Source organism: Podarcis gaigeae (assembly GCF_964106915.1).
Source record: "Podarcis gaigeae genome assembly, chromosome: 6".
NCBI classification, from domain to species: Eukaryota; Metazoa; Chordata; class Lepidosauria; order Squamata; family Lacertidae; genus Podarcis; species Podarcis gaigeae.
This window is the reverse complement of record NC_139682.1, coordinates 6,672,106-6,815,774: the sequence shown is the minus strand read 5'-3', so window position 1 is coordinate 6,815,774 and position 143,669 is coordinate 6,672,106. Positions and strand designations below refer to the sequence as shown.

Here is a 143,669-nt window from a genome sequence, read left to right as displayed (position 1 = left end):
GCACTATTACTTCCCTTGATCTAGATGCTATACTCCTATTGATGCAGCCCAGAATTGCATTGGCTTTTTTAGCTGCCGCGTCACACTGTTGGCTCATGTCAAGTTTGTGGTCAACCAAGACTCCTAGATCCTTTTCACACGTACTGCTCTCAAGCCAGGTGTCACCCATCTTGTATTTCTGCCCCTCATTTTTTTTGCCCACGTGCAATACTTTACATTTCTCTCTGTTAAAATTCCTCTTGTTTGTTTTGGCCCAGTTCTCTAATCTGTCAAGGTTGTTTTGAAGTGTGATCCTGTCCTCTGGGGTGTTAGCCACCCCTACACTTCAGAAGAGGTGGAGAACTAGGACATACTGGAGGCTGGGAGCTTACACAGGGCAGGGACAGGAACCAGACTTGGCAGCTCCACCACAAAGGCACCCTGGCAGCTTCTCTGCTGGCAGCCTGCAAGCCCCAGCCCCACTCCCAGAACAAGGTGTCTGTTGCATGTTGCCGAGCAGAGAGCCAGACAGAGAGTGTCTCTTGGGGCTTGCCGTAGACAAAGGGAAGGGCCTGACACAGAGGGATAGGGAGTGAAGGACAAGTTACAACCCAGTATCTCTTGGGAAGCGGGTGGCACTGTGGGTTAAGCCACAGAGCCTAGGACCTGCCAATCAGAAGGTCGGCCATTCGAATCCCCGTGACGGGGTGAGCTCCTGTTGCTCGGTCCCAGCTCCTGCCCACCTAGCAGTTCGAAAACATCAAAGTGCAAGTAGATAAATAGGTACCGCTCCAGCGGGAAGGTAAACGGCATTTCTGTGCACTGCTCTGGTTCGCCGGAAGTGGCTTAGTCATGCTGGCCACATGACCCAGAAGCTGTAAGCCGGCTCCCTCGGCCATAAAGCGAGATGAGCGCCGCATCCCAGAGTCGTGCGCGACTGGACCTAATGGTCAAGGGTACCTTTATCACTTGGGAAGACAGGCAAGCTAATGCCAGTGTACTGGAAGAAGCAAAGATTACCAGTGTCGAAGCAATGATTCTTCAACATCAACTTTGTTGGACTGGTCATCTTGTGTGGATGCCTAATTATCATCTTCCAAAGCAACTACTCTATTCCAAACTTAAAAATGGAAAGCGTAATGCTGGTGGTTTAAAGACTCTTTCAAGGCAAATCTAAAAAAATCTACTATAGACACCAACAACTAGGAAACACTGGCCTGCGAGCACTCCAATTGGAGAACAGCCTTTACCTTCAGTAGCTTAAGGCCTCGTCAAACCGAAATCCGGCCCTGGCAAGGGGTTCCACAACTTACGGTCGGTCGCAGCAAATACCCTCTGTTGGAGGTTGATGAAAGAATTCTAGGACAGGAGTAGCTGGGTTGCTCCCTCCATAACTCTTGCCATCTTCTCTGATGCTTCTTGAAAAATGTATTGGATGCTTCCATTTCATAGAATCATAGAATCATAGAGTTGGAAGAGACCACAAGGGCCATCGAGTCCAACCCCCTGCCAAGCAGGAAACACCATCAGAGCACTCCTGACATATGGTTGTCAAGCCTCTGCTTAAAGACCTCCAAAGAAGGAGACTCCACCACACTCCTTGGCAGCAAATTCCACTGTCGAACAGCTCTGACTGTCAGGAAGTGCTTCCTAATGTTTAGGTGGAATCTTCTTTCTTGTAGTTTGGAACCATTGCTCCGTGTCCGCTTCTCTGGAGCAGCAGAAAACAACCTTTCTCCCTCCTCTATGTGACATCCTTTTATATATTTGAACATGGCTATCATATCACCCCTTAACCTCCTCTTCTCCAGGCTAAACATGTCCAGCTCCCTTAGCCGTTCCTCATAAGGCATCGTTTCCAGGCCTTTGACCATTTTGGTTGCCCTCCTCTGGACACGTTCCAGTTTGTCAGTGTCCTTCTTGAACTATGGTGCCCAGAACTGGACACAGTACTCCAGGTGAGGTCTGACCAGAGCAGAATACAGTGGCACTATTACTTCCCTTGATCTAGATGCTATACTCCTATTTAACTCACACAGCAATCACAAGGCAAGAAAATTAAATACTATTAAGGAAGAATTGCCTCGCCTGGCAGGGAGTGTGGAGCAGGAGTTGCTATTATTTCCAGAAGAATAATCTGCACCTAGAAATCTTGGTTTCTAAGAACCTTTCTGTACTTTGAAAAGTAAAATCACCCTTGGCTAAAGGTCTTTCATTTTAATCTATATCCAGGAAACTCAATTTCTAGGAATCGCACTGTACTTTATTATCCAAGAGCTAAGTGGGTGGCTTTACTCTCATTAACACGATGTAGGATTAAGCATCCCTGGCAAAATTGTTGTTTTCTACTACAGTGGTACCTCGGGTTACATACGCTTCAGGTTACATACACTTCAGGTTACAGACTCCGCTGACCCATAAATAGTACCTCGGGTTAAGTACTTTGCTTCAGGATGAGAACAGAGATCGTGCAGCGGCAACGCAACAGCAGCAGGAGGCCCCATTAGCTAAAGTGATGCTTCAGGTTGAGAACAGTTTCAGGTTAAGAACGGACCTCCGGAACGAATTAAGTACTTAACCCAAGGTACCACTGTACTGCTTTCTCCTTTCTCCTGCATTTCTGTATTTTGAAAAGGGACTGGGTGAAATGTTGTGCTTTCTTTCCCTTCTGGGAAATGCTACATTTTGCGTCTACAGCCGCATCTCTCCCTGCCTCACACCTGAGATCAAATATGATGCCAGGTATGGGATGAGAGGGTGTGGCCTAGCGAAACAAACGGCAGATGCCTGCTGAGCCAAATTTGGCCCATGGACCAGAGGTTCTCCACTCCTAGTCTAAGCCTTTGCTCTGGGCTGAATTACTTCCTTTAAAAAGTTTCTTCCAAATACAGTGGTACATTGGTTTATGAACTTAATAACAATAATAACTATAATAACTAATAAGAATTTATTATTTATACCCCGCCCATCTGGTAGGTTTCCCCAGCCACTCTGGGCAGCTTCCAACCGAATATTAAAAACAATACAGCGTCAGACATTAAAATCTTCCCTAAACAGGGCTGCCTTCAGTTGTCTTTTAAAAGTAAAACAGTTGTTTATTGCCTTGACATCTGCTGGGAGGGCATTCCACAGGGTGGGTGCCACTACCGAGAAGGCCCTCTGCCTGGTTCCTTGTAACCTCACTTCTCACAGCGAGGGAACCGCCAGAAGGCCCTCGGCGCTGGACCTCAGTGTCCAGGCTGGATGATGGGGGTGGAGATGCTCCTTCAGGTATACAGGACCAAGGCTGTTTAGGGCTTTAAAGGTCAGCACCAACATTTTGAATTGTGCTCGGAAACGTACTGGGAGCCAATGAAGATCTTTCAAGACCGGTGTTATATGGTCTGTGCGGCCACACCCAGTCACCAGTCTAGCTGCTGCATTCTGGATTAATTGCAGTTCTTAAGTACAATTCTTAATCCGTTCCGGAAGTCTGTTCTTAAACCAAAGTGTTCTTAAACCAAGGTGTGCTTTCCCATAGCAGCAGGGACTCAATTTACACATGGAACACACTCAAAAGGAAGTGGAACATGTTCTGCTTCCAAGGCAAAGTTCACAAACCAATACACCTACTTCCAGGTTTGCAGCGTTCTTAATCCAAGTTCTTCATAAACTAAGCTGTTCTTAAACCAAAGTACCACTGTACAGGCAAGGAGCCTTAAGCAGACTGGAAGGAAAAGGGGCCGTCGCTTAGAAAACCAGCCTAACATCATTAACAATCAGCAGTCCTTTTAAAGGCAGCTAATTACTCCGGTAATGATTTCTTGAATGACTCATAAAAGGCCATTGTCATAAAATGACCATCAATGAAAACAAACTAATCTGGCTATAACATGGCCCCAAGGCAAGCATTTGAGAAGGATGAGCTATGGGGAGACTTTGGAGAGGGTTTCTGAGGAGGGAGAAGATGGAACCGGGAAATGAGTCATACTTTGCATTAGGTGGCTCTGAAGCTAGTTTGGCGAAAGATGCCTTGTAGGCAAACCTACCCTACCCTAGAAGCTCTGCCAGCATTGGGTTCTTCCAAGGGATCCTCAGAACTGTAATTTGGAATACAGGGTCTTAGTTCATTGTGTGGGATGTAAAGCTGCAGTCAAGTGCAACATTCCCACAGAGGACTAACAGCCTCCATGTTCTAACCAGTTGCTGTGGCAACCAGTTTGTCGATTGCTGGTAATTTAGAAAGATAACTTGCAGTCACCTCAGGACCAACTTCCCTCTGGTATAGTTTATTTGCTTGTTATGTAACCTAAGCCTGCCTTCAGGTACAGTTCCTGTAAACCTGAATAAATCCGAGAGTAAAATAGTTTTACATTAAGACAAATCAGATTCATGTGTGTATTCTTTAAGAGGGGTTCAAAGGGATTTTTAACCAGGAAGACATCTTTATTAGTAGAACTCAGACGAGTCAGCAACAAGCTGATTGCTGCATAAACTTATAAAAGGGATTGTTTAACTCTGCTAAAGTAAACCTTCCCACACATTGTCCCTCACAAACATATAGGTCTCAATGTTGTTGTTGTTGTTTAGGCATTTAGTCGTGTCCAACTCTTCGTGACCCCATGGACCAGAGCAGGCCAGGCACTTCTGTCTTCCATTGCTTCCTGCAGTTTGGTCAAACTCATGCTGGTAGCTTCGAGAACACTGTCCAACCATCTCGTCCTCTGTCGTCCCCTTCTCCTTGTGCCCTCCATCTTTCCCAACATCAGGGTCTTTTCCAGGGAGTCTTCTCTTCTCATGAGGTGGCCAAAGTATTGGCATCTCAGCTTCAGGATCTGTCCTTCCAGTGAACACTCAGGGCTGATTTCCTTAAGAATGGATAGGTTTGATCTTCTTGCAGTCCACGGGACTCTCAAGAGTCTCCTCCAGCACCATAATTCAAAAGCATCAATTCTTTGGCGATCAGCCTTCTTTATGGTCCAGCTCTCACTTCCATACACCACTACTGGGAAAACCATAGCTTTAACTATACGGGCCTTTGTTGGTTAAGGTGATGTCTCTGCTTTTTAAGAGACCCCAAATTTTATCCTCTGCCCAGTACAGTGGAACCTTGGCTCCCAAACGCCTTGGGAGCCAAACATTCCAGCTCCTGAACAAACGAAAACTGGAAGCCATTGTTCCATTTTTCAAACATTCTTTGGAAGCCGAACTCCCGGCACTGCTTCTGCGGCTGCTTCTGCAGGAAGCAGCCAATCAGAAGCCGTGCCTTGGTACCCGAACTGTTTCAGGAATCGAACAGACTCTCGGAACGGATTAAGTTCAGGAACCAAGGTCCCACTGTATTACTGAACAAAGCCTGACCACCTGGGAATTCCCTACCCATTCTTCATATTTACTGTATTTTTCGCTCTATAAGACGCACCAGACCACAAGACGCACCTAGTTTTTGGAGGAGGAAAACAAGAAAAAAAAATTCTGAATCTCAGAAGCCAGAACAGCAAGAGGGATCGCTGTGCAGTGAAAGCAGTAATCCCTCTTGCTGTTCTGGATTCTGTGATAGCTGCGCAGCCTACATTCGCTCTATAAGACGCACACACATTTCCCCTTACTTTTTAGGAAGGAAAAAGTGAGTCTTGTAGAGCAAAAAATACGGTATTTCATTTCTGCTACATCTCATACTTGGATCTTTAAAAAAGATATTCTGAGCCGGTACCAATCCAACAACTCCTCCCTTCTCTTCGCTCTTGCATCCTCCATTCTTGGGGCATCAAATTTCATACATATATATAACCTGCTTAGGTCTTTGCGTTGCATGGCGATGCTAATGACAGACAATTACGAGGCTTTGGCATCTGCACGAGGGATGCAGCCGTCCTGTGGCGTTTTTCCATTTCGCCCCCAGCTACTGCGGCCTGCTCCATTAGGGATGGGCTCCAGGCAGTGATTTGACACAGGAGGGGTGTCAGAAGGAAATGAGATGAAGCATGACTCGGAGCATTAATTTAGCGGCCTGCTGGCTGGCTGGCTGGCTGGCTGCCTCGTTGTGCAATCAGAGGCATCATGAATGGCAATGGCAGACCCTGCGCACTGGAAGGAGCCAAGAATTTCTGACCCTGTCCTCCCTAAAACCAATGTATGGGTTGATCAGGAATGACAGAAGTGCAGAACCCAGCACACAGGGACAACCCCCTAAGATATCCAGACCCACAAGCCCATCCGGATCCTCGGCGCGCTATTTTCAGCAACCCCAGCAGGAAGTGTCACGGGATCGCTCTAAACGGCTGCAACCCTGGAGAAAACGCTAACAAGTTGGAGTCCCCTTTGCTGCCGATGCTCCTGACTTGGTTCTGGCTGATCTCCTTGCTAAACAGAAGCAGCTGTTCCCGATGCTAATTCGCTGTTTAATGACAGCTAATTAGCCTGAGTAAAGTTCAGGATAATGAGTACATTTCCTCCTGGCTCTCCCAGTTCCTTCTCAATGCCCACCTTCTGGCATGCTCTCTTCCTGTGAGTTCTGACATTCCATCTGTAAGGGAACTGGAACTCACAGCCAGAGGCGGCACTGGGAGCAGCACAAATGCTGTGGACCCGGGGGTGGTGCAAGATCTGGGGGGGCTAGCGTCCCAGGGGGGTGCCATGGCGAGCTTCCCAGGGGGCGAGATGCACATGGGGCAGAGTGAGCCACCCATGGCGGGCTGCTTCCTGGGCGGGGGGGAGGGATGCTGCCGGGGAGACAGGGGCAATTGGCAGGCCCACAGCTGGCTCCAGCCCACCAGCCGGCAGCCAGGCGAACTCCAGTTCTCGGGAACAGCATCAAAAACTGCGACTCAGGCCTCAGGGACCTTTAGAGACTGAGCACACAAGCCAGCAGAGATAGGAACTCTTTGCAACGGAAGTAGCAGACAGAGGCACATATAAGCATATTTACAAGCATTTATTCAGCAGCAGGACAAAAGAAAAATATGTCTGCTTCCCTTCGTGTCCAAGCAAACAGCAAAAGCATACACAACGGAAGTTCCCAGCAGGTTGTGCTAGAAGTAAACAGACATGTGACATACAACAATCCACACATGTTTTAAGGTGGAACGGAAACATCATAATCCTAACAGCCGAGCCACTTTGCCAGCAGCCTTCCACCCTTCCCGCTTCCTTTTGACAGTTTGGGGGAGGCTTCCCCCCCCCCCACACACAGGAAGCAGCCCGGGAGTGGGGGGCAACGGTGCACAGCCTGCCCGCAACTCCCAAGCCTCCCTGAGCTGTCAAAATGAAGGAGGAAGCAGGGAAAGCTACCGGCAAGGCAGCGCAGCTCCGCCCCTTCCCCCTATCGCTCAGGGTAGGCTTGGGAGTCATGGACATGTTAGAATTCCTGCTCCATGATTGCAGTCATGGGATTGTTGTCTTTCACATGACGGTGTATGTTTTGTCTCCACAGAGTGGGAAGTGACGGAGAAAGGATGTTTGTGTTACTGTGTTCCGTGAAGTGGGACTATTGTCCTCTGTTCTTTTTCTCTTTGCTGTCTGATGCTAGAGAGAGAGGGAGCCATGTTGCAGTGCTCTGTGTGTGTTTATATGAAAATAAAGTAGATTAGTCAAAATGCAAAGTTCTGTTGATGCATCTGATCAAATCCTATATTTTAATCAAGGCTTATATTTTGATCAGATTCCTGTATTCTAAAAATGAGCTCAAATTCACAAATGTTTCATGCCAGGCAGGAACTAGTCTGGCTAAGATTTTGGCAGATGTTCATCCTCTTGGCCAGAGAGGCCCCTCTGGTTTATGGCAGTCATAAAAAAAAGGCCGAGAGCGAGGTCGCTGACCTTGCATGTTGCAGAGTACAACTAAGCTGTAAAAGCGGTTAAATTAAGAAGTAGGTAAATAGTAAGGTTTATTGTTTAACAGAAAATAATACCATTTGGCCTCTCATCATACAAAGAGCCACATTTGCCAGAAGGTCAAAAGGCTGGCAAGAGGGGGAGTAAAGAGCCGTTTTTTAAGCTGTTCCTTGTTCCTTTTAAACTTGAGACTTTTTACCCTGCAAAGGTCTTTTCCTTTTAAAAAGTTATTTATCTTATGTTATGTATAATATTTTGTTGTCTAAATGCAGTAAGCAAAGGAAAGTGATAAATGTTAGATTCTTATGTTAGATACTTATTTCATTTATGATGATGCTGTGTGTGAAAAGGTGAACAAAAGATCTGTTCAGATAAAAATAGTCACATCTGTTTTAGCCATCTGCTCTATTTTAGAATGAAGGGGGCAAAGGTGATCTAGTAATTAAGGTGCCTTGTCAAGGCTAATGTAAGATGTATGGCTACTTGTTTGCCATTTATAAATAGAAGAAAATATAGCTCTCTGTCTCCCATAAAAGGTAATAGGAAATGGGTGTATCTTTTATGATTGGTTCTAGCAAACAGCCAATAGGAATTTCAACCAGGCTGATTGGACAAAGGAGGAGAAAGGGGGCTGGATTGAGGAAATATAAGTGCTGGCCATAACTCTAGCCCAATGGTTGCCATCAATTTGATTTGAAGTAATTTTTTAATCAAATGATTTTAGAATGTTGTATTATTTTATTGTTGGTAGCCGCCCTGAGCCCAGCTTTGGCTGGGGAGGGCGGAATATAAATAAATTTTTTATTATTATTATTACGTTAGCACCTAGAATTTCTTGCACAACTAGGTTTCTCTCTTTTGCACCACAACACAAGAAGCTCCCTTATGTGAGATCATTGGACTCTACATCAGTACTTGCCTGCACCACAAGAATGAGTGTGGCCCTTCAGAGCTCTCTGCCTGGACCTTGAGCCACTGGGAATCAAGTTTGCTGCTCCTTTTTTAGCTCCACCCCTTCATCTGCATATCCACACCCTGCTTTCGGTCACACTGAAATGGGACACGATGTTTCGGCATTGCTTTTCTGCGTATAAATCCTGGGCCCTCCACTCTCCTAGTAGAGGAAAGGCATGTAATTATCAAATGAAATCACAAATGTTCTGACTAGAAAGATCTTGTTTTTTAGCAAACAGAAACCCAACCAAAACCAAAAGGAATGAGCAGAATGAGAATGAGCGGGTCTTTGAGAAAGCTGCAAATGAGTAAATAAACCGTCTCTTCTTCCTCTATAATTTTCATAACTGCAAACTTGTAATTTAAAACAGAAAAAAGACACTGGATATCAGAAACAGCACTGGTTCTCCGTGCTTTGTTTCTGAAAGAGTGGCTGAGTGTTGGAGCAAATAGATAAATTAATAACAGATTTTAGTAGGTTATATATATTTATTTATTCTATCGATCTTTAATTGCTTTAAAAAAAATCTGTGTTTTTAGCTGTTCTTATATTAATCTGTTCTTATTTTTATATATAGGGACGCGGGTGGCGCTGTGGGTTAAACCACAGAGCCTAGGACTTGCCAATCAGAAGGTCGGCGGTTTGAATCCCTGCGACGGGGTGAGCTCCCATTGCGCGGTCCCTGCTCCTGCCAACCTAGCAGTTCGAAAGCATGTCAAAGTGCAAGTAGATAAATAGGTACTGCTCCGACAGGAAGGTAAACGGCGTTTCCGTGCGCTGCTCTGGTTCGCCAGAAGCAGCTTAGTCATGCTGGCCACATGACCCAGAAGCTGTACGCCAGTCCCTCGGCTAATAAAGCGAGATGAGCGCCGCAATCCCAGAGTCAGCCACGACTGGACCTAATGGTCAGGGGTCCCTTTACCTTTACTATATTTATCTGTAAGCCAACTTGGGACAGCTTTTGAACATGGAATGAGCAGGGTGGAGCCCCAATTTGTATTCCGCCTCAGAAAGGGTTTGGACTGGCCTGGGAAGGATAAGCAGATTATGATACAAGGCGTTTTTTATAAGATAGCGATAAGGGAACGGACTGCAGGGGCCTGAATCACTGAAGGACCGTCACTCCAATGACACAAAACCATTGAAATGTTTGGGAAGCCCTGGATCGAAAACATCACCACTAGGAGGCAGGCTGAGTGCAGTTATAAAGAACTCTTTCTGCTAAAGGACCAGAGAGGCAAAAAAGCACATTTTTAATCTATTGCCTCCCTGTCAAACCAAGCCTCTCTCTTTTGTGAAATTGTCTGTGGGTACTGGTAGCAACTCAGCTGACAAGGCACAATCGGGGAACTTCAAAGTGTGCTCACAATTGTGCACTGGCAAGGGGGAGAAAGCTTTGCTAAATCCAAAGCCTGCTGCTTTGGGAAACCCTTGCACAGCTGAGGTGTGCAAACAGCAGGCTTTGGCTGCAATAATAATAATAATAATAATAATAATAATAATAATAATAATAATAATTTTTTATTTCTACCCTGCCCTCCCCAGCCAAGGCCGGGCTCAGAGCGGCTTACAAGCAATAATAAAAACAAGATGAATGATTACAACTTAAAAACAAAAATAAAATACAACATTAAAATAATGGAACATTAAAATATTAAAATGTAGCCTCATCGCAGGAGAAGGAAAAGAAAGAAAGAGGAGAAAAGAAAAAAAGAGAGAGAGAGGGAGGGAATCAAATTGGCTCCAAGCCAAAGGCCAGGCGGAACAACTCTGTCTTACAGGCCCTGCGGAAAGAAATCAGATCCTGCAGGGCCCTGGTCTCATGAGGCAGAGCGTTCCACCAGCCCGGAGCCAGAGTTGAAAAGGCCCTGGCTCTGGTTGAAGCCAATCTAACTTCCTTAGGGCCTGGGACCACTAGGGTGTTGCTATTTATGGACCTTGAGGCTCTCCGTGGGGCATACCGGGAGAGGCAGTCCCGAAGGTACGAGGGTCCTAGGCCGTGAAGGGCTTTAAAGGTCAAAAGCAGCACCTTAAATCTGACCCTGTACTCCACCGGGAGCCAGTGCAGCTTGAAAAGCACTGGGTGAATATGCTCCCATGGCAGAGACCCCGTGAGGAGCCTCGCTGCAGCATTCTGTACCCGCTGGAGTTTCTGGGACAGCTTCAAGGGCAGCCCCGCATAGAGCGAATTACAATGCCCATCAGCTGATATGCAGCGATGGAGGAAGCCTCTTGGGCACCTTAGGGGGCGGGGCGGGCGGCACCCAGAGGGACGGGACACACATTGAATGAATGAATTTATTATTACGGTCACAGACCAGTTCCGGCTCACTTACAATATCAGGAAAATCATAAAACACAACAGGAATACATTGAATTGCAATTGGGTATAACGGAGACAATTCAGATATAGCGGCTGTTAAAAATACATATTAAATCTTGATCACTAAAATATAACCTAAAATTGTCATTTAAAGCATTAATCATTTTGGTAGTACAGCTTGTTCCCTAAGTTTTATGGCAGTTGCACAGAATTTGGCCACCCTTAGCGTGATCTTAACTTAGCCACACCTTAGCAGGTGGCACTGTGGGTTAAACCACAGAGCCTAGGACTTGCCGATCAGAAGGTCGGCGGTTTGAATCCTTGCGACGGGGTGAGCTCCTGTTGCTCGGTCCCTGCTCCTGCCAACCTAGCAGTTCGAAAGCACGTCAAAGTGCAAGTAGATAAATAGGTACCGCTCTGGCGGGAAGGGAAATGGAGTTTCCGTGCGCTGCTCTGGTTCGCCAGAAGCGGCTTAGTCATGCTGGCCACATGACCCGGAAGCTGTACGCCGGCTCCCGCGGCCAATAAAGCGAGATGAACCCCAGAGTCGGCCACGACTGTACCTAAGGGTCAGGAGTCCCTTTACCCTACCTAGCGTGATCTCTAGATCCTTGTCCTCTACCAGGAGTTTTAGACATGACACACATTGCCCTTAGGGAGGGACGGGACAGAGTGTGCGGCACCCATAGGGAAGGGATGGGACGTGAAGCGCCCTCTTAGGGAGGGGAGGGGCGCCTTAGCCCCCATAAGGATGCGGCGCCTTAGCCACCTTATGGCTGGGAGGAGGCAGTGGGCGGACAGCATGGAGCCTGCGGGCACCCAAGACACGTGGCTCAGGCGCACTGCAGGCCCAGCGGTGAGTGCCGCCTGCCATTTTGTCACCCCCCTCAGTGGGGACACCCAGGGTGGTCTGCACCTACCGCACCCCCCTTGCTACGCCCCTGCTGACATGAGAGGGAAACAATACTGGGTTGCCTGCAAAGTGCTTGCAAACCAGCTGTGGGGCACTTAGGAACCTCTGTGTAAAGGATTTAAATCGGTGGGTGGAACCTACCTATCAATCATGCCTCACCATGTGATTTAGCAGGTGTGTTCTCCCACCTACCAGCCAATGTCAGCCCACAGACGGGGACAGAAAAGGATCTGTAGCCCAAAGATTTCCCCCACCCCGTCCTAAATTTGCAACTACTGCAAATTCTGGACAGATTTACAGCCACTCGGATGCTCCTGCAAATGTACAGGACCTGGGGACTGCTGCCTGGTGAATTCTACGTTTGAGATCATCCCCTGGAGCCTCTCAGTTCCCAAACAGATAGTTTGCGAAATGTGAAGCTGGTCGGTCAGCTATAATTAGAAATAACTCTGGTTTCCCACTGGCAAAGCGTGCAAGAAGTTGGCTCTTGGCTGGGAAATGTTTGGACCCGATGTGGAGTTGCTTGTTTATTTTTGTTCTCCTCTTCTGAGAATGTAAACCTCGCTTTGGTGGATCAGGCCAAAGCTCCAGCATTCCATTTCAAAAGGCAGCTGGCCAAACCTTCTTGGGTCTCTAACAGCAAGATCTGTCTCCTTGGCAAAGGGCAAGGCTGGCATCAGAGTTTAGCATTTTGGGGCATCTGCCAAGCTCCCTTGCCCCAACTCCCAGAGCTCTCATGACTGCAAAATCTGAGTATGGAAGCAGAGACGAGAGAGAGGTGAAGAAGATGCATTCTCCCTTTGTCCTGTCCCCTCCAAAGGGGTCCAGATTGGCTTTAAGCAGAGGTGGATTGGCTGTGGAGACAGTAGCAAGGAGAAGATGGGTCTACTTGGAGAAGGCTGCACTAAACAATGATTTAGCATCCCTTCCCAGTGCAGCTATGTTTTTTATTATTTATGCATTCTGTAGATGGAGATACGTATTGTTCTAGATTTGAGAGGGATCCACCTCTCGCCCCAAAAAATCCTAGAAATAAATAAATGGTAGGATTTGGATTAATGGAGATATGGATGAAAGTACAAGCTGCAGAACTGTCAGGCAAAGAATCCCTGGGCTGTCTTGTGCAAACCAGCAAATCTGTTAACATGACAAAAGGGGTGGATGGGCCATCTGAGAGTAGGGTTGCCATACGACCGGAATTTCCCGGACATACCCAGAATACTGCAGTCGGAAGCAGTGTCGTCAAATCTGCAAAAATATCCAGGAAAATCCAGACATACGGCAACCGATGTCAGAAGTTTCATTTTGCCAATTTCCCTGAAAAATAGCTCAAAAACATCTTTTTCTGTCTCTTTTCACTTTTTGAAATACGGCAACCCTATCTGAAAGGACTCCTTTGGCTTGGTAGGCAGATGTTGCCAAGGTTCTAGGGTATGTTTGAAGTGACGGGAAAAAAGAGTTTTAAGCAAGGTGTTCTGGGAAGAAGATGGAAGAAGAAAGATTGGGCTCCATCTTGGGCCGGTTGGCTGAAGGCTGGCTGGGAGAGATGCCTTGGACTCCATGGCTGCCCTACTGTGGGGTACAAGCCCCTTTTGAAATGACCAAGCGGTAAGACCTTAACTCCCTCCATGCAGACTGAAGGTGTCAACAGGTGAATAAACCATATTTCTTAAAGCTACGGCAACCTCCGCCGTGTCTCGATTCTCCAAGTGATTTCCTGGGTGAGTGCCTGGAACCCCCTGGGGTCTTGGCAGAGAGTGGGGTTGGCACCCAACTTTTGTAACAATATAACCCTTTGCAGGATTCCCTCAATATGGACTGGTCCACCCCATACCTCACAGAAGGCATGGATCACCTTCACAACAGCAGTTCCCCTAGATGCTTACCCCTGATGGAGTGATTGTATGGCAGAAAGTGAGAATGTGTACTCAAGAATCCCAGTGTCCTGGGGGAATGAACCAGCCCTTAGTTCCAGATGGTCACAGCCATTGAGAATCCAGCTTGTTCCCATCTGCACAGCCTCCCTGTACACCTGCATTGTGCTATCCTGCCCGCTACTTCTTGGTCACACAGGAGTGTGACATAATGTTTGGTGGTGGCTTTTTGACTGAGAGCAAGAGAGCAACAGTAACAGTGTCACTGAATGGCAAAGGATGAGTAGAAGCATCTTTGGATTCTTCTTATGATGAGTCTTCAGGTATTAACGTTACGTCTCATCTGCAGATCCTCCAAAGTCTGCTAAGTTCATCGGGGAATTGCTAATCAGCCAGCCTCATTTGACTTGAATCCCGCTGCTGCTAAAAACCATGAATTAACGGCGCTCATCAGTGTCAATATTTGAGATAAATCAGCTCAAGCTGTTAAACTGACTTTCAAGGTTGAACAACAGACTGTGTGTTGAAATCCAATATGAAAACTGTAGCTGGGGCTTGACTCATCTTGTCTAACGCATTGCAGTAAATTTCAAATCCAGGAAATCGAGCTAATTTGAGTGAGACTGAGGGTGCATTCAGATGGGATGGTTAAAAGAGGGTTAGCCAAATTCGTGGAGGAGAGGGCTATTGACAGCTACTAGTCATGATGGCTGTGCTCTGCTTTCACGATCAGAGGAAGAAATGCTTCTGGATGCAAGTTACTGGGATAGAGAGTGTTGTTGTGCTCAAATCCTGCTTGCTGATCCCCCACAGGTATGTGGTTCTGGGAATGTTCAGGGTGGCAGGAGAGGATATATTGTTTATTAATAGCCTTACTAACTTGCACTAGCAAGTACCTTTACTTAGCAGAGTGCATTCCCCTTTACACAGCAGAAAACTAGTTGCAAACTCGTGTGAGTTTCTTAAGACAATACGCATTTCCATCTGGCTTGTCCAGATTGAAATGTCTTCTAATATTTTCCTGGTAAGACCCCTTGAATCCCTCCTAAAAGAATAAAGACACTGCAGTCTTATTGATAAGCAATAAAAAGAAAGTTTACTCACGATCAGGCAGAGCACAGTGTGATCCCTGAAGGCAGGCTTAAGGCTTAAAGTTACAAGAATGTACAAACAGGTTTTCCCCATAAGGGAGATTTACCTAGTGACTGCAGGATAGCAGTCCAGCAGTTCGCAGGATGAAAGGAAGATGGAAAAGAGAGTGACAGCATGCCATGGCCTTTTACCAGATCTGGAAAGGTCATACCCACCCACTAGTCACATACAATGAAGGATGTTCCTGTTAGAATTCCTGCTCCATGATTGCAGTCATGGGATTTTTGTCTATCACATGATGGTATATGTTTTGACTCCACAGAGTGCGAAGTGACAGAGACAGGAAGTTTGTGTTACTGTGTTCCGTGAAGTGGGACTATTGTCCTTTGTTCTTTCTCTTTGCCGTCTTGATGCTAGAGAGAGAGGGAGCCATGTTGCAGTGCTCCGTGTGTGTTTACATGTAAATAAAGTAGATTAGCCAAAATGCTGAGTTGCTGAGGTCTGTTACGCAAGCTGCACAAACTCTGTGGGTCCCTAAGTGTGCCGATGTCTGTTGGCATCAGTCGCTGTGATATTCGGGCTGAAGAAGGCTTATGAAGCTCCCAAACGGTCGACCAGGAGGGAGAGAACATGCCAGTCGGGCATGTGTCTCTGCCAGGGTCCTACTTGAGTGTAGGATGAGCTCCTGACAGTTCCGGCCAGGAGGAACAGGAAGTTTCGACTGGCTGGACCAAGCATTCCCTTGCATGTCCACTCTAGGAAAACAAGGAACGTTGTATTTGACTGCTCCCAGTGGATTATATCCCGCACTGGTTCACCACTGCGAGACCAGGGTCACTGGTCAGATCCAGCAGGAACTTCTGAAGCTCTTGTGTGACAATCAACCCCAAACTGACAAGCTTCTGCTCCTGATTTCTGTGGCTCAATTGGATGCTAAAAGCATAAGAAGAGGCCCAATTCTCCTCCCTCCCCTCTGGTTAAAGCACATTAAAGAAGAAAACATTTATCCATCAAAGGCCATTCTGCAAGAATCTGCTTCTGTTCTGCTAATCCTCATTAGCAGGCAAGCTCAACAAGCGATAGCCATCTCTCTCCACCTGATCCACAACAAAGGCGGCCTTTCTCTTATAGTGTTTGTGTTCTCGCCCCTCGGCTTCCCCTGGGGGAACTGAACTCTGCTGCTGTGACACAAACGACTGAAAGAACTTAAGCGTTTTATATTAAATCCTGCTAATGGGATGGCAGCAGTAGCCAAAAGTGTTCCCGGTGGATGCATGCCCCACTCGCCTCAAAGTGCACATTGCATCAGTTTGGTTTGCAACGTTAGCCAGGTTGCTCGGCTGCCTTGAGGGTGGACCTGATAAGGACAAGGCTGAGGGTCAGAGACCCACCAGGGATCATAGAATCTCAGAATTGCAGAGTTGGAAAGGAACCCAAAGGTCATCTTGTCCAACCCCCTGAAAAGCAGGAATTGCAGCTAAAGAATCCCTGGGAGATGGCCATCCAAACTCTGTTTTAAAACTTCCAAGGAAGGAGAGAGTCCACTACCTTCCACTATTGTTCCACTATCAAACACCATTCTTCCTGGTTGGAGATGGATAAGGTTCTCACGGCTGCCCCCTTTGGATTCAGTCATTCCTCTCACTGGCCCTTTAGAGAAAGGTGTCCCTTCCTTCATGTTTATAAAATGATGCATAGTCTGGAGAAAAGCCCTAGATGGCAGAGGCGCAGGTCAATTCTGTGTCCAGGGCAGCTGTTTACCAGCTCCATTTGGAACACAGACGGAGACCCTACCTGCCCGCAGAGTGTCTCTCCAGAGTGGTGCATGCTCTGGTTATCTCCCGCTTGGACGACTGCAATGCTCTCTATGTGGGGCTACCTTTGAAGCTGCCCCAGAAACTACAGTTAATCCGAATGCGGCAGCTAGACTGGTGACTGAGAGTGGCTGATGAGACCACATTACACCAGTCCTGAAAGACCTACATTGGCTCCCAGTACGTTTCTGAACACAATTCAAAGTGTTGGTCCTGGCCTTTAAAGCCCTAAACAGTCTCGGTCCAGTATATCTGAAGGAGCGTCTCCACCCCCATCATTCTACCCAGACACTGAGGTCCAGCGCCAAGGGCCTTCTGGCGGATCCCTCATTCCGAGAAGCCAAGTTACAGGGAACAAGGCAGAGGGTCTTCTTGGTAGTGGCACCCGCCCTGTGGAACACCCTGCAACCAGATGTCAAAGAGAAGAACAACTACCAGACTTTTAGAAGACATCTGAAGGCGGCCCTGTTTAGGGAAGTTTGCCTGATGGCTGGACAAACATTCCTCCCCATGTGTAAACATGTTCACTCTAGGAATGTTGTACTTAACTGTTCTTGTGTTTCATATCCCACAGGAAGGGGCACCAGGGGAACATGTAGGGGTCTAGCCTAGTTCCCCTAGTCTACTGACCACAAACCACTGCCAGGAACAATTTTGACTGGCCAGCTAAACCAGGTGAGGGTAGCCGATGTATCTCAAACCCTCAGTGAGTTGGGGACTCCCCCTGCTTGTGAAGACAGGATCCAGCAGACTGAGAACAATAGTGGGGCCAACGGTCAAGAAGATGGCTTCTGACTTCTGAACAGCAGAATGTAACATTTGATGTAATAAACCAGAAATGGAAGCTGAGGGAAGTCAATAGGGAGAGGGGAAATTGGAAAATGAATGTTATTGATATTGGATATTGGTTATGAGAAAAAGAAAATTAATTTAAAAAAATAAAGAGAAGAAGATGTGAAATATACTCAGAGTCGCAAAGTGATTTCATGCTCTTTATTCAGCTCATAGTGGTGAGGAGGAATGAATGAAATTCCCCTCAAAGTATCTCCTTTATATACATTATTTACACACTGGGTTGCACATGATTGGCTAATTCTGGAATTCTACTGTAAGCCAATCAGGTTGTGGATTCACTTCTATCTGGAGCATGATTGGGTGGTTTCTGCCAACCAATCATACTGCTGCATTGTTCTAGGACCAATCAGACTGCTGCATTCTGAATCCTATTGTTCTAGGACCAGACTGCTGCCTTTTGGGTCCTATTGTTCTAGGACCAATCAGACTGCTGCAGTTTGGATCCTATTCAACTCAGTACATAACAAGATGGCTTCTGCGTGTGCTGTAGAAGGAAGTGAGGGACAGTTGAGGATCATCAACCTGGGAAGGGATGCCATTGAGGAGAAGGAAAACTCTGGTCCTAAATCTCTGCTGCCTTGCAGGACATCTTTGGGAGAAGAAAAGGTTAAGGAGTATACCCTACACAAATCTGGAATGGAGTCCCTAAGATGGTTGGATGGTGTCTTGTACGCCTGCATGCAGCAACTTCTGCAGCCAAGCTGGTGCCAGACATCTTGCTCTGCTTTCCTTTAGCAAGGGGAAGAGGGGGGGGGTCTTTGTTAGGATATAGTTCCATTCCACCTTAAAAGGGAACAGGCATGACTGTTGTGTGTCACATGCCTGTTTACATTTCCAGCACAGTCCGCTGGGAACTTCCGTTTGTATATTGCTTTTGCTTTTTGCTGTTTTGCTGCAGACGAAGGGAAGCAGACATGTTTTTCCTTTGTTCCTGAACTATGCTGAATAAATGCTGTAAATAATGCTTACACATGTCTCTGTCCGCCACTTCCATGCACAGCTTCTAAACGTATCTGAGGCTCGTGTCGCTGATTGATGCTGCTCCAAGGGAGACCGGTGTTCGTCTGGCTACCGACCGGTGGCTGGGGGGGGCTGCCAAATGCCCCCGTCTCCCCAGCAGTGTCCCAACATGTGACGCGGCAGCTAAAAAAGCCAATGCAATTCTGGGCTGCATCAATAGTATAGCATCTAGATCAAGGGAAGTAATAGTGCCACTGTATTCTGCTCTGGTCAGACCTCACCTGGAGTACTGTGTCCAGTTCTGGGCACCACAGTTCAAGAAGGACACTGACAAACTGGAACGTGTCCAGAGGAGGGCAACCAAAATGGTCAAAGGCCTGGAAACGATGCCTTATGAGGAACGGCTAAGGGAGCTGGGCATGTTTAGCCTGGAGAAAAGGAGGTTAAGGGGTGATATGATAGCCATGTTCAAATATATAAAAGGATGTCACATAGAGGAGGGAGAAAGGTTGTTTTCTGCTGCTCCAGAGAAGCGGACACGGAGCAATGGTTCCAAACTACAAGAAAGAAGATTCCACCTAAACATTAGGAAGAACTTCCTGACAGTAAGAGCTGTTCGACAGTGGAATTTGCTGCCAAGGAGTGTGGTGGAGTCTCCTTCTTTGGAGGTCTTTAAGCAGAGGCTTGACAACCATATGTCAAGAGTGCTCTGCTGGTGTTTCCTGCTTGGCAGGGGGTTGGACTCGATGGCCCTTGTGGTCTCTTCCAACTCTATGATTCTATTATTCTAACATCAAGGCAGCCCAGGACCTCCATACACACCGCCCACGCTTGTGCCTCAGGGACATCACCTCAGTCCTGCTAATGCAACCGTTTGACTTCACCCTCGGAGGCACACTTCATGGTCTCTTGAGACAGACAGATGCAACCCTTAGATAGAAACCAATTAGATAGAAACCAATGAATTTTTTGTTAATGCAATTGCTCCTAGAAGCCCCAGCCTCTAGTCACAGCCTCTAGGTATTCCCCACTCCACCCCACCCCCATTTCCCCCTCTATTATTTTTAATAATTTTTATTGGTTTTACATATAATCACATTATGTAACATCCTAGCCTCTTATTTTATCTCTTTGGCTCAACTGAGCCTAACGACTTCCCTGCCTCTTGTCTAATAGTTTACTAAATTAAACTTTGCATCTTTACATTTCGCTTCGTTTCCTATCCTTGTTACATCATTACCTAAAATATTAAATGACTCAGCCTGGATAGGCAGCAATTTCATCTTACAAATCTTCAGATAACCCTACTAGTTATCTCGGCCCCAGACACACTGATCAGATGTTTGGAAGCTGTGGCTGGATGGTTACATGGGAGCCGGTTGAAGTTAAATCCTTCGAAGACAGAGGTCCTTTGGCTGGGACGGGACGATATGGGATGGGGGGGGCAACTCCCATCTCTTAAAGGTAAAGGTAAAGGTACCCCTGCCCGTACGGGCCAGTCTTGACAGACTCTGGGGTTGTGCACCCATCTCACTCAAGAGGCCAGGGGCCAGCGCTGTCCGGAGACACTTCCGGGTAACGTGGCCAGCGTGACATCGCTGCTCTGGCGAGCCAGAGCCGCACACGGAAACTGTTGGTTTCTGCTTCCTTCACTGAGCAGCGAAGTGCTTGTCACAAGACAATGTTTACATTCCACAGTCAAGTGCTGTTGGGTTTTCTCACGGGAAAGGAGACTGGATGTGACGTACACTGGTTTCCTGTTTTTCACTGTTCTTTGCAGTTCAGTGTGATTCTCTCCGTGCTTTAGAGGAGAGAGGATGCCTTTCTCTGCTCCTGCAGAGGGAAGATGTTTTTCTGTAAATTACCAGCTTTGAAGTGTAAATAAAGTAATATAGAGCATGTTGGCACGTACTTTTCATCATTCCGCTGTGCACTGGACACTGCTTATCTCCAATATTTGGTTCCGGGCCCAGAAAAACGCAGTGTTTTGAGAATGGACTCCAGAAGTCGGGCTCCTGGCAAAGGAACAAAGGAGCAAAGAATTGGAGTGCCGGCAAAGGATCGGAATGCAGAGGGCCGGATCGGACGATATCTCTGCGCGTCAAGATGATTTGATGAGGTATGTGCTACAGCTCCGGGCAGCCTGCCAGCTTCTAATTAATGGCTTTATGGCTGGACTTTGAACTTTTATAGCCGGTTTTGCCGTGGCACAGGCAAAAGGCTAGGAGGATAAATTTTTCCTATGCTGGGGGAAATCGAAAGTAAAGCAGCTGCAGCAGTGTCGCAGCATGAATTTAAGACAGCAGAGAGAACTTTCACTTTTGAACTTGCCTTTGGAATGCGGTTTGAAGCAGCTGCAGATAAGCAAAGCAGTTAAGCAGAAAGGCACAGGTTCACAGGCAGAGGCTGTTTTGAATTTGCTTTTGGATTGAAGCAGCTGTACACAGACGCAGCATGTATAAAGCAGCCTGATTTAAAGCAGCAAAGATGACGCTAAAGGCTAATGCCAAAGTCATGATGGCCCTTCAGGATGCTTGTGGGATTCCTAAGCTCAATAGGAAGAACTATGCGGACTGGGTTCTCTATGCAGAGGCTATTCTGCGGAAAGAGGGTCTGTTTAAAGTTATTACAGAGACCCCCCCAGCTCCAGTTACAGATGAATGGAAAGCTATGGATTCCAAAGCAAGGGGAACTCTTACGTTGATAGTATCCCCAGAAGAGCTCTGTCTGTTGCGTGATAAGACCTCAGCCAGAGAAATTTGGGACGCTTTGAGAGAGGCTCACTTGAGGACAGAAGCTGGGTCCACAATGTTTTACTTTAACAAGCTGCATAATATGGCTCTTGCTGAAGGTGGAGATGTGCGTATACATCTGATGGAGATGCAGAATCTGAGACATGAGCTGCAACAGAGAGGACTCAACTTTCCAGAGGAAGTGTATTCCTTTATGTTACTACAATCTTTGGGTTCAGGTTGGGAGTCTGTTGCGACTCAGATTGCTGTACAGCCAACTGCTCAGCTAACAGTGGACTATGTTACTGCCGTGATATTGAATGAAGCGGATCGCCGGGGTGCTAGCTGCATCAACAAGGGGAAGACTTCACAGACGTCATCCCATAGTGCAGTGGAACCACCAGATGGCGCCAAAGCTTTGAAGGCAGTGAAATGCTACACGTGTGGACGTCTAGGCCATATGAAGAGGGAATGCAGATATCCCAGGGCCAAGACAGAGCAGCGCAGCGAAAGCTCATCGCGTGGAAAAGGCCGAGGCAAAGGCAAAGGTCCGGTGTCCAGGACAACGCAGCACAAGGCAATGGTCTCACGCTTCACTCCAAAGGTTGCAGAGGTCCAGAAGACGTCTAGATCTTTCTTCATTGTTGATTCAGCGGCGACCCACCACATGTGCAACGATAAGCGACTGTTCATGTCTTTTACACCGCAGGAAGGTGCGATTCACCAGGCGGATGACCACACAATCCCCAGTAAAGGCTACGGAACTGTTGTTCTTCACAGTTTGGACTTATCGATACAGGATGTGCTTTATGTGCCAGATGCCAAGCATAATCTGCTCAGCGTTGGACAGCTGAATGAGCGGAAAATTGACGTTTCCTTTAAGAACAAAAGGTGCATCATCACAAAGAAAAATGATTATGCATTGCATGCTGAATATGTTGATCGTTTGTATGTTTTGTATTTTGATGATGTTGTGCAGGATGACACTTGTTGCATTGCAGGTTCTAACAAAAGTTTGCATGCAGAATGTATTCACGATTTTCATCGAAAATTTGGTCATTTGCATTTTGAGGCAGTATCTAAAATGCCTGCCTTGGTTGAAGGTATGACTATTAAACCCTGCAGGTACCACATGAAGTGCAAGGCATGCGCAGCAAACAAGGTGAAAATGGCTGCGAAAGGTAAGGTGTCTAGTAGGCAAGCTACAGAACCATACCAGGTTGTTCATGCTGATTTGGTTGGACCACTAGCGCCCTCTTTGGGTGGAAACAGGTACTTCATGGTTCTCATTGATGCATTTTCCAGGTATATTTATGTGTACAATCTCAAGCAGAAATCAGAGGCTTTTCCAAGGTTCAAGGAATTCTGTGCTTGGTTGGGAAATGTGCATGGAAAGAAGGTAAAGACTCTTTTCAGTGATCGCGGGGGAGAATTCACTTCTCAGCAGTTTGAAGCTTTTCTGACTGAGAAAGGAATTCAACACGATTTGTCTAGTCCTCGCTCGCCATGGCAGAATGGACTTGCGGAACGAGCAAATCAGACATTGCTTCAAGGGTTAAAAACCTTGCTGCATGATGCCAATCTTCCAGAGAGTTATTGGGCCGAAGCTCTCTCATGTTTCACTTACAGTTATAATCGCAGGTTATCTTCAGCGATTGGTTGTACCCCCTATGAGAAGATGTTTGGCAAGAAGCCATACATCAAACACATGAAAATTTTTGGTTCTGACATGTGGGTTCACTCACCACAAAACTCCAAGTTAGACAAGCGTGGATTGCATGGTATCTTTCTAGGTTATCAGAAAGGGTCTTACAGAATAATGATGACTGACTCTAAGACAATTAAGCTCACAAGAAGTGTTGAGTACAATGCCAAGTGGGGGGAGAATGTGGGAATTTTCCAATGTTATCCTGATGACAGTGATGAAACTGAGGATAGTCAAAAGCAACCGCAACAACCCACACCCACTGATGAAGGTTCTGATTCTGAGTCTGAAACTGAATCGGGTGATTCAGAGGATTTCAAGAGTGCGAAAGCCTCTATGCGACCCTCTGAAAGCTCTGATCAAGAATTGGAGGAACCATTGTTCACAATAGGTCACTTTTCTCCTAAGAAGGAAGAGGAGAGTGTTGAAGACTTAAGGCTAATTCGCAGGTCACAGAGAGCAACAAAAGGCAGACCTCCAAAGAGATTTGCTGATGAGTTTGCTAAGATAGCAGTAACAGCTGTTAAAAGCACCAAGAAGGTGTTTGAACCTTCAAGTTTCCAAGAAATCCAGGATTTGGATTCAAAGGAAGCTGAGCCATGGTTAAATGCCATGAAGGCTGAGCTTGATTCCTTGGAAAGGAACAAAACATGGGACCTTGTTCCAGTAGTTCCAGGAATGAAACTGCTTGGAAGCAAATGGGTCTTCAAAGCGAAGACAGATCAAAATGGCAAGATAGTCAGACACAAAGCCAGATTGGTAGCCAGAGGTTTTGCACAGGTACCAGGTGAAGACTATCACGAGACCTACTCACCCACCGTGAGGTATGAGAGCATTAGGCTTATGCTCAAGCTAGCTGCAGAAGAGAATCTACACATTAGTCACCATGATGTGAATACAGCTTTTCTGTACGGATCTCTAGATGAATCACTTTATATGCTTCCACCTGATGGCGTACAGGTAAAACAGGGATTTGTTTGTGCTCTGAAGAAGTCCCTTTATGGTCTCAAACAAAGTGCACGGTGTTGGCACACAAAACTCACTGAAGTATTGTTTTCTCTAGGTTTTAAGCAAGGGAAAGCTGATCCATGTGTATTTGTCAAAGAGGAGGGGCAAAAGAAACTGTATTGTTTGTTTTATGTTGATGATCTTTTATTCTTTTGGAAGGATGTCACAATGTACAATAATGCCCTAGCTCAATTGAAAGAGCACTTTGACATGAAAGATCTTGGTGAGGTAAACAACTACCTATCTCTGGAAATAGAGAGAGATCAAGATGGTAACATTCTAGTACACCAGTCACGTAAAATTGCTGATGTGTTAAGCAAACTAAACCTGATGGATGCTAACCCTGTAGACACACCGATGACAACAGGTTATCAGGTAGATGACACTGGAGAAGCATTTTCTGATACTACACTGTACAGAAGTGTGCTAGGCAAGCTAAACTTCATTGCCAGATGTTCAAGACCTGACATTGCTGTTAGCTGTAATTTGCTAAGCAGTCAAGTCAACAATCCTACTGTTAAGGATTGGAAAGCTCTGAAACGCATAGCGCGGTATTTGAAAGGCACTATGCATTACAGACTGAGATTTAACAATCAGAAGTCTGGTGGTCTTGAGATATTTGCAGATGCAAGTTTTGGAAGTGACACTACAGACAGGAAAAGTACGTCTGGAGTTTGCTATAAGTACAATCAGGGTCTATTTGATTGGTCATGCAAGAAGCAAACAACAGTTAGCTTAAGTACTTGTGAAGCTGAACTGAATGCACTGTCTTATTCACTTAAGGATTGTGAATGGTTGTTACAATTGTGCAAAGACATAAAAATTCCTGTCAAATGTCCAATCCAGGTTTACCAGGACAACAAAGCATGTTTGGCTTTGCTGAATTCTGAAGGTTGTAAGCAAAGCACGAAGCACTTGCAATTAAAGTTGCAACATGCTAGGGAACGTATTCAAAAGGGACTCGTAACGGTGTCCTATATGCCAGGTAATGAAATTCCTGCTGATGTATTGTCCAAGATTGTATCAAGGGATCAACACTGTACCTATGTGCAGAAGTTGGGTTTGTACTAATATTGTACGAACACACTGCCCAGTGATGTTCACAGAAAGGGGGAGGATGTTGGTTTCTGCTTCCTTCACTGAGCAGCGAAGTGCTTGTCACAAGACAATGTTTACATTCCACAGTCAAGTGCTGTTGGGTTTTCTCACGGGAAAGGAGACTGGATGTGACGTACACTGGTTTCCTGTTTTTCACTGTTCTTTGCAGTTCAGTGTGATTCTCTCCGTGCTTTAGAGGAGAGAGGATGCCTTTCTCTGCTCCTGCAGAGGGAAGATGTTTTTCTGTAAATTACCAGCTTTGAAGTGTAAATAAAGTAATATAGAGCATGTTGGCACGTACTTTTCATCATTCCGCTGTGCACTGGACACTGCTTATCTCCAATAGAAACGCCGTTTACCTTCCCGCTAGAAAGCGGTCCCTATTTATCTACTTGCACCCGGAGGTGCTTTCGAACTGCTAGGTTGGCAGGCGCTGGGACCGAGCAGCGGGAGCGCACCCCGCCGCAGGGATTCGAACCGCCGACCTTTCGATCGGCAAGTCCTAGGCGCTGAGGCTTTAACCCACAGCGCCACCTGCGTCCCATCTCTTGCGGGGGCGCAATTAATGCCAGCACCATCCGTTAAGAGTTTGGGTGTAATCTTCGACACCTCCCTTTCCATGGAGGTGCAGATTGCAGCTATAACAAAGGCAGCATTTTTCCATCTCCGCCAAGCTAAGCAGTTGGCTCCTTACCTCTCTCGCCCTGACCTAGCCACTGTTATCCATGCGACGGTCACCTCCAGACTGGATTATTGTAACTTGCTCTACATGGGGCTGCCCTTGAGACTGACCCAGAAACTCCAGCATTTTCTTTAACTCACCATTTCCCTCTCTAAGTTTCAGTTCAGCAGGCTGGCAAGCAGCCGGCTTGCTGGTCAGTGCATGTGTGTGAAGGCTGGGCAGACTGGGAGCCTCCTTGCCATTGTCTGAGTTGCCTGGCAACTAGGTTACCATGGAGACGTTTGTACACTGGAGGCCTGGACCAAAAGGACAGACCAGTACAAGGCCCTGAGAGCCGCAGGAGAGGATGTTGACTTGGCAGGTGAGAGAAGAGTCACGGAGTGGGAGAAACTGAAAAGTGGGGGGTTTAGGGTAAGGGGGAGCCTGGGACCTTCTGTTTCACCCCTATATCACCACCCCACTCCTGTCCCTCGTGGATGTATTTGCCTCTGCACGGGAAGGGGAAGAATTTTGACACAGTTTTCATTTTAAAGGCAAATCTGTCTACATTCTCACTGACCAAAACTATGCAAACTAAGACCCAGCTTTCCTTTAAAATCCGTGTTCCTCTGATTTTTGCAAGGCCAAATGATGTGTGCATATATACTGTCCAGGGTAAAGTGTGCCTTAAAATGAATATATTAGTGAAAAAAATATAACATATTAGGGGAGATTGCTTTGCAGAAATATGTATATTGGGTAGAATGGTGTGCCATGTGTAGCAGGAGAAAACTCTGATCAATTTTCAAGCGACTTTTCAAGGGACTTTTTTAAAAAATCACACATGGGGAGAACAGATCTTAAGAGTGGAAAAATGAGAAACTGAGAGAAAGCAAAATGGGACAGATTTGCCCATCCTTTTGGTTGGGGATAATTCAGACGGAAATACCCAGGTGTCAAAACAGGTTATTTATGTATGCCACCACTGCGGCCCGTGTTTCGTTAGCCCAAAAATGGAAAACGAGTGAGGTCCCAACCAAAGAAGAATGGCAACTTAAGCTGAAAGAATATGCACAGCTTGCAGACTGCACAATTAACATATAGAATATGTTAATTAACATACAGAATAAGGGAACAAGAAGAACATACGTTTAGAGAAGATTGGAAAACGTTTATTGAATATATGGGGGGAAATTGTGTACACTTGGAAACATTGGCAGCATTAAGATAAATTCAACAGTGTAAATAAGTTTTGATGGATGCAACAATGGAATACAGAATGGTTTAGTTTATGTAAAATATGCAGTGATTTATGGTATGCAAAATGAACCATGGAAAGAGAAGAAGGCAAGTCATTGATATCTTAAGGATGTTTAAATTGCAAAACAAAAAATGATACTATGTATATATATGAGAGAGAGAATGTTGGGATGCAAAGAATATGGGGATGTTGGGGCAATTTGTTGTTGTTTAGTCGTTTAGTCGTGTCCGACTCTTCGTGACCCTCTGGACCATAGCACGCCAGGCACTTCTGTCTTCCACTGCCTCCCGCAGTTTGGTCAAACTCACGCTGGTAGCTTCGAGAACACTGTCCAGCCATCTCATCCTCTGTCGTCCCCTTCTCCTTGTGCCCTCCATCTTTCCCAACATCAGGGTCTTTTCCAGGGAGTCTTCCCTTCTCATGAGGTGGCCAAAGTCTTGGAGCCTCAGTTTCAGGATCTGTCCTTCCAGTGAGCACTCAGGGCTGATTTCCTTAAGAATGGATAGGTCTCATCTTCTTGCAGTCCATGGGACTCTCAAGAGTCTCCTCTAGCACCAATGGAGCAATAATAGAGCAATTATGGAGTTTAACTGAGAGTATGTTGTGTGTGTAGTTTGGGCCTCTTCACTGGCTTATTATTTTGGCTCAAGCACTGCTTGGCAGTGACATACAGGTAATGGCCAGTTTCTTGGATTCAAACCCTGGTCTCCAAGGTCCTAGTCCCACCCTATAACCACAACACTACACCTGCCACTCATCCTCCAAGGCTTCCCAATGGGATTTTAATGGTGGGCAAATGTCATTGCTTCATCTGAATGGGAGACAAAGTCAGCTCCTATCCATGGCAGCTGCCCGCCATCTTAATTTAAGCAAAATGCAATGCCCCAACCTTTAAATCCATAAGGTCTATGAGGCTGAGTTTTATAGATTTCATAGGACTATATAGGCTGGAGCATTGAATTCTACCCGGACACTGAGGTCCAGCACCGAGGGCCTTCCGGCGGTTCCCTCACTGCGAAAAGCCAAGTTACAGGGAACCAGGCAGAGGGCCTTCTCGGTAGTGGCGCCCTCCCTGTGGGACGCCCTCCCACCAAATGTCAAAGAGATAAACAACTACCTGACATTTAGAAGACATCTGAAGGCAGCCCTGTTTAGGGAAGCTTTTAATGTTTGATGCATTACAGTATTTTAATATTTTTTTGGAAGCCGCCCAGAGTGGCTGGGGAAGCCCAGCCAGGTGGGCGGGGTATAAATAAATAAATAAATAAATAAATAAAGTAGTAGTAGTAGTAGTAGTAGTAGTAGTAGTAGTAGTAGTAAAGGCTGGCAGCCACCAAGTATGGGAGCTGAGCTTTGCTCCCATTGAAAAATAGCCCTGCCACTCACCCGCTCATAAAATGAATGTCCGAGGGGCTGACAGAGAGGTGCAGAGAGGTGTCGCAGCTGGGTGTCATAGACTGGCTGAAGATAGATGAGTGATTAGAGGCACCAGCTGGGGAATCCCCAAGGGAAGAAGGTTCAGAACCAGGGGGTTGGTGGTGGAAGGATGGCAAGTGGGAGAAGACTTCAGGGAGGAGGCATCGGAAGCTGAAGAGGCCACAGGTCTTCGTGAGCAGGAGGAGGTTGTGGCAGATGGCAGTTCAAACTTCAAGGCTGAAGCAGAGGTTGGAGAGGGATGGGGCCAGGAGAGAGAGGGGCTGGCTGCTGAAGAAGCCAGGGTGTCATTGTCATCCCCTGTTACGACCAGCTCCCTTCCCCACTGGTCTCCTAGGACATGCAGAGAAATGAAAAGAGCAGAGCAGAGATTAGTTGTGTGTAGGTGCAGTCTGAGATTGCTTGGGGAAAGCCCGGAAGAGGAAGAGCCTTAGAAAGTGGTGGGATGCAGGGACCTTCAGCCCTCGCTGTTGGGATGCTGCCAAGAGACTGGGGCGTCTGGCAGGCCCCCAGAACAGCATCAAAACTGCGACTCAAGCCTCAGAAGCCTTCAGAGGCTTAAGCACGCAAGCCAGCAGAGAAAAAACTCTTTGCAGCAGAAGTAGCGGACAGAGACATGTGTAAGCATATTTACAGCATTTATTCAGCAGCAGGACAGTGGAGAAACATGCCTGCTTCCCTTTGTGCCCAAGCAAAACAGCAATAGCAAAAGCAATATACAAACGGAAGTTCCCAGCAAGCCTGTGCTGGAAGTAAACAGGCATGTGACACACAACAGTCATGCCTGTTCCTTTTAAGGTGGAATGGAACTATATCCTAACACTCACAACTGCCTTGCTAGACCAAGACCTACTGGGACGAGTTGCCTGGATCATCATCATCATTTTTTATTTGTATGCCACCTTTCCACAGTTAAAAAAACAACGCTCAAGGCGGCTTACAGCATGACAAGATTTGCATAATTACAAAGGCACAAACAATAAATAAACCACATCAAAAAAATACACAACCAAATGGGAAACAATTTCCACATAAATCAAAATCTAAAACTAAGAATACAGCATTATTATCACCGTTTAAAATAACATAGGTTAAAAAACCCCCAGCAATTTACAAAACAAAACAAAACGGAGCCCTCTCTGCCCAGCGACAGCAGTGGCAGTAGCACTTTATAGAGCCTATCAGGCCCCGCCCTAGGCCAGGTGGTGAGTGGCAGGACTGGGGCCCTCAAGCGCTGAGCAGGGATCACTAGACCCGCGCCGCTTTAGTTTCTTTGAGACACTGGTATTTTTATTGCTGACCTGAGCTTGATTCCAGCTCTTGACACTGGGTCAGGCTGGTGGGAGCTCCTGGGGGCTAGTGCTGGACCTCGCCAATAGCTGACACCAACCACAACTAGGAAATTCACCATCAAGGTCACAGGTAACCTGTCTTGTCCTGTCCTGTCCACTTTCCCATGATGCACTCTGGAAAGCAAAGCATGACCTGGCACTTTTCTCTTTTTGACCAACAGGGAAACTATTGTCTTGCATTGTATCTAAAGACCCTCTGAGACTGAGGTTTTGTTCTCAAGGAAGTGGCTTTTAAAAAAAACAACAACACACTCACCATTGACTTTCCCCAAAGGTAAGTGTCATTACAAAGGGGTGTGTGAGTGTTTAATAGCAATATTTGCCCAGCCTTAAATGTAGTAAAGGACTACCTTCCAGAGCTGGGGTGAGGATTAATGAGCAAGGTGGTGCTTAAGGAAAGCGCTGCACAAGTGGCAGGTAAAGGTAAAGGGACCCCTGACCATTAGGTCCAGTCATGACCGACTCTGGGGTTGCAGCACTCATCTCGCTTTATTGGCCGAGGGAGCCGGTGTACAGCTTCTGGGTCATGTGGCCAGCATGACTAAGCCGCTTCTGGCGAACCAGAGCAGTGCACGGAAATGCCGTTTACCTTCCCGCTGGAGCAGTACCTATTTATCTACTTGCACTTTGATGTGCTTTCGAACTGCTAGGTGGGCAGGAGCAGGGACCGAGCAACAGGAGCTCACCCCGTCGTGGGGATTCGAACCGCTGACCTTCTTATCAGCAAGTCCTAGGCTCTGTGGATTAACCCACAGCGCCACCCGCGTCCCATAAGTGGCAGGTAGGATGATGCATTTAACACAACAAGATAACAGGATTTATTTCCTTTGGGGAGTAAGCACTGGAAGCTAAGGTTGCCTTTGCCAATGGTGCCCCTCCAAGCGGCTGGCAGAAATGTGCCATGGGGCATGTGGGGAGCATCAGCATGGGGAACCCAAATGACTCAACCAGGTGTCATGTAGCTGATGGGCAACGCAGGTCTCAGAGCCTGGTGGTTACCTGGCCCATGCAAGAACCTGCATGGAGCAGACAGAATCACATTCTGGACCTTCTAATTCTGTGATCTGCACAAGAGGTTCTCCATGGCTGGCTTCTCCCATCCAAATGTTCCAGCAATGCTTTTTTTAAAAAATGTTTCCGTTCTTGGACAGGGTTTTGTAAGAGCAACACCCCCTTGTAGCAAATCTATGCCTGTGTCCATCTGCAAGTTCTGGTTGTAAGCCATTACATCTTCCAGCCCAAAAGATGCTTGCTGGACGAGACGTGGTTCGTCAGAAGCCAGGCAGAAAACGCCACAGGCGCTGACTTGGCACTGAGGAGTTGTCCGCTTCTAGCTTGTGGTTGAAATTCTAGTTAAAAGGCTCTGGTATCACCCATGAAACCACTTCCTCCTTCTTATCTGAAACATGCTGTGTAATTTCTTGCTAGCAGGTTCAGGAGACCCTGGCGATGGGGAGCGTTTTCCTCTTTTGACACATCTTTCTATTTCCTTTTCTCTTCTCTTCCCTTCGTATATCTCTTGTGGAACACAAACACGCACGGCGTGGTTTTAGGATGGCCAGCTTTTCAGCCAGATCCTCAAGCCTCTTTTTTTGCTGTTCAGCTTGATCTGAAATTGTTAGCAGGGGATACTGTTTACTTCCACGCCTTGAAAGGCATCAACTGCTGGCAGCTGCAGGGCCCAATGAAAAGCAGGCAGCCCTAGGCATCCATCTTTCTGCTGTTATCTCAGGGGTAGGGAACTCAAAATTGGGAAGCAAAAGTGAGCAGGGGGAAATAGTGAGGGGGCCTTGTCAGGCCCTTGAACTGGGCATTAGACACCCCTGATGTACAGAGTTGGGAAGCATAATGCATTTCAAGTGTTATTTCAGCGTTTTAAATAGCCTTGTGTTATTGTAACTCGCTCTACACCCTTGAAGCTGACCCAGAAACTCCAGCGGGTGCAGAATGCCGCAGCGAGGCTCCTTACAGGGTCATTGCCATGGGATCACATTCATCCAGTGCTTTACCAACTGCACTGGCTCCCACTGGAGTACAGGGTCAGGTTTAAGGTGCTGGTTTTGACCTTTAAAGCCCTATGAGGCCTAGAACACTTGTACCTACAGGGCCGCCTCTCCTGGTGTGCCCCGCAGAGGACCTTAAGATCCACAAATGACAACACTTTGGAGGTCCCAGGTCGCAAGGTGGTTAGATTGGTCGCAACTAAGGCCAGGGCCTTTTCAGTACTGGCCCCGACTTGGTGGAACACTGTCACAAGAGACTAGGGCCCTGCGGGACTTGACATCTTTCCGCAGGGCCTGCAAGACAGAGCTGTTCTGTCGGGCCTTTGGTTTGGACTCAGTCTGGCCCTTATGTTTTCCCTCCCCTTATGGTTTTGATCTATGGGCTACTTTTAAAATGAGGCTGCATTTTAAATTGCATTTTAACCTGTATTTTAAATTGGGTTGTTTTTTTCCTATTATAATTTTACTGTAATTTTACTGGTGTTAGCCACCCTGAGCCCGGCTCTGGCCAGAGAGGGCGGGGTATAAAAAAAATGTATTATTATTCCCATGGTGAAGCTGTTTGGTTTTCCTCTCTTCCATAGCCCTCCTGCCAAGAATCAATCCAATCTAAGTTGGCGAGATAAGCAAAGATGTCCAAAGGCGGAGCGCTCCAGAGAAATAAGTTCACCGTGCGACACCAGAAGCGTTCGAGCGCCAGCGAAACGAACAAGATGACTCTGGCGCAGATGGCACGCTACTTGGCCTTCGCTGACCCCAGTCAGCCCAAGGTGAAAGAGATGCTGGCTGCCGTCCTCATGAAGGACAGGAATTTGGTGCCGGAAGAGGAAAAGGTGGCGGAACAGAAAAACCTCATTGGGGTCCTAAAGGCCACCGAGGCTCGGAACCGGCTCCGGAACACGAGGCTCCAGTACCAGAATCTGAGAGTGAGTTTGTATGGGGTTTGGGGAGGGGGGAGCGATGGCAGGGATGGGCTAGATGAGGAGGAGAGCTGGAAACCATATTTCTCCATTCTCTCAGCCCTATGGGGTAGCTTAGATTGTGTCACAGTCCGGTTCATGGGCAATCAAAGTCCCGGCAGGGGACGTCAGGAGCGGGGGCAAGATGGTGTGGTGGGAGCAGGAACGGGGGTTCAGAAGCCAGGAGTCAGGAAGCCAAGAGTCCAAGGGTCAGAGAGCCAGGAGTCAAGAAGTCAGGGGTCCAAGGGTCAGGAAGCAAGGAGTCACGAAGTCAGGGGTCCGAGGATCAAGAAGCAAGGAGTCACGAAGTCAGGGGTCCAAGGATCAAGGAGCAAGGAGTCACGAAGTCAGGGGTCCGAGGATCAAGAAGCAAGGAGTCACAAAGTCAGGGGTCCGAGGATCAAGAAGCAAGGGGTCACAAAGTCAGGGGTCCGAGATCAAGAAGCAAGGAGTCAAGAAGCCTAGGTTCAAGGATCAGGAAGCAAGAAGACAAACGCAGAAAGGCAGGAAGTGTGTTGCTGTAGCAAAGAGCCAAAGGGAAATGCTGACCTTATATCCCTTCCCAGCTCTTGCCACCAGGTGCTGTGAGTTACCAATCGGCCTCACCTGTGAGACCACGCCTTGCTTCTTCAGAACAAACTTAGGAAGGTCCCAGTCATGCAAAGTCCTATTGGTCACAGGGCCTGGCTCCTGCACGCACACCTGACAGATTGAGTGTGAGCGACTGGCCCAAGGTCACCTAATGAGCTTCATGGCTGAGCGGGGATTTGAACTTCAGTATCCCAGGTCCTGAGGGGACGCGGGTGGCGCTGTGGGTTAAACCACAGAGCCTAGGACTTGCCAATCAGAAGGTCGGCGGTTCGAATCCCTGCGACGGGGTGAGCTCCCGTTGCTCGGTCCCTGCTCCTGCCAACCTAGCAGTTCAAAAGCACATCAAAGTGCATGTAGATAAATAGGTACCACCCCGGCGGGAAGGTAAATGGCATTTCCATGCGGTGCTCTGTTTCGCTAGAAGCGGCTTAGTCATGTTGGCCACATGACTCGGAAGCTGTATGCCGGCTCCCTCAGCCAGTAAAGCGAGATGAGCGCCACAACCCCAGAGTCGGCCACTACTGGTCCTAAAGTTCAGGGGTCCCTTTACCTTTTACCCAGGTCCTAGTCCAACACTCTAGCCACTATGCTAAATCAGCACGTAGTATCATAGAATACTGTGCACCCTGACTTCAGCAGGGTGAGAATGTTTACCATTCTGCTTCCAGCAAGAAAATACCTTTGGCTGATCCTGCTTGCCCTGTGGGCTCTAGCCTCCAACACTCATTTTCATCTCACTATAGGGGCATCTACTTCATCCTGAGAGCCGCAAAGAGGTTGGGAAATGGAAGCACCTTTCTTTTTTTTCTTTTTTTTTTCTTTTTTAGCTTTTATTTTCAATGCAAAATCGTAACAAAAATTACAAACATTGAATACACAAAAACGAAAAAACACACATCTACAAAGCAAAACCATATCATAACATACATAAACATAAATTGACTTCCTTCCTTTGTTCTAAGACCTCCAAAGATATTTACTCTTACTGTATTGTTGTGTCTAATTAGATTACTTCCATCTTTATGCTTTTTTACATCATTTTTCTTGTTCTTTAACCCTGTAAAGCATCACTCATTACATACCAATATACTGACTCCAGAACAATGTTTTTTCATATACTCTTTAGCACAACCCCATTCTTTTAATAGTTTCTGGTCCGATTGTCCCCTTATGTAAGCTGTCAGTCTTGCCAGATTTATGTATTCACAAAATTTAATTTGCCTATCTTTCACTGATGGAATTTTTCTGCTTTTCCAGTTTTTAGCTATAAGCATCCTGGCAGCTGTTGTTGCATAAAGGAATATTTTCCTTTGATTTTCGGGGATATCATTTGTAATTAAACCTAAAAGGAATGCCTCCGGTTTTTTACTAAAAGATATTTTAAACATCCTTTTGAGTTCTTCATAGATTTCATTCCAGAATTGTTTAATGGGTCGGCATTCCCACCACATGTGGAACATTGTTCCTATTTCTTTTTTACATCTCCAACAGGTATTCGATTTTAATTTGTAAATTTTTGCCAATTTTACTGGAGTTATGTACCATTGGTACACCATTTTCATAAAATTTTCTCTTATTGTATAACATGCCGTGAATTTGATGTCATATTTCCATAATTTCTCCCATTGATCCAGCCGAATTACATATCCTATATCACATGCCCATTTGATCATAACTTCTTTTATTTCTTCATCCTTTAATTCCCATTCTAATAATAAATTATACATTCTGGATATATATTTTTTTGAGTTTTGTAATAATACTTTTTGTAATTTTGATTCTTCTTTTTCAAATCCTATTACTTTATCCTGGTTAAATATTTGTGCAATTTGGTGATATTGAAGCCATGTGGTACAGTATTGGGTCACCTCGTCATATGGTCTTAGTTTTAATTGGCCCTGTTCTTCCTTTAGGAGCTGCTGGTAAGTTGCCATTCTTCCTGTAGTATTTTTCTTTTTAACTGATATTACTTCTAGCGGTGAGACCCACCATGGAGTTTTTGGTTCTAACAACCTTCTATGTCTCACCCAGACCTTGTATAATGCATTTCTAATTACATGGCTTAGAAATTCTTTATGGACTGCCACTTTGTTATAAATTAGATAGGCATGCCAACCATATCTGTTGTTCCATCCCTCCAAATCCAAAATGTCGCTGTTATCCAATTTGATCCAATCCTTGATCCAAGTAAAGCATGCTGCATCGTAATATAGTCTCAGGTCTGGGAGTCCAAAACCTCCCCGCTCTTTTATGTCAGTTAATAATTTATATTTAATCCGTGGCTTTTTGCCTTGCCATATAAATTTTGTTAAGTCCATTTTCCATTTCTTAAAACAATCATCTTTACCTATTATGGGAATCATTTGAAAAAGGAACAGAAGTTTTGGTAAGATATTCATTTTAATAGCCGAAATTCTACCCCAGAGTGTTAATTTCAGTCTTGTCCAAGTTTCCATTTCTCTTTTTGTTTCTTCCCAAATTTTTTTATAATTATCTTCAAACAAATTTATATTTTTCATTGTTATTTGTATGCCTAAATATTTCACTTTTTTTACAATTTGTAGTCCAAATTGTTCTACCAGTTCCTTTTTCTCTTGATCTCCCATATTTTTTACCATTAGTTTCGTTTTTTCTTTATTCAAAGCAAAACCTGATACCCATCCAAAGTTTTCCATTTTTTCTAGAGCCTTTGCTATGCTTTCCTTTGGATTTTCCACCATTAAAACTAAATCATCCGCAAATGCCCTTATTTTATATATTTTCTCTCCTAGGGATATTCCATTTATTTCTTGATCCAATCTGATTTCTTGATTTAATATTTCCAAAACCAAAATGAATAGCAAAGGTGAAAGTGGGCACCCTTGCCTGGTGCCCTTCTGTATTTTAAAATAATCAGGAAGCACCTTTCATGGGGACGTAGCCAGAGACAGCAAGGGGGTGTGGCAGAAACAGCCCAGAATTCCTGGTCCCTGCACAGATTTAGTTTTTTAGGGGTTGGGAAGTGTTACTGCATGCCATTCCTAAATGCAAACCCTGGGAAAGCTCCATCGAGACCGATTGGAATAACCTGCCAACATAGTATCAAGCCCCTCCAACTTTCCCTGTGTAATCCCCGTGAGAAAGCTAGTTCTGGAAAAGTTGCTTATTTTAGACCAGACCGCCCCCATGGAAGGTATTTTCTCTCTCTTGCTCGTTCGCTCTATAATCCCAAACAACATGATGTCATAACTTGGCCCCTGCTGTAACGCTGGGCTTGATATTTACAGCTCTTGCCATAAAATATGCTATAGTTAGCATCTTGGAACAGGACTTTGCAGCCGCCGCTGCTGCTGCTACTGTCAAAACAAAGCCTTTTCTGTCCTTCCAAGGCTGGGGCTATTCTGGCCGGTGAAACAAAGCGTCTCTCTTGGGGGTCTTTAACTGGCAATAAACAACGACCCGCCCTTTGCAGACTCCCAAAAACTTGGCAACAAGCAGCGCAATATGTACACAGAGATGCATCTCCCAAGCAAACCCAGTGGCTTTTCAGGGATTATGCCTGGGGGTGATGGTTAGATTTAGGCAAATGGATGTGACAGGGCTGAGGCCTCGACAGAGGAGTGTTTGGGACACTGGAGCCCAATGAAATCAGTTTGGGTTCAAGTTAGCTGTGACAAGGGGCGGAGGAGAAATTTGCATTTAAAGAGAAAGCTCATTTGCACTTTCTGTAGCAACAGGAGCACAAAAAAACACAGCCATCCTTCGGAATGCGCACTTCTCCAAATTTTGCAATGCTGTCCTCCATCGAAAGAGTGTGTCAGCAAAGGGCATATATTCATGTAAATCGCATTGCAATATGCATTCTATTACTTAACCCCTGTAAAACTGGCTAAAAATTATAAACTAACATCAAATCTGTGTTGGAGATGTAAAGTATCAGAGGGATCCTTATAACATGTATGGTGGGGATGTGATAAAATTAAGAAATTTGGGGGAAATATACATGAGGAACTGAAAATATGTTTAAAACAACAATAGGTAAGATGCCGGAAACATTCCTTTTAGGAATTATTACAAATGACATCCCAAAAGACATGAAGAGAATCTTTTTATATGCAACAGCTGCTGCAAGGTTATTGATTGCAAAAAAAATTGGAAATCAGAAGAAATACCAACATTGAAAGATTGGCAAAATATTTTTTTTTGAAATGATTGAATTAGCAAAAATGACGGCAACAATTAGAATGCAATCCAATCAAAATCTCAAACAGGAATGGAAATGTGTAGAAGAATACATGACCAAAAGATGCTCCAACAAGAATGTATTGTTATGTATAGACTGATTTCACAAAGTTAAGATAAATAAGAATGAATGTTTAATTATTAAGATACAAAATTACAATCTCAATAATAAAGTTACAAAATAATAACAAGGAAGTCACGCACGGGTGGAGGGAAGACACAGGGCAAGAAAAAAGAAATGGATAAATGTTGGTACTTAATGAAATGTGAAAATGTGAATTTACAAATATAACGTATATGTATCTGTAATGGTTCTAAGGGGGTTGCTCGTGCGTAAGTTGCCACCACTCCTGGCTAGGTTGCCTGGTTGAACCCTTTCTGTCCGGACAGCCTTTCACCCGTGGCTGTCTCAATCGCTGGCAGAATCCATCAGTGAGCGTTTCTTGAACTTCTTCCAGCAAAGAAGTTCTTTGACGCCAAGTCTCCTCCTACTCTCCCTGCGCGGAAGTTTTCTGCGCAGGGAGGGTGTGGGCAGTGGAGGACCCGTGCTCTCCCCACTGGTCTCCGGTGAAGAGTCCTGGAGCCTCCTCTCCGGTTCCCCCATCTGCCCCCCTTCACCCCTGGTGTTACGCTGATTTCCTTCCCCAGCAGATGGGCTGCCTCTCTCCCTGCTGGGACCCTCTCCGGCATCTCTCTGGAGCCTCCCCTCCGCCTCTGGCTCCGATGGCAGTTCCCTGACAGTATCAGTATGTAAAGATTTCATATACGTATTGCAACATTAATAAGAAATAAATTAAGTGCAAAGGAAAGAAGGAAAGAAGGAAAGAAGGAAGGAAGGAAGGAAGGAAGGAAGAAAGGAAGAAAGGAAGAAAGGAAGAAAGAAAGAAAGAAAGAAAGAAAGAAAGAAAGAAAGAAAGAAAGAAAAGAAAGATGCTTTGCAGGGCGAGTTAATCTTCACCCTTTCCTCTCCCAATTCTGAATTCCTCCACCAGCAGCAGCACTACAGTTAGCTTTTGAGGGAAAGCTCCCATTGGTAGCAATGGGAACTTTCTCTGTTTCCAAAGGCTAATTGCAGTGCAGGTGGGATTTTGCTGGAATCACAGTAAGGGAGGGCAAGGATCCCCATACACTGTGGTCCTGATGAAAACCCTCCACCCTGAACCTACTACTATTTTTTAAACTTACGTGTGGTTGCCAAGCATGAATGGGAAGCAGCTTTCCCCAACCAGGCGCCCTCCAGATGTTCTGGACTGCAACTTGCATCGGCCCCAGGCAGAACAGGTGTGCTGATGGGCGTTGTGCCTGTGAATACTTTCTTTATCCTGAGCAAACCGTTTTGTATGATTGGCTTTTCGGACTGATGAAGCGTGTAGCGAAACCTGTAATATATCCGGAGAACAGGTCTCCTTTTGCCCACTTGCGTTATTCCCACCAGGGTGGTGGCTTTGATTTGCCTTCCCGTGATTAATCCAGTCCTATGGCTTTGTGTTTCCAACTCAAGACTCACTGAAGAACATCTCATCCAGTTCAATCTTTGAAAAACAGCTTCGAAAAACCTTTTCATATTCTTCAGTGTGCTACCCTTGCCATTGTGGTGGCACAGGGCTGCCGTTCTGTGATTGGACTTATGCTACTTGTTGAACGGTTCATTTATCCAGTCTGTATAATGTTTACTGCACATGTAACTTGTTAAGATGGGACGGGTGGCGCTGTGGGTTAAACCACAGAGCCTAGGGTTTGCCGATCAGAAGGTCGGTGGTTCGAATCCCCGCGATGGGTTGAGCTCCCGTTGCTCGGTCCCTGCTCCTGCCCACCTAGCAGTTCGAAAGCACATCAAAGTAGATAAATAGGTTCCGCTTCGGCGGGAAGGTAAACGGCATTTCCATGCGCTGCTCTGGTTCACCAGAAGAGGCTTAGTCATGCTGGCCACATGACCCGGAAGCTGTACGCTGGCTCCCTCGGCCAATAAAGCGATATGAGTGCCACAACCCCAGAGTCGGTCACAACTGGACCTAATGGTCAGGGGTCCCTTTACCTTTAACCTGTTAAGATAGAGTTGTACATTTATCCACTCCATGTTTACAGTATCTCCAGGCTTTGTCTTGCACATGGCACCTTAGTATGTTTGTTGTTTAAATGGTTACAAGTCTATTTCTATTCTAGCTATTATTCTAGTAAATTTGGTTTTATACTTATAAGCCAGTTTGTGGTGGTGTTGTTTTGTTGTATTATTATTACTGTCACCACATTTGATATATACTTTGTGTATATATATATATATGTGTGTGTGTGTGTGTATACTTTGAATTAGGAGTACCACCGTTTGGCACTCAGGTCTCAGGACTGGGAGAGAGGGCTGCCATTCAGAGTAGCCAGCACTGGACCAAAGGTCTGGTTCAGTCCAAAGCAGCTTCAGTCCTTCATTCATTTCATTCTCTTTCAACTCCAGGCACAAGAGATCAACTTCCTGATCTCCTTCCAGAGGAACGCTAAAGGTGCTGTGAGGCTCGAGGTCTTCCTCCCACCCAGGAAGAACCTTAGAAAACTAGCAGACTGCATGAACACAGTCCAGGTATGTTGAATGCACAAACTGTCTGGCAAATAGTTCCTTCCCACTGACATATCTCTCCATTTTCCAGTTCTGAAAGGGGGGCCCATCAAGAAAGGTCGCTTAGAAATGTGGGCCTGCGCAGTTCCCTCCGCAGACAGCGTGCACATGTCGCCGCAGAATATCGAGGAGGCCCGGCCCCCTCCTTTAATTTTTTTTGGGGGGTCCTAGACCACTCGTGGAAGCCCCTAAATGGTGCCCCTGATTCATATGGTGGACCGTTTCCTGGGAAGACGAAGTGATGGTCATCATCTTCAGTGGTTCTTTAAAAGCATTCAGCTAGCTCACTGTGGCTGGATCCATTGATAGTTAGGGGAGCCAACTGGGTCAGACCAGTAACCTATTTTCACAATGGTTTACTAGATGCCTGTGACAAACCAGCAAGCAGGACCTGAACACAAGAGCCCTCTCCTCAATCCCATGGATCCCAGCAACTCTTATTCAGAAAGATTCCTGCCTTCAACTGTGGAGGCAGAACCACCGCATCTAATAAATAGCCTTCTCCTCCATGGATTTGCCCAATCCTGGAAATGTAAAGAAAAGGAAGGAACTTTTTGTCACATGTAGTGGGAATGTAAAAAAGTGAAAAACTTCTGGGAAACGATATATAATGAGATGAAAAAGATGTTAAAATATACATTTATTAAGAAACCAGAAGCATTTTTACTTGTCATTGTAGGAGATGATATTAATAGACAGGATTGTAAGTTGTTTTTATACGCAATGACGGCAGCAAGAATACTATTGGCACAAAAATGGAAGCAAGAAGAATTACTGACGAAAGAAGAATGGCGGATGAAACTGATGGACTATGCAGAATTAGATAAATTAACAGGAAGGGTTCAAAACCTGTGAGACCAGAGATTCTTAGAAGACTGGAGTAAATATATGAACTATTTGAAAAGTAATTGTAAGGAACAGATTATGCTAGTAGGACTGCAATAAGTTTTGTAAGGAGGACTATTTGAAATATTGCAAGAAAGACTATGAGGAGAGTTATTAGTTAATGATAATTAAGAGTAATAAAGAAATTAAGAAATGCAGAATAAGTGATAAAGAATAAAAAATCATCAGAGGTGTTGGTGGAAGTCTAAAATACTGTATAAGATAAGAAGTTATGTTATATGATTTTTGGAAATGATATGATAAAAAAACTAATAAAATGTATGTATGTGTGTGTGTGTATATATATATATATATGCTTTCGTAGATTTTCACGGGTACAGGAATGCAGGTTTTGGTGTCCTCGGGTGTCTTCCCGTGTAAAAGTTGGGGTGTCTAGGCGACGTTTCGACGAGGTCTCACTCGTCATCTTCAGGCTGGTGCTTTCGGCTTCTTGTTACTGGAACAGAGCGGGATCTCAATGTTTGAGTTCCTATAAATACTGTAGAGGGGGTGTGGTGTCTAGCCTCCAATGTTCTGGGCAGAGAGGAAGTTCCCAGGCTAGTGTGCCTTTTCTTCTTTTGTTCCTTAATTACTTGAGAGATACCTTGAGTGATTTCTTGAGTGATATCCTGAGTACCACTTAGGTGGGTCATTAGGTGTGGATTAGTTGCTAAAGTCTTTGTGTCTTGACCTCTTGAACTTTGTGAAGAGTTTTCCTGAGAAGATGGCTGTATTGCACTTAGTTGTGCTTTGGCTTGGCTTCGTGTATAGGGGCGAGCTGTGGTTTTGTGGCTTGTGTCAGCCAGATCTGTGTAGGGATTGCAGGGGGGTGCAGCATCCGGAGGTGCCACCATGGATTGGCTACTGGATGGTGTCAGTAATTCATCTGTGGAGAGGGTCTGGGTTTGGGTCTGGTGTGGTTGATTGGTGTTGGCGTTCTGTGTGCCTCTGGATCTGGTGTCAGTTTTTGTGGGGAGGGCTAATTTCCAGATGTCTGGCAAGCGGGATGTGTCGTCACGCTTGTTCATGTTGTGAGGGTGTTTCTCTATCTCGATGGCTTCCATGATTATTCTCTTGTGGTGATGTTCCGTGTTAAAGAGCAATTTGGAATCTGCAAAATTAATTTCGTGTCCTGTTTCTTTCATGTGTTGGAAAAGAGAGGAAGTTTTTTCTTCTTTTTTGACGGCATTCTTGTGTTCTGCGATACGTGCATTTATTCGTCTGTTTGTTTGTCCAATGTACGTGGCTGGGCAGACTTTGCAGGGTATTTCATAGATCCCTTGGTTTTCCAACTGGATTTTATCCTTGGGGTTTCTGAGGATATTGGCTATTTTTTGGTTGGTGCAAAAGTGCAATACAGCCATCTTCTCAGGAAAACTCTTCACAAAGTTCAAGAGGTCAAGACACAAAGACTTTAGCAACTAATCCACACCTAATGACCCACCTAAGTGGTACTCAGGATATCACTCAAGAAATCACTCAAGGTATCTCTCAAGTAATTAAGGAACAAAAGAAGAAAAGGCACACTAGCCTGGGAACTTCCTCTCTGCCCAGAACATTGGAGGCTAGACACCACACCCCCTCTACAGTATTTATAGGAACTCAAACATTGAGATCCCGCTCTGTTCCAGTAACAAGAAGCCGAAAGCACCAGCCTGAAGATGACGAGTGAGACCTCGTCGAAACGTCGCCTAGACACCCCAACTTTTACACGGGAAGACACCCGAGGACACCAAAACCTGCATAGCCAATATCCTCAGAAACCCCAAGGATAAAATCCAGTTGGAAAACCAAGGGATCTATGAAATACCCTGCAAAGTCTGCCCAGCCACGTACATTGGACAAACAAACAGACGAATAAATGCACGTATCGCAGAACACAAGAATGCCGTCAAAAAAGAAGAAAAAACTTCCTCTCTTTTCCAACACATGAAAGAAACAGGACACGAAATTAATTTTGCAGATTCCAAATTGCTCTTTAACACGGAACATCACCACAAGAGAATAATCATGGAAGCCATCGAGATAGAGAAACACCCTCACAACATGAACAAGCGTGACGACACATCCCGCTTGCCAGACATCTGGAAATTAGCCCTCTCCACAAAAACTGACACCAGATCCAGAGGCACATAGAACGCCAACACCAATCAACCACACCAGACCCAAACCCAGACCCTCTCCACAGATGAATTACTGACACCATCCAGTAGCCAATCCATGGTGGCACCTCCGGATGCTGCACCCCCCTGCAATCCCTACACAGATCTGGCTGACACAAGCCACAAAACCACAGCTCGCCCCTATACACGAAGCCAAGCCAAAGCACAACTAAGTGCAATACAGCCATCTTCTCAGGAAAACTCTTCACAAAGTTCAAGAGGTCAAGACACAAAGACTTTAGCAACTAATCCACACCTAATGACCCACCTAAGTGGTACTCAGGATATCACTCAAGAAATCACTCAAGGTATCTCTCAAGTAATTAAGGAACAAAAGAAGAAAAGGCACACTAGCCTGGGAACTTCCTCTCTGCCCAGAACATTGGAGGCTAGACACCACACCCCCTCTACAGTATTTATAGGAACTCAAACATTGAGATCCCGCTCTGTTCCAGTAACAAGAAGCCGAAAGCACCAGCCTGAAGATGACGAGTGAGACCTCGTCGAAACGTCGCCTAGACACCCCAACTTTTACACGGGAAGACACCCGAGGACACCAAAACCTGCATTCCTGTACCCGTGAAAATCTACGAAAGCATATATATATATATATATATATATATATATATATAATTTGCCCAATCCTCCTCCTCCTCCTCTTCTTCTTCGCAAACTTTACTGAGCACAGTGGTACCTTGGTTCTCAATCTTTATCCATTTATCCGTTCCGGAAGTCCATTCCAAAACCAAGGCACCCTTTCCCATAGAGAGTAATGCAAAACGGATTAATCCTTTCCAGACTTTTAAAAACAATCCCTAAAGCAGCAATTTAACATGAATTTCTTTCTAACGAGACCATTGATCCATAAAATGAAAGCAATAATCAATGTACTGTGCTATAAAATAAATGAGACAGTATTGTAGATGAGAAAAATTATTATCCACACAGTCATAAAAACAAATTAACCGAAAAGTCCTCAAAAACAAAAACGCAAAATAAATAGCAAAAACAAAAGAGCAAACTTAATCCATTCCGGAAGTCCGTTTGACTTCCAAAATGTTCGAAAACCAAGGCGCAGCTTCTGATTGGTGCAGGTGCCCTGAAAACAATACCCGACATCGCATCGGACATTTGGCTTCCGAAAAACATTCGAAAACCAGAACACTACTTCCAGGTTTTCGGCGTTTGAGAACCAAGGCTTTTGAGAACTAAGGTACCACTGTATCTTAAAAACAGTTACCAAATTTATTTGTCTTCCAAGACCTAATACATGTGCAGATGTGAAGTCTTGCGTGCTGCCATTCACAAGGCATCAAAACAAACCTGGAGAATCTTTTCCATTACAAATTCAGCTCACAATCCGCAGGGTGGACTTGAGATAATTTCTTAACCGGTGACTGCTTCAACTGAAATGGTCACGGGATTGCTGCTGTTACGTTGTTAATAAACTAGGCGAACCGAGACCATCTACACACTGTTTCCTTTGCTTTGCTTTACAGAGAAGCCGGATTGAAGAGATTCTGGAAGATGAAACGGGTGAGGTCTATATCAGAAAGCCTTGAAACCCCACGTAGGACAAGGCAGTATAAGGGGAGGAGATTATGGATGGAAGCCAGACAGAGACCAAATCTCTGGACAGCTCCAACTTAGAAAAACTATTGCTGCTCAATAAACTTCATGGATTATTATCCATGACTTAAGACAAAAAACAAAAAACCTCATAGTTAGGGATGGGCAAATCTGTTTCAGCTCCATGTTATTTTTGCATGTGTTCACCCAAAAGTCTGTTCCATTCCATCTTTTCCCATTAATCTTCAAGATCTCCAAATATATATTGCATTTAAATGTGCATTTTAGGCTGCAATAGGACCTCTCAGCAGTTGTGTGTAAGGCTGCGCGGTCAAAATGCAATTTTTGAAAACGGTGAATTGTTAAAAGTTTGGGGTACTTTTTAAAAGAAACTATCGTGGCTAAACATTCAGGAAGTACAAACAGCTGGCCAGTAACTTAACTGACAGATCTGCACCATGGTCAGAGAGGTCCTGATCAGCAAAGATGGGATTCTCTCTCCAATTTGCAGCTCTGCCTTTCAAATCAATGTGCGTGGTGCAGGGCCTAAAGCATCCTTTGTCAATCTGGTGCATGCCTCTGCTTGCTGAGGCTGATGGGAACTGTCATTCAAAACATCTGGAGGGCACCAGAGTGGCAAACACTTGCTAGAGCATTATGCCTGGGATAGGAGATGCCTGTTGAGGAACGCTGAACCTGAGATTAGTCATCTCTTGTTAGAGACATGCTTTTCAGTTCAAAAACCTTTTGGTACTGAAGACCTATCCTTTCGTGCAGTCCTGTGCCTAGTTAGCAAAATAGCTGAGCATCAGACTTGCAGAGTTTGCTGTGCTCTGTAGAGACTGAATTCCTTCCATTTAAACCCTGAGCAACATATGCAATCCTGTGCATGCTTAGCCATGAATGTGGGACTCGCAACATCCTCATTCCATTGATGATGCATGTAAAACCTCATATAAGCAGACACTGGCCCCAATCTCCATCCATCCCCACCTCCTTGTTTCCTCCTCTGTCAATTTTGTATTTTCTGCCTCCCCACCCAGCAACCATATAGCCTGTAACAACTACTAGGCACTCTCTCCAACCCAAAATAAAGCAGGGGGTCAACATTCAGCCAGGTGGTCCCTGGTCCATCAGATAGTGTCGTCCCCCCCCCCCAATCTGCAGAGATTGAGGCCTGCGGGAGTCATTGCATGAATGAGATGACTTCACGGGATTCAAATGCTTAGAACATGTTCCTATATATGCCTGATTCTAAGGTTTAACAATAGGAAAGTAGATTCTACCAGACTCATTAAAAAGCATAGGTAAAGGTAAAGGGACCCTGACAGTTAGGTCCATTCGTGACCGACTCTGGGGTTGTGGCGCTCATCTCACTTTACTGGCTGAGGGAGCCGGCGTACAGCTTCCGGGTCATGTGGCCAGCATGACTAAGCCACTTCTGGTGAACCAGAGCAGCGCATGGAAACGCCGTTTACCTTCCCACCGGAGAGGTACCTATTTATCTACTTGCACTTTGACATGCTTTCGAACTGCTATGTTGGCAGGAGCAGGGACCAAGCAACGGGAGCTCACCCCTTCACATTCTTGTTGTTTAGTCGTTTAGTCGTGTCCGACTCTTCATGACCCCCTGGACCATAGCACGCCAGGCACTCCTGTCTTCCACTGCCTCCCGCACTTTGGTCAAACTCACGCTGGTAGCTTCGAGAACACTCGTCCTCTGTCGTCCCCTTCTCCTTGTGCCCTCCATCTTTTCCAACATCAGGGTCTTTTCCAGGAAGTCTTCTCTTCTCATGAGGTGGCCAAAGTAGTGGAGCCTCAGCTTCAGGATCTGTCCTTCCAGTGAGCACTCAGGGCTGATTTCCTTCAGAATGGAGAGGTTTGATCTTCTTGCAGCCCATGGGACTCTCAAGAGTCTCCTCCAGCACCATAATTCAAAAGCATCAATTCTTCGGCAACCAGCCTTCGTTATGGTCCAGCTCTCACTTCCATACATCACTACTGGGAAAACCATAGCTTTAACTATAGGGACCTTTGTCGGCAAGGTGATGTCTAAACCACACCGCTTCATAGGATCATAGAATTGTAGAGTTGGCTGTGGTCTAAACCACTGAGCTTCTTGGGCTTGCTGATTAGAAGGTTGGCGGTTTGAATCCCCACAACCAAGCGAACTCCCGTTGCTCTGTCCCCGGCTCCTGCCAGCCTAGCAGTTCCAAAGCATGCCAGTGCAAGTAGATAAATAGGTACCGCTCCGGCGGCAAGGTAAATAGCATTTCCATGCACTCTGGCACTTGTCACAGTCCTCCGTGCACCAAAAGCGGTTTAGTCCTGCTGGCCATATGACCCAGAAAGCTATCTGTGGGCAAATGCCGGCTCCCTTGGCCTGAAAGCGAGATGTGCGCCGCAACCCCATAGTCACCTTTGACTGGACTTAACCGTCCAGGGGTCCTTTACCTTTACCATCTAGACCAGGGGTCTGCAACCTTTAAGACAAAAAGAGCCACTTGGACCCATTTCCGAAGGAAAAAAAACCTGGGAGCCGCAAAACTCATCATTATAAAAATAACTTTTTTGTCACTTTTTATTATTATTTCTTTGTTTGACCCCTCAGAATTACTCCTCCTCATAGAAATAAACGTTAAATTAACAAGTTACCTTTTTTTGTGTGTGTGTTCTTCACTCCCCTTCAAAACAGTGACCAGCGTACATGCCCCCTTTCAATGCAGTGACCAGCTTACAATGTAGCGGGCGGGCGGGCGGGCAGGTGACGTCGGGACGGTGTGTGACTAACGCACGCACGGCCCCCATGCGATGTCACAGCCAGTACAGCGCCCACCACAGTGGGGAGTGTTGGGGCGCACAATGCGCCTCCTCCCCTCGCTAGTATCCGCCCCGGAGCCGCAGCAAAGGTGTAAAAGAGCCACATGCGGCTCCGGAGCCGCAGGTTGCAGACCCCTGATCTAGACCAACCCCATGCAATGCAGAAATCTCAACTAAAGTCCCAGTTTTAAAACTTCTAGTGAAGGGGAGCCCAGCACATTTTGTGGTCATCCATTCCACAGCTCTTATCGTCAGAATGTCCTTCCTGATGTTTATCCAGAATCTCATTTCTACTCATTTGCATTTGTTTGTATTTTATGTTGTGGTGGTTTTATGCACTGGTTTAACTTGCCTTGCCTTCCTGGGAAGAATTCTGGGGGCTGAAGTTTCTTGAGGTAGGATTGTTTTTCTTCTTCCCCTACAAAGCTACAGTTCTCAGCATTCCCAGGGGAGAGTGGCTTTTGCCAAACCATGTGAATGGCATAATATATATATATATATATATATATATATATATATATATATATATGCAGGTTTTGGTGTCCTCGGGTGTCTTCCCGTGTAAAAGTTGGGGTGTCTAGGCGACGTTTCGACGAGGTCTCACTCGTCATCTTCAGGCTGGTGCTTTCGGCTTCTTGTTACTGGAACAGAGCGGGATCTCAATGTTTGAGTTCCTATAAATACTGTAGAGGGGGTGTGGTGTCTAGCCTCCAATGTTCTGGGCAGAGAGGAAGTTCCCAGGCTAGTGTGCCTTTTCTTCTTTTGTTCCTTAATTACTTGAGAGATACCTTGAGTGATTTCTTGAGTGATATCCTGAGTACCACTTAGGTGGGTCATTAGGTGTGGATTAGTTGCTAAAGTCTTTGTGTCTTGACCTCTTGAACTTTGTGAAGAGTTTTCCTGAGAAGATGGCTGTATTGCACTTAGTTGTGCTTTGGCTTGGCTTCGTGTATAGGGGCGAGCTGTGGTTTTGTGGCTTGTGTCAGCCAGATCTGTGTAGGGATTGCAGTGTAGGGATTGCAGGGGGGTGCAGCATCCGGAGGTGCCACCATGGATTGGCATGGATTTTTCTTCTCAGGAAAACTCTTCACAAAGTTCAAGAGGTCAAGACACAAAGACTTTAGCAACTAATCCACACCTAATGACCCACCTAAGTGGTACTCAGGATATCACTCAAGAAATCACTCAAGGTATCTCTCAAGTAATTAAGGAACAAAAGAAGAAAAGGCACACTAGCCTGGGAACTTCCTCTCTGCCCAGAACATTGGAGGCTAGACACCACACCCCCTCTACAGTATTTATAGGAACTCAAACATTGAGATCCCGCTCTGTTCCAGTAACAAGAAGCCGAAAGCACCAGCCTGAAGATGACGAGTGAGACCTCGTCGAAACGTCGCCTAGACACCCCAACTTTTACACGGGAAGACACCCGAGGACACCAAAACCTGCATTCCTGTACCCGTGAAAATCTACGAAAGCATATATATATATATATATATATATATACACACCCTATCTTTCGCTCCATAAGATGCACTTGTGTTCATTGCCTATGTCTCTTCCACCTTCCTTTCTGCATTATGATTATTTTTTTAAAACGTTCACATGAAAATTGGCGTTCAAACCGATATTTGGCTACGTATATTTTCGCCATGTATGTGAGGGTGTCTCAATGTACCCAACACATATATTCCTCTGACATGCACATTTTTTAAATCAGTGCTTCTTGGTTCTTTCCTGAGCTGAGGACATCGCTGCACAATTCGGAGAAATGCAAACTCCGAAGGAGGTTATGCAAATTGTGAACAGCCCTGAGACCCCCGGGTATGGGGCGGTATATAAATTAAATAAATAAATAAATGAGATAAATAAAAAAATATAAGCTCCCTGCCCTCCACACGTGTGCGTGCATGTTGCATCTGAAACTGACTGGGCCGCCCATTGTAATGGCCCAATAACGCTGGGAACTGTTGCGAGGGAGAGATGGAAACTTCACCGCTTTGCGAAAACTCCAGTTCTCGGGAATCTTACGGGAAAGCCATGCAGGACCCAGGGGTGGGGAACCTCAGCCCCCAAAAACCTAATATTGGCCTCCTTTTACTCTTACGAATGCCTGTTTGCTGGCCTGGGTGGAGGACCAGGAGAGGTGAGTGTTGGAACGAGCCTACGGAACAAAGCTGAAATTTACATTCGTTGCTCTACCCATTTTGGCCTCTGGTCCTGCCTCACTGCTGCCATGTGCCCACACCAGCCCCCGAAGCTTGCCCAGAAAGAAATGTAGCCCTTGAAAAAGGTTCCCCGCCCCTGATAAATCAAATCTGCATTGTTAACAGCCAGTGACCAATATTCCCCTGGTATGACCGGTATTTTGAAACGGGTTCTCAAGTGCTAAACGCTCTGTCTGCTCTCTTTTGCCGCTTCAGCGAGATTCTAGGGCAACCGCCCTCCGGAAATAGGTCCCCGTTTCCTTTGCCACAATCAGGGCTCTTGGCGATGAGCGCTTGGCCTTGTGCTGAACCAAGGGGAGCATAGCTGCTCAGACGTCTGTAGAGCCTCTAAGCTTGAATAGGTCGCTTTTTTGCATATGTAAAGATAGTCACTATGTATATACCCATGTTCCAATAAAGGCAACCGACCCAGCCTGGAATTGCAGCTTCTATCTTATTTCTCCTTTGCTCACTAGTCTTTCGGTGGGGTTCACCAGGGCTGAGCCACCACGACTTTCCACAATTCACCATCCCAGTTTGTCCTGACCGCCATGACTCTGATGTACCCAGGAGCATAGTGTGGGGAGGGCCAGGGAGCCCCCAGCCCCCTCTTTGAATGGTCACCTGGCCAGTGTTGAGGTATTGTGCCCACAAAGGACCGTGTCATGGCCCCATGAACCCTCCGTGTCCCAGAAGACACCCAGGAGAGAAAGTTCCCCAAGTGCAATTGATTATTGTTGCCCAGTGCATTTTGGAAGCAATAACTTCTTCTTCTTCTTCTTCTTCTTCTTCTTCTTCTTCTTCTTCTTCTTCTTCCTCCTCCTCCTCCTCTTCCTCTTCTTCCTCTTCTTCCTCTTCTTCTTCCTCCTCCTCTTCCTCTTCTTCCTCTTCTTCTTCCTCCTCCTCCTCCTCTTCCCCTTCTTCCTCTTCTTCCTCCTCCTTTTCCTCTTCTTCTTCTTCCTCTTCCCCTTCTTCTTCTTCTTCCTCCTCCTCCTCCTCTTCCTCTTCTTCCTCTTCTTCTTCTTCCTCCTCCTCCTCCTCTTCCCCTTCTTCCTCTTCTTCCTCCTCTTCCTCCTCCTCCTCTTCCTCTTCTTCTTCCTCTTCTTCCTCTTCTTCTTCCTCTTCTTATTCTTCCTCTTCTTCTTCTTCCTCCTCCTCTTCCTCCTCCTCTTCTTCTTCTTCCTCCTCCTCCTCTTCCTCTTCTTCCTCTTCTTCTTCTTCCTCCTCCTCCTCTTCCCCTTCTTCCTCTTCTTCTTCCTCCTCTTCCTCCTCCTGCTCTTCACCCTAAGGTCCCAGGGTGGGTTTCAACATTAAAACACAGTATTAGAAACAGTTTAAAACAACCTACAATCACAAAAATGAGGTGGATCCAAAAAATAAACAACTCCCTTGCTCTGAGACAATCCCCTGCAAATACACACACACACCGTATTGGCCCGACAGTAAGCCGCACCCACAAATAAGCCACACCTTTAAAATTCAAGGCTTATTTGCGAGGGCAGCCTGCCGCCCAGCACTAGCGCCCTGAACGGGGGGCGGCCGACACTTGGCGCCCCGCTCCCCAAGCCAGTGCCGGCACTCAGCTCCAAACACAAGCCGCAACAACAACTACCAGACTTTTAGAAGACGTCTGAAGGCAGCCCTGTTTAGGGAAGCTTTTAATGTTTGATGCATTACTGCATTTTAATATTTTGTTGGAAGCCGCCCAGAGTAGCTGGGGAAGCCCAGCCAGATGGGCGGGGTATAAATTATATTTTTTTTTATTTTTTTTTTTAATTTTTACAGTCAGAATTTGGCAAAAAAAAAGTGTGGCTTATATTTGGGGCAATACGGTATATATTTTACTGCAGCTTCCCCCTTTGCCAAGCATGGGCAATAACATAAGATTTTAGACACGTTCAGAACTTTTTCCTCTCTCAGTTGTTGTTGTTTGTTGTTGTTTTGCTGCATTCAGTGCCCCTTTTTCCGCAAATTGTGCCAAACAGTGTCCTTGTGAGGACAATCCCCTCTCCACCTCCAACCTCAGGAGGAGAAGTCAGGCTAGCTTGTGCTACCTGGCCCATAGCTCCATGGCAAAAAGTCCCAGGTTCATTCTCCAAAATCTCCGGGTAGGCTAGGGAGGGTCCTTGCCAGAGACCCTGGAGAGCTGCTGCCAATTAGTGTAGACCATGGTTAGGCAAACTAAGGCCCAGGGGCCAGATCCGGCCCAATTGCCTTCTCAATCTGGCCTGCGGACGGTCCAGGAATCAGCATGTTTTTACATGAGTAGAATGTGTCCCTTTATTTAAAATGCATCTCTGGGTTATTTGTGGGACATAGGAATTCATTCATATATTTTTTTCAAAATATAGTCCGGCCCCCCAACAAGGTCTGAGGGCAGTGGACCGGCCCCCTGCTGAAAAAATTTGCTGACCCCTGGTGTAGACAATGCTGAGCTAGCTAGACCAATAGTCTGATACATCATAATGCAGCTTCCTGAGTTGCAATGCTTAAAATGTACTGGCATGTGGAATAGTTTTAGGGACCGTTCTGATGCTTTGAGCCCCCGTGGGGTTTTCTGCGCAATCTAGACGATGGAAGATCTTATTTCTAAGGGTTGCGGTCAGCTAACTGTTCCTTCGAGTAGACACACTGAAATTAATGGCCATGGCTAACTTGCACCCACTGATTTCAATGGTCCTACTCTGAGTAACAGTTTGTTGTTGTTGATGATGATGATGATGATGATGATGATGCATCATCATCATCATCTGGGCGGTTTCCACAACCCTTTGCTCTTACCTTAACAGCAGCCAACACACATTGAATAAAAGGGGGGGGATCAATTCATCGTTTTATTCTCCCCCCTCCAGCCCAATTGTATATAATAAGCTTTGGCAGCATCATGTATGTTCGTGTCAGTAACATTCAACATAATGCTGAGGGGCTCTTCAGATGTGGACGGACTACAACTCCCATCATCCCCGACCACACTTGCTGTGGCTGATGGGAGTTGGAGTCCCTGGATAACCACATATCCCCCATGCTGCTCAGGAGAAAAAAATACTCACTGCTCAGCCAGGTTCCTAAAACACAAGTGGAGCAACCTCCCTTGGGCTATCTTCCCGCTTCTGACTCCGTTTTTCTAATACTGTGTTTTATTTTGCTCTATTCCAAGAGAGAAGCAGGAGGGAGCATAAAATTACACACAGACATGTTTTTATTTATTTGTAGCCAGCCAGATGGGTGGGTACAAATAAAAAAAATAAAAAATAAACTTATTATTATTATTATTATTATTATTATTATTATTATTATTAAATGGCTCCTTCATCCTTTGCTCCTTCTTCCTCAGCCAGGACAAAGTCCTCTGAAGTACTGTGATCGGGAATTTAAATGCCGCTGGCCAAATAAAGTCCAGGGCTTATGAAATTGTAGGCAAGCATATTCCACCTTTTTAATACCTCGGCCTTTACAATTTATTACTTTTATTATTAACATGCGCTCCCAGGCTCCTGAATTTCTGGGCAATTAAATTTTGCATTGTTGCTTTTAAAATTACGTCTTCTAAATTGGTATTTTTGTGGCGGGGCGGGGGGTACTACGTGCTTTAGGGCATAATCCCATACATGCTTACCTGGGTGTGAGTCCCACTAAACACAGCAGGCCTTACTTCTGAGTGGACATGCCGCTAAGATTGCACCATTATTGTGAATAGGAAAGCATTGTTAGGAACTGATTTTGTTGTGTGGCTAACCTGACTGGATTTTGTTTTGTTATATTTTGATGACTCCTTTTTTTAACAGAATTGCTGTTTAATACCTTGCTGTTTAATAGATATCCAGATTTTAAACAACCGACTATAAAATATGATTTATGTATGATTGCCTCACTGTTGTAAGTAGCTTGTCCTAGATATTTCGGATTGCTTGTTTGTTGTTGTTGTTTGTTCATCTCTTGTATTATTATTGTTTTGATGTAAATTGTCTTAAGCACTTCATATGCAAAGATGCTCTACAAATAAACCAGAAGCTGAGTTCAATTACCTGTGGCATCTCTGACTCTTCTTTACTGTCCAGAGCCTTGACTTCCCTCTGACTCGGACTATGCAACCACCTTCAACCTCTCTGAGCAGAGTAGAAAGGGATGTGTTGCCTCGGTTCCAAGCTGAGTTTCCATGTGTAAAGGTTTTTCCCTGATACTTTGCACTGGGAGCCAGGCTTGAACCATACAAGGTGGACACCCACCTAACCAGCAGGGTTAGAGGATTCAACTAGGGCTTGTGAGACCTGGGTTCAAATCTCCACTCAGGCACAAAGCTCACTGGGGTGAACCTTGTCTCATTCGATGATAGACTCCTGACTGAAATCCTGGAAGACACCTGCCAGTCAGTGTAGACCAGGCTTCCTCAACCTCGGCCCTCCAGATGTTTTGAGACTACAATTCCCATCATCCCTGACCACTGGTTCTGCTAGCTAGGGATCATGGGAGTTGTAGGCCAAAAACATCTGGAAGGCCAAGGTTGAGGAAGCCTGGCGTAGACAATATTGAGCTAGATAGAGCAATGATCTAACTCCAGTTTCCTATGTTTTCAGCATAAACTACTTCACAGGGTTGTTGTGGGGATCAAATAGGAAGGGAGGAACCATATATGCCACTTTAGCTTCCAGGAGGAAAGCCAGGATATTATTGTTGTTGTTGTTTAGTCGTGTCCGACTCTTCGTGAGCCCATGGACCAGAGCACGCCAGGCACTCCTGTCTTCCACTGCCTCCCGCAGTTTGGTCAAACTCATGTTCGTAGCTTCGAGAACACTGTCCAACCATCTCGTCCTCTGTCATCCCCTTCTCCTTGTGCCCTCCATCTTTCCCAACACCAGGGTCTTTTCCAGGGAGTCTTCTCTTCTCATGAGGTGGCCAAAGTATTGGAGCCTCAGCTTCAGGATCTGTCCTTCCAGAGATGGATCACTTCATGGATCACAGTCCTTCATGGATCACTGCCTTGTTGCGGCGAAAGAGCTTAAATAACTCAGAGAAGCTATGAGCCACCCAAGACAGAAAGGTTATAGTGGAGAGTTTTGACTAAACGTGATCCACCTGGAGCAGGAACCGGCAAGCCACTTCAATGTCCCTGCCAAGAAAACTCCATGGACAAAGACAAGAGGCATATTATTATTAGAATCACAAAATCATAGAATAGAATCATATAGTTGGAGGTGTTAAAGAAAATTCTGGGTTGAGAGACTACTCAGCAGCCCAGCTCACTGGGGGTACAAGTCCCCTGCAGGTCCATGAGGTCAGTAAAAAAAAGGAAATTCCAGCCAAGTAATTTGGAGCAAAATAGTCGTAGACTTAGATTCTTCATTGTTGTGCAACAGGTTCCAATTGCAGTAAGAACCCAGAGCATGGGGCAACATTGACTTTTAAAACTTCCCACCATATCCCAGAATACAGTCCGTACAGCATCATTGATACATCATCTTTACATCACTGACATGTCACAAAAGGGGAGGGGTAGACAGGGGTTACACTGGTTTAACCTTGGCAAACATGTCCAAATAAGTCCTTGGTACAAGATTAGCACAGGCAAAACATGTCCAGGCAACTCCCAAGTAAAGGTAAAGGTAAAGGTACCCCTGCCCGTACGGGCCAGTCTTGACAGACTCTGGGGTTGTGTGCCCATCTCACTTAAGAGGCCTGGGGCCAGCGCTGTCCGAAGACACTTCCGGGTCACGTGGCCAGCGTGACATCGCTGCTCTGGCGAGCCAGAGCTGCACACGGAAACGCCGTTTACCTTCCCGCTAGAAAGCGGTCCCTATTTATCTACTTGCACCCGAGGGTGCTTTCGAACTGCTAGGTTGGCAGGCGCTGGGACCGAGCAACGGGAGCGCACCCCGCTGCGGGGATTCGAACCGCCGACCTTCGATCGGCAAGCCCTAGGCGCTGAGGCTTTTACCCACAGCGCCACCCGCGTCCCTCCCAAGTACCCACAATCAAAGGACAGTAGAGCTCCCTTTGCACATCCATAGATTGGGGCAAGTCAGGTGATGGGCTTTTGGAAGCTAACTGCTCAGCAATTGAAACAAGACCAAAAAAAAATCCTTCCAGTAGCACCTTAGAGACCAACTAAGTTTGTTATTCTCCTTCATGGATCACTGCCATAGTTAAAGCTATGGTTTTCCCAGTAGTGATGTATGGAAGTGAGAGCTGGACCATAAAGAAGGCTGATCGCCAAAGAATTGATGCTTTTGAATTATGGTGCTGAAGGAGACTTCTTCAGATACCTCAGCAACTCTCACCCCTGGGCACTTCCTTGGGTGGGGTGTGTGTACATGTCCTCACGGGAGGTGGCAGGGAAGAGTCCTTTTTCCAAGGGCAAAATGGCATTGGAATGTCTTTAAATTGGCAAGGGGTTGATTTTATATGATTTATAAAGCTAGATATCTTCCCTGAGCAGTCAAGTCAAAAGGATATATTCAGGCATAATATTTGTAACATTCAACAACCCCATAAATGTGCCCCCCCCCCGTGATTTCTGTAACTGCTGGGATCTCCAAGGATCCTCTAGTCCAACCCCCTGCAGTGCAGGAATCTCAACTAACAACAATAACAATAACAATAACAATAATAATTTATTTGTACCCCTTATTTGAAAGGGCCCACCCTTTCCCCAGCCACTCTGGGCGGCTTCCAACAAAGATTAAAAATACATTAAAATGTCACACATTAAAAACTTCCCTAAACAGGGCTGCCTTCAGATGTTTTCTAAATGTCAGGTAGTTGTTTATCTCTTTGACATCTGGTGGGAGGGTGTTCCACAGGGAGGGTGCCACTACAGAGAAGGCCCTCTGCCTGGTTCCCTTTAGCTTTGCTTCTCGCAGTGAGGGAACCGCCAGAAGACCCTCGGAGCTGGACCTCAGTGTCTGGGCAGAATGATGGGGGTGGAGACACTCCTTCAGGTATCCATGGCAGATGGCCATCACAAACTCTGCTTAAAAACCTCCAAGGAAGGAGAGTCCACAATCTCCCGAGGAAGACTGTTCCACTGTCCAACAGCTCCTCCTGTCAGAAAGTTCTTCCTAATGTTTAGCCTAAATCTCCTTTCTTGAAACGAGGTTATTGGTTCGAGTCCTGCCCTCCAGAGCAGGAGAAAACAGGCTCTCTCCATCTTCCTTGTGGCAGCCCTTCAGATATTTGAAGATGGCTATCATTTCTCAGTCTCCTTATTCAGATAAAGGTCCAGAGAATCTTGTGAAACTCCTTTATTATTGGAGACTATCCTATGCATACAAAGTCTCTGTGCACATCATGCATTTAAAGCACATTTAAAGCATGTGCAAAACACATTGCTCCCCATCCCCCAAAAAAGAATCCTTCACTGAGCTACAATTCCCAGCACCCATTACAAACTACAATTCCCATGATTATTGGGGAAGACATGCGCTTGAAATATATGGCTTGCACACTGCCATAAGCACAAGCTTTCTTCTGGCCCTGAACAACATGGTGCGATATCGTATGGCATGTGTCAGTGCTGGACTGGTGCACCAAAGCTTTCTGCCTATATACATAAAAATGTAATGCTGTCATCACACGGCCCCAATTGGAGGATTTGTTGCGCCACATCACAATGCTGGATTTGCATAAAGCCAGAGCACAGCTTCCCATTGGAGGGTTTGCGGTGCCTCATCAAGGGGGAGGGGGAATGGGAGGGGAGTTGGCAAGTAAATTGAAAAATACAGGAGAGCCATTCTTGCAGTGAAGGAGTATCTAGTGGGGTTTTATTTCCTTTCAAAGGCCTACGTAACAACCCAAGAAGGAAACAGGAATAATGGCAGCCAAGTAGTATCTCAAAGGCTGCAACACTCGGAATGGATCCTTGAATAATTGTTCCCGAAAGAAAAGGTGGCAGCACAGAGAAGAATACTTGAGACTCAAAAGGAGTGGAGATCAGGAAAGTGAAAAGGATAAAGGTCAGAAGGATGTCAGGAGCAGAAAAAAAGGCTCCTAAGAGCAACATCTCCAAGGCAGCGTCATAATTAAGCAGAACTCGCCCCCCTGAAATCAGATTTAAGCAAAACATTTAATATGCAAGTGGTGGTCCTCCAGTATAATTGGAAAGATTAAACCTTCAGAGGGATTGCCGCAGTATACAAGCCACACATGTGATATCAGTTCGTTTAATGTTGTGGTTTTCAAAGGGCGTTGCAAGAACCCCTGGTGTCCCTTAGAACAGGCTTCCTCAACCTCGGCCCTCCAGATGTTTTTGGCCTACAAATCCCATGATCCCTAGCTAGCAGGACCAGCAGTCAGGGATGATGGGAATTGTAGTCTCAAAACATCTGGAGGACTGAGGTTGAGGAAACCTGGCTTAGAAGATTACCCGGAGTTCCCCAACGAGAAGGAAAGAGAAGCAAACTTCACCCAAAGACAGCTTTCCCCAGCCCCATTGGTTTATTTCATGTAAGGAATATGTGTGCCGCTCTTTGTCCAATAACCCCAGGACGACAAATTCTCAATTCGAATCAATTTGAGTTTTAATTATTCTTATTATATATTTTTTTAAAAAAAATCTTTTCGTACAAGCAATCAAAAGGACAGAATGTAGTAAATAAACATGTACGTGCTTATCAGCTGCTAAATATAAACAGAACCATAGTTGTAGTGGGGAAATTGGCATTAAAAGAGAAAGAAAGCAGAAGACATTTGTAAACAGCTTAGTTTTTCTAACATTCGAACAGGGTATACGTTTAATTAATTAATTACGAGCTTGATGGAACTAAAAAGGAAAAGGATTTAGGGGGGAGATCTAAATGATAACAAAGTAGGTACCAGGTTAACTTTTATTATATGGGAATGTTGATGTTGAAGAAGTTTTTTTAGGCTGGCCTAATTACTGTAATGGGACGTGGGTGGCACTGTGGGTTAAACCACAGAGCCTTGGACTTGCCAATCAGAAGGTTGGCAGTTCGAATCCCCGCGACGGGGTGAGCTCCCGTTGCTCGGTCCCTGCTCCTGCCAACCTAGCAGTTTGAAAGCATGTAAAAGTGCAAGTAGATAAATAGGTACTGCTGCGGCAGGAAGGTAAACGGCATTTCCGTGCACTGCTCTGGTTCACCAGAAGTGGCTTAGTCATGCTGACCACATGACCCGGAAGCTGTACACCGGCTCCCTCAGCCAATAAAGCGAGATGAGCGCCGCAACCCCAGAGTCAGCCATGACTGGACCTAATGGTCAGGGGTTCCTTTACCTAATTACTGCAATGTCAGGGGATGTTTTGCATTCAGGATTATTGAATTAACCCTGCGGCTTCCCTCCTTTTCCTTTGCCGAGAAAAAAAACCTGCCGCAGGCTTGTGTCAGGAGTCCTGCCAGGGAATTGTATATAACCCATGCTGAGAAACTTGTGGTGCAGAAACGTCACCTGCGCAGATCCTGAATGAGCTATTAAGGCAATATATTGGGGTGACTGAGCAGATAAGAGCAGTCTCAGCACCTCCTATAGAGGTCTGTAGGACAAAGCAGACTGGATCGATGTATTTATTTGAAGGATTTTTATCCTGCTGTTCAGCCGAAAAGGGCTCCTGGGGGGTATTAGAAAGATCGGTAATAAGACAGTTCCTCCTTTCAGGCTTTCAATTTAACAGACATAGCACAAAAGGAATGGGGGTGGAGGAGGGGGGAAGCAAACTCGTGCACTGGGCCTTATTTATTTACTTGAAAACATTTATAGAACACTTAACCCTTCCCATAGTGATGCACAAGTTTAGCAGAAGGTAATAAAGCACATTAAAAAGCACATCATAAAATACTGTCAACAAATAATGCCAGTGAATAGGCTCGTCTCTCTGGAAAAAGAAGCAGATTATTATTTTTTTAATACATGATGAAAGACCACAGTTGTTGGTTCCTGTCTAGTTTCTATGGGGAGCATATTCCACAGGGCAGGTGCTGTGGGCATGAAACCAAACAGCTACAGAATGAGGCTCTGGCGCATGAGGCAACAGATACTGAGCCTCCAGAGGAGACCGCAGTCTACCTCTAATCCTGGGAGTAGCTCTAGCCATCATCCTGTTCGACAGAGTCTCCCTTTCAACTCTACGATTCTATCATTCTCTCTTCTTCTTTGGCGATCCCTCGTAGCCGAGTAAGATTGTCTTCCATAAACACGGTTTTAACAATAAGTGACTGTGGAGGCCAATTCTGGATCCACATGTTCTTCCACAGTGGGGACATTGGTTTCCAGGTGGGAGTTGATCACGGTGAGGATTTGCCAAGCGTGTCTTCCTCTTAGCACATTTCTCCCTTGTGTCCTGAGTTCGAGTGTCTTCAAAGCCCATGACACCTTTGGTAAAGGCTGTTCTCCAATTGGAGCGCTCGCAGGCCAGTGTTACCCAGTTGTCGGTGTTTATACAGTGGTATACCTCTGGTTACGGATTTAATTCGTTTCGGGGTGCAGTGCGCACCCCAAAAAATCTGTAACTAGAGGCACTGCTTCTGTGCACCCGTGCAATGTGATAGAGCCCTTCTGCGCATGCAGCAAAACCTGGAAGTATACACTTCCAGTATACACAGCCATAACCCAAAGATTCCGTAACCTGGAGGTTACGCAACACGAAGTACCACTGTACAGTGGTACCTCAGGTTACAGGCGCTTCAGGTTACAGACTCCGCTAACCTAGAAATAGTACCTCGGGTGAAGAACTTTGCTTCAGGTTGAGAACAGAAATCACGCAGCAGCAGCAGGAGGCCCCATTAGCTAAAGTGGTACCTCAGGTTTAGAACAGTTTCAGGTTAAGAATGGATCTCCAGAACGAATTAAGTTCTTAACCCGAGGTACCACTGTACTACTTTTTTAAAAAAAAAATTGCCTTGAAACAGTCTTTAAACCTCTTTTGTTAACCACCAACATTACTCTTTCCATTTTTAAGTTCGGAATAGAGTAGTTGTTTTGGAAGACGACCATCAGGCATCTGCACAACATGACCAGTCCAACGAAGCTGATGTTGAAGAATCGTTGCTTCGACACTGGTGATCTTGGCTTCTTCCAGTACACTGGCATTAGTTTGCCCGGCTTCCGAATGATGTGTAAAAAAATTTGGAGACACCGTTGATGGAATCTTTCAAGGAGTTCAGATGGCGTTGATAAGTGGTCCATGTTTCTCAAGCATACAGTCAGGTTGGTAGTACAATAGCTTTGGAAACAAGTATTTTGGTTTCCCTGCGACTGTCCCCTGTGCGTGAATTTGTTTTATGTGTGTCCTGTGATTCTGTCCCCAAGGAAACACGACTAGGGAGCTTTGGGTGTTTATCAGACTGGGGAGATCCACGAGCAAGCATGTGGCAAGGTCACAGAGGCAGAGGGGAAAGGTTTGACATATTCGTGTCATCTTTAACGCATCGGTTTTTATCTCAGTCTTTGGCTGCAGGAGTGAGCGTATGGCTAGCAGGAAATAAACGGCATTGTGGGAGGGTGAGACGGCCCCTTCTTGCTTGAGAGAGAGAGAGAAGGGTCTGTCCTCTGTTGTGGGCCCAGGAAATTGAGTTCCCGATTGCTGGAGTTGGGTGGCACCTACTGGTTGTACAGAAGAACGCAGCTCAGAAGGAAACAACAAGGAACGGGGAGAAATTAATAAATAATAATAATACGGTCAGCTCGCATTCCCTGCTTTAACTCCTGTGCTGCTTTACGGGGGTTATTTTATTGCGTGCTTTAACTATGGGTGCTTATATTTTGGGTGCTAATTATGGGTGCCTATAAGGGGATGTGGGTGGCGCTGTGGGTTAAACGACAGAGCCTAGGACTTGCCGATCAGAAGGTCGGCGGTTCGAATCCCCGCGACGGGGTGAGCTCCCGTTGCTCGGTCCCTGCTCCTGCCAACCTAGCAGTTCGAAAGCACGTCAAAGGGCAAGTAGATAAATAGGTATCTCTCTGGTGGGAAGGTAAACGGTGTTTCCCTGCGCTGCTCTGGTTCGCCAGAAGCGGCTTAGTCATGCTGGCCATATGACCCAGAAGCTGTACGCCGGCTCCCTTGGCCAATAAAGCGAGATGAGCGCCGCAACCCCAGTCGGCCACGACTGGACCTAATGGTCAGGGGTCCCTTGACCTTTACCTTATATTTTAATGGTTATGATGGCTTTGATTTCAATGACTACGGAGTTTGACAGCTATGCCCTACCTCCTCTGTCGGAGACAGTATGGTTCTGAGCACCGGTTGTTGCAAACCACAGAGGAAGAGCGTGCTCTTGAACTCAGGGCTTGCTTGCCCCAGGACTGAAGGTTCCCACACCAGTCGCATGGCTTGCTGGCCAGCTCTCAGAGACACAACCCTACACACAAACACAGACACACCATCTCTTCCAGAGCAACAGAAGCTAAGAAGTCAGAGAGCCAGATGGGAATTTCAGAACAGCTACAGAAGTCCAAGTGCTTGGGGAGGGAGTAGATGATGGAAACTGCCTTCTACTGAGTCAGATTGGCTGGTCCATATAGCTCAGTGCTGCCTACACTGACTGGCAGAGGCTCTTCAGGCTTTCAGGCATGCAATCTCTCCCAGTGAAATATACTCGGAGTCAAGAGTGGATTTCATGCTCCTTATTCAGCTCATAGTGGTGAGGAGGAATGAAAGTTCCCCCAAGATGTCTGCTTTATATACATTATTTACACAATGGGCCCCATGTGATTGGCTAATTCTGGGATTCACCTGTAGGCCAATCAGGTTGCGGATTCACTTCCACCTGGAGCTGGATTGGGTGGCTCCTGCGGATCAATCATAATGCTGCATTGTTCTAGGACCAATCAGACTGCTGCATTTTGGATCCTATTGTTCTAGGACCAATCAGACTGCTTCATTTTGGATCCTATTCACCTAAGCACATAACTCCCAGCCTTGCTCAGAAACACTGAGGATTAAAGCTGGGAGCTTCTAAGCGCAAAACACCATCGATCTATGGCCCTCCCTGGCGAAGTGGAAACTCAGGCACAGCTCAGGGCCTGACTGAGAGCCAGAGCATAAGCGAAGCTGCTGGATCTATCTTTTAAAGTCATCCGAGTCTGTGGCCATCCCTGCCTCCAGTGGCAGTGAGTTCCATAGTTTCAACTATACGCTGCCTTTCTTTTCTCTGTCCTGAATCTTCCAGCGCTCAGCTTCCTTGCATTCTCCCTCCTCAATTCGAGTGTGATGAGAAAGGAAGAAAAAACCTGTCTTTATCCCCGCCCCTCCAAGGATTCTGGGAGCTGTAGTTTGTTAAAAGGATGCTGAGAACTTTTAGGAGGCGCCTGTTCCCTTCACAGACCTACAGTTCTCAGAGGGAGGGAGGCACATGTCTTTCGAGGGAAAGATACAGCATTCCCAGCTATAGGAGAATTGGCTGATAAAACTATTGGGTGAGATGGCCAGGTTAACGTGTTTAATTAGAGAAAAATCATTCCTGACACTTATTAAGGATTGGAAATTTCTTGTGGAGTTTCTGCGTGACATAGAAAATTAACTTGTCATAGCTGAAGGTTGAAAAAAATACTGGTTTATGGAAGATAGAATGATTGGATCTTAATATCATATGTAGCTGCAGGACAGAGAGCCAGAAGTCCTCTTATCTTTATTTTTCTCTCTCTCATCTTTTCTCTCTCTTTCTCTCCCGTCTGTTCCTCTCTCTTTGGGTTTCCCTTTTTCAAATACTTTTTTCCTTTCTGCCTTTGTTCTTTATTCTAGACTAAGTATACTATAACAACAACAACAACAACAAATAATAATAATTTTATTTATACCCCACCCTCCCCTGCCAGAGCCGGGCTCAGGGCGGCTAACACCAATAAAATCACAGTAAAAACATAAGGGGGGGGGGCAATTTAAAGTACAGGTTAAAATGCAATTTAAATGCAGCCTCATTTTAAAGTGGCTGATAAATCAAGACCGTAAGGGGAGGGAAACATAAGGGTCAGACTGAGTCCAAACTAAAGGCCAGGCGGAACAGCTCTGTCTTGCAGGCCCTGCAGAAAGATGTCAAATCCTACAGGGCCCTGGTCTCTTGTGACAGAGCGTTCCACCAAGTCGGGGCCAGCACTGAGAAGGCCCTGTCCCTAGTTGAGACCAATCTAACCACCTTGCGACCTGGGATCTCCAAAATGTTGTCATTTGTGGACCTTCAGGTCCTCCGTGGGGCATACCAGGAGAGGCGGTCCCATAGGGATACATTGCAAATATACCATACTTTGCAATGGGCATGTATGTATAGTGCCTTGGAGGGAGGCATGGCTGGCAAGTTGGAACCCTAAAAAAGAGCACCCCTGCAGGCGAGGAGGACACACTGCAACGTCTTTCGCAAGCCCCAAAAGTCATGCCGCTCTGATAGGCTTACCCTCCTCTATGAATTAATCTGACCTCCTTGTTAGCCTATCTAACCCAGAGGTGATCACTGTATCTTATCCCATCGATCCTGAAAAAGAATCCCTGGTTAAGAACCCCACAGGGCTAATGCAGGACAATTTCAATGGATTCCAGCCCATGACATCTTTGTTTCTCTTGCAAGTCCCAAAGATCTGAGAAACTCCCTCTGCAGTAACTCTTAAAATTTTGTTATAAGAAAAAACTGCTGCTTTGTCCCTTATGGGGTACCCAAGAGGCCGTATACTAGAGTCCTTATGTAGGCTCTCTATGGGTAGGAGAAAATAACAGAGGCCAACCAGTGTATGTTGAGAAGCAAAGCAGCTAGCAAGCCTGATCTTTATTAATAGACTTTTGAAACTGCCTCCCCTATAGCTCAAGGCCACCCCCCAAAAAAACATCATACATACATCACAGAAAGAGGTGGTCCCCAGCAGAAATTTGAGTGTGTTGCTTCTCTCCTGTCTGCCAGGATACCTGATAATGCCTTTTCTGCTTGCCTTTTCTGGGTAGCCTGGCCATTCCTTGGAGATGGTAAATACTTAGTTCCTGAATCTCTTGCACATATTGATAGTGTGCTCAGCTTAACAGATACTTGCCAGACTGTGTTTACAGGGAGGTGTAAGTCCCTACAGTCCAAAGACAACTGGAAAGCTTTTCCCATTTCCTTCCTCCTTGCAGAGAAATATTTGAGGTCAATTTGGGAGAGTCAAAATGGCTTCGGAATTGCTCTACTGTACTATTTCAGACACACGGTTTATATACTTGCGTACAGTATGTGTTTGCCTGGTACATTTATGAACATTTATTTCATATCTTAGACCTTATAAATCTAATAACACTTTCTTGCACTGAGAACTGCTATTCTGTTGTGTTTATTCTTTGCAGAAATTCCTTGTGTTTTGGCAACTACAGGAGAGCAAAAAGACTAAACATTCAAACTCAGACATTAATTTGCCCTTTGTGGCTGGGACCAGCAATGCTATATGTATGCAATGGGGGAGGCGACAATATACTGTCAGGTTTGTTCATTTATTTATTTATTTATCGTATTTATTAAATTTGTGTACCACCCTTGATCAGTAGATCTTAGGGCAGGTTCACAGCATAAAAATACCAGATAAAAACAAACGATATATGACTGAAGAGGCAAGCAGTATTTCTATGAAGTGGGTTTCCTCTTCAGCACAAGGAAAACCTATATCACAGAAACCTTCATCACAGATCTCCAGCAGTTTCTTCTGTCACTTTCCTGGTCGCCTTGGCAACCAGCTTGAAAGCTGTTTCTCCCCAAGCCTCTGTTTAGCAACCACTCCTCTAAAGCATTTAAATAATGAACTTATGGTGATAAAGTTCACTTTTGAACATTTTCTGCCCCACCCTATGTATAGAAAGGGGCGCGGGTGGCGCTGTGGTTAAACCATAATAATAATAATAATAATAATAATAATAATAATAATAATTTATTATTTATACCCTGCCCATCTGGCTGGGCCTCCCCAGCCACTCTGGGCAGCTTCCCCAAAAATATTAAAATACTATAATACATCAAACATTAAAAGCTTCCCTAAACAGGGCTGCCTTCAAATGTCTTCTAAAAGTCTGGTAGTAGTTCTTCTCTTTGACATCTGGTGGGAGGGCGTTCCACAGGGAAGGCGCCACTACCGAGAAGGCCCTCTGCCTGGTTCCCTGTAACTTAGCTTCTCGCAGCAAGGGAACCGCCAGAAGGCCCTCAACACTGGACCTCAGTGTCCAGGCAGAACGATGGGGGTGGAGACGCTAAGAGCCGACCCAGAAGTGAATCCTATTGAATTCAATGGGGCTAACCCACAGGTAAGTGGAGTCAGGGGCACAGCCTAAGTGGTTGAAAAAGTGACTCCCTCTTTTCTATAGGAAATTTTTTTAAAATGCAAATAAAAGGGAGACTTTGTGTCCCTATCTTAAACATTTAGGATCACAGGAACTATCTGACACTGAGTCAGACCATTGGTCCATCTAACTTAGTATAGTCTGCACGGACTGGCAGCAACCCTCCAGAGTTTCAGATGGGAAATCTCTCCCAGTCCTACCTGGAGATGCCGGGAATTGAACCCGATACCTTCTACATGCAAAGGAGATGCTCTGGCATTGAGCTCTGGCAAGGGTATCTGCATTTGCCACTGGAATAATATTCACCAGCAATGCCCACATAATATTCTGCTTCGTGATGTGCTGGTGTTATCTGGCGGGATGTCTCGCCGTCTTCGAACTACCGTATTTTTCGCTCTATAGGACGCACTTTTCCCCCTCCAAAAATGAAGGGGAAATGTGTGTGCATCCTATGGAGCGAATGCAGGCTCCTTGGCTTCAGCGATAGCAACGCGAAGCCTCCAGAGCGCAGAGGGAGAACTCCCCCCGCGCTCCTTGGATTCGCGTTGCTTTTGCCGAAGCCGCCTGAAGCCCCCGGAGCTCAGCAGGAACTCCCTCTATGCTCCGGGAGCTTCAGGCAGCTATCCGCAAGCCTTCAGAGCGCAGCAGGAGTTCCCACCACACTCCGATCACTCTTGCTCTCCAGGCTTTGCTTCGCTGGAGAGGCACTACCGCTGGAGGGGCTCCATTTCTCCTAGTGCTTCTCTGAAGGGGCGCTGTGCAGAGAGGGGGAGAATTTTTTTTCTCTCCTGTTCTCCCCCTCCTATGGTCCGGTGCGTCATATAGAGACGGTAGTTTGCCGGAACAGACCAAAGACTCACTCTTGTGGAGCATCATCTCTAACAGGGAGGCAGCCAGATGCCTCTGGGAAGGTGCATGATGCAGTTAACAATACCCCGTTCTTTGCCTCGGGCATCTGGCAATCAAACAGACGCCGCCCCTTAATGTTACCAGTCATTGCAAACAGACAATAATCTAGCAACCTACCTTCACATTAATGTGTCTAATTCATTTTTAGCATGAACTGCCCAGTTTCAGGTGAAGGGTGGTATAAATAAATAAATAAATAAATAAATAAATAAATAAATAAATCTAATAAAGATGCACCCGTATTTTTCACTCTATAAGACGCACCAGACCATAAGACGCACCTAGTTTTTGGAGGAGGAAAACAAGAAAAATTATATTCTGAATCTCAGAAGCCAGAACAGCAAGAGGGTTCGCTGCGCAGTGAAAGCAGCAATCCCTCTTGCTGTTCTGGCTTCTGGGATAGCTACACAGCCTGCATTCACTCCATAAGATGCACACACATATTTCCCCTTACTTTTTAGGAATTACCAAGCAAAAAATACGGTATATTTTTGCCCAGGCTTGCCTGACCCATAAGAATGGACTCTCTTATTACTGAATTCCTGCATTTTATAAACTCTGGGTTTTTAAATCTTTAAATATAAAAAGACTGAGTTAATTAAGCAATAACAAACCCTTTAATCAATGGATTGACGACATGACAACAGCCGCAACATATGAACGGATTGCTTATAGCCACAGACTTTGTTTGGATAAATATGTTGACATTTGGAATGAGTTTATACAGAATACAGTAGGTTATTTATAATCATATATGTATTGGGACAATAATACTACTTAAATATCTATATAATAATGTTTGGAAGTGTACCTGACTATACTTAGAGTATCTTTTTACTTATTATTTTTTACTTATTTGTTTGCACTTTTTCTTCTCTATAACTAAAATTCTCATAATAAAATATTAATTGAAAAGAAACACTGCTTTATTGTTTTTCTTTTGTAGTTCTACCACCTAGAGGGTTTTTTTAATAAGCAGTTTTGAAAGGATCTTAAAAATAATTGCACACACACAGAGCTCCCCATCTGAAATGAATGGGCCTAAGTTACCCATGTCTATAATTTCAATGGGTCTACTGTGAGTAAGGCTAGCATTGGTACAGCCCACTGAGTGGGGGAGCAATTAGACGTCAAGTCCAAAACTCCTCCCACCCAAAAAAAACATGATTAGCTTGTCCTTAGACTGTACAATCTAAAACGACTGCCAGCTGTTATCTATGTGAAAGGGCTTCTTCTGGGTCAAAAGCTGTAGGATTTGTGACTGGGAGGATAGAACAGTTTAACTCATTCCTACAAACAGAGAGAAAGCTTTCTAGGATCAGCTTAGCCCTGCAGCTCCGTGCCACCCAGAGATGCCAACTTGAATAAAATATTCAATATTTTGAATAAATATCACACACAGTGCATCACTGTCAACGTTTCCCTTTTTTAAAGGGAAATTCCCTTACTCTGAATAGGATTCCTCGCAAGAAAAGGGAAAAGTTTACATCTATGATACAGTGGTACCTTGGTTCTCAAACTCCTTGGTACTCAAACAACTTGGAACCCAAACACTGCAAACCTGGAAGTGTGTGTTCCGGTTTGCGAACTTTTTTCAGAAGCTGAACGTGCTCCATTTTGAGTGTTACACTGAGGTCTGTCTCTTTTTGCTATTTCTTTTACGTTTTTGTGGCTCTTTTCTCTTTTGTTTTCGTGACTGTGTGGAACCCAGTTCAGCTATCAGCTGATTGATTGTGTGCCTGCAGTACATTGATAATTGCTTTCATTTTGTGGATCGATAGTCTCCTTAGATAGTAAAATTCACGTGAAATTACTGTTTTAGGGGTTGTTTTGAAAAGTCTGGAACTTATTAAGCCATTTTGAATTACTTTCTATGGGAAAACGCACCTTGGTTTTAGAATGCTTTGGTTTTGGAATGGACTTCCGGAACGGATTAAGTTTGAGAACCTGTGCACCATTTGAATGGCAATGCCCATTATCTTTGCGGGGGAGGGGAGATAAAAGAGCACTCAAACAGGGAGGTTTAAAGTACAGAGGAAAGGCATGTGAGAATAAGCCACATTCTTTCCAAGCTAGGTATACTATTATGCCCCACCCCCCTTCTCAAAGGCTTCCACCCTCTTTCTCTCTCACACACGCACATGAGATTTTTGATATAAAATGTAATTCAAGGTGGACTGCTGTTCTTGCGAATAGCAAAATTTGCTCTGCGGTAGAGCAGCTGGTCTGCATGCGAAATGTCTTGGGTTCAGTCCCCAAAAACTCCAGGCAAGGAAGGTTCGCAAAAGGTTCCCAGAAATTCCTGGAGAGCCACCGAGATAGATGGGCCATGGGTCTAACTCAGGCACCTCCAAACTTGGCCCTCCAGCTGTTTGGGGACTACAATTCCCATAATCCCTGACCACTGGTCCTGTTAGCTAGGGATGATGGGAGCTGTAGTCCCAAATCATCTGGAGGGTCAAGTTTGGGGATGCCTGGTCTAGCTCATGGGTAGGCAAACAAAGGCCCAGGACTGGATCTGGCCCAATCGCCTTCTCAATCCAGCCCGCAGACGGTCCGGGAATCAGCATGTTTTTACATGAGTAGATTGTGTGCTTTTATTTAAAAGGCATCTCTAGGTTATTTGTGGGACATAGGAATTCGTTCATTTATTTTTTTCAAAATATAGTCTGGCCCCCAACAAGGTCTGAGGGACAGTGGACCGGCCCCCTGCTGAAAAAGTTTGCTGGCCCCTGGTCTAAATCAATCTCTATCACTAACAATGAAAACTAGGAAATGAACAGGAAGAGAAACTTCCCACGTGACGTGTCACAAAAACCTCACACAAACACTATGGAAAAGAATGAAAGTTCACTGCCCCCAATCTCTCCCCCCCCCCATCGGTCTCTCCCCCTCGCTTCTCCCCCAACCCTTCTTCATTCTTCTTTGGCGATCCCTCGCAACAGAGTAAGATTATAAACACAGTCTCAACAGTGAGTCCTTATGGGACTATGGAGGCCAATTCTGGATCCACACGTCCTTCCACAGTGGGGACATAGGTTTCTGGGCAATTGTTGTTTACGGTGAGGGTTTGACAAGCGTGCCTTCCTCTTAGCACGTTTCTCCCTTGCGTCCTGAGTTTGAGTATCTTCAAAGCCCATAACACCTTTAGTAAAGGCTGTTCTCCAATTGGAGTGCTCGCAGGCCAGTGTTTCCCAATTGTTGGTGTTTATACTACATTTTTAAAGATTTGCCTTGAGACAGTCTTTAAACCTCTTTTGTTGACCACCAGCATTACGCTTTCCATTTTTAAGTTCGGAATAGAGTAGTTGCTTTGGAAGACGATAATCAGGCATTCCCCAACCCTATAATGTCTATAACAATAGTCTCTCACATAGAATAGGGATGCGGGTGGCGCTGTGGGTAAAACCTCAGTGCCTAGGACTTGCTGATCGTAAGGTCGGCGGTTCGAATCCCCGCGGCGGGGTGAGCTCCCGTCTATCGGTCCCAGCTCCTGCCCACCTAGCAGTTCAAAAGCACCCTTAAGTGCAAGTAGATAAATAGGTACCGCTTTATAGCGGGAAGGTAAACGGCGTTTCCGTGAGCGGCACTGGTGCTGGCTCGCCAGCTGCAGCTTCGTCACGTTGGCCACGTGACCCGGAACTGTCTTCGGACAGCGCCAGCTCCCGGCCTCTTAAGCGAGATGAGCACGCAACCCTAGAGTTGGACACGACTGGCCCGTACGGGCAGGGGTACCTTTACCTTTACCTTAGAAAGGACTCCCATGAACTGAAAGCAGACTGTATACACTCTTGTAGCCCAAGTAATAGAAGGCAGCTTTCTACAGTTTTCAGACAGCACAGCTGCATCTACAAACTGTTTTGCATTCATTTGCAATCTATGCTGTTATGATTAACCCCAATACGTCCCTTACTATTTGTTCTGCACCACTTTCTCCTGGAATCAAAGGCTCGCCTTGTTTTGTATCATGCCATGTTCTCTTCTTAAGATTTTAGATTTTCAAATCCAGTCCAAATGGTAGTGTTCTACCAACTTGCCTCCGACCTACAGACATAATTTTTATTCTGCCTTCGGGAGAATTCGCCCTTGTGATAGGTATTGGGGTAGTTGTACACGATCATGCCTTCAATATTGTTAGAACCTGCAAAGGTTTCAGAATAAATACTACTCTGTTTCTAATTGGGGCATGTCCTGTGGCTGAAATCTTGTAACTTTTAATGCCATAGATGTTCCATGGAGGGGGGTGCTTTCATACCCTCCTACCAGGGCACACAAAAAAAACAACGGCATTTGCAGCTTCTAGGGCTGGGCGAATCATGTGACGTGTGGAAGATCATGGCACCAAAAGACAGGCTTGGGAGGGCACCGTGCGAGATCACGGCTCCCTAAAAAGTTTGTAGTCTGAGATTGTGGTGCCCAAATTGGCCAGTGCTCTTGTGCGAAAAAACGGGGTGTCCTGATTTTACCAGGGCACTTGAGGTGGTTAAATCATAGCACAACTTTTGCTGCCCCCACCTAAAGAAAAGTCAGGGCAAAAGTCGAGATGGGTCCTTAGAAAACTCAGCTCAAATACAGGAACAAAACCCAAACAATATTGCAGACGATTCCTGTTTATCGCAGTCGCTCCTTCCAGATCTGAGAGTGTGAGAAAAGATTAAAGGTCACTGCCATTGCCTACGACAATTGCTGGATAATAATAATAATAACAAATTCATACAGATAAACTGCATTAACCACATCTGCTGGAAATCTTCCAGCCCCCCCCCCCGCCCGGTTATTACAAATGTGCAGTAGACAAAGTGGGGGGGAAACTAGAGATGGGTGATAAATTTGATTCAGTTCCTATTTAAAGATGAATTTATCCGATTCACAGTTTCTTGAGTACCAAAACACAGCCATTCAATGAAATTCGCACTTACCTGACCTTTGCGGTACAGCTCTCCAACCAAACGATTTGACCAAAATGCCATTATTGGGGAAAAGCATGTGTAAAAAGGAATATACTAGTGAAAACAACATGCAAAATAAATAAATAAAATAAATGATTCCATGTAAGGAAATTGCTTGAAAATGGTGTGCATGAGTCAAATCTGCGTACAAAAATGTGCTTATTGGGAGAAAATGACACAAAAATGCTGGAATGTACATGACAGTTGGGTTTAAAACAAAAATGTAAATTGCTGCAGATCTGTAGAAAATTGAATTTGACATTGTGGGGGGGAAATAGAAACTGAGCAGAACAAAATTGACAGTTCCTTCCGTTCCTAAAAGAAACCCCAAACAACTGACAAACATTTCCCACCATGATAGAGCTCAAACACAGGAAGGGCCACAGACCAGTGATGGAGAATACGCTTTGTCTTCAGAAAGTCTTGTGCTTACTCCCCGGTAGAGATGGAAAAAATTCCATGACTGAAACCACTGACAGTCTCTGCCAATCAGTGTAGACCAGGCATGGCCAAACTTGGCCCTCCAGATGTTTTGGGACTGCAATTCCCATCATCCCTGACCACTGGTCCTGTTACCTAGGGATGATGGGAGTTGTAGTCCCAAAACATCTGGAGGGCCGAGTTTGGCCATGCCTGGTGTAGACCATGGTTAGCTACCAGACTACAACTCCCATCAGGCCTGACCATTGCCCATGCCGGCTGGGAGGTGATGGAAGCCCAATATGAGAAGGGAACAGGTAAGCCACAACACGTTAAGGCAGGGGTGGGGAATGAGTGCCATTCCAGATGTTGTTCCCATCTGGAATTTGAACCACAATACCTCAAGGACCGCCTCTCCCCATATGAACCGCCCCACACCCTGAGATCATCTTCTGAGGCCCTTCTTCACGTGCCTCCTCCGCAAGAGGTCCGGGGGGTGGCAACATGAGAACAGGGCCTTTTCTGCGGTGGCGCCTTGTCTTTGGGGTACTCTCCCCAGGGAGGCTCACCTGGCGCAATTGTTACATATCTTTAGATGTCAGGCAAAAACATTCCTTTTCCTCCCACCACCCCACTGGCCTCTGGCTGATTAAACTACCTATAGAGGGTTTATTGTATCTGTTTGTTACCGCCTCGCATATTTTTGTGTTCATAAACTGCCCTGTGGTCCTCGGATAAAGGGTGGCATAGAAAACAAACAAACAAACAATCCATCCCAGATTCAGGTAGGTAGCTGAATTGGTCTGACGCAGTCGAAATAAATAAATAAAAATTAAAAAATTGCCCAGTAGCACCTTAGAGACCAACTAAGTTTGTTCTGGATCTTCAGTGTATCTGAAGAAGTGTGCATGCACACGAAAGCTTATACCCAGAACAAACTTAGTTGGTCTCTAAGGTGCTACTGGACAATTTTTTAAATTTATTTCAAAATCATCCCCGATCATTGGTCACTCTGGCTGGGCTGATGGAAGCTAGAAATTTAACCACATCTGGATGGCTGTATGTTCCCTGCTCCTGTGCTAACCGTTGCTAAACACAGACAGACAGCATATTGGAGAACATCCAACAAAAGTCTCTGCCACATTCCTTCACTCTGCTGTGTCACCACAAGTTGCAAACCACAGGTGTTAAGACTGCAGTGTCCTTTACACCTGGGCTGATGGTTTGTTTCCCCCCACCCCAGACAACCAAAGTTTGCTTGGGGTGGGATGAGCAAACTACGAGTCCAAGACTGGAAGACACGACAAGCTAAGGTTTGGGCCCAGACTACCTGGAAGATAAAGGTGTTAAAATCTCCAGATGAGCACCTTCTCTGGGTCTCATCAATATCAGATGCTTGGCTCCCTCTTTTAATCCTTCCTCCCAAGTTTACTGAGACAAGCCTTCGGAATTTAAGGTGCAGACGATGTTGAGCATAGGGCTCCTTTCAGGGCAAACTGGATTTTCACGTTGGCACTGGAAAAGGCATGCGAGAGATTTTCACATTTCCAACCCTTGAAGGCAAGGAAACGGAAAGGTTTTGGGGAAAACGAAAGCGTTTGCCGAGATCATGCAATTTCTACACGAGTTTTTTCTCTTGATGGATTCCAACTTTTACTTGAAAGGAGCGTTAAAAAAATTCATGGAGAAGGTTCTCAAGGGCTACTGGTCATGATGGGCTATATGTTGTCTCCAGGATCAGAGCTCTATAGTATTCCTCTGGATATCAGTCGCTTGGGAACAAACCTATTGCACTCAAATTCTGCTTGTGGGGTGGGAAGCGGGTGGCACTGTGGGTTAAACCACAGAGCCTAGGACTTGCCAATCAGATGGTTGGTGGTTCGAATCCCCGCGATGTGGTGAGCTCCCGTTGCTCGGTCCCTGCTCCTGCCAACCTAGCAGTTTGAAAGCACACCAGTGCAAGTAGATAAATAGGTACCACTCCGGCGGGAAGGTAAACAGTGTTTCTATGCGCTGCTCTGGTTTGCCAGAAGCGGCTCAGTCTTGCTGGCCCTTTGACCCGGAAGCTGTACACCGGCTCCCTCGGCCAGTAAAGTGAGATGAGCGCCACAACCCCAGAGTCGGTCACGACTGGACCTAATGGTCAGGGGTCCCTTTACCTTTACCTGCTTGTGGGATTCCCTTTGAGAAAGCTGACTGGCCACGGTGAGACTAGATAGGCTTTTGTTCCAATCCAGCAAGACGATTCCAATGTTATTATGTGAATGCATTTCGCCTCTTATTCATAATGAACTCCACTAATGCTATCCAAATGGAGGGCAGGCATATGAACAAACTGTAGTGCTTTAAAGTTCCTAGCAATCTTTTTGCAAGCAGCCCTCAATTTCCAGGCCTTTTACTCAGGGGTTGGCAAGGCTTTTGTGGCTTGGGAAGGTTCACGGTCCCGCAGACACCGCGGTGGGCCGGAGTGTGCACACACGCATGAGCAAATGCTATTTCCAGCACGGAGGAGGCTTGCGCAGCTTCCCATTGACTGCAGGAGCTTCCTGCAGCCAATGGGAAGCCGGCCAATGTCACGGAAGGCAGTCCCCACTCTGGTCTGCGCCAGTTTAGTATGACACACAGGAGCCAACTGAGCAGGCGGTGGGGGTCCATGGGCTGGTTAAACGTGCCCCATGGGCCGTTTGTGGCCCATGGGCCTTAGGTTGCTGACCCCTGCTTTTACTGCAGGATCATGCAACTTCTCTAGAGCAAGCAGCTCCAGGGATGTAAACGGTTTTAAGTCTTCAAAGCCCTTACAGTCCAGGTCTCTTTTAACAAGAACTGACTTAAAAACCAGGGTGTCGCTAACACTGCTTGCGTCTTTTAATTTGGAACTGCTCAAAGCGTACATTTTGGAAACTGCAGCTAGCTCAGAACCGGGCAGCCTTTTTGTACCTATATTTGAGATCCTATTTTGATTTATGTGGAAAAACTTCAAATTGGCTGTGGGGGTTTTTTAACATGTTATTCGTTGTTTATGACTACTTTTGTTATGTTGCAGCTATGTATTTTTTTCATGTCCTAAGCCAAGGGTTAGCAATGTGCAGCCCACGAAGACCATTTTACTGGCCCACAAGCCACCCCCGAACTGAGCGACCGGCTCGACAAATCCCCCGCACACTGCACTAAACCAGCGCAGCAGGGCGACTCGCTGAGTGGCACCGGAAAATGCGTCTCCACACGTGCAGATACCAGAAATCGCTTATTATTATTATGACACAAAAGCAATGATTATGAATCCAGAGCAGCAGCAATTATGATCCTTGGGAGGTGTGTGCATTAGCCATCACCTGTGCTATGAGGGGGCCTTGGGAAATGGTGCCACAATTTTTTTTAAAAAAAATGTCTTTATTTATTACATTTGTATCACACCTTTCCATTTTTATTGCTGCAATAACCCTGAGAGATGGGTCTCAGGCTAAAGGCCATCCACTGAGCATCACAACTAGGGGAGCATTCTAGGATTGCAGTCCTAGTCCAGCACTGTAACCACTAAACCACACTGCCTCTCCTCTGTATGGCAGGGTCTATGGAGTCGGACCTATGGTCCAGCTGACAATGAAGCTGGTTAAGAAATAAGTCTTGGCACATATAGCCAATTGCAAATGTTCAAAGCCCGAAACATACCTGGTCACCCTAATCCTGACACACCAGCCCCATAAGGCAGGCCAGTATGATTAACCCCTTCCTGCAAGTGGTTGAGGCTGCGTGTGCTTGTGTTGAGGCTAAGCAGAATAGTGCCCTGCCTTAAGGCTCCTTAGCAGCTTGTGGCTGCAATGAGATTTGAACTATGGTTGTCATGCACTAGGACCTGGGAGACAAGGGTTCAAATCCCCTCTCTGCCATTGTGGTGGTGGCCTAAAGGGCCACAATAAATGTGATAATGTGGACCCCTGTAAATTCTTGAGTGTGCTTCTAATAGAGCATTTATGGTAGCCTGTTATTTTATGAAACTGACGATTTTGCATGTTGCCGTCCCCATTGGGGCAGAAATAGCCCTTGGGCCAGTCACTGTCTCTCAGCCTTGCCTATCTCACAGGGCTGTTGTGGGATTAATGTGTTAAAAATCCTGCAAGTCACATTTGCTCCTTGGAGAAAAGGGTGAGCTATCACTGCAATAAAGGCGCTCTCCAGCATTTCCTGGAAGAAGAGGTAGCAGATGCGCAGTGACTCCCGCATCCACTCACCTGGGCGGCAGGTGAGAGGCTTGGGGAGCCACCTCTTCGAGTTCCCCCACCGGGAGCGTCAGGAAGGCTACCACCCTCCTTTCGCGCTAACTATCCAAACGGTGAAGGAAGGGCGCTTTGCACGTGCCCAGAGGCACTCCTGGCCCTCCACACCTGCCCATTCCTTTCGGCTGCGCTCTGCCCCGAATCCGAATGCCAGCCCAGGTTAAACTCCAACAAAAATAACGCTAATAATAATCAAAGCGGTTCAAAGAAAAGCGCGTGGCGAAGGAGCGCGCAAAACGGAGCGCAGTCTGAACTTTCTCACGTGCGGAGCCCCTTAAAAACATACACACACCTCAAAACCCCCAACCCCCCCCCAAAAAAATACTACTCCGCTCTGCAACTTGCGCCGTCGGCGGATGCAATGCAGATGGCGAGCAGGTTCGATTTTCTTTCTCCTATTTGCAAGCCTCTCTCTCTCTGCCTGCTGCTTGAGCGGTTTTTTTGCACGGTGCAGCAGCAGGCGCTGGGTTTTGCAACGCATGCATGCACCCGGGAAAAGGTGTGCATGTGCGCATGCATGCGTGTGCATGAGCTGGGGGTGGGGTGGCAACCCCTACTGCCCGGTCCCGGGAAGAGGGAGGTGGAGAGAGAGAGGGGGGGGAGCGGGAAGGGGGCTGGTTGGTTCGCTCTTGACGCGAGGAAGTGCAAAACAGCAGTTGCTTTAGGAAGTCAATCGCTGGGGCTGGGGGACGCGTGCGCAGTGGAGACCCTGCCAGCCAGTATTTTTTTTCTTCTTCTTCAAAGCTTGCTTTCCAATTCTCTCTTCGCCTCCTTCCCTCCCCCCTCCCTTTCCTCAAAGGGTGTCGATTCTGGAGCTTTAAAATAAGAGGCGAGGAAGAAGCGGCCCGGGGGGGGGGGGGGAGGAAGGCAAGCAAATCAGGAAGGCACGGATGTGCTCCAGCCGGCGGGGGGAGGCTGCAGGGGCCTCGGATGCACAGAACGTGAGTAACCCCCCTCTCCTTTTTTTTTGCAAAAAAATGTATATTCTCTTATCTACGGAAAGACAGACCAGCATCCACTCTCCTGGTCCTCGGCGCGGGTGCAAAAGGGAAGCGATCGGGCCGGGGGTGGGGGGCAGAGGAGGGGGGTGTTTCCTGGGAGGAGGGGAGGGAAAGAGCGGGATCGGAGCAGACCTTGCAAAAGAGAGAGGAAAAGCCCCTCCGCCCCTCCCCGGTCCTCTTCCTGTCTTTGCATCGCGTTGCAAAAGAGAGAGAGAGAGAGAGAGAGAGACGAAAAACGGCTTTCCTGAAACTGCCGCGCGGGGAAGCGAGCCTCTTTCTCTCTCCCTCCCGTCTTCATAAATGCATCAAGTGTGCCACTGGGGGGGGGGGGGGCAGGGAAGGAGAGATCCAGTTGCAATGGACTGGGAGGAGATGGGCAGCCGGGGTGGAGGTGGAGGGAAAGAAATAAGCCAAACACACACACACAGCCCAGCTGCTTCGTGCCTGCAAATTGCTGGGCTTGGAGGAAGGCAGGCAAAGCTTGTGGGTTTGGGGGGTCCGCGTCCCGTTTTGCCAAAAGAGCGAGGGTCTCTCTCTCCACACCCCCTCCTCTGGAGCGGGGGGGGGCACATTGCATTAAAAAAAACCCAAACACCCGTCCTATGGCCCTTTGCTTTTAAAATGAAAGCCATGTGCGGTGGTTTTGCATACGATTTGAGAGAGAGGCAGCCTTCCCTATGCGTGGCTTTTGCTCGGAAGGGGATCCGGAATGGGAGTTTGCATCGCTTACAACGCATTCGGTTGTCAGCTCTGGGGAGGTGGGGGGTGGGGGCTTCCCTTTTGGAAGGAGCAGCCAGGGCAGAGGGCTGGCGCGCGCCCTCCGGCTTCCTCCTCCGTGACCCGGGGATTTGCCGGGCGTGTCGCGTGGCGAGTGATGCCCGTCAGCCCTTGCACGAGTTGCTCGGAGCAAATATAAATTAATGCACATGTATAAATGTGCATTGATTTATAATGTGCGTTCAAGAGGGCTGCTGGGAGTGCCCTCTTGAAGGAGCTTTCCAACGCAACCCTGATTTTTTAAAAATGCACACAGATATATATATATGTGCATATAACTGGGCTGCAGTCCCTTCCTAGCTTGCATGCATGCCTGTCTGCATTGCAAGAGTGTTCCCCCACCCCGCCCGCTCTGCTGCATCCTCGCCCCCCCCCCGACGGTGGAGGGAAGGGAGGGAGGCGCAGGGGTTTTCCCATTCCAGAGTCTGCGGTGGGGGTTTTCCCTCCTCCTCCTCTTCCTCCCTGCAAATATCCTCTCTTTCCCTCTCTCCAATTCCTTTCCCCCCTCCCCCCCTTTTCAGCCCCACCCTGTAGAGCTGGCATCCTCTGCCGGAGCAAGGGAACCCCTTTCTTTTGCACCGGGAGAGACAGCCCGCAGCAGAGATCTCCCCCTTTTCTACAGCAAGGAAATAGGACATGGGGGGTATTCGGGTGTGGGATTTCCCTGTCTTTTAATTCCGGGGCTTCCCAGCGGAGAGGAAACCCGGCCTCGCCTAAGGAAGAGCTGCGTTTTGCCTGGCATCCCCACCGCATTACCTCCGAAAGCCCTGTTTTAGTGGTGGCTCTTCTCCGGCATCCATGCTCTCTCTGCATGCAGAAATCCCCGCTGAATCCCTGGCGGAGGCACCCCAAGAAATGGGGGCAGGAGATCTTCCTTGGTGATGGACAGCTGCCCGTCAGAATAGACGGGCCACTGGACAGGAGGAGCCAGAGAGATCTGCTTCAGTTACAAGGGACGTGTTTTGTTTGTTTTTTAACGGCTGCCTGCTGAAAGTACCATGGCGATATACGTAATTTTGGCCGTGCCCAGATTCGATCTCATGACAGCCCTGTGATGGAGGTCATCCCTAGCTCCCGCGTTGCAGATTTTGGAAAGGGGGGAAAAAAGGAGAAGCAAAGGGTGCGAAAGAACTCAAGGCTAGGGAGGGATCTGAAGCCTGGCTTGGATATTTCTATTCATTTTATTGTTTTTTTATCTGACATGGACCTCCCTTTCCTCATTCAATCCTGTGAGGTAGTTAAGGACGAGAAGCAGTGGCTGACCCAAGGTTACACAGAGCTTTGTGACTGCGTCAGGATTTGAACCCAGGTCCTGGTTCAGTTATGCTGTCCTCCTGGCAGAACCCTGAGTTTCCTGCAGAATGTTCAATCTTTGTCAATACCGCCTCCTCTCTGACTTTGAGAGGCAGTGTGGGGTAGTGGTCAGAGTGTCGGACTAGGTCCTGGGAGGCCAGGGTTTGAATCCCCACTTGGTCACGAAACTCACTGGGTGACCTTGGGAGCTGTTCACTCCTCGTTAGAAACTCAGATATATAAGCTTAAGCACCAAATGGCTCCTTAAACCAGGGTTATAGTCGCCCAAACAGAACGCCTTGTTGCCATTTTGGGACTGGGCTGTTCAAAAAGTCGTAGGTTTCAATGTGAGTTTTTGGTTCCTGGAATTCGTTTTGATTGTGCAGATAAAATATGATAGAAATTCTACAAGGTGTGTTGTTAGTGTGTGAAAAAAGTCACGGTTCGAAGACGCCCGGGCACGTACCTCCAGGTGGTGGAGATGTCAGGCGCCATTCCTAGCACATGGGCATTTTCACTTAGTCACAGGTGGCTGATACGGTAAAGGTAAAGGGACTCCTGACCATTAGGTCCAGCCGTGACCGACTCTGGGGTTGCGGCGCTCATCTCGCTTTATTGGCCGAGGGAGCCAGTGCACAGATTCCGGGTCATGTGGCCAGCATGACTAAGCCACTTCTGGCGAACCACAGCAGCACATGAAAACGCCGTTTACCTTCCTGCCGGAGTGGTACCTATTTATCTACTTGCACTTTGACGTGCTTTCAAACTGCTAGGTTGGCAGTAGCAGGGACCAAGCAACGGGAGCTCACCCCGTCGCAGGGATTCGAACCGCCGACCTTCTGATTGGCAAGTCCTAGGCTCTGTGGTTTAACCCACAGCGCCACCCGCGTCCTGCGTGCAAAATGCACCTGGCAAATTTTGAAATGCTGAAGTTGCTGCATCTCAGCTTGGCCTACCTCACAGGCCTGTTGTAGGGATTAAATGAGTAGGGATAGAAGCATGTTTGTCACCGTGAACTCCTTGGCAGGAAAATGTGAGGTGCAAATGCAATTAACAACAAATATCTCCAGTTAAAGACGAGGAAACGTCTTTTTCTGCCAGTCAGAGAGGTCAGGCAGACCAGTGGTCTCTGCCTAAGGCGTCCTTCTGTTTTTCTGTTGTTGTTTTTTTGTTGAATTCAGGAGGAATTGGTGGAAATGGGTGCAGCGTGAACCTCCAAGCGCCTGTGTGAATTGCGATTTGTCTCGTCCAGCACACTTTGGGGATATCTTAAGCCCAGTGACTGTACCTTTCGATCCGGATGGGCGGACCGTTCAGATTGCAAAAACAACGGCGGTGGCTCCCTCCGTTTGTTTTGCTTTCCTGGCACGGGCGACGCGCAGCTGTGGTTTTGCAAAACGAAGAAACGTCAAAATGGGAAAGATGCGAGAGTCAATTAAAAGATCATTTATAAAACCACAAATTTAGAAAAAGGACTCCCACACTCGCTGCTTGGAGCCTAAGCTGCTCTCAGCTAGCGCCAGCGAAGGAGAAGGCGGCAGCACAATTTGCCAGCCAGGTGGGGGCGGGCAGGTGGTGTCTGCCCCCCAGCAGGGGACCTGAGTGACATGCAGGTGTCTCTGTGCATGCCCAGCACCCAAATGTGGAAGGGAACCCCAGAGGGCATGGCAAGACCCCTTGAGAAACAAATACCCATCTAGCCCACCCTCTCAGATTGGCTCCTGCGGGTCTCTCATTCTCTCCTCAACGTGGCAGCACCCAAATATTTTGTACTACAGCTCCCAGTAGCATTAGCCATTTGCACTCCAAAACACCTGGGAGGGGTGCATGCCATTTTACATTCTCATGAATTAAGTCTTTTTCGCGTGGCAGAACTTTGGAACTCCCTGCCTCTTGATACCAAGGTGGGCGCCTTCACTGCACTTTTCTCGGCTGCTGCTACAAACATTTTTGTGTGCGCAAGCCTCTCGGGGAATTTAGAAAGTTGTTGCGAGTTTTAATCTGTTTTATAGTTTACAGTTATTTCAACGTGTCAAAAGTCTTAAATGTATTGTTGCCGGTTCTTCTTATTAGTGATTTTATTTGTTTTATCTTCTTTCGCTAACTGCTTTGAGGTTTTGTTTTGTTTTGTTTTTTGCAATCAAGCAGTCAATCAGTGTTACAAAATAAATAAAAATAAATCGATTATGGGGAGATGCTTGCTGCTGACCCGTTTAGCTAAGTATGGTCCACACTCCACTGGCTGGCAGTGGCTCTGCAGGATTGCAGCAGGAGTCTCTTCCCAGCTAACAAAATGAATTTCAACGGGGACAAATGTCAGGTTCTGCACTTAGGCAGGAAGAACCAGCTGCACAAATATAAGATGGGGGACACCTGGCTTGCTGGTAGTACATGTGAAAAGGATCTAGGAGTCTTGGTGGACCACAAGCTGAACATGAGTCAACAGTATGATGCTTTATTTTGGTAAAGGTAAAGGACCCCTGACAGTTAAGGCCAGTCGCGAACAACTCGGGGGTTGCGGTGCTCCTCTCAATTTACAGGCCGAGGGGCCCGGCGTTTGTTCGCAGACAGCTTCTGGGTCATGTGGCCAGCATGACTAAGCTGCTTCTGGCGAAACCAGAGCAGTGCAAGGAAACGCCGTTTACCTTCCCGCTGGAGCGGTACCTATTTATCTACTTGCACTTTGACGTGCTTTCGAACTGCTAGGTTGGCAGGAGCAGGGACTGAGAAACGGGAGCTCACCTCGTCGCAGGGATTCGAACTGCCGACCTTCTGATCGGCAAGCCCAAGAGGCTCAGTGGTTTAGACCACAGTGCCACCCGCGTCCTGCATTATTTTGAGCGATGAGTTAATTTTGTTTTTGAGAGAGAGAGAGAGAGGATTCTGTTCTTTTCTTTTGATAGAAAAGTTGTTTCTGTGCAAGATTGTTTAAAAGGCAGGTCCCTGCCCTAGAGAGCCTACAGTTGAAGACCCCGCTTTGGGGAGCCTAAAGGGAAGGGGGGCAAAGGAGAGAAGGGTGAATGGGAAAGATATGTATCCTGTTCATTTACACGTACCAAGTGTTCGTTTCTGTAATGCAGAGGTGGAGCATTTTTCATTCTGCCCTGTACTCGTCGCATGCAGCACTGTTTCCATTCTGCTGTGGTTCGCCTTCTTCCATAAACAACACTTTTTGTCTCATTTTGTTTGCTGTGGCAAAAGTGCGTAATTCGGATAAGTTACGTTATTCCACCCAATTCATTTGCAAAAGCAGGTGGGAGGCGAACGTGACTGTTTGCCAACTGAAAGCAACTGGGACAACAGCAAATCCCAATTGTATTGGCCAGGTGGATTTCTGCTCTGGACATGGGACAGGTATGCCGGCTATGGCAGATTGCACCCCTGTTTCCATTTCTATTTGAATTCTCCAACATGATGTCCCTAGTGAGGACTAAGGGGGTGTGCCAAAAGCTTTATAGGAAGAGTGGCTCTTGGGATATAAGGATGGAGAGAGAAACAGAGGACGAGGCCTAGGACCCACATACCTACGGGACTGCCTCTCCTGGTATGCCCCACGGAGGACCTTAAGGTCCACAAATGACAACATTTTGGAGGTCCCAAGTCGCAAGGTGGTTAGATTGGTCTCAACTAGGGCCAGGGCCTTTTCAGTACTGACCCCGACTTGGTGGAACGCTCTGTCACAAGAGACTAGGGCCCTGCGGGACTTGACATCTTTCCGCAGGGCCTGCAAGACAGAGCTGTTCCGCCTGGCCTTTGGTTTGGACTCAGTCTGACCCTTATGTTTCCCTCCCCTTATGGTTTTGATCTATGGGCTACTTATAAAATGAGGTTGCATTTTAAATTGCATTTTAATTTTTTTTCCCTATTAAATTTTTATTGTAATTTTACCGGTGTTAGCCACCCTGAGCCCGGCTCTGGCCGGGGAGGACGGGGTATAAATAATTTTTATTATTCTTAGAATTAGAATTAAGGATAAGGGGACATGAAGCCAGTGTAGGGGTTCAGTGAGATGCAGGGGTGCAGCCTTTATGTGAGCTACACAAAGGGCTGCAGCACAGTGGTTAATGCAACTGGTATTCAGAAACATTGCTGCTTTCATCAATATCATAATCATCATTAATTTAATTTGTTTACCCCCTCCGTCCAAAGATCACTGGGCAGTTCACAACATAAAAGTACAAAAGGAAAAGTACAAAAGGAAAACCCAGGATAGCTCAGTCTGTAGAGCAAGAGGCTCTTAATCTCAAGGACATGGGTTCGATCCCCGCCCTGGGCAAAAGATTTCCTCCCAAATCTGCAAGTGTGTCTATAAAGCACAAAACACGTTGACGGTTGAATCTTCCTACTACACTTAAGTAAAGCCTTGCCATAATAATAATAATTTATTATTTATACCCCGCCCATCTGGCTGGGTTTCCCCAGCCACTCTGGGCGGCTTCCAACACAATATTAAAATAAAGTAATGCATCAAAAAGAATTTCATTCATTCAAAGAACGTAAACATAGCTGTTCTGCCCCTGCCAGTGCTCACCCAAATTTTCCTATCCCCCCCCCCCCCCCTTAATTGGGAAAATTGAGGGAGAAAGTCCTTGGGGTGGGATCTGCTTTTCCCCTCGCTCCAGTTTCCTGGGCTCACAGACGTCTAGGTGGGAGAGGTGAATTGGCTTCTGCTAGATAAGGACGACTAGCTGAAACCTTGCAGAAATACTGGAAAGCATCTTTTGGTGCATACGGCGACGGAAGAAGCACATTCCCCGAAACGTGCCACAGTGGCTCCTGTCACAGTCGCTGCAGCCTGTAGATGGGTGGGTCTCCTCTAGGGAACCGTCAACCTGTCTGGGAAGGAAACAGTTTTCCTTAAGCAGCTGTGCAGAGCCTTCCAAGAGACCTTGGCAGACATCAGGTTGTTTAAAGAGGCCGCTGGCAGATTCTGATGTTTGGCTACTCTTCATTTCTCCTCCAGAGTCAGTACCGTATCCACACACACCAAAACAGACCAGATCTCCTTGTTTTCTGGACACCTAGGGTTCTTGAACTCCGCTGGCCAGATGGCATAGGTCTGGAGTTCCCCTTGTGCTTGAAAAATTGTTGCATTTATTTTACAGTGGTACCTTGGTTCTCATACTTAATCTGTTCTGAACCAAAGCGTTCCAGAACCAAGCAATGCTTTGAAAAAGTAATGCAAAATGGATTAATCCGTTCCAGACTTTTAAAAACAACCCCTAAAACGGCAACTTAACATGAATTTTACTATCTAATGAGACAATGAAAGCAATAATCAAGGTACTGTACTGTAAAATAAATAAAACAGTATTGTAGAGGATAATTTTTTTAAAAAAGTCTTACCTGCACTGATGAAAGCCATTGTTTGGATGGGGGGGGGGCTTTTATGCATTTCCGCCATCAGTCAATCAATCAATCAATCAATCAATCAGTAGCTGAACGGATCCACACAGTAAAAAATAAATTAACTGAAAAAGCCTCAAAACAAAAAACGCAAAATAAGTAGCAAAAACGAAAGCACCAAATATAAGCTCCAAATATCACCTCAGAACACTGCAATTGGAAAGAGAAGGCTTGAATTACAATGGGGGTGGGGGACGGATGCAAATTAGCAGCGCAACAGGAAACACAGGGGGACTCAAAACGGAGCACGTTCGGCTTCCCCCCAAAAGTTCGAAAACTGGAACACCTACTTCCGGTTTTGCAGCGTTCGGGTTCCAAGTTGTTCGTGAACTAAGCTGTTCAAAAACCAAGGTACCACTGTATTTGGTTTTTCGGCATCCGTCTGTCTCGGGAGAGACAGTGGAAGAGCGTGCCTTCGGGGAGGAAGTCCAGCCGTTGGGGAGTTGCAGCGCCTGCTGTGGCTGTAGAGACCGATAGGGGAGAGACATGTTTTGTTGCAGCTGGAGCAGAGGAAAGTGTCTTGCTAGGCTGCTGCAGATGCACCACCGTGTTTCTTTTATATTTATTGCATTTATATTCTACTTTTTCCCCCTCCAAGGAGCACACATGGTTCTCCCTCTCCTCATTTAATTCCCACAACAACCCTGTGAGGTAGGTTAGGCTGAGAGGCAGCAACTAAACCCAAGTCACATGTTGAGCTTCGTGGCCAAGTGGGTATTTGAACCCAGGTCCCAGTCTGACACACTAACCACTATGCCACACTGTCTCACTGCCATGATGTTTGTAACAAGGTCCATCCTGTTTCATATATACCTGTCTGATCACCTGAAGAAGCCTTCCTGGTTGTTCCACAGTTAATTCACTTTCGTATAATTTCTTTGTGACGTGAGGCTTTTAGCATAGTAACTTGAGTCCAGCTCTGAGGGCCTTCTGACGGTTCCCTCATTGCGAGAAGTGAGGTTACAGGGAACCAGACAGAGGGCCTTCTCGGAAGTGGCGCCCTTCAGATGTCAATGAAATAACTATCTGACTTTTAGAAGACATCTGAAGGCAGCCCTGTTTAGGGAAGTTTTTAATGTTTGATGTTTTATTGTGTTTTTAATATTCTGTTGGGAGCCACCCAGAGTGGCTGGGGAAACCCAAACAGATGGGCGGGGTATAAATTTTTTATTATTATTATTATTATTATTATTATTATTATTATTATTATTATTATTATAGTTTTCCTATTAAAATCAGACAGGTACCTACCATTCTGGTTGTTTGTCACCTGCTGAAAATTTATTTGTTTTGCCAAGCGCTTTTGGAGAATTAATTTGATTTTTTGTCATTTGTTCTGTATTTTATGATCTTATAATTTTTCTCATATATATATATAGAGAGAGAGAGAGGGAGACATATAAATAAATAAAAACTTAGAGTGCTTGCAAAGGATATAAGGAAATATTCGTCTCTTGGATGGTTTTGTCTGCCTGTGAAAGTGATCTGCCAAATATTAGGAGAGCATCCTCTTGTCTGGTCAACTTTTCGGCCTCCAGGCAGCCTCAAAAAATATAATAAAAATAAAAAAGGGGTTGTAACCAGTGACATGAAAGGGATTTGCTGTCCCACTCTCAACTCTTTCTGCTGCTTTTCCTTGTGTTCTCAAGGCATTTTCAGGCGCATAACTAGGAGATGTCCGATGGCATGTCTTCACAAAATGGGAACAGGCAAGACTGAAATCTTGTCTCCTCCTTGACAGCCGAAGTGGAAATTCCATGCTCAGGGGTAGTGTATCGCTGAATGGCACAAAATTTGGGGGGCAAGGTGGGTTGCGTGGTTTCTCGCCTCCCTTTTTTCCTCTGGGGCATCTCGCTGGCAGCTTTTGGAAGCAGAGAGCCCTGGTCAAAACAGAAATGTTCAGCAAGGCAATTTTCGCAATTGTGCATGTGGAAACTGTGGGGAGCCAAAGTGCGACACTGCGTACATAAAGCGCCGCAGTTGTGAGAGCAAAAGAGGAAATGTGTGCTGTGCTATTGAATCAGTACCTTAGGAAGGTGTGGAGCGATGGAGAAAGATAGGAGGTTAGGACGTGTTGAATTTTCCAATTTCCCAAAACGAGGTGTGCTAAAAAGTTGTGACATGACCTGGGAAGTCAAAAGATAGTTTGGTTAAGTTAACATGATTTAGTTTTGCTTGGTAAGTAACGTATTCACTCAAATGTAATGTGCACCTTTTTTTGGCCAAATTATGTCACAAAAATCTGGGTGCGCATTAGATTTGATTGTGCATTTACATTCACCAGCAAGAAAAATGTTGGTTTTGAAAATTGAGGTGCGCATTAGATTCGATGGCGCATCAGATTCGCATAAATATGGTAAAATGTGTGCAAAGTGGCATAGAAATCATTAGAAATGTTTGCCAAGTACTTGCAGTTAAATTATATATTGCTTTTGTTTTTATTTTCTTTGGTTATTAAGCATTGCCTGACATTTTCAGAAGGTAAAATTAAAATTCTTTGTTTTTCCGAAAGCAGTTTCTGTGCTTACAGAATCCTAGAATTGGAAAGGGACCATGCGAGTCCAACCCATTGCAATGCAGGAATCCTTTGCCCAGCATGAGACTCGAACCCACAACCAACCCTGAGGTTAAGTGTCTCATGCTCTGCCAACTGATGATTATTTTAAAATTATTAGATGCCAAACTTTCGGAGCTGGCATCAAATTCTTCCAGCCTTTCCAAGTCCATTGCTGGTGTAGAATTGGGAACAACATTAAAGAAAATAAAATCTCCAAGCATGTCGAAGGAGCATTATTTTTAGTGCTTTGCATAATTTATATTGCATGCTGAATTTAGACTTCTTTCTGGCACGTTAGGGCACCTTGGCAGAAAGCGCATGAGCAACCTTCTCCTTGCAACAGATAAATGCCCTTTGGCTCTCACATCCTTTCCTGTCTCTCAGCAAAGCCTTTTCCACTGCACTGCTCAGGAATGCTTTTCAAAAGGGGGGTTAGGAAACACATTCCATTTTGTCTAAGGGAAATGCTGATTAAATAGCTATTGACTCTTCTTAAGCTGTCTTTGATGGAGCTTTAAGTAGTGATTAATAGGTGCTTATCTGCCCCTGCGTTGTCCGTACCTCTATAAATATGCTATTTGTGCAACAGTACTTGGCTGATGTAAATCTTAAGGCCCGGAAGGATTATAGAGATATAACACTCGAGGGAGCCCTTGTATTCTTTCGTGGAAAAAACTGGTTTTGGGTGTTATGGGAAGGGGACGTATTTATGTGCACGCAGCGTAGGAGGTTAGAAAACTCTGTAAGTACAAGAAGAAACCGAAACTGAAAAAAAGCAGTTGTGAATAATACAGAAATAAGACCAAAACCCGGCACAGAGGTTAAAACAAGCTGAAAACCATTTTTTGCAGAGGAATGAAGACATTTTTCTCCCTGTCTTATAATAGTCGAGGACGTCCAATGAAACTGAATGCTGGGAGATCCAGGACAGATTAAAAAAAGGGCTTTGGCCCTGCCTTGTTAGACTGTGGATCTCCCTGCCACAGTAGGCAGTGTTGGCGTTAAAGGCAGATTGGACAAAATCATGGAAGGAAAGGCTACTTTCAGGTCCACTGTTGGAGGCGGTATGCCTTTCAATACCAACGGCTGAGAATCACCACTAGGAAGAGTTCTGTGACACTCATTTAAATCACTAGACAGTAAGACTTGATTTAAATCAATATTATTACTTTTTTTTACAGAAAGACTCATTCTTGCTGGTATAATCTTAATATTCACAACCAGAGGAAGGTTTCATTTTTGGAATAATAAATTTTCAGAGTAGTTTTTACAGTTACATCAAAAATCACCGATTTGGTTACGCAATCAGAAATACATATACCAATAATTATGAAATTATTGTGAGGTTTAATAAGTTAACTGTTTATATTTGGACAACTTTTCTGCTGTACTTTACTGGAAGGAGAAAAAAATAATCATTTCCTTAATCACAATTTAAACAATTTATTTAACTAATGCGATAACATTGTAGCATATGTATCCATGTTTGTTAACTGATGTGGTTAAACTTTTTTAAAAAAAAACCACAAAAACTTAAGACTGTTTTAGTACACATGAAAAACTTAAAACAAATCCTTATTTCCTGATGGATAGCCTTTGGACTATAATGTAACCTAAATAGAAATTATCGTTATTCTTCCAACACAGGTATACACACAGACATTTCCCACCCTTGGATTTATGATAAATGTCTCCAAACACCCTCCATTTTTTGTGTATGTGTGTTTCCCACCCCAGCAGTGTTTTTGCAAGTCTGGGTGCTCTTGCTTTGCTTAAATAGAAAACTATCTTTAGAAAGATTTTTCCTCCAAAAGCATTTTATTTTAAAAATCCGATTTAAATTTTTAAAAATTGATTTTTAAAAAAATAAATTAAAAAATCATTGATTTTTATCCAACCAGCTCAGATCCCTCCTGTATCTGTTTGGTGTCTTCTGGGATGCAGAGAAGGGAAATTCTGATCCTAAACACCCACTCCCTTGCGGGATATCTTCAGGAGAAGAAAAAACTAAGGAGTAAATCCTGCACAAATCTGGAATGGAGTCCCTAAGATGGTTGGATGGCGTCTTGTCCACCTCCTTCCAGCGACTCCTGCAGCCAGGCTGGTGACAAATGCATTGCTCTGCTTTCCTTTGGATCCTGTCATAGAATCATAGAATCATAGAGTTGGAAGAGACCACAAAAGGGCCATCGAGTCCAACCCCCTGCCAAGCAGGAAACACCATCAGAGCGCTCCTGACATATGGTTGTCAAGCCTCTGCTTAAAGACCTCCAAAGAAGGAGACTCCACCACACTCCTGGGCAGCAAATTCCACTGTCGAACAGCTCTTACTGTCAGGAAGTTCTTCCTAATGTTTAGGTGGAATCTTCTTTCTTGTAGTTTGGATCCATTGCTCCGTGTCCGCTTCTCTGGAGCAGCAGAAAACAACCTTTCTCCCTCCTCTATGTGACATCCTTTTATATATTTGAACATGGCTATCATATCACCCCTTAACCTCCTCTTCTCCAGGCTAAACATGCCCAGCTCCCTTAGCCGTTCCTCATAAGGCATCGTTTCCAGGCCTTTGACCATTTTGGTTGCCCTCCTCTGGACACGTTCCAGTTTGTCAGTGTCCTTCAGTGAGGCTGAGAGAGGGGGTCTTGTTGTCTGGGGTCTGGGCAGCCCAGGACCTCCCTGCCCAGGGTTGCACCACAGGGAGGTCTCTTGGGTGCTACTAATGCAGCAGTTGGACTTCACCCCTGGAGGTGAAGGCAGATGCCATGAGAACGGGTCAGCAACCTTTTTCATCCGTGGGCCGTTCCACTGTCCCTCAGAACTTCGGGGGGGGCGGGCTATATAGTGGTACCTCTGGTTGCGAACGGGATCCGTTCCGGAGGCCCGTTCGCAACATGAAAAGAGCGCAACCCGCAGCGGCTCGCCTGCGCATGGCGTTTTGCGATTCGCCGCTTCTACACACGCGCATGAGGTCATTTTGCACTTCTGCACATGTGTGAGCGGCGAAACTCAGAAGTAACCCTTTCCGGAACTTCCAGGTCGTCGCCGGACGTCACTTAAAAGAACGTAACATAAAGCGGACATAACGTGAGGTATGACTGTACAGTGGTACCTCTGGTTGCGAACGGGATCCATTCCAGAGGCCCATTCGCAACATGAAAAGCCCACAACCTGAAGCGCCGTAACATGAGGTATGACTGTATTTTGGAAAAAAATAATGAGCAAATTCCTATGCGCCACAGATAACCCAGAGATGCATTTTAAATAAAAGGACACATTCGACTCATGTCAAAACACGCTGATTCCCGGACCGTCTGTGGGCCAGATTTAGAAGGAGATTGGGCTGGATCCGGCCCACGGGCCTTAGGTTGCCTACTCCTGTGTGAGAACAACGCGGGCGACTTGATGGCTCAATCCAGCAGTACTTTTCTGATGTTCTGAATTTGGACCTGGATATCCTCCCTGGAGACCCTTCTCCCAAGTTTCCCTGTCAACGATGTGAGGAGCAGTTGATTGCTAGAGAGACGATCTCTTCAGCAATGGTGGCCTGTTTGTGGAATGCCCTCTCCAAGCTGGCGTTTTAGGTGCCAGGCGAGGGTGTGGTTTTTTTAAAAAAGAGAATTATCCCAGGCATTTTAATGGGTACAGTGGTACCTCGGGTTAAGAACTTGATTCGTTCTGGAGGTCCGTTCTCAACCTGAAACTGTTCTTTAGCTAATGGGGCCTCCTGCTGCTGCCACGCCGCTGGAGCACAATTCCTGTTCTTATCCTGAAGCAAAGTTCTTAGCCTGAGGTACTATTTCTGGGTTAGCGGAGTCTGTAACTTGAAGCGTATGTAACCTGAAGCGTCTGTATCCCGAGGTACCACTGTATAGTTATCTGGTGCTTTTTTAGATTCTTTCACCAGATTAACAGTACAGTGGTACCTCGGGATCCGTTCCGGAGCCCCGTTCGCATCCTGAACGCAACGTAAGCCGTGATGGCGCATGTCCGCGGGTTGCGTTTTTCCGCTTCCGCGCATGTGCGTGATGTCATTTTAAGCGTCAGCGCATGCGCGAGCGGTGAAACCTGGAAGTAACGCATCCTGTTACTTCCGGGTTGCCGCGGAGCGCAACTCGAAGCACATTCAACCCGAGGTGTGACTGTACAGTCATACCTCTTGTTACGTCTGCTTCATGTTACGTTTTTTCAGGTTGCATCCTGCGGTGACCGGGAAGGAGTTACTTCTGGGTTTCACCACTCGTGCATGCACAGATGCTCAAAATGACATCATACGCAGAAGCGGCGAATCGCAACCAGCACGTGTGCAGGTGCGCCACTGCGGGTTGCGTTCCTTTCATGTTGTGAATGGGCCTCTGGAACGGATCCCATTCGCAACCAGAGGTACCACTGTATACAAAGCAGCCAGCCAGATATTCATAGGAAGCCTTCAAGCAGGACCTGGGGGCAACAGCCCAATTTCCCCGTCTGTGACCTCCAGCAATGGCATTTATAATAGGCATGGTGCCTCCAACAGCAGCATAGCTATTGGTAGCCACGGGGAAGGATACAAATGCCACAGATAAATGGAGAAACAGCCCTGGCAAAGCGCATGTAGAGACTCTGTGAGGAATGGCGTGGCGTTTTCCGATTCCAAAGAGAATTCAGCCGTCTTGCGGGGTACTTCCTGAGACACAGAGCAAGACTCGTCCTGCGGGGTACTTCCTGAGACACAGAGCAAGACTCGCCCGAGACAGATGGACCTGCACTTCAGAGTGGCTGAAGTGGGAGGGAAAGGAATGTGAATTCAATCCCAAGGCTTAACCCTATCTCCCCAGAAATTTAGAAACTCCTTTCCATAATCCTGCAAGCAGAAAGAGAAGGCCGTCTTTATATATGTTATTCCATTTCTATCTGCTATTCCTCCAAGATGGCTTACGTGTTTCTCCTCTCCGTCTTATTTTCACAACAACTCTGCCAGGTAGGCTCGGCTGTGAGTTGATTGTTATAAGAAAAAACTGCTCATTTTCCCTCATGGGGTACCCAAGAGTCCTTATGTAGGTTCTCTGTGGGCAGGAGAAAATAACTGGGGCCAACCAGAGAATACAGTGGTGCCCCGCAAGACGAACGCCTCGCAAGACGAAAAACCCGCTAGACGAAAGGGTTTTCCGTTTTTGGAGGCGCTTCGCTAAACGAATTTCTCTATGGGGTTGCTTCGCAAGACGAAAAAATCTTGCGAGTTCCCGCGTTTTTTTCTGCTTTTTTCCGCCCTTTCCCTAAGCGCTAAGCCGCTTATCAGCTGTTCCGCTGATAAGCCGCTTCTCAGCTAATCGCTAAAAGCCGCTAGACCGCTAATAGTGCTAATCTGCTAAGCTGTCAATGGCTTGCTTCGCAAGACGAAAAAACCGCTAGACGAAGAAAATCACGGAACGGATTAATTTCGTCTTGCGAGGCACCACTGTATTGAGAAGCAAAGGAGCTAGCAAGCCTGATCTTTATTAAACTGTTGCAACAGGGTGCTCACACACAAACAGACACACACCCCGCAGGGAGGGAGGAGAGGAACCCAGAACATTGGGCAAGCTCTTATATAGACTTTTGAAACTGCCTCCCCTGTAGCTCAAGGTAAAGGTGAAGGGACCCCTGACCATTAGGTCCAGTCGTGGCCCACTCTGGGGTTGCTGCGCTCATCTCGCTTTACTGGCCAAGGGAGCCAGCGTACAGCTTCCGGGTCATCTGGCCAGCATGACTAAGCCGCTTCTGGCGAACCAGAGCAGCGCACGGAAACACTGTTTACCTTCCCACCGGAGCGGTACCTATTTATCTACTTGCACTTTGACGTGCTTTTGAACTGCTAGGTTGGCAGGAGCTGGGACCGAGCAACGGGAGCTCACCCCGTCGTGGGGATTTGAACCGCCAACCTTCTGATCGGCAAGTCCTAGGCTCTGTGGTTTAACCCACAGTGCCATCCGCGTCCCAGTTGTAGCTCAAGACCACCCTCCAAAACATATATACATACATCACAAAAAGAGGTGGTCCCCAGCAGAAATTTGAGTGTATTGTTTCTCTCCTGTGTGCCAGGATACCTGATAATGCCTTATCTGCTTGCCTTTCCTGGGTAGCCTGGCCATTCTTTGGAGATGGTCAATACTTAGTTCCTGAATCTTTTGCGCATATTGATAGTGTGCTCAGCTTAACAGATACTTGCCAGACTGTGTTTACAGGGAGGTGTAAGTCCCTACAGTCCAAAGACAACTGGAAAGCTTTCCCCATTTCCTTCCTCCTTGCAGAGAAAGATTTGAGGTCAATTTGGGAGTCAAAATGGCTTCAGGATTGTCCTCCTGTACTATTTCAGACACGTGGTTTATATACTTATGTATGTGTTTGCCTTGTACATTATGAACATTTATTAGATAGATAGATAGATAGATAGATAGATAGATAGATGATAGATAGATAGATAGTGTTACGGCAAAAATCTGGGTGCGAGGCTGCTCTGCCACCCAGCTCATCGGACTCAGTCCGTGGGTCCCTGCGGAGGAAAATGAGCTCAGCCGGAGACAGGAGCAAGATGCGGAGATCCGAGTTTATTGGCCAACAGGTTCAAGATGAGATTGAACAGTGAGAAAGGGGTGACATGAGTTTTTGAAACTCCCTCCATGTCCCAGAATACAGTGCAAAACACGTCATGAATACATTAAAGAGAGGTTTGGTTACACAGATTACATCATGAATATATTAAAGGGAGGTTGGGTTACACAGATTAACATATGGAGGAGGGAGGGGGGAATATGCAGAGCTACACCGGATTAACATAAGGAGGAGGGAGGGGGGAATATGCAGAGCTGGAGATATGCACAGATAAACACTTCCTGGGGATGAGAAAACAATAGTCCCAAATATGCATAGTCTGCCACCTGACATTGTCTGGAGGAAAGGCTGATCAGAGCAATTTGAAAGGATTAGGGTCTTGACACCTTGCTTGAGGGATTATGCTGGACAGGGGAGGTGTGATGGAGTCCCAGAGTAATTGAGCAAACTGGCACGCTGATTTTCTATGAATTTTATAGATTTTAGTCCCTTTTGACATTGACAATTGGAATAAATGGATATATTGTAGCGAAGAAGAAGGTGAAGAAGACATGCCCCCCCCTTTCCGTATCAGATAGATAGATAGATAGATAGATAGATAGATAGATAGATAGATAGATAGGAATGAATGAGAGAGCTTTCATGGCCAAGTTTGGATTTGACCCCCTGGGTTCCCAGAGCCTATCCCAACTTTCTAGCTACTACATCACTCTGTTATGGTGGCCTTTGTTTCTCACATGTCTGCTGGACGGGACATTGTTGTTTGGAAGGAGATAGGAGCCATATAAGTAGTCTTTAAAAAGATATCTATTTCTGCTTAAATGCAGTGCATTTTCTCTGTAAATTTTACATGGCCCACCTTTCTTGTCAATCACAGGTTTGCACAGGCTTGTAAACATCTGCTGGCCCAGTGGCAATGTCCTCTAAGCATTCATTGATAAAAAAATAAAACGTTACAAAAGCGTCTTTCTCTCCCTGCTGCTTTGAAAGTCACAAATGACTATTTGTGGGCAGGCAGCCAGTAGCACATTTTTTTATTTTTATTTTTTTGTAGGCTCATCCATACCTTGCAGACTTATTTGCAAAGCTGAGTTTGCTAAACAGGAAGAACTACCGCTTACAAGGAAACACACAGATGGTGTCTTTGTAAATGCAAACGAATCTCACTGCTAAAAAAAAATGAGCCACTCCCATTACGATTCAGTAGAAAAATAATCAGCTTCCATTAGTGAAAAGGTGTCATCTTGATAGGTGACAAAACCAGTGATGTCACCTAGAGCCAGTGTGGTTTAGCGGTTGGATCAGGCTTCCCCAACCTTCAGCCCTCCAGATGTTTTGGACTACAATTCCCATCATCCCTGACCACTGGTCCTGTTAGCTAGGGATCATGGGAGTTGTAGGCCAAAACATCTGGAGGGCCGCAGGTTGGGGATGCCTGGGTTAGAGTGTCAGGCTAGGAACTGGGAGACCAGGGTTCAAATCCCAACTCAGCCATGACATTCATTGGGTGACCTTGGTCCAGTCCCTGTCTCTCAGCCTAACCTACAACACAGGGTTGTTGTGTAGATTCCTTGAGGAGGAAGAGAAGAACCATGAATGCCATCTTGAACACCTTGGAGAAATGCAATAAATGATGCAGATTTATCTCAGAATAAAAAATAACAAAAATAATAAAAATAATAAATTATTTATATCTCGCCCATCTGGGCAGCTTCCAACAAAATATTAAAATACAGTAATGCATCAAATATTAAAAGCTTCCCTAAACAGGGCTGCATTCAGATGTCTTCTAAAAGTCTGGTAGTTGTTTTTCTCTTTGACATCGGTAGTGGCGTTCCACAGGGTGGGTGCCACCACCGAGAAGGCCCTCTGCCTGGTTCCCTGTAACTTGGCTTCTCACAGAGAGGAAACTGCCAGAAGGCCCTCAGAGCTGGACCTCAGTGTCCAGGCAGAACGATGGGGGTGGAGACGCTCCTTCAGATATACTGGACTGAGGCCATTTAGGGCTTTAAAGGTCAGCACCAACACTTTGAATTGTGCTCGGAAACGTACTGGGAGCCAATGTAGGTCTTTCAAGACCAGTATTATGTGGTCTTGGCGGCTGCTCCCAGTCCCCAGTCTAGCTGCCACATTCTGGATTAGTTGTAGTTTCCGGGTCACCTTCAAAGGTAGCCCCACGTAAAGCGCATTGCAGTAGTCCAAACAAGAGATAACCAGAGCATGCACCACTCTGGCAAGACAGTCTGCGGGCAGGGAGGGTCTCAGCCTGCATACCAGATGGAGCTGGTAGACCGCTACCCTGGACACTGGGGTTTAACCTAACCAAGCCCTAATCAGAGAAGTCCCATTGAAATTATTGGAACTGTTATTTTTACTAGTTGCTTTCATTACAGAAATGATGCCATGCGACTTGCAAGTCCTGTCTGTTAATTTCAGTCGGTCTACTCTGAGTATCCCTTGAGGAATGGCCAGTGAATCACTTGCAGCCCGTATATATTTTCCTGCGTTATCTCTCTTTTTCCTTCCCTTGAGGAACATTCAGGGGAGCCAGCGGGACGGGGGGCAGAAAGGGTCAGGGTTGGGGGGAATCCCCATTTACACGCGTCCTGCAATGGAACCCTGGTCTGAGTGGCTCCCACGGGGAAGCCACAGAAAGATTGTGGTTAAGTCAAGGGTGCTGTGGACTCGAAAAGGTTGAAAACCACTGGCAGAGCCACCGCCGCCCCCCATCCCAGATTCATGGAATGTGGAGCTATGATCTGGCTCAGGGATGTAGGAAGGATTTTGCCTGATGCCATCTCTGTGACCCGCACCAGTTAACCTGCATTCTGCACCCGCTGAACCCAGCACACTCTGGAAAGGCAGCCCTGCTTTGAGCTGCATTTTTATTTCCATAATTGCGTCCTTAAAGACAGTTCCAAACTGGGGAAAGAGCACGGCTTAAAAGGCTTGTTGAAAAAGGAATTTCCTCCGCGTGTGCTAAGAAGGAACCCTTGTCTTAATATTCCAGGAGAGGGTAATGTCCACATTATCTGCGCAAATGTCACTGCTGCTTCCTGTAGTAAACATTCGTCGTAACAGATTTCTGCATGCATTTCTTCTTCGCCCGGCTGGCCCACCCACTGCTTCGAAAGGAAATAGGACCACGATTCTACTGCCGTGTTTCTTTTCCTGAACCTTCCTAACCTAGAGCAGTGGTTCCCAAATCGCTTTTTGCGCCTTTGGTTCCTTAAACTCCTTCCCAGCGCCCTCTACCCTATAAATAGGTAAAGGGTAAAGGGAGCCCTGACCATTAGGTCCAGTCGTGGCTGGCTCTGGGGTTGTGGCGCTCATCTCGCTTTACTGGCCAAGGGAGCCGGCGTACAGCCTCCGGGTCATGGGGCCAGCATGACTAAGCTGCTTCTGGCGAACCAGAGCAGCGCATGGAAACGCTGTTTACCTTCCCGCCGGAGCAGTAACTATTTATCTACTTGTACTTTGACGTGCTTTTGAACTGCTAGGTTGGCAGGAGCTGGGACCGAGCAACAGGAGCTCACCCTGTCGTGGGGATTTGAACCGCCAACCTTCTGATTGGCAAGTTCTAGGCCCTGTGGTTTAACCCACAGCGCCACCCCGCGTCCCTTACCCTATAAATAGCTTTATTCAAAATAGTGGTTTGCACTGCCCACTCAGGAAGATAATGGCACAGTGAAATTCAAAGCAGGAGCAATTAATTGCACATTTATTTCAAATCCAATTAAAGCTATTTAGTTTAATGAATTTGGCAAAACAGATTCTCTTGATGCTGTGATAACCAGCTTTTCGAAGGGGCAAAGTGATCTGGAGCTTCTGAGAATTTGTTCAGAAGTAAGCTGAATGCTCTTGGGCAGTCTTAACAGACAACAATAAGATCCACCTTGGCGGCCAAAGGGGTGCTTTCAAAGAGATCTTCAAAATTCTTTTCTCCACAATTGACCCATTTCTGACACCCGCCTTTTTTCCCTGTGGGGCTGGGCTTCTCTCATGTGGCAGTGACTCTCGGATCAGCACGCATGTGAATAAGTGAGCTCTGCTAGGGATGATGGAAATTGTAGTCCCAAACACCAGAGTTTGCCTATGCCTGCTCCAGTGCATACAGCTCTACTAAGAGCAACTCTCCGGAGGGAATGAAGTGACCAGGCAGGGGTATACATTGTTAGGAATCCCTGGAGATAACCTAGGACACAGGTAAAGATAAAGGACCCCTGACAATTAAGTCCAGTCGCGAACAAATCTAGGGTTGCAGAGCTCATCTTGCTTTACTGGCCGAGGGAGCTGACGTTTGTCCGCAGACAGTTCTTCCGTGTCATGTGGCCAGCATGACTAAACCGCTTCTGGCGAAACCAGAGCAGCGCATGGAAACGCCGTTTACCTTCCTGCCGGAGCGGTACCTATTTATCTACTTGCACTTTGATGTGCTTTCAAACTGCTAGATTGGCAGAAGCAGGGACCGAGCAACGGGAGCTCACCCCATTGTGGGGATTCGAACTGCGACCTTCCGATCGGCAAGCCCAAGGCTCAGTGGCTTACACCACAGCACCACCCGCGTCCCTAAGGACACAGCTAGGTAAAGGTACCCCTGCCCGTACGGGCCAGTCTTGACAGACTCTGGGGTTGTGCGCCCATCTCACTCAAGAGGCCAGGGTCCAGCGCTGTCCGGAGACACTTCCGGGTCACGTGGCCAGCATGACATCGCTGCTCTGGCGAGCCAGAGCTGCACACGGAAACACCGTTTACCTTCCCGCTGGTAAGCGGTCCCTATTTATCTACTTGCACCCGGAGGTGCTTTCGAACTGCTAGGTTGGCAGGCGCTGGGACCGAGCAGCGGGAGCGCACCCCGCCGCAGGGATTCGAACCGCCGACCTTTCGATCGGCAAGTCCTAGTCGCTGAGGCTTTAACCCACAGCGCCACCTGCATCCCTCAAGGACGCAGCTACACAGCTGCAAAAAAAAAAGGTTTAAATGTGTTGTAAAGTGCAATATACAAATGTGACACTAGATGGCAACAGTGAGCTATGCAAAATTCAATGTATTTTTCAAAACTTTTTTTTTTAAAAAAATGCATTTTCGCAGCGTTTTTAATATGTGTGTAGATTCCACCCTAGTCCCACATTGTCCAGGGTTGTCGTAGCTCCTGCCCAGAGGAATATCATGCATGGAGCTGTCTGCAGAACCCAAGTTGGGATATATACCCCTGCTGATGGCAGTATGCAGTGCATGGGAATCGTATGGATTTAAACTGGATTTCAAAGGGGCTTTGGAGAAAGAAACCACATAGAAGTTGTGATTTGGAAAGCAGAGAGAAGCTAGTTCTGAAGCAACTTGCATTTTGAAACCCAACCAAAAAAAGGGTGTTTTTTTAATCATGGCAGTCGTTTGATTCCATTCATTAGTCAAGAGTATATTGGAAGGACATAGCTTATTTGGCAATGAGAGCTGTAGTGGAAATGTATAATTAGTTAGTGGGTTTCACCTGATTTTCATAATTAATCACAGCCAAGACTCTTTATAAAGCAATTCTCTCAACCTCTTTGCTCTTTCTCCAACTCAAGGGATAACACCCATTCATAATGGCCCAAACCTGTAAGAGCTCGAATCTTTAGCTAGTGGAAAACATATTCTGCACAGCATCGACCCATATTTTCTGTGTTTTGTTGGAATGTTGTGGGGGCTGTGTAGCCTTGATCCTATGCAGAAGTGAGTGGGCCCGGTGGGGCTTACTTGAAAGAACCTGTTCACAGAATTGCCCTGAAACTGTGTGGGATTGAGGTTAAAATCAGCAACACATTTATAGAAAACTATTTGGTGCTACTTGCTTTTGTTTAAGTACCCTTGCTGTGTCACTTGGCTACGTTGAAATTATTCTTAATTTCATTTATGAATCCCTTCCTTTGAAGCATCTCAATTGATACAACACAATCCAAACCACATACATTGCATATATTTTTAAAAAAAATTAGTTTGAGCAATTAACATATATGAAAAGAGTTCATAAAGCAGTTTCAGATACATTCAGATAACAGCTGGGACATACATAGTGCTTAGTTCATAGCGTTGGAGACTGTCATTCCCATTCAGAAAAATGAAATCTTGTGCAAGATGGTGAGTGGTATAATGCAGGCTTGCATTTAGCTACTAGCCTGGTACCCACAGGTAGGCAATGCCATGCAGGTGAATGAAAGCCTTCTGGGGGAAAGGGAACTAGACACCTGGAAAGAGACTACTCAAACCTTCATTGGAAGAGAGTTCCATAGTTTGGGGGCAGCCCAGGAGAAGACCCCTTTCCCCACAGAGGCTAAGCCAGACTTTTTGTTGGATGGAGTCTGTAGGTCAGGCATGTCCAAAGTCCGTTTCGGGGGCCTAATCTGGCTCAACAACTTTGGGGTAAAATCCTAAAAAGTTCAACAACTTCAATCCTAAGAAAAGGTCAGAGGTCAACAACCTTGGTTGGCCCCCACGGCCCTTCACCTCTTCAAATCCAGCCCTCTTTGAAAAAAGTTTGGACACCGCTGCTGTAGGTGAACCTCCCTAAGAAGGTTTCAAGAGCTGGAAGGGAGGGCATGTTCATAATGGGACTACAGATAATTAGGACCCAAGTTGTTTTAGGATTTAGAGATCAGACATAGAGCGGGGATGTCCAGCCTGTAGATCGCAATCTACTGGTAGATCACCGTGGTGCTTCAGGTAGTTGGCGGGACAATAGGAAGTGATCACTGAGAAACAGCTCCCCCCCCCCCCCCGAAAGCTAAACAACCCTTTGCAAATCTCCCCTCGTTTAGTTGCCACCTTTGGTAGATCACTGTCAGTTTTTTTATACTGGGAGTAGATCACAGTCTCTGGAGATTTGGACATGTCTGGACATAGGCAAGGGATGTTTTGCATGCTGAAGTTGTCTGGATCATTCCCAGGTAGGACTGGAAATGTCCCCTCCTTGAAAAACTGGAGAGATGCTACTAGCCTGTGTCAGCAATGCTGAGCCATCTGGGCCAGTGGTCCGATTCTATAAGCAGCTCCCTATTTTCCTGTGTTCACATCACTTAGCAAGCCGTTTGTCTCATTCTGCACCAGCTACAAGTTCCAGACATTTCGCCCCCAAAGGCAGGCTCCACATAGAATGCCTCTCAGTCGGCAGAGCTGGAAGTTGCATGGTCTGAATGAGAACAGCCTGGTGTCTGTCTTCCTGTGGCACTCAAAGCAGGCATGGCAGCCAACGCTGATAAAATGCCATAAGCTGCCACCTGGGATTCCAAGAGCTCAGCCACATTGCTTAGGCCAGCAGATCCAGATCTTTTGCAACGTATTTTTTTAACCAGCTTTGGCGATTAGGTTAAAGCACCTCCATAATTGCAAAAAAAATGCTTATTTTTGCAGTATTTTAAAACCAGTTGGTGATTAGATGGATGCACCTGCATATTTGCAAAAAAATAAATAAAATGCTTATTTTTTGCCATTTTTTTGCTGAAGAGGTTTGCGGCGCAGCAAGAGAACGTAACACGGAACGCTCTCTCTCTCTCTCTTGTTCCATACCCCGCCGTTCTGTGCCCCCCTCCACACTCTTTCTCGTTTTCTCAACCACTTCCTCTCTTCATTCTCTGCGCGGCCACCAGCTTTTCCTGTCTCTAGGAAGCCTTCACAAGAGATGGCCGGGGCTTTCCCAAAAAAGGGCTTTAGCGTTGCATTTAGATTATGCCATTTCCTTTGCCACTCCCTTTCCTGTGAAGTAACAAGACATTCACTTCCCCTCTCCTCCTTTTTTTTCTTTTTGTTCTATCACCCTTCGAGTCTATCTATCTGCCTTTTTCCCCCCCTTCCTTTTTTGCAAAATGTGTTGCGCCGTGCCCTGCAAGTAGACATCAGTCTGCTTGGATTGACTTCACGATGGCTAGATGGAATCCTGCCAGCCACGGAACAGGTAAGGGAACCTGCACTAACCTGGAACCCTTTTCCCCATGCTCTCACGGTTGCCTTCTTCTGACTTTGGGCAAGATAGCCTTTCGCAATGGGGTGGTGTCTCTGCAACTGCCCAGCCCCAGCAGTTTTTGCAAACAGTTGTCCACAGTGCTTGGGCTTTTTTGGTTTTTAACCACCTGCCCACAACTTTATGTGTCTGTTGCCAGAGGGGGGAAAGAACCAGCTTTCCCCCCACATGTTTGCAAAAGCTTCCTTGCAGGGAGGCAGTTCTTACGAACTGTGGGCAAATAAATGTCTACCTGTCTGCCTCATTTAAGGGCCTGCCTGTCAAAGCCATATTCTAAAAACTTCAGTGCTATGCTGTAGTTCATTCCTGAATGATTTCCCTTAATGCACATTTGTATTCCGGTGTCTTCATAACTAGGGGAATTTCTGCTTACTCAGAAGCTTGGCGTTTCGGGAATAGTTGTGCTCAGAGCTGGAAAAAATATTTCATATCCTATTTTACGCTGGTGTGACCCGTCCTTGTCTCAATGCTTTCTGCTTGTTCTCTTCCATTTTCCTCTTCATATCCTCCCCACCTCTTTTTTCCTCCCATGCCTTTGTTCTGCACAATTTACCAGACTTCTTTTTAGCTGCTTCTGCCACCTCCGTTTCTCTCCCCCCGCCGGCTGCCAACCTCCTCTTTCGGGGATCATAAATGCATAGATGTTTAAGTGGATTATCATATTGATGCTTCGGTTCATGCTTATGCGCCGCATCTCGGTCGGCGCATAGAAATAAGCCTTCTTTGAAGCGCCGCGCTCGTGCCGCCGTCGCTCCTCGGAAGACAAAATTGTGTGGGTGCCTCTTCTGCGTGGGAAGCTGTTTGCACGAAGTGGGTCCTGTGCGTGGTTTTACTGCAAACCTTGCTCTTTTTGCAGGGTGGCTGTGGCCAAAGATGGCGCTCGAGGCATTTGGGTGTCATTTCACCACCATGCATTCCTTGGGTGCAGTTTGCCATCTCCTTCCTCTATGTTGGCACTGAGGTCACCCTCAGCCGTCTCCCAGCAGCCGTTGTGGGTGAACTGGGAGACACCCAGTGATGGCACGTTCTCCCTGGGAGCTACCGTGTTTTTTGCTCTGTAAGACTCACTTCTTCCCTCCTAAAAAGTATGGGGAAATGTGTGTGCGTCTTATGGAGCGAATGCAGGCTGCGCGGCTATCTCAGAAGCCAGAACAGCAAGAGGGATTGCTGCTTTCACTGCGCAGCGATCCCTCTTGCTGTTCTGGCTTCTGAGATTCAGAATATTTTTTTTCTTGTTTTCCTCCTCCAAAAACTAGGTGCGTCTTGTGGTCTGGTGCGTCTTATAGAGCGAGTATTTTCTGAACCCCCACATTGCCCTCTTTCCAGTAACTGGCAACTCTCCCCCCTGCCCATTTCTGTTTTCTAAGCCCATAAACTTCTCCCAGAACATATTAATCCGCTGCTGCTTTTATCCGTTTTATTTAAATATTCATACGACGTTTCACATTTTAGGATTTCTGCTCCAGATTATTTTCATTTCTCAGTTCACATTAACTCTATTTCAAGATGGGGTAGTGGCCGAACACATCGTACAATTGTATTTTATTTTATTTTATTTTCTGACCAGAATTTGGCTACATAACTTCAACGTCCAAGTAGTTTGTTTGTTTTATTATTATTATTACTCTGTATTTTGTGTTTCTGCATTATGATTTTATGTTGTAACTGCCCTGAGAATCGCAGGTATACAAATTAAAAAATAATAATAGTTCGTGAGTTTCCTGAAGCTATTTTATTCTAATTGTCCCTCTAGCTTAATAGTATATTAAAGGCAGTAAGTGAGTTTCCTTTCCGCTTGGATTAGTCATCGTTTTGTGTTGTGATGTAGGGGCGTCCTTTTCATTGCCTGCTTTTATTTTATTTTTATTTTAAGAAGACCCAAGGTGGTTACAGGATCTGACAGGAGTCGCCACCCTGGTGGAATGATTCGTACCCACATATCAAAATTTTCCCTAAAATCCCACCATGCTCTGCCGCCCCCCGCTCCCAAATCTACTCCAAGTGGGAAGTTTTAAATGCTTGTGTTTTATTGTGTGTTTTAATATTTTGTTGGGAGCCACCCAGAGCGGCTGGGGCAACCCAGTCAGATGGGGGTGGCACATTAAATAACAAAATTACTATTATTATTGCTCCCCCCCAAAATTGGGGGCGGGATCCCCACAGCAGATGGGTGTGTGAAGAGAGCGAGGGGAATTTCCACAGCACAGATAGAAGTCATTCGCAACTTTGTGCCATATACTATAAACCAGTGACGGCCAAACTCGGCCCTCCAGCTGTTTTGGGACTACAACTCCCATCATCCCTAGCTAGCAGGACCAGTGGTCAGGGGTAATGGGAATTGTAGTCCCAAAAAAGCTGGAGGGCCAAGTTTGGTGATCACTGCTATAAACACTCCCCCCCCCCCAAAAAAATCCTAAGAAATATAGTTTGTTCAGGGAAACCCCCTATTCCCCTACGCAGGACTACAGTTCCCAGAGTCGTTTTATAGTTGACTCTTCAGAAGGGAGTGCAAAAAATGGCGGCCTTCCTGGCCACTCTCAGCACCCTGAACAGAGGACATTTCCCAGGATTCTCTGGGGGAAGCCATGATGGTTTAATGTGGCATCATCGTGCTTTGGATATATGGTGTGAATGTGGCCTTTGGGCTGGATTCAAACCCTGTGGTTTTCAGTGTGAGAATTAAGCCTCTGGTTTCCAGGCGGTGAAAATATCCCAAGTACATAGTGGGCAAAGAAATTAGATGAAAACTAGGCCCGGTCCTAACGTTAGGCCGGAAGAGGCGGCCTACCTCAGCTGGCAGTTTTTTGTGAGGCCAGCAAAGAATGGCAACAATTGACAATTAGTTAACCAACATGTATTTTTACCACAGGTTTGTGGTAGGAGAGGTGAATGCCGTTTGGATATGGCGTCGCCAAAATGCCTTGGGTCGTCTCTGGATGTGAGGCAGCTTCACTGGGAATCTTTTTGCCCATTGTGGGGCTCAAACCCACGACCCTGAAATTAAGAATCTCATGCTCTACCGACTGAGCAATGTGGGCGTTTTTGTGTATATATATATATATTTCTTTGCAAATTCATATACTGCTTAATAGTAAAATGCCAAAGCAGCGAACCATGTCAAATTCTCTTTTTTAAAAAAATAATAATTAAAAGACACAATAACCTATCACTAGGTCAGACTCCAGGGAAAGCGTCTGGAAATAAATTGTAAACTTTTTTTTGCATGGCTTTTGGCTATTCCAGTGGAATGTACTGTAGTCTCTGTTCCCATTAGAATTCCAGTTTTTTAAACTTAATTTGTGTGGCGTAGGGCTGGCTCCTGGTGACCCCTTTGAACGTCACACTGCCAAATCACCAAGCCACAATTTGGAAACCGGGCGGCAATGACTCTTGAACTGCGCTGTTAAATCTGTTGCGTACGAGTCCAGGTTCCCCAGAACAAAAAGGGGGAGCCGCCCCCTTTTCAAAGCAGAGAGACGGGTCCTTATTTTGTTGTCTTGGGAAATTTCCGCATTTTCAGATTGTTCCTCTTCGCAATTAACACACTCTCTCTCCTTCCTCTTTTTAAAGGGCGTTTTGAGATAAACTGCCCCGTTATTTTAGCTACCCAAAATGAACTTCCTCCTTTGCTCTGCTGCTGGGCAGATCCTCTGCAGATTTTCGTGGGCCCTGGCTAGGCCAGGTCTGCAGAGCTTGCAGTCTGCAAAGCCACATTCAGCCCACTGAAAGTGGATTGTGGCCTTCAGAAGTCTAGGGAACAGAATTAGGGACCGACCATGTTTTGTAATCGTAATCAAAGAATAAGAGAATTGGAAGGGACCTCAAGGGTCCAAACCCCTTCAATGCAGGAATCTCAGCAAGGGCCCTTCTCCTCCCAACTATTGCTGTCTCACACTTTCTCCACTCTAAAATCTGGAGATTCTCTGTGCTCCGAAAACCCAAAAAGAATAGCCATGGTGTGTGACCTTTTTCAGATTGTGGCCAATGGGTTTGAACTAAAGGGACCTGTCTGATAACAGAAATAACCTGCTAGCTGGGTATTTCCCCCCATTTGTTTGCTTAAGTTGATCCCGAAGAGACAAGCCGTTACTGCTGAGCTTCAAGAGCAGCTTGTCTTTTCGGCACTAGAAGTTGCTTAAAACCACAGTTCCTTGAATTGCAGCCCCAAATACTGGTTGAGCAATGCTGTAAGTTTCAGAGATGGTGTGATTAATCACATCGAAGGGTCTCCCTCGTACTTTTGTTTGTTTGTGGCCACTAATAAATCCCTTCTGGGATTACCACTTGGTCAGCAGGACTGGGCGAAACTTTCCCCCGCGATATTCGTAGGCTGCTGCCAGTCAGAATAAACCATCCTTCCTCATCCTCTGGTGTTTTGCACTGCAGATCCAAACTAACCAGGTGTTTTAGACTACAAGCACCAGATGTGCTGGCTGGGAGCTGTAATCCAAAATATCTGGAGGGCACAAGGTTTGGGAAGGCTGGAATAAACCGTATTGGGGGGCAAGATGGGCTAATTGACCTGGGATAAAGCACCAGCTTCGTCTATTTCCATCTGCATGCGGAGCCTCCTTCCTTTGGGATTTCCACTGAAAGCATCTGTCAGTGCATGTTTATTAGGCGTAAGATATCCCAGCAGCTGGGAAGGAAGATTAGCCACCAAAAGAGATCAGCGGGGAGAAGCCCTCACCAAAAGACAGCTCCCTCCTCCAGCAAAGAGCTGCTGTGTTTGCTGAGTACAAGTCCGGCGCAGCTTCCTCCTCCTGTGAGACCTGGGAAGTCAAGGGGCAAGGCAGCCCTGAAGTCTTTCCAGCCTTCCTTCTCTGCTGGTAGGGGCAGCCTGTGGCCAGGAGTCCTCTGTGTTCAACACAAGCGGATCCAAATTCCTTGCACGCTCAAGCACCGTATCTTGCAGCCTGGCTCTCGGAGTTTAGCGTGAGTTACGATATTCTTGGTGTATGTGTATGAACGTAGATACTGGGGTTGTATCGAACGAAGCCTTCCCCTTTGCTCCAGGACTTAACATTTGTGCAAGGCAACGTCCCCTCTCCTTCCCATGTTGCCCCCCGGATCCTGGGGGTGGGGGCAGAGCAGAGCAGGAGGGGAAGTTCTGCTGCACGAGCAGAAGTCCTTTTTGCAAACAGGGTGACTTTGTTCAATCCATTATTTGTTTCTTATTTGTACAGTGGTACCTCGCAGTGGTACCTCGGGTTAAGAACTTAATTCGTTTGGGATGTCCGTTCTTAACCTGAAACTGTTCTTAACCTGAGGTACCACTTTAGCTAATGGGGCCACCGCGCAATTTCTGTTCTCATCCTGAAGCAAAGTTCTTAACCCGAGATACTATTTCTGGGTTAGCAGAGTCTGTAACCTGAAGCGTCTGTAACCTGAAGCATCTGTAACCCGAGGTACCACTGTATTGAATATTTAGAGTTGAGATTAAATAAATTCCTATGTGTATTTTTTTTTTAAAAAAAAAACAACCAATTGAAAGCATTGCAGTGAACCTGGCTAGCTTCTTTCACCTCTGTTTGCATTCTGAGAAAGGAGATTGTGCAAATGCTCGTGTGATCCTCATCTCTGACCAACGAAGCCCAGAGTTGCATAGAGAGGCTGCTGAATGACAGGAAGGAGTTGCCCAAATGGTGAAACCAGATGCTCATCAACAAATGTAGAGTTCCCAATCCTGCGTTTGCCTCTAAAGGTGAAGGAAGTGGAATAGTTTTGTGTTGTCTGTGCTTAACCCTTCCCCGGCAGCAACTTTCCCCATTTCCCTGGGAAACATGGTCTTGGAGCTCAGCTAGAGTGAGGACCAGCTTCAGACTACCAGTAATGACCGAGGGAATACAGTGGTACCTCGGGTTAAGCACTTAATTAGTTTTGGAGGTCTGTTCCTAACCTGAAACCGTTCTTAACCTGAAGCACCACTTTAGCTAATGGGACCTCCGCTGCGCCGCTGCTGCACAATTTCTGTTCTCATCCTGAAGCAAAGTTCTTAACCCGAGGTGCTATTTCTGGGTTAGCGGAGTCTGTAACCTGAAGCGTCTGTAACCTGAAGCGTCTGTAACCAGAGGTACCACTGTAGTTAATTCCCTGACCTTCCTGCACACACGTATTGGTTCTTCCCTGCAAGTGACCAGCCCCTTTTTTTCCTCTCTTCAAAGGCAAACACAGGATTAGTAGCCCTGCTCCCATGTTTTATGATGAATCACTAGTTCTGGCCTCAAGTTAGGATGGGTGTTTTTTATGCACACTTTAGTATATGCATTTTTTTGTACACATTGCTTGTGTGGAGAACTGCATTGCAATATTCAGAGAAGTGCACATTTCAAAGGGATGCCTGTGTTTTGGTTCACACATTGGACAGTGCAGAATAGGTAGATTCGCCTTTCAGTGCAAACTGGATCAGATTCCGCCCACCTTTCTACTTCAAATGCACTTTAGAAATTTTGGTTGGAGGAGGCAGGCAGGGCCAGTCTTGTTTTGCAGCAGGACACATGCTGCTTTTGCAACCAAAGCAGCAGCAGCAGCAGCAGCAGCATGCATCACTTCTCCAACCGAGGAGGCTCCCTCCTTCCTAGTTTCTACCTTTCCACAGTGCTCTGTACACTCCATCTTCCCCAATGCCTTCTGCTTCCAGAATGGGTTGGGTAAAGACTTGTGGGGAAGATGGGTGGATGAAGGCTCATGATGGATAGCTTACTCAGTAGAGCATGAGACTCTTAATCTCAGGGCCGTTGGTTCGAGCCCCACATTGGGCAAAATATTCCTGCATTGCAGGAAGGTGGGCAAGATGACCTTCGTGGTCCCTTCCAACTCTACGAATTATGGAAGGTTGCATATGTCTGCACTCCTTAATTCTGTAAAGCTTTCTAGGGCCCCCTAGAAAGACGTCCGTCTTTCCAGACATTTATTTTGGGGAAGAGGCTGTCACTCAAGCCATGGTGCACATGCTCTGCATCCAGAAGGCCCTCTGTTCTGTTTGCCCCCTCCCCACCCTGCAATCTTCACTGAACAGAGACAGAAGTGGCAGATCAGAGAAGAGCACTGAGTGAGCCCCTAGAACACTTGTGGAGGAGGAGATCAGAAAGCGTATTTTATTTCTGCCTCGACTGCTGACCCAGGCAGTGATGGAGAGGCAGGCAGTATTAGGTCTCCCTCCTTGTCATGGTCCCAGGACGTCCATCTCCTCTCCAAGCCTGCAATAAATTCTCCCCGCCTGTGCCACTGGGTTGCCCATTGATTGGAAAAACCCAGGACTGGAGAATGAATGACTCTTAAGGGCCATTCTTGCATTTTACGCTTTAGTTCAGGGGTCAGCAAACTTTTCCAGTAGGGGGGTGGTCCACTGTCCCTCATACTTTGTGGAGGGCTGGACTATATATTTTTTTTGGGGGGGTGAACGAATTCCTATGCCCCACAAATAACCCAGAGATGCATTTTAAATAAAAGGACACATTCTACTCATGTAAAAACATGCTGATTCCTGGACCATCCACAGGCCGGATGCTTGGCAGAAGTTGGAACTTAAATCCCTGCTGGAGGGGCACACTTTGCAATCACATAGCGACTCTTGAGCTTAGGACAGTGGTGTTCAAACGTTTTTCAAAGAGGGCCAGATTTGATGAATTGAAGGGCCATGGGGGCCAACCAAAGTTGTTGAGCTTTTTTCAGGATCTTTATCCCTTCCAAAATAAGACTGCCACAGGGGCCAGATTAGGCCCCCAAAACAGACTTTGGACATGCCTGGTTTAGGAGAATGAGAAAGCCATGTTATTACAGAAAATGCACGTTGGTTGGGAAAGTTCCCTAAGGTGGAGTCGCCTTGAGCTATGCATCTCTTCAGGAGAGACACACAAAGATGTCTCCTCTCCCAAGGTGAGGATGAAAAAGGAGGAGGTAGGAAATGAGGTTAGCAACCCAGGAGTATATCGGTCAGTCTTGCACCTGCGGGAAGGTCAACAAAGGTTAGGCCAGGAAGGACAAGCAGGTTCCTCTCTCGCATGCAGACAAATCAGCCTCCAATGCAGTTTCAGCACTTCCTCCATGCAGCAGGTTTCTGCGATGCCATTGCGTAATCCTCCCCATCTCCCCTTTTTTCCTCCCTCCAGCCTCCTCTCCCTGTCTTTCTCTCTCAACTCCATTTCCTCCCCCTTGTGTCTTATCCTTGCCTCTTCCTGCCTCGGACAGCCAAAGGCATAAAGGGCTTTCACTCCCTCATCAAACTCTCACACAGGAGAGAATCTCAGGTGGCCTCTTTCCGGCTGGGAAAGCTATTGGCAAGTCAGAAGGTGCAGAGGCATCGTTCAGGGCTTTCTCTTCCCCTCTTTGCTTTCTCGCAGGGCAACACAAGCGCAGAAAAGAAGGTTTCACGTAGAAGGCGCAAGCTGCCTCGGCAGAGCCCGTATGCAGCATGACACTAGCTACAAGCTGGGAATGGCAGTTCCAGAACGTTGTTCTATTTTCCAGGGCTGGAAAAATCCCAGAAAACCCTGTTGCGTCCTGGCAAGGCTTTCCTTGCAGTTGTAACTGGAATGGGCATCGTCGGAATAGAAATGGCAAGATATTCTCCGTAAAGGCTCCTATCGCTGTCTTGGGTGCATTGAGGTTCTTTATTCCACAGCTGTTCCAGGGAGATGATCCCAGACTTTTACAGCTCTGCTAGTTTTTGTTTTTTTCAAATCCCAATCCGATTTCTAATTGCCATCATCTGTTTCTTCGGGTGTGGTCTGGCTAATTCACCCCCCCCCCCCTTTCTCCCAGCTCACATCCTTGTGCTTGCTGAATTGGCCTGGTTTCCGGCTTCTCGCTGTGTGGTGTTAATATATTCTGTGAGGCAAGCACCTGGGATTCATGGGAGAATGTGTCTGGTTTTGATATTAACATAGCCGCAGAGGGAATCCACAGAGTTTGTCGTCAGCTTGGCAGATGTTAACAGAATTGCATAACAGGATTCCAAGCTAAGCCTTTTTATCCTAACATTTGGTGGCACGGGCCTTTTCCCCCCCTTCATTTATTCTGCGCATTGAAGTTTTCTCATCCAGCTGAGAGTCGTCCCCTGAAACAGCCCTGTTCTCAGAAGCCGATGCTATGAATAGATAAGGTTTTACCATAAGGTGCTTGAGTTAGGTGATCTTGACGTCCTGTTTGTTTGGGGTCCAAGCAGAAGCGTGTCTTGTTTTTGCCAACAGCCGTTTTGCATTCGTCATTGTAGTTTTATCGAGCACCTTTCAGTGCTTTGGCAATGTTATTATCTCATGCGACAGCCCTGTGAGGCGGGGCCAGTATCATTGACCCATAGTGCAAATTTGGTGAAAGAGACATTTGTCTGATGCCCTGAGCTGCAGGGCCGGGGTGCCTAGAGGAGATGTTTTGGTGAGGATGCAACAATTTTTTGATGGGGTGGTGGTGGAATTCATAGGCATAAGCTGAACACCTTAGCCACCAATCACGGGAGCAATGGAAAAGTTCTTGATACCGCTTTGGTAACAGTTTGTGGAATAAGGAGGGCATTAACACAAAAGCATGTGCTGTCTTTTTTTTAAAAAAAAACTTCAGTCATTTATATCACTTTTAAGCAATACTTTATATACAGTGGAAAAAGACATGCATATTCCAAATACAATGTTGAAAACAGCATTTTACATAACAAACAATCCAAACACTAAGTTAATACCATGTACATGAATTCAAGAAGGACCACCCTTTTGTCTGTTGCAGTTTACAGTGGTACCTCGGGTTACATACGCTTCAGGTTACACACTCCGCTAACCCAGAAATAGTGCTTCAGATTAAGAACTTTGCTTCAGGATAAGAACAGAAATCGGGCTCCGGCAGTGCGGCGGTAGCAGGAGGCCCCATTAGCTGAAGTGGTGCTTCAGGTTAAGAACAGTTTCAGGTTAAGAACGGACCTCCGGAACGAATTAAGTACTTAACCCGAGGTACCACTATATTTAGCAATATGCTATAGAAGTAAGAAATGAGTTTTGTCCCCCTCCCATTCTATACAGTGATTGAATCTTCTTGCATTTTTCATATTTATAGTAATTCTAGAACTTGCATGATTTACACTATACAGTGGTGCCTCGCAAGACGAAATTAATTCGTTCCGCAAGTCTTTTCGTCTTGCGAGTTTTTCGTCTTGCGAAGCACGGTTTTCCATAGGAATGCATTGAAAATCAATCAATGCGTTCCTATGGAAACCGCCTTCAGACCAGGTCCGGGGACAGTCTGTCCCCCGACCTCTTCTGAAGGCCGGCGGGGGGCAAAAGCTTTTGCTCCCCCCCGTCTGCCTTCAAAAGCCGTCCGGGATAGCGGGAAGAGCTTCCCTGCTATCCCGGACCGCTTTTAAAATGCTGGTGGTGGGGAGCAAAGCCTTTCGGCCCCCACTGGCCTTCCTGGACCTCTTCTGAAGGCCGGAGGGGGGGGGAGGCTTTGCTCCCCACCGCCAGCATTTAAAAGAGGTCCCCGGAGATTTCCCTATGGGCTTTCTTCTTGCGAAGCAAGCCCATAAGGAAAATCGTCTAGCGAAGCGACGCAAAAAACGAAAAACCCTTTCGTCTTGCGGGTTTTTCGTCTTGCGAGGCAGTCGTCTTGCGGGGCACCACTGTAATTGCTTTTCCTTATTTCAAGCTTCACATTGATGAATTAAAGAAAAGAATATGCTTCTTCTGTATTAAAATTAGCATGGCCCAAGAAGTGATCATCCCTATTTTATTTATTTCTTTGTAAATCTAAAACCAGTTTTTATCAGCATGTGCTGTCTTTGATGCCGTTTCAGCCCTTGATGCCGCCCTGGGCTCCTTTGGGAGGAACAGCAGGAAGTTATAACTTTAATAAATCACTAATAACTTTCAAAAGACAAGGGGAACATCCTGCTGGTGGTGCAAAATGACAAGAGTGGCTCGATTTTTAATAAATGTCAACGGGAATTTGGAATTTCTTGGCAAAGGTTTGGTGGGGAGGGAGATGGAATCATAGAATTGTAGAGTTGGAAGGGACCCGCGAGGGACACCCAATACAACCCCCTACAATGCAGGAACTGCAGCTCAGGAACCCCTGGCAGATGGCCACCAAACCTCTGCTTGAAAACCTCCAAGGAAGGAGATTCCAGCACCTTCCAAGATGCTGGAAAGGCCTGGGTAGAACCTTCAAATATGGAGGTGGCGATTGACTTCTGTGCTCTCCCCTCCATGCTGAGGTTGCTGGCAGGATGTTGAGGAAGGAGCAGAACACCAGGCATGTCCCGTGTTTGACGCCCCCAGCCTGTGCTGCATTGTGTAAGTAAGAGAGTCTAGACTCAGCTTTGGAGCTTCTGTGTCGCGGTGGCTCTGGCTGCTTTACAGATGGTTTGCATGAAAGGGAGAGGCAGTGGCAAGAAGGTTAGTATTGAAACTGGAGGAAAGCGGTTCATTTCTCTCTCCCGGTTCCATGTGCAAATGCAGTAGAGCTGGGAAATGCTCCACAGCCAGCTGTTCATACCAGGGCCATGGCTCAGTGGCAGGACATGTCCCTGTCTCTTAAAATCTCAAATAGAGTGCCTAGTCACATACCTCCACATGTGGTGGGGGTGTCCCAAAATCCAACTATTCTGGACAACAGTCATATGAGAAATATTTAAAATAGCCAAGCGAGTATTAGAAATCACCCCAGAAATTGCCCTGCTAAACATCTTCCAAGACAACAATGCCCACTTACACCACAAAGAACTCATAACTCACCTACTTTCAGCAGCCAGAAACATCATAACCAGACACTGGAGAGACCCGTCAACAGTAAGCATGGACCAATGGTACCAAACAGTATGGGAAACAGCCTTACTAGAAAAATTAACCAATAAATTGAAACTGACACGGGGACAAATAGAAGAGGATGCCTTCACCCGGTATGGCTCCCTTTTATCACATGCACAGCCCAACAAGACAATGACAAAAATCCACCAACAGCATACAAATCAATATGGCTAACCTGATCCAAAACACCCACCCACCCCACTCACACACGAAAACAAAGACCACCACAGCCAACCACAAATTAACAGCCACACCCCAGGCCAACCCCAACCTCTCTCACCACAAAGGAACACAAGCGAACAGCAGAGAACCCGCACAAGCGATGCTGACACAAAACCCCATATATATTAAGTAAAATAGAAATATCACCCCCCAACCCCACTCATCTTTCCCCCCTCCACCTTTCCCCCCCTATTCTTCCTAAAGTCTCAACAAATGAAACCAATTTGTAAAAAGAAAAAAATGTGTTACGTGGAAAAAAAATACGAGAGAGAGACATTGCACATACCTTTGTAAATCAAGAAAATCTTTAATAAAAATACATTGGGGGAAAAATAGAGTGCCTAGTGTATCCAGCTCGTAAGGTATTGGCTAGCAGGTGCCCCAGGTGAAATTCTGGGGGAGATTTTGGTCAGGGTATCAAAGAATGGTAGAGTTGGAAGGGACCCCTAGGGTCATCTAGTCCAACCCCCTGCAATGCAGGAACCGCAACTGAGGAATCCCTGGCAGATGGCCATTCAACCTTTGCTTAAAAACTCCCAGTGAAGGCGAGTCCACTGCCTTTGAGGTAGGTAAGACCTAGAGGGACCCAGACAATGAAAGGTCTGGAAACCAAGCCTTATGAGGAACGGTTGAGGGAGCTGGGCATGTTTAGGCTGAGAGGAGATAGGATTGCCATCTTCAGATATCTCAAGGCCTGCCCCATGGAGGATGGAGCAAGCTGGTTTTCTCCTGCTCCAGAGGCTAGGACTGAAACCAATGGCTTCAAGTTACAAGAAAGAAGATTCTGATTAAACGACAGGAAGAGCTTTCTGACAGTGGAACAATCTCCTTCGGGACGTGGTAGACCTTGGGAGGTTTTTAAACAGAGGTTGGTGGCCATGTGCCATGGATGCTTTAGCTGAGATTCATGTATTGCAGGGGGTTGGACTAGATCAGTGTTTCCCAACCTTGTGCCTCCAGATGTTTTTGGCCTACAACTCCCATCATCCCTAGCTAGCAAGACCAGTGGTCAGGGATGATGGGAGTTGTAGGCCAAAAACATCTGGAGGCACAAGGTTGGGAAACACTGGACTAGATGACCCTCGGGGTCCCTTCCAACTCTTCAATTCTATGATTTTATGACCATTTAGGGCTAGGGTGAGGAATCTGTGACCTTCCAGAGGTTGCTGGATTCCATCTCCTGTCATCCCTACCCATAATGGCCATTTTGGCTGCAGCTGATTGGAGATGGAGTCCAGCCACATCTTGAGTGCTGCATGGTCCCCATTCCCAGCGCTACATCCAGGTTGGAGAACCTCTGACCCTCCAGGTTCTGCTGGACTCTAGCTCCCACCATCTCCAGCCAGCATGGCCAATGGTCAGAGATTATGGGAGTTGTAGCTCAGGTACATCTGGAGGACCACAGATCCCCACCCCGATTCAGGGCTTTTCTGTACGTAGCTTGACTTGTCAGGGCGTACACACTTCATAGGAAGCTTCATTGCAGGGGTTGCACCGCCGGAGCACAATTTCTGTTTTCATCCTGAAGCAAAGTTCTTAACCTGAAGCACTATTTCTGGGTTAGCGGAGTCTTTAACCTGAAGCGTATGTAACCCAAGGTACCACTGTATATGATTCCGCTAAATTGGACAACTGACGCACAAACCCATGTTTACAGACAAACCTGTTTCTTTCCCACATTGCATTTTTAGACCCGTGCTCAAAAACTTTAGGCATATTTATAAAATATATCATGTTTGAAATGCTCAGTAACCGTGGAGCCTCCATCTGTCAGTATCGCAAGAGACAGGGAGGGAGCTAAAGGGACCACCATTGACCCCAGCCTCTTTGGTGCCAACTGATTCGTCTTGTCTTGTGTGGTGTGCAGCTGCAGCAAGCTACTTGGAATTTTTCGTTATTTGTCTTTTTTTTAATTGGCCGTCTCAGGGGCTGGCTTGCCCTGCTGCTGACACGGTTCCTAGTCCCACGCAGATTCTGCTCTGGCATGCACAGTCCAGTGATTGCGCCACTCTCTGTGGCGCAAGGTCATGCGGCGAAGTTGCAGCAGAGGATGTCGGATGTGCAAATGGCCCATGGAGCTGCTCAGGCTGCGCGATCGGTGCTTAGGCCCACAGATTTGTGCTCTTGGGAAGGAGGCAGCTGAAATGGCTAGCGAAACATCCTGCCCCAAGTAGTTTTCTGCAGTGAAAAGTGAGAGCTAAATACTCTTGCTGTCTCTCTCTCTCTCCCTCCCCTTACCCTTTAATGAGAGGTTCTTTATGGAAGACCATCATTGCAACTGCCCCATTTATGTGTGCAGCCGAGAAGTCTATCTCTAATCAGCATTGCCCCATTAAGACAGGAGTGGGAAACTCCCAGGTTTCCAGATGCCTAAATTTGTAGGAACCTGATTCTGTTATGTAGGCTTTGTGACTACTTCAAATACCTTCTTGATTATTATTCCAGTTCTATGTTGGTCTGGATCAGCAAAGAACATGACAGCACTGCTGCTCTTGTTGGGTTCTTAACACCTCTGGAACTTCATGCACCCATTTCTTCATTTTTTAGCAAACATATCTACACCACCCTAACCTACCTTCCAAGGTTGCTGTGAGGATGCTGTGGTATACCGTAAACCCCATTGGAGTGGCTTCTGTTAAGATGCTTCATATCTGAAGCTTTAAGAAAAATCTCTCTGTGATGACTTCCACACCTGCAGGTCATCGATTATTTGATGATGAAAAATGTTTGCAGGGGAAAGAGTCCCCTTCCATTGCTGTAAGGCTGTCACACTTTTCAGGTTGTACCAGTGTTGCTCATGAAGGGCCTGTGAGCATTTACCTCTTTCTATTAGTGTATGGAAGTGAGAGCTGGACCGTAAAGAAGGCTGATCACCGAAGAATTGATGCTTTTGAATTCTGGTGCTGAAGGAGACTCTTGAGAGTCCCATGGACTGCAAGAAGATCAAACCTCTTCATTCTTAAGGAAATCAGCCCTGAGTGCTCACTGGAAGGACAGATCCTGAAGCTGAGGCTCCAAGACTTTGGCCACCTCATGAGAAGAAAAGACTCCCTGGAAAAGACCCTGATGTTGGGAAAGATGGAGGGTACAAGGAGAAGGGGACGACAGAGGACGAGATGGTTGGACGGTGTTCTCGAAGCTACCAGCATGAGTTTGACCAAACTGCGGGAGGCAGTGGAAGACAGGAGCCTGGTGTGCTCTGGTCCATGGGGTAACAAAGAGTCGGACTCAACTAAACAACAACATTAGTGCAATGTGCTTTATCATGGGTCTGCCATCAGGTTTTGATCTTCCCCACTTATGAAGCAGAGGACAGGGATATGGCTTTATTTCTTTTTGCGCATAGGCAGGCGTGGGAAACTTGTGTACCGAGTTGGCCAACAGCCTTGGCCAACTGCAGTTGCCTTGCCAGGTTCCTTCCCCCTCCCTTCTGCTGCCACTTGGCCAAGGCTGGGCAGAGGCAAGTCGCAGGTTCAATCTCTCCAGACAAAGCTAGCAAGGACCCTTGTCTGATACCCTGGAGAGCCTCTGCCACTTGGTTTACATCATGCAGAGCTATGTGGGCCAATGGTCTGTCTCCGTGTAAGGTAACTTGCTACGTTCCTAAGTTCCTCTGCAGAGCATCAGCCACTGAAATGTCCTGCCTCCCTTTCTTCCAAGAAAGACATGGAGACATGGAGTGTGCCAAGCCAGTCATGGTGCCCTCCTTCCAACCTAAAATGTGGGGAGGGGGACCACCACACTCACATGCCCACACTTCTGTAGGATCAAGACTTGGAGGAAAGCTCATCGTGTTCGCCAGAGGGTAGAAGAACACTGTCCTGTCCTTGGTGAACATGGTCAGCCAGGGATCATGGAGGCACCTGTGGCCTTCCAGGTGTGGTTGGAGTAGAACTCCTGTCCGCCCCAACCAGCTTGGCCAAAAATCAGTTTGGTGTTGGAGTCCAACAACATCTGGAGGTACCACAGGTTCCCTGCCGCTATGACAAAATGCAGGTGCCTTCTTTGGTATATCATACCAGTCGTAGGTTTAAATTTAAAAGAGAGCTTCTGTGGACAAGTCTGTAGACACCTGAAAGATTAAGCCATGTGTTCCCAGGAACAGAGGCTGTTAGTTGGGGTGGGGTGTTGAGTGTGGATATAGTCCAAGTGATGGACGTTTAGGGAACCAATATTTGTGATACGACACATAAGCAGAATGTAATAATAATACTGTGTTGTGTACATTCTTTCCCACCAATTCAGCTAAGGAGACCTATATTCATGAGCAGACATAGTAGGCGTGTGTCATTTACGGATTAGGAAGTAGATTGGGAATTGGAAGCATATCCAAGTGAGGATGTAGTTTAGCAGTGTGACTTTGAATAGGATGTTCATTCCAATGAGCATCTGAATCCATGTTACTGCACACCAGACAACATACTAGCACCTCTTCTTTTTCTCTCTTCTCTTCTTTACATGTGATGAGCAGGATCATCAGTCTCTTTGCTTCAGAGGTTCAGAGTGTGTGTGTGTGTGTGTGTGTGTGTTGTGGTTTTAAAATTAAAAAAAACCCAGGCATTAGAGATAAGTTGAGATACTAAAAAACGATAATACGCTACTTCCTTTTCTGGTATGTGAGGTTCAGCTCCCTCAGCGAAGAAACTGCATTGTGATGACACTGATGGGGTGTTGGCTTTCTCTTCCGACAGGTGCCATCCCATAAACTGCAGGGGCCCTAGGAAGGGCAAGTGTCAACGGGACGTGTGGCCAGCCCTTGGCCAGAAAAACCAGCCACGGTGGGCCAGAACGGCAGAGCAGAACTGCCCATGCCGGCGGTTTATGAAGTGGGGAAGCAGGTGAGCTGCTGGTTTTGTCGTACAGGAAGGTCAGGCTTGGGGTTAATCTGACAACCTTGGGAAGGGCTGCCCTTCTAGAGGTTTCTTTCACCCCTTCGTTGCATCGAAAGGGGGTGAAAACTATTCAAGAGTGAGACATCGCTTCCTGAATTGGTCACACGGTCTCGGGTGACATCAGAACATAGGCAAATCTGATTGGCTACGTAGCACCTTGACATCATAACTTTATTTGAGTGGGAGCATTCACACCACTGACTCGGTTTGGGGGGGGAAAGGTTTAGCATGTTGCCACATGACCTCATTATTCAGCTAGTACTCCAGAATAGTATAACCAGGGGGAGCTTTTTCTTCTTCCATTTAAAAAAATCTGACTTTTGTGAAAGAACAGGAATGGATGCGCAGTATTTTTTATGACATGTGTACAAGTACCTTCCCACTTCCTGTGTGGAGTGGGGGGTTGGGGTTGGTGGATGTGGTTTGGAAGGCATGTGTTTCCTACCACTTTCCCTCTGATTGGTGCGAGCTGCGAGTTTGTGGCTTGGTTCAGAGGAGAGATGCGGCAGATCAAGCTGAGGGTTCTGAGCCAGAACACTGCCCATGACAGCAAACATTAGCAGCAGACAACATTTCATCACAATTGCCAGGTTTGTCGTAGCCCAGGCAGACACATAGTTCCTCTTCTAATCTCCTGCGCTCCCACAAGATTAGAATTCCAGAATACTCAGCACTGAATAAAATTTTGAAAAGCCGCAGAAGGGCTGTCGCCACGTGCATGTTAAAAACTCTTGGCTTCTGCTGACTGAAGGAACACAAAGGTACATAAGGGATGTGATGTGACTACAGCCACAGTTTTATTTAATTTCTCCAATTTGGGCACAACCCGTCATTACCGTAGAAAGGAAAACCCTTTGCCCTCTAATAGCAATAACATGCGCTCAAATGTGCAGGCAGTCAGCTACAAATTCACCCTCAAAAACATTGGCTCAAACAGCGGTTGTGCCACTACGAATGGTAAGTTTAGAAAGCCCCAGAGGTGGAATATAAGTGCTAGCATACATACCATTCTATTCAGCTCTGGTGAAGTTTCGGCAAGAATTGTTACCAGCTAGATTTACAGGAGTCAAACCAATGATTCATCTAGGCTCATACTGCCTATGACAATCAGGCCCTAAGAATACATTTAAAGCAGTAACAAAAAAAATTCCTTCCAGTAGCACCTTAAAGACCAACTAAGTTAGTTCTAGGTATGAGCTTTCGTGTGCATGCACACTTATTCAGAACTATGGAAGGCACCACATTGAGCCGCATGAAATGGAAGTCCATGGAACTATGGAAGGCACCACATTGAGCCGCATGAAATGGAAGTCCATTCTGAAGAAGTGTGCATGCACACGAAAGCTCATACCTAGAACTAACTTAGTTGGTCTTTAAGGTGCTACTGGAAGGAATTTTTTTTGTTTTGACTATGGCAGACCAACACGGCTACCTATCTGTAATTTAAAGCAGTATTTAAACTTCGAGCCACTTTAAACAGTTGTGGCTTCCTGCAAAGCGCTTTAAACATACGGTGTGAATATGACCTATGTGTCTGTAGGAGCGGGACAGTTTATTCTTGCGCAGTGGCACTTCCCCTCCTTATCCTATCCCCATGTTTCCCCACAAATCCCCCCTCCCCAAATCAGCTCCGGGGGCTCCCACAATCCTTCCCAGCGGATTAGGGAGTCTGTTCCACCTTTCAACGGCTCTTACTCTCAGAAGGTTCTTCTCGATGTTGAGTTGGAATCTTAGAATCATAGAATCATAGAGTTGGAAGAGACCACAAGGGCCATCAAGTCCAACCCCCTACCAATCAGGAAACACCATCAGAGCACTCCTGACATATGGTTGTCAAGCCTCTGCTTAAAGACCTCCAAAGAAGGAGACTCCACCACACTCCTTGGCAGCAAATTCCACTGTCGAACAGCTCTTACTGTCAGGAAGTTCTTCCTAATGTTTAGGTGGAATCTTCTTTCTTGTAGTTTGGATCCATTGCTCCGTGTCCGCTTCTCTGGAGCAGCAGAAAACAACCTTTCTCCCTCCTCTATGTGACATCCTTTTATATATTTGAACATGGCTATCATATCACCCCTTAACCTCCTCTTCTCCAGGCTAAACATGCCCAGCTCCCTTAGCCGTTCCTCATAAGGCATCGCTTCCAGGCCTTTGACCATTTTGGTTGCCCTCCTCTGGACACGTTCCAGTTTGTCAGTGTCCTTCTTGAACTGTGGTGCCCAGAACTGGACACAGTACTCCAGGTGAGGTCTGACCAGAGCAGAATCTTGTAACTTGAATCTGTCGGTTTGAGTCCGGAGAAGGAGAAAACAGGCTTGCTCCATGTGATGTCTCACGCTCCTCCTTCTGCTTCCTTTCCTAGTACCCAGAGCCAGAGTACGCGGGGAGACCCCTTCCAATGTCCCAGCATGAGACCTCTCCGACAGTACTGCGACGCGCCAGCAACCACCGACGCAACAACCCCTGCTGCTTCTGCTGGTGCTGCTGCTGCAGCTGCTCGTGGTACGTGGAACGAACTGGGGCGGGTTGGGGGGTTGGACGCTGCCTACCTGTGCCTGTGTCATAGGGCCTGGGCCGGTGGAGGCTGGTGCCCACTGCGGTTAAAGGTTAACGGGACCCCTGACCATTAGGTCCAGTCGTGGCCAACTCTGGGGTTGCGGCGCTCATCTCGCTTTATTGGCCGAGGGAGCCGGCGTACAGCTTCCGGGTCATGTGGCCAGCAGGAATAAGCCGCTTCTGGCGAACCAGAGCAGCGCACGGAAACGCTGTTTACCTTCCCGCCGGAGTGGTACCGATTTATCTACTTGCACTTTGACGTGCTTTCGAACTGCTAGGTTGGCAGGAGCAGGGACAGAGCAACGGGAGCTCACCCCGATGGTGGGGATTCGAACCGCCGACCTTCCGATCGGCAAGTCCTAGGTTCTGTGGTTTAACCCACAGCGCCACCCGCATCCCGTGTAACCATTGCGATTAGCAGGAGTCTAATCATAGTTGGTGACCGAACCAATGATGGGCAGGGTCAGCTAATTTTGGTTTCAAACTATGGAAGAGGAAGCCGATAGGTTATTATTCGTTAAGGAAAAGGGCGAGGAAGATCGATAACAGTTTATGAAATAATTCATGGCACAGAGAAGGTGGATAGAGAAGTCCTTTTCTCCCTCATAACACTATTCATTTATTTGACTTATTAGTCACTCGCCACCCAGCAGATCTTACACTGAAGTACTTATACATAAATACATTCTAAAACACAACAAGGGGAAAATAAACATTTAACATCCCATACAGCATATTTTTAAAAGCTTCTTCAAAGACAGCTTTTAACTGAACCCATCCTATTTTGTCAAGTCATGCAGTGACTTTCTGTTCCAGCAGTGATGCCCTACTGCTTTTAACAACGCAAACACACAGCAAAAAAACATTTTTTTTAATTTTATTTTTTCTGCAGCCTTCAGAATGCATTCTTATATTATTGGAAATTATATTTTTCAAACGTCTTGCCTAGCAAACCTGCTTGGATACTTAAAACAGTGTCAATGCAGTCTAATGCAGAGTACTCTTGAAAAGCAAAATACGAAAGGTTAACTCCTCTAGAAAGCTAGAACTCGGGGAGATCCAGTGAAGGTGAACAAAGGTTCAGTAGAGAGGAAAGAAAGTTCTTCGTCACAGTTAAATTATGGAACTCCCTGCCACTGCAGAAGGTGTTGATGGCCCCCAAGCTGGATGGCTTTAAAAGAGGATTAGACAAATTTGTAGAGGGGAGGGATATTGATGACTGTGGTGGTGGCTCTGTTCTGCCTCCATGGTCTGACGCAGTAATGATTTTGAAAGGCAGCTGCTGGAAACCACAGGAGGGGAGGGTGGTCTTGTGTTCAAATCCTGCTTCTGGGTTCCTCACAGGGATCTGACTGGCCACTGTGAGAACAGGTTGCTGGACTAGATGGGCCACTGGTCTCTTCTTATAGGCAAGTTTTGGAGGTTCCCTCTCCTTCTGCTGCCTGATGTTCAGCTGCCGCGTTTCGGAGGAGCCGTGTGCTTAAGCTTTGTTTATAGCTGGTGGCTAATTGGAGGAGTATTTAACAAAGCAAGTGTAAACACCATCTTGAGCAGATGGTCTGGTATTTGTGCCTCACAGAGTGCCGAGGCCCTCGGAAGCTCCGGGTGTTCAGTTTTGTTTGGGTTCGGATGCGTGTTTGTGTTTCGGATTTAGGATATTCTGCACGGCTGATTTTCCCCACAATCTGTTCTAGGAAATGCTGCTATTTCCCTAGTCTGCCACTGAGCCCTGTCTCCCATTTGCGTTGCGCTTGTCGTTCTTGGATTCTCATGCAGTGCAAGGGCCACATTCCCGTCTGTGCAGTCTTCTGGGGGCCACACGCCAATAATGGGCAGGGCCAGAAGCAAAAGGGGGTGGAGCAGAGCGACGAATGTGAAATTTACCTTTCTGTAGCTGGCTACTTCCTACAGACATCTGCACACTTCTGTCCTCTGTTCCCAGGTGAGCAAGAGGTACTGTCAGAGTTCAGGGGCACATTTCAGCCAGGTGAAAACACTCAAGGAAGGGTGCAATGCAGGGCTGGGGAAGTGTGGCCTGGGGAGAGGAGTGTGGCTTGCAGAAAAGCCCAAGGGCCCAGTAGAAAAGCCTGGAGCATAGGCGTAGCCGGGGGGCTGCTGCCCTCCGTAGATCAAGTAAATTAATAAAAATACCAATCAAGTCGCAGATGGCTCAGTTCTGTCCCCCCCCCAAAGGTCCTGCACCCCCTCAGCAAAAATCCTGGCTATACCCATGGCCTGGAGGACTGTATTTGGCCCCAATGCAGTGTGACGCAGCAGCAAAAAGAAGCTAACGCTATTCTAGGCTGCATCAACAGAAGTCTAGTGTCCAGATCGAGGGAAGTCATAGCATTGCTCTATTCTGTCTTACACCTGGAATCCTGTGTCCAGTTCTGGGCGCCACAATTTAAGAAAGCTATTGACAAGCTGGAATGTGTGCAGAGGTCAACTAAGATGATCAAGGGTCTAGAATAGGTTTACCAGACGTCCCCGGATTTGCAAATCTGTCCCCGGGAAACGTGGCAGCAGCAGTTTCAGCAGCCCAGAGCCAGCCTGGTAGCGCAGTTGGCTTTGGCTGGCTTCAGGAGCTGCTCGCTATTCTCTGCCGCCGCCACTGCCAAAGGTGGACCGGGGACGTCTGGCAAGACGGATCTCCTGCCCCCTTTTCCCTTTGTTTTGACAGATCGGGGGAGTCGCGGGCGGGCGGCCGTTGCTCAGGAGGAGTGCAAGGCACGTGGTTTCTCTGCCAGGCAAGGTGCAAAGCCCTTCTTTCGCACCCTGCGAAACATAAATTCACAGAGTTTTTTAAAAACTGGGCAGCGGCCACCTGCCCGCGACTCCCGAGCCTCCCCCAATCTGTCAAAACAAAGGGGGAAGAGGGAAGGAGATCAGGGAAGGCTTGGGAGTCACGGGCAGGCAGCACACCATTGCCCAGTTTTTTAAAAATTGCGCATTTATGTTTCACAGGGTGCAAAAGAAGGGCTTTGCACCTTTATACAATATGCATGTGTGCTTGGGCCCAGGGTCTTTTGTCTCACTATCCCCACTACTGACTCCCTGTTGCTACTCAGCTTCAAAAAAACAAACCAAAAAAAGTGCCCCCAAATTATTGAAAAAATTCTGGTAACCGTAGTCTAGAAACCAGAAAGAGTTGGGTATGTTTAGCCTGGAAAAGAGGAGACAGAGGAGATACGATATCCATCTTCAAATATCTCAACTGCTGTCACCGGGAAGAGGGAACAAGCTTGTTTTCTCCTGCTCTGGAGAGTAGGACTCGAACCAGTGGCTTCAAGTTACAAGAAAAGAAATGCCGACGAAATGGCAGGAAAAAACTCTCTGACAGTAAGAGCTGTTTGACAGTGGAACAGTCTCCCACAAGAGGTTGTGGACTCTCCTTACTTGGAGGTTTTTAAGCAAACGTTGGGTGGCCATGAGTCAGGGATGCTTTAGTTGAGATTCTTGCATTGCAGAGGGTTGGACTAGATGACCCTTGGCATCCCTTCCAACTCCAAAATTCTATGATGCCTCCCATCTCAAAAATAAAGAGGCCCAAATGCTGCAACCATTCCTCAGAGGGGAGTTGCTCTTTTATGTGAGCTTTTAAAATTCAAATTGTTCCCTATTTTTAAACCCTTTTGATTAAATCAGATTCTGTCTGCTCACCAGTTCACAAACGTGAGACCTACCCAGAATTTCCCCATCTTCTCCCAGTGTGGAGCAGCTGGACCCTTCCTTGGGAATTTGTCCCCAGGAATTTCTTTATTTGATAAGACACTTGTAGTTGTTTTTTTACCCTGCCCTTCTGATGCATATGGACTTACTCAAGGCAGCTTGCATCACTTAAAATTGCAATCTTGCAATAAAACCGCAGGAGCAGCAGAATAGAACAGAGACAGGCATGGCAGATTAAAAACACATCATCAAATCACAGCGTTATTTACCTGTCAAGGCAAATCTCTGCCAGAATAGGGAAGTCTGTACTGTACTGTTGTTGGCATACTTCTCTTCTCGGGAGACGATGGAGGAGTGCACCTTTGCAGGTGAAGTCAAACCGTTGGAGAGTTTCAGTGCCTGCTGTGGCTGTAGAGACCGATATAGTGGTGCCCCGCAAGACGAATGCCTCGCAAGACGGAAAACCCGCTAGACGAAAGGGTTTTCCGTTTTGGAGGTGCTTCACAAAATGAATTTCCTATGGGCTTGCTTCGCAAGACAAAAATGTCTTGCGAGTTCCTGCGGGGGTTTTTTCCTCCCCCCCCCCCTTTTCCCCAAGCCGCTAAGCCGCTTATCAGCTGATCCGCTAAGCCGCTTAACAGCTAAGCCGCTAAGCCGCTTAACAGCTGATCCGCTAAGCCGCTTAACAGCTGATCCGCTAAGCCGCTAAGCCGCTGATCCGCTAAGCCGCTTATCAGCTGATCCGCTAAGCCCGCTAAGCCGCTAATGGGCTTGCTTCGCAAGACGAATAAACCACAAGACGAAGAGACTCGCGGAACGGATTCTTTTCGTCTTGCGAGGCACCACTGTTTAGGAGAGACATGCTTTGTTGCAGCTGGGGCAGAGGAAGGGGCCTGGTTTTTGCACCATGGCCTTTCTTCCTTCTGCGCTCCTCCCAGTGGTTATTCCTCCTCTGGTCACTGTGACGGATTCACAACCTGACTGTCTCCAGGCACTGCAGTCATCTGCAAGGGATTCCCACATGGTGGGGTTGGTGTTGCCAGCCATTTGCAGACAACTTTGTAACGCAGAGTTGGCCTGCCAACACACCTGGTGCTGGAGGCCAGCTCCCTGTAGAGCACAACCTTGGGGATCCTGCCGTCTTCCATTCTGTGGACTTGGTCAACAGCGTAGACGTCGCTAAGACAGAAGCGTGAACATGCTGGGATTGTGGAAGCAGCAAGAGAGGGAGCTGCCCAAATCCCATGGGGCAAAGTGTCTAATAACTTGAGTACCACCACAAAGAGAGCTGGACCGTAAAGAAGGCGGATCACCGAAGAATTGATGCTTTTGAATTCTGGTGCTGGAGGAGACTCTTGAAAGTCCCATGGACTGCAAGAAGATCAAACCTCTCCATTCTTAAGGAAATCAGCCCTGAGTGCTCACTGGAAGGACAGATCCTGAAGCTGAGGCTCCAAGACTTTGGCCACCTCATGAGAAGAGAAGACTCCCTGGAAAAGACCCTGATGTTGGGAAAGATTGAGGGCACAAGGAGAAGGGGACAAAAGAGGACGAGATGGCTGGACAGCGTTCTCAGAGCTACCAGCATGAGTTTGACCAAACTGGGGGAGGCCATGGAAGACAGGAGTGCCTGGCATGCTCTGGTCCATGAGGTCACGAAGAGTCGGACACGACTAAACAACAACAACACAGAGAAGACCCTGTCTCCAGCCACCACTGACCACACTCCCATTTTGAGTGGGATACAGAGAAAGACTTGTTCTTCACATCTTCGGCTAGGAACAGAGAACATTTCCTTACACAGAGTTAGACTGTTGGTCCACATAACTCAGTGCTTCCTGCACAGATTGGCAGCCACTCTCCACCGTTTAGACTGGGAACACTCCAAGCCCTAACTGGAAATTGACCTCAGGTCCTTCTCAGCCATTGCTGCAACAAAGCCCTACACCTCCAGGCTGCATTATTTTGATCTTGATTGATTGATTGAGTTTATATACCGCCCTATACCCGGAGGTCTCAGGGCAGTTCACAGAAAAAATAACAACATACGGTATATAATCAGAATAAAAACAACAACTCAATAACACACACACACACTCCAGAAAAGAGCCACATTTTAAAAGGGTATAGGATGTAAAACAGATCAACCAAAGGCCTGGTTAAAAAGGAACGTTTTTTTGCCTGGTGCCTAAAGGTGTATAATGAAGGTGCCCGGCAAACTTCCCTGGGGAGCGCATTCCACAGACGGGGAGCCACTGCAGAGAAGGCCCTGTTTACGTTTTGCCGCCCTCCTGACCTATTGAGGAGGGGGCACACAAAGAATAGCCTCAGAAGATGATCTCAGGGTCCGGGTAGGTTGATATAGAAAGAGGCAGTCCTTGAGGTATTGCGGTCATGAGCCGTTTAAGGTTTATAGGTCAAAACCATCACTTTGAATTGGGCCCGGAAACTAATTGGTAGCCACTGCAGTTGGACTAGGATCTGCCACTCTGTCTGTCTCTCCCCCAAGTCCCAGCAAGATAAGCCTGCGGTCACATTTGGACTCAGTGTAGCTTCCTTTGACAGCGGCATATCTTTGTGTTAATTCTTTTCCTGTATAGTAGATGCTCTCAGACTGCCGGGCAGAAGGGGAGTGAGAAAAAGATGACATTTGCACACCGGAACTGCTGCTCCTGTGGGGCTTCGAGCGAAAGTTGTTTTTCTTTAAAAAAAGGAAGTTGAAGCAACTCAGGCCTACAGTCGCTTGCCTCGGGCACAGAGGAGACTGCCAACATTGATCTTTTATGTTTGAATCAAGGGTGCAAACTTTAATAGGCAAAATGTCTTAGAGTGTGATTTTTATATATATAAAAAAAGACTGACTAGAAAGATGCTCAGATTAATCAGGCATCAGGTGTTTTTGTGTGTGCTATGGGGAATGTAAGTTGAGCTGCTAATGTGCATTAAAGGTAAAGGGACCCCCTGACCCGTTAGGTCCAGTCATGACCTACTCTGGGGTTGCGGCGCTCATCTCGCTTTACTGGCCGAAGGAGCCGGCGTACAGCTTCCGGGTCATGTGGCCAGCATGACTAAGCCGCTTCTGGTGAACCAGAGCAGCGCACGGAAACGCCGTTTACCTTCCTGCCGGAGCGGTACCTATTTATCTACTTGCACTTTGATGTGCTTTCGAACTGTTAGGTTGGCAGGAGCAGGGACCGAGCAACGGGAGCTCACCTGATTGTGGGGATTCGAACCGCCGACCTTCTGATTGGCAAGTCCTAGGCTCTGTGGTTTAACCCATAGCGCCACCCGCGTTCCAACTCAATGTGCATTAACACCCGGCCATTATGTCGTGTCCAGAGGAGGGCAACGTGTCCAGAGGAGGGCAACCAAAATGGTCAAAGGCCTGGAAACGATGCCTTATGAGGAATGGCTAAGGGAGCTGGGCATGTTTAGCCTGGAGAAGAGGAGGTTAAGGGGTGATATGATAGCCATGTTCAAATACATAAAAGGATGTCACATAGAGGAGGGAGAAAGGTTGTTTTCTGCTGCTCCAGAGAAGCGGACACAGAGCAATGGTTCCAAACTACAAGAAAGAAGATTCCACCTAAACATTAGGAAGAACTTCCTGACAGTAAGAGCTGTTCGACAGTGGAATTTGCTGCCAAGGAGTGTGGTGGAGTCTCCTTCTTTGGAGGTCTTTAAGCAGAGGCTTGACAACCATATGTCAGGAGTGCTCTGATGGTGTTTCCTGCTTGGCAGGGGGTTGGACTCGATGGCCCTTGTGGTCTCTTCCAACTCTATGATTCTATGATTCTATGAATTGTACTGAGACTTTTAACACTGGAGTTGATGCAGAAGAGAGCAGGGCTCATTTTGTAGGTAGAAGAGGGAATTTTGGCAATTGAAAGTTTTCCTGCCCCTGCTTTTGAAAATCCTGTCTTGTACATAGCTGCCCAGGCAGGCGAACATCGCAGGGGAACAGCTGAGAGTAGGACTGGACAGCAGGAAAAGGGGCTCTTTTGGAATAAGCTTGGGATATGACAAACCTAGACAGCATCTTAAAAAGCAGAGACATCACCTTGCCAACAAAGGTCCGTGTAGTCCGCATTGGGAAAGATGGAGGGCACAAGGAGAGTCGCACATGACTAAACGACTAAACAACAATAAGTATAATGAAAAATAGGAATCTGGACTGTTCGTCCACCCAGCTCAGTATTGTCCACACTGACTGGCAGCTGCACTCCAAGATTTCAGACACTTGTCTCATCCAGCGACTTCTAACAGTTACGGTTCATGCTTGTCTTCCTTTGGCTGTGGGCATCACCTCCAAGCCAACATAACGGTAAAAAAGTTTCACTCCCTGGAGCAGCCTTCAAACTTCTTATATTTGCTAGTGAAACCGTTGCCTGCTTTAACTGTGAGAGAACACTGGCCTCTACTGGTCAGCTTTGGTAAAGACAGCTGCACATTCCCTCCCTTAAGTTTCCTTATATATAAGCTCTTGAGTCTCAGTCTGCCTCTGATGTGGAGTTTATCCATTCTTTTCTCTCTCTCTCTCTGCTTCATTTTCAAAACACAGCAGCCCTGGCCTGAGCTGCATCTGTGCAGAAGGGTGCAAGGTGCTTAATCAATCTCTCCCTCGTCATTTTTCAGCTCAAAACGGACCTCCCCTGGGTGCTTTTACACTTGTTGGGGGGGGGGGGAGTGGAAAGGGGTTAAGCAGCTTTTCCCAGTTGGGTTTGGGTTTTGGGGAGGAGGGAATGCGTAGAATCAACTCTGATTAACATGTAGTTTGAACTTTACTCATAAGATAGGGTGTGCCTTGTTACGCTGCCGTTTCTACGGGGATATACGCTCGGTATTTATTACCCCTGCTATGCAAAAATCTCCAAATGAATCCGAACTTCAATGTCTAAAATCCCTGGTAGAGGACAAGGATCCTGAGATCACGTTAAGGGCAGCCAAATTCTGTGCAATTGGCATAAAACTTAGGGAACAAGCTGTGCTATCATAACGGTTACAGTTTTAAATGATAATTTTAGGTTATTTGTTAGGGACTAAGTTTTAATTTATATATATTTTTAACTGTTGCTATATCTGTATTGTCCCTGTTATACCTAATTGCAAATTCAAATGTATCCCTATTATGTCTTATGACTTCCTTGATATTGTACGTGGGCTGGAACTGGTCTGTGACCGAAATAATAAAATTCATTCATAAGGAAGCATGTGCATATGTTTGAAGCTTCTCCATAACTTCATTCTTGATGCTGTACACACCCTGCCCTATTTGCAATCTTTTCATTTTGATACTAGGAATGAAGATCGTGAGCGGGCGTGGAGGGCATCGCGAGACACCAAACTGGAGCCCATTCCAAACTGTGAAGCCTGGTGAGTTCACTCTTTGCCGTGTTGGCAGCTCTTGTGCACTCAGAATTTTCACCTTCAACCTGTCCATAGCGAGCCATGCTGAGGAATTGCCAGGACAACGGGCAGGGCCTTTTTGGTGGTGGCACCCTCACCAAAACAATTTACTCCCCAGATGGGCAAGTTCAACAGGTCTGTCTTTCGGCTTGTTTGTTTTTCTGGAGATACGAAAGAACGATCGTTCCCTGGCAAACGTTTGGGGAGTTAACTTTAGTTTTCTGAGATTCCACCGAGGTCCTGTTGTTCTTTTCTGGTTTTTATAGGGTTTTTAATGGCTGTGGCACTGTTCACTGGTTTTTACGGATGCATTTTAGTTGCTGTTTTTTTATAGACTGGTTTTTATCCGTTGATAGGTTTCCTCCGGGCTCCTTTGGAGCCGTGGGGAGTGGAGGTAAATCTCTACACGAAAGGTGCATGACCCAACTAAAGTGATGATGTGCCTTCCAAGTTTGATCACTTTCAGTGGGAGAATTAAGTACACTGACATCATAGAACCGTAGAGTTGGAAGGGACCATGAAGGTCATCTAGTCCAACCCCCTGAGATGCAGGAATCTTGGACTTGAACTCACAACCCTGAGTTTAAGAGTCTCATGCTCTTAATGACTGAGCTAGCTTGCATGGGCTGAAAGTGGGTTTTTGTTTTTGTTTTTATTACTTTTAAAAATAGATAACAAACATAAAATCCAAAACAAAGCAGAACAAGACAAAGCAAAACAAAAAAGAAAGATAAAAAAAGAAAAGAAAAAGAAAAATCACACCTACAAAGAAAACCATAGGTAAAGGTAAAGAGACCCCTGACCATTAGGTCCAGTCGTGGCCGACACTGGGGTTGCAGCGCTCATCTCGCTTTATTGGCCGAAGGAGCTGGTGTACAGCTTCCGGGTCACGTGGCCAGCATGACTAAGCCGCTTCTGGCAAACCAGAGCAGCGCACGGAAACGCCGTTTACCTTCCTGCAGGAGCGGTACCTATTTATCTACTTGCACTTTGATGTGCTTTCAAACTGCTAGGTTGGCAGGAGCAGGGACCAAGCAACAGGAGCTCACCCCATTGTGGGGATTTGAACTGCCGACCTTCTGATTGGCAAGTCCTAGGCTCTGTTGTTTAACCCACAGCGCCACCCGCGTCCCTCTAACAAAAACATATCATCATACTAATCGTTACATACATATACACATATTGACTTCTTTCTTTTGTTCTGAGACCTCATAGTTTTTAATCTTTCCATATTGTTGTGTCTAGTGTAGATTACCTCTATCTTTATACCTCTTGCACCATTTTTCAATTTCTTTAACCCTGCAAAGCTTCATTCATTACATACCAATATACTTACTCCAGAACAATGTTTTTTCATATGTTCTTTAACACAATCCCATTCTTTTACTAATTTTTGGTCCGATTGTCCCCTTAAGAATGCTGTGAATCTTGCCAAATATATATATAGATTCACAAAATCTGATTTGCCATTCTTTTATTGATGGGATTTCCCCCCGAAAGTGGGTTTTTAAAGTGCTTGACTTGGCCCTCTGGAAGCAAAGGAAAATAGGAAGGTGCCTCACTCAGGCCCCCAATTTATCCATCTAGCTCAATATTGTCTACACATATTGGAAGCAACTATCCCATCCCTGCCTGGAGACCCCTGCATTCAAAGCTGATCCTGTACTGCTGAGCTTCAGCCTTTCCCCAAATAAATTGGTATTAGCTTAGAACACAGGCTTAACCAGTGTGGTGTTGGTTCCCCAGTGGTGACAGCTGGGACTGGTGTGAGCTGTACTTGCAAACATCTGGGGGGTTCTATGTTTGGGAAGACAAACTTCTTTTTTATTACAGACTTTAATGAATCTTTTTAGGACAATCGCCAAGCATCCAGCTAAAGCACAACTGCATGTATAGATGTTGAGTCTTGTATGCAGACTAAATTTTTTAATAATAATAACCAGGAGTTCTACATTCTATGTTTTGTTTTTAAAAAGCATGTTTCTAGTCCTTAATAAGCTCAAAGGTGGGTGCGTGATGAAATCTCAGAAACCAAAAAGCAACATTCGGAATCAGAGGGTGGGATAGGGCCAGAGTTCAGCTGGCCAGAGGGGGTGAGGTTTCTAGATCCTTTGCTCTTTCCATTTTAATTTTCAAGACTTTGTCTTGCAGTTAAAATAGCAATCCAGTAAAAAGGATGAAATTCATAAAGAGAGAGAGGAAAGAAGCACATGAGACACGGGTGGTGTGTGTGTGTGTGGAATATCTCTGCCCCTTTTGCACATTAAAAAGCCATAAATGGATCTTCAGAAAATCTGTGACCACGTGTGAGCTTGCCGTAACTCAGGGCCCAGTGCAGTCCTGCAAGTTCATTTTTCAGAACTGTAGTTAAAGCGTAGGAAGCTACCTTAACACTGAGTTAGTCCATTTTCGGTCCATTTTGCCAAGGGTTTCCCAAACTTGGGTCTCCAGCTGTTGTTGGACTACAACTCCCATTGTCCCTAGCTAGCAGGGCCAGTGGTCAGGGATGATGGGAGTTGTAGTCTAAAAACAGCTGGAGACCCAAGTTTGGGAAACCCTGATATGGCTCAGGGCTGTCTGTACTGACTGGCAGTGGCTCTCTGGGATGGGCAGGACTCCTACCAGCAGTACCTGGGGACGCCGAGGATTGAATATGAGGCCTTCTGCTTGCAAAGCAGAAACTTCACCTCTATAGCCCACCTTTTTTTCCAAGGAGCTCAAGGTGATGTAGTTCTTGTTGGCATGCAGCCAAGGAAATGGGGGCAACTGGCAGGCCCCCACCTGGCTCCAGCCCACCAGCCGGTGTGCCAGTCAAACTCCAGTCCTTGATACATCGTGAATCTGTGGCCTGAGCTTCAGAAGCTAGGGCACGCTACTCAGCAGAGTAAACAATGCTCAAGAAGAAGTGGCAGGAGAGGCTGTGTGAGCCTATTTACAAGCAGTTTATTCAGCATACATCAGGACAAAAGGAAACATGTCTGATCTCCTTCGTGTCCAAATCAAGACAGCTAAACCAAAAGCTATACACAAACTTGAGTTCCCAGCAAGCTATGCTGGAGTGTAAACAGACATGTGACACACAACAATCATGCCTGTTCCTTAAGGTGGAACAGAATATCCCAACAGTTCTCTCCCCAACCCATTATAACCCCTCAACAACCCTGTGAGGTAGGCTAGGCTGGGAGTGAGTGACTGGCCCAAGAACACCCAGCGAGCTTCATGGCCAAGTGGGGAGTTGAACCCTGGCCTCCCAGACCCTAGTCGGACGCTTTAACCACTGCTCCACACTGCCTGTCAGCAGTCTCAGTAAGGTAAAGGGTAAAGGGACCTCTGGCCATTAGGTCCAGTCGTGGCCGACTCTGTGGTAGCGCCGCTCATCTCACTTTACTGGCCGAGGGAGCCGGCGTACAGCTTCCGGGTCATGTGGCCAGCATGACTAAGCCGCTTCTGGTGAACCAGAGCAGTGCACGGAAACGCCATTTACCTTCCTGCCGGAGCAGTACCTATTTATCTACTTGCACTTTGACCTGCTTATGAACTGCTAGGTTGACAGGAGCAGGGACCGAGCAACGGGAGCTCACCCTGTCGTGGGGATTCGAACCGCTGACCTTCTGATTGGCAAGCCCTAGGTTCTGTGGTTTAACCCACAGCGCCACCCGCGGTCTCAGTACCTAGCTCCATATTGTAGGCCAGGGTTCCAGGCTGGGGACCTTTCCTGCCTACCTTGAGATGATAGGGATTCAGGCTGGGACCTGCTGCATGCAAAACAGAATATCTCCCCCTGAGCAAGCACACTGGGGGAGACTCTTGAGAACAGGCTGAAGGGACTGAAATAACTCCTTTTCTCCCCCATCTTGTTCCCTGCGGCTCCTCCTGCGCTGCCTTTGCCTCTGCCTGGTGGGAGGGCTGCCCCTTCAGCGCCAAGCCGACGACTGAGGAAGTCAAGGGCTGGTCCCAGTCTTTTGACAAGTTGATGAAGAACCCAGCCGGCAGGAACGTGTTCCGGGAATTCTTACGGACTGAGTACAGCGAGGAGAACATGCTCTTCTGGCTGGCTTGCGAGGAACTCAAAAGCGAGTGCAACAAACACGCCATCGACGAGAAGGCTCGGATGATCTACGAAGATTACATCTCCATCCTTTCGCCCAAGGAGGTACCTGTCCCTTTGCAGCTAGAATTATTGACTTGGAAGGGGTCCCGTCCCAAGGGTCAGCTAGTCCCACTCCCTACAGTGCAGGAATCTCAACTAGATCATAGCTACCCAACCTATGCTTAAAAACTGTTATTTGATAATGTACTTTATTATCCCAGCTCCTTCCTTCCCTCCCTCCCTCCCTCCCCCTGGCTGATCTTTCCATTTCCCCTGTAGTCCCCAGTAGGGCTGGGCGATGTATCGATACGTCATCCAAAATCGGTTTGAAGTCCACATCATGTTAACGGTTTCATAATATTTGACATGGCAATATTTTGCGAATCATATGTGTGTGCTGTGTAAAAAACCGTGATATGGGGAGAAATGGCCATCCCTTTTCTCGTGATTCCTGCCGCCCCGGTTGCTCTGCAATACAAAATAACAGTTGTAACAATTGGTTAAAGATAAGTAAAAATGTGTTGCTTTTAGACCTCTAAGTAGGAGCGGTTTCCAGGACATTACCCCATTTGCTTCTACGTAGTTGACATCCTTATTGCAGACAAAATCAGTACAGTCATACCTCGGGTTAAAGTCGCTTCAGGTTGAGCATTTTCAGATTGTGCTCCGGAAGTAACGGAATGGGTTACTTCCGGGTTTCACCGCTCGCGTATGCGCAGATGCTCAAAATGACGTCACACGCATGTGCAGAAGCAGTGAATCGTGACCCGCAGATGCGGGTTGCATTCTACTCAGGATACGAATGGGGCTCCAGAACGGATCCCGTTCACATCCAGAGGTAGCACTGTATATTGCAATGTTTAGCTGGTGAAAACCAGACATCGCTCAGCCCTTCTCCCCAGCAGATTCGCTTTCCATCTTTCCCCTAAAAGGTGTGTTGCTTCTCTCGCCCACCTGTCCCTCAGGTCAGCCTGGACTCCCGCGTCCGCGAAGGCATCAACCGCAAGATGCAGGAGCCATCCTCGCACACCTTCGACGATGCACAGCTACAGATCTACACGCTCATGCATAGAGACTCCTATCCCCGTTTTCTGAACTCGGCCGTATACAAAGCACTGCTCCAGAGCGTCTCTCGGTCATCCTCGGAGTCCTAAGCCCCTTCCACCACCACCATCACTGGGGAGGGTGGGGAGAGAAGCAAAATACGAAGTGACGGTTCTCCTTTCATACGGCAGGTGTTAACTTTGGGGTTTTTAAATATACATATATATATGGACCTCCCACTTGGTCTTACAGAACCAAGGGACCTGAAATGGCATTCTGGGCCAAATCCTGTAAAACCACCTCAGTTCTGAACAACAAGCTGCTGGTCCAACTTACTAGGAAGTTCGCTCTGTGCAAACCTGCCCCATCTTCTTCTGCCAGAAAGGTGACACATGAACCTCAAAACTCAGGCCTCTGCTTTTACTACTGAATCCGTGTTGGCAAGCTAGCTGACCACGCAGAAGAACTAAAGTACGGAAGGAATCGGCCAACTGGTGCAGGGAGGGGTGGGGGTTGGGAGGGGGCAAGAGAATCCTGGGCAACATGGCGAAAGAAAAGAAAAAGGCCAAAATCCACATCTTCTGAATATTGTTCTTCCTGTCTTTTTTCTGTTTTGTTTGGTTTTCCCTGTTTTTTTTAAAAAAGAGCTGTTTCCGTGGCAGATCTCAAATGGTTCTGGTGGAAGCTTCAGTCAGACCGATATGGGTGTAGCATACGAATATTCTGAATTGCACAGGTGTAGGTGGTGGTTTTTGGCCAGAGAAGAGTCCTGTGCAATTCAAAGGCTTTCTCTATTCCCCCAAGTTGCATTTATTCCAGCTGGGGCCAGACCTCGGGAAGGCTTCTGTCATCTCTGTGGGAAAACTGAGGAGGGCTTGACCTCAGAGCTCTTGGAGGGGGGATAGGTAGGGTTGTTGAGGAGTTCCACTGAAAGCAGACCTCCCTGGTGCAAATCACGATTTTGCCCTTCCCAGAAGCAACCCGGAAGTAAACTTCCAAATTTCCTGAGATCCCAGAAGTGTACAGGAGGCTTCCATGTGTTAGCAGCACAGGGGAATTCATAGTACGATTATGTGTTCGTCCTACAAAGATTCAGGAGGCCTTTGGCGGTGCAGATGTTTGTTGGAGCCCATCATATTCTGAGAGGTGTGAGGCTCTGGAACTGAGACCTGGTTTTCGAAAGGTGAAGGAAATGTTTGGCAGGTGGGAAACGGGGGTTCCACCTTATTCTTTTGGGAGCAGACTTGGATGGAGAAGGAAACTTTTCTGCCAGGCTACAGCACTCCGTGGCATAGCAGTCATGCCAGGATGAGGCCTTGAGCCTCTGAAGGCTGTTGCTTCCATGTCCTGCTTGTGAGCTTTCTAGAAGCATCTGGTTAAGCATGGAGGAAGCAGAAAGCTAGAACAGATGGACTATTGGTTTGATCCAGCTGGTCTGTCCTCACTGTACATGCTAGAGCAGAATGGAGTAGCTCAGTCGTGCCTGTTGGAGGAAGACAGAGCATCTCCTCTCTCCAGCAATTCAACAGCAGAAGTAGGCTGAGTGAGCGGGATAGGGGATATGGGACGGGGTGGCCCGTCTCAGAGGCTGGGTTGCTTAGCAACAACCTCCAAGGAAGCCTAAAGCTTAAGGGTGTCACACACGCCTCTCAGATAGGGCTGTGCTTCCTTTTAATCATAAATGCAGAGTTTGAAGGGACCTTGAGGACCATCTAGTCCAACCCCCTGCAATGCAAGAACCTCAACTAAAGCAACTAGGGCAGGTGGCCATCCAGCCACTGCTTAAAGACTCCCAGAAGGAGTCCATTCCACCGCTGAACAGCTGTTGCCGCCAGAAAGTTCTTCCTCCTGTTTAGTCAAAATCTCCTTGTAACATGAAGCCGTTGGTTCGGGTCCTATCCTCATAGGAGCAGGAGAAACCCAGCTTGCTCCATCTTCCATGCAGCAGCTCATTAGATATTTGAAGATGGCCATCATATCTCCGCGCGGTCTCCTCTTGAGGAGACAGGCGTCCCACCAGATTTGGTTTCCCCCATTATACCGTTGCAGTAACAGGAGAAGCTGTATCCACAAAAAGGGAGAGACGCTTCCTTGGTAGAAACTCCTGGCATGGAGTGAGATGGCTGCCCTTCTTGTTCTGTTCATGCAGTGTTTCCAAAAGTGAAACCTTCACCTGAACTATGCCAGGTCCCAGTGGGCATCTGCCTGGGGCAATGCCACCTTGTGGACTCTTCCTCACACTAGATGTGCAGCTGGTTTTGTGTCTTCTTCCATCAAAGACGGGACATCCTCCTTTTCTTCTTCTCCCCCCCCCCCCCCATGATCTCAAAAGCTTATATTGTTTGATGCTGGGTGCCAAAATTGAGCTTGTGTCACGACCACAGCCTGTTTGCCACGGCCTCTTCCGAAAGATGGGCGTGGATGTCTGTCGAAATCATGTTTTCATCAAGCCACAATATGCAATGATGTTGAGGCCTCTGTGTCGCCGCCACCCCACACCAATGTTGGAGTGCCAGTAAGAGTTGAGCTCCTTCTCAACTGTCTTTTATTTGCAGTTCTCTCGTTTCTGCCTGGTAACACCTGCACTTCGTGAAACTGGCCTTGGAGAGTCTTAAAAGGAGCAATTGGGTTTCCCTTTTCCCTCTTTCCACACAACACTCAGAGGGCACACGTTCACATCATGGCAGGCTTCACACACACAACAAACCCTTTTTTGACCTGTGGAACTCTCTTCCACCAGAAGTAATAAAGGCCAATTGTGTCAATTGAGGATTATTGTTTTTTTACAGGTGCGAGAAATGTGAGAATTGCAGCAGGTGACCTCAAGTAATTGCAACAGTGTGAATAGGCTGAGTGTCTTTAATTCTGGAAAGGAAATGGCACTTTGCGAGAGAGTACTGTAGCTCTGTTAGGATACATCTTTTCTGATTCAGACTGGACAGATCAGTTCTGACTCTTGCATTGATATAGATGTAGTGACAACAAAATCTTTCTCTTGAGTGCCAGTTCTTACATACTGGTGTGTTCGTGGAATGCAGAGGTTTGCAGAAATGCAAAAAATAATTCCTTTTTTTTTTTTTAGGAAAAGAAATGAGGGACAAACCAAAACAGCTCAAGGAGGGCTGAGTATGCTTGATTGGACTGGAATGCTGTCTGTTGTAGCATGGGGAACTGAAAACAGTGAATGCAATTGAATATCCAGGAAGGAAGAACACTAGACAGAAGGATTCCATACTGCAACATTTAATATATATATATATATTTGGCAGATTCCTCTTATGCAGCATAATTACGAGGTGCTTTGTCTTCTACTCACAACAACCCTGTGATGTAGATCGTTCTTATTCCCATGTCATAAATTGAAAACTCAAAACAACGCGGCAAGTGCCTCATCAGCACCCAACTCTCTTAATGGGCGGCAACAGTCGTGGTGCTTCTGTGAGTCTTGTCCCTTTGGGTTAAGGAATATGGCTAGTGTTTGTGCTGTGCATTGAGTGGGAAAGCCAAGAGGTGAAGTTGTGCCACAGTAACTATAGGGGAAAATAAAATTCCCCTGTAGGTAATGTTGGCTCAATATCTAAAGAATTTACTTTGGCAGGCATCTGCCAGATCCATGCAAAAAAAAATTATGGCCCACCTGCCACACTGATTTTGGGGAACAGGCAACAAAATGTGGGGTTATGTTCCATGTTCTGGGGTGGCTGTACGTTACGCTGCTTTGAACATGGAAGTGGTGATTATCTGAGTGCTCCACCAAGGAACGAAGACACAACCACATTGCTTCTTTATGCTGTGTTGTGGTTGCCTAAAAGCAGCAGAAATGCATCTGAGTTCTAGCACTTTTCTGACCAAAGCTTTTCCTGCAAACGTGGATCAGGTACGAGGAATGTGGATATAAAGGATCTGGTTCGTGTATGAGAGAAAGATATGTTTGGGGGAATGGTCAAGAGATCACCCTGCTAATTGTTCTTACTGGACAGATGTTGGGATGGGCAGATCAAAAGCTGGAGGAGGAAGGGTTACCTGGCCTCTCCCCACCCAACCTTCCAATTGGGCCATTTTCAATTTAAAAAGAAGCATATCACTCTAATTTAGTGCTAGACTATCCAGTGCTCAGAATGGAGAGCAGGTTTTGCCACAGGAAGTCTCCCTATGTGGTTTCTCCAATATTAATGATGGGTGTTATTCACTGGGGTGAATGGGCACGTTTCATAAAACAACCAGTCAATGGTATTCAGGCAGGACATGGTCTACAATCTGCAATGTTTTAAAACAATTTCCAACTCCCCTCTCTTCTTGGACTCCCAAAATGTAAAGTTACTACAGTGGTACCTTGGGTTGAGTGCTTAATTTGTTCCGGAGGTCCGTACTTAACCTGAAACTGTTCTTAACCTGAAGCACCACTTTAGCTAATGAGGCCTGCTGCTGCTGCCGCACCGCCAGAGCACGATTTCTGCTCTCATCCTGAAGCAAAGTTCTTAACCTGAAGCACTATTTCTGGGTTAGCGGAGTCTGTAACCTGAAGCATATGTAACCTGAGGTACCACTGTATATGAAAGCCAATGAAATCTTCAGTTCTTAGTGAGGGTGGACACTTTCACATTTAGTATGTTGTTTAACAACTTTTTATAAGCCTACCCTGACTTTTAAAGGTAAAGGGACCCCTGACCATTAGGTCCAGTCGTGACCGACTCTGGGGTTGCAGTGCTCATCTCGCTTTACTGGCAAAGGGAGCCAGCGTACAGCTTCCGGGTCATGTGGCCAGTATGACGAAGCCGCTTCTGGTGAACCAGAGCAGCGCACGGAAACACCGTTTACCTTCCCGCCAGAGCAGTACCTATTTATCTATTTGCACTTTGACGTGCGTTCAAACTGCTAGGTTGGCAGGAGCAGGGACTGAGCAACGGGAGTTTATCCTGTCGCAGGGATTTGAACCGCCGACCTTCTGATCGGCAAGTCCTAGGCTCTGTGGTTTAACCCTGACTTTTAGAGGAAAACAAAATGGAATTCTTAATTTGAAGATTCGCAATATAAGAAATGTTGCTCATCTGAGAGCAATCCTTCCCCCACCCTATAGTATTTGACACCAGAAGTCTGGATTGCCTGACGCTGAGAGTATGAATCTTGATTCATGACAGCAAATATCAAAAGACCCTATGCCACACTCAAAGTAGTTGTAAATGCAATGTGAAAGAACAGACTGAGGAAGTCTAAGTACTGTTTTAAATGTACCTTCTCGGACACAAGCATTTTGGGAACTTCGGTGTTCACTCAAGTATTGGGTGAATGGATAAATGAGTCGTGCCTGGGGAATGGACAAAATATTGTCCCCAGCCTTTTAAAATCAAATGTGCTTCCTACACAGCTCTATAGGACCGTGGCGCAAAAGGCAGATGAAAACTTGAGATGCATCACAACAATTGGGGGAAATGGCTTCAAAAAGGTAACAAGCCTTCATTGCATGATAGATATTTTCAAGTTGGCTGAGTGGGATAAGTGCATTTTTTCAAGGTGAGAGAGACGGGCTAAATTTGAAGGAGCTTTGGAAGCCTCTCCCTGAGCTGAAACATCTGCAAGAATGTTGAGGGAAGCTGCAAGGATTTTAATTTTTTTAACCTTAAGCAAAGCTTCCATATGCACTTTTGCACATCTCTGGGAAAGGACTCATACAAATTATTCCAGCTGTGATCTGGGCAAAGTTAGGTAATCCATGGAGCTGCATGTAACTCAGCCCTGTCAGTTCTGACTGGGCGCTTAACAACGTCTCCCTCCTGGGATATTGATTTGGGTTTAAGAGACATTAATAGACTGCCCTTCATCCCAAAGGATCCCCAGGTGAACATGCAAGATGAAACAGTCCACAGTGGTACCTTGGTTCTCAAACGTAATCCGTTCCAGAAGCCCATTCCAAAACCAAGGTGCACTTTCCCATAGAAAGTAATGCAAAACAGATTAATCCGTTCCAGGCTTTTAAAAACAACCCCTAAAACAGCAATTTAACATGAATGTTACTATCTAACGAGACCATTGATCCATAAAATGAAAGCAATAATGTACAGTACTGTAAAACAAACAAGACAGTATTATAGATGATAAAAATTATCTTCCACACAGTCACGAGAACAACAGAAAAAAGCCTCAAAAATGCAAAATAGCAAAAACAAAAGCGCCAAACTTAATCTATTCCGGAAGTCCGTTTGAGTTCCGAAATGTTCAAAAACCAAGGCGCAGCTTCTGATTGGTGCAGGCGCCCCGGAAACAATAGGTGACAGCCACATCGGACGTTCAGTTTCTGAAAAACATTTTAAAACCGGAACACACACTTCTAGGTTTTTGGCATTTTGGGAACTAAGTCGTTTGAAAACCAAGGTACCACTGTACAGTCATACCTCGGGTTACAGACGCTTCAGGTTGTGTTTTTTCGGGTTACGGACTGCTGAAACCCGGAAGTACCGGAACGGATTACTTCCGGGTTTAAGCGGTCGCGCATGCGCAGAAACGGTGAATTGCAACCCACGCTTGCGCAGACGCACTACTGTGGGTTGCAAACGTGCATCCCACATGGATCACATTTGCAACCTGGGCACCCACTGTACTTAAAACATCACATTAAGCAGGTAAAGTGGTTCAAGCACCCAAATATTCATGCCCGTTCACAGACCTTCAAATGCACATGTGAAAATCTCTCCAAGTTGCCCGCGAGCCGGAAGCAGCCTCTTTTGTGGAGTTTCACCAACGGGAGGATCTGCTACAGAGAAAGCCCTATTGTATGACAAAGACCTGGCTGCAACATCAGGTGCAGCCACCAATGAAAGCAAAGCAACAAGGCCCAGCCTGGCAAGTAATGGAGACTAGCTCCCAGTGAGTTCTTTGGTCCTGACTCCCAAGTTGTTAAAAGACAACGCCTTGTAGCAAATGTCAGTGAGATCCGGCAGATAGCTACAACTGAGAGAGCCTTTTTCTCTTACAGGAAACTGGGCTTCCAATTTAATTGTTGTTTAGTCGTGTCCACGAGACACGGATGGCGCTGTGGGTTAAACCACAGAGCCTAGGACTTGCCAATCAGAAGGTCGGCAGTTCAAATCCCCGTAACGGGGTGAGCTCCCGTTGCTCGGTCCCTGCTCCTGCCAACCTAGCAGTTTGAAAGCACGTCAAAGTGCAAGTAGATAAATAGGTACCGCTCCGGTGGGAAGGTAAACGGTGTTTTCGTGCGCTGCTCTGGTTCGCCAGAAGCGGCTTAGTCATGCTGGCCACATGACCCGGAAGCTGTACGCCGGCTCCCTCGGCCAATAAAGCGAGATGAGCGCCACAACCCCATAGTTGGTCACAACTGGACCTAATGGTCAGGGGTCCCTTTACCTTTACCTAGTCGTGTCCAACTCTTTGTGACCCCATGGGCCAGAGCATGCCAGGCACTCCTGTCAAACTCATGTTGGTAGCTTCGAGAACACTCTCCAACTTAATACCCTTCAACATTTCTCCAATGTGGCACAAAGGGTGGGAGAATATGATTAAAAGGTACATGTAATCTTTGGGATGTGGGGAAAGTTTATCAAATGCATGGTAGACAAAACAGACTGACGATTCTGTCCAGAGCACTAGAAATCTGGGTATCCCAATAGATTTTACTGGGAGTGGATTCAAGACAGTACTGCTCACAAAGCAATATGGAATTTATGTAGATTTATCACCAGGGTTCATCTATTCCAGCCCCCTGAAATATTGGGATCTTTAATCCAATGTTGGGCTCAAAACCAACACCCTGAGATTAAAA

The 143,669-nt window shown here is 46.5% G+C and overlaps 2 protein-coding genes across 5 annotated transcripts; both read left to right on the top strand.

The window, feature by feature from the left end:
• The first annotated feature begins 26,025 nt into the window (after positions 1 to 26,025).
• On the top strand, positions 26,026 to 50,286 carry LKAAEAR1 (LKAAEAR motif containing 1). Of its 2 annotated transcripts, XM_083744796.1 has the most exons (6): positions 26,026 to 26,163; positions 29,990 to 30,102; positions 32,416 to 32,757; positions 40,052 to 40,174; positions 44,757 to 44,793; positions 50,070 to 50,286. In XM_083744796.1, exons 3-6 carry the CDS (start codon positions 32,464 to 32,466, stop codon positions 50,078 to 50,080), a joined length of 465 nt encoding a protein of 154 aa, XP_083600922.1. In that variant the 5' UTR covers positions 26,026 to 26,163; positions 29,990 to 30,102; positions 32,416 to 32,463; the 3' UTR covers positions 50,081 to 50,286. The 2 variants fall into 2 exon arrangements, with proteins under 2 accessions (XP_083600922.1, XP_083600921.1); XM_083744795.1 differs by lacking the exon at positions 50,070 to 50,286 and having other exon boundaries at positions 44,757 to 44,976.
• A 27,007-nt stretch (positions 50,287 to 77,293) lies between these two features.
• On the top strand, positions 77,294 to 138,660 carry RGS19 (regulator of G protein signaling 19). 3 transcript variants are annotated; one of them, XM_083744756.1, is made up of 6 exons: positions 77,294 to 77,574; positions 118,933 to 119,079; positions 121,493 to 121,632; positions 130,654 to 130,728; positions 134,680 to 134,914; positions 135,817 to 138,660. In XM_083744756.1, the coding sequence occupies exons 2-6, from the start codon at positions 119,050 to 119,052 to the stop codon at positions 136,003 to 136,005; spliced, it is 669 nt and encodes a 222-aa protein (XP_083600882.1). In that variant the 5' UTR covers positions 77,294 to 77,574; positions 118,933 to 119,049; the 3' UTR covers positions 136,006 to 138,660. The 3 variants fall into 3 exon arrangements, with proteins under 3 accessions (XP_083600882.1, XP_083600881.1, XP_083600883.1); XM_083744755.1 differs by lacking the exon at positions 77,294 to 77,574 and adding an exon at positions 101,829 to 102,161; XM_083744757.1 differs by lacking the exon at positions 77,294 to 77,574 and adding an exon at positions 106,767 to 107,162.
• Positions 138,661 to 143,669: the final 5,009 nt, after the last annotated feature.

What these genes read in the sequence shown, in the direction of transcription:
- LKAAEAR1 (XM_083744795.1), top strand. Translation starts at nt 32,464, where the DNA reads ATGTCCAAAGGCGGAGCGCTCCAGAGAAATAAGTTCACCGTGCGACAC. An exon ending in TCCAGTACCAGAATCTGAGA is followed by an intron (nt 32,758 to 40,051) that starts GTGAGTTTGTAT and finishes TTTCAACTCCAG; the next exon opens with GCACAAGAGATCAACTTCCT. An exon ending in ACTGCATGAACACAGTCCAG is followed by an intron (nt 40,175 to 44,756) that starts GTATGTTGAATG and finishes TTTGCTTTACAG; the next exon opens with AGAAGCCGGATTGAAGAGAT.
- RGS19 (XM_083744756.1), top strand. Translation starts at nt 119,050, where the DNA reads ATGCCGGCGGTTTATGAAGTGGGGAAGCAG. An exon ending in TTTATGAAGTGGGGAAGCAG is followed by an intron (nt 119,080 to 121,492) that starts GTGAGCTGCTGG and finishes TTCCTTTCCTAG; the next exon opens with TACCCAGAGCCAGAGTACGC. An exon ending in ATTCCAAACTGTGAAGCCTG is followed by an intron (nt 130,729 to 134,679) that starts GTGAGTTCACTC and finishes CTGCCCCTTCAG; the next exon opens with CGCCAAGCCGACGACTGAGG.